A 121,896-nucleotide genomic window follows, 5' to 3' on the forward strand; every position below is an offset into this window, starting at 1 on the left:
AACCCCTTGTATTTTTGCAGGTCTTTGCCCCATGTTACAATTCCTCATGGGTCCTTGCTAACCGTCTCCCTGAGAGTAGCTGGCATGGGGGTTACACAGAAATTTCTATAGTGAAACTTGGGGCCTCAGAGGGATCTCTTAGATCACCTAGTCCAAGCCTCCCCAAACCTGGCTGAGCTTTTAAGAATACAGATTCCTGAGCCCCGCTCAGAATTATGGAATCCAAAACCACCAGGAACGGGGATGAGGTGGTGCCCAGAAACTGCATTTTAACTGGTTCTTGGAATTCTGGGCTTCAGCCACATCTGGGAATGACTGGCCAGGTCGAATGTGTTTGTTTTATAAATGACTGCACAGAGACCCCCACAAGGGTGAGTGAGTGAGTGACCAGGGGCCACGCAGCTCGCTGGACTGTCAGGTGAGACGTGGTGACTTCCTACTGGGGAGCTGTTCTCCGTATCCGGTGAACGTTGTTTCTGAATAATTCCATCTTTCCTCATTGGAAACCTTCTTGAATTCTAAAACGTTACAGGTAACCAAAAACGAAAAAAGGTGTGAAGCTCATGAATATTTTTCTGTAATTTGTGCATTTTTTTTCCTTTTCTTTTCTGAACCCACTGTCTTTTATATTACTGATGTACTCAGCTCCCAGGTCTGTTTATTTATCAGGAAAGAAAAAGCGAGTGCTATGGAATTTGCCATTGTTCTCTATGACTGTATCTTAGGAGCTGGTGAAAGCGCCTGCTCAGAGGACAACGTGTGGATCCCTGAGAAGGCAGTGGAGGTCTCCCTGACTCCCACGCCAGGTCCTGCCCCAGTTTTCTGCTTCTAAGGAGTTTTGTGCTGCTGGGAAAATTCTCGAACAAATCCATGTGTTCCCTCATCCCCGTCCCCACCCCCCCGCTTTAGCCACAGGGTTAGATGGAATGCCCTCCAGGCTCCTTCCGGGTGATAGGGCCATCCAGCCTCTGAGCTGTTCATACCGGGATGGCATCCCCTTCAAGATGCGGAGCTGGCCTGCACTGACTCCTGCAAACAGTTCCTAGAGCAGGTATCAGGGTCGCTTGCCCTTTAAGAGGGCTCCTAGCTGAGTGGATGAGAACTGCGCAGAACTGTGGGAGGATAGGAGTGTGATGGGTTTTAAGCATGAGCCAAGGAAGGCATGAATGAGCTGTACGGCAGAGATCAGTCAACTTCACGATGTGCTTAATCTCAAACCCTAGTCTAACGCCAGTCTTCCTGCAGACAGTTCTGAGAGCAGGTCTCGACGTCGCTTGCCCTTTAAGAGGGCTCTCAGCTGCTCGAGTGGGTGAGGATCAGTGTGTTAAGATTGATATTAGACTAGGAAAACAAATCTTAGTTAACTTTTATTTTCATTTCTGCTGCTGCTTTGCTGCACCTCCTTTCTCTTCCCTTCAGGGTTTACTGGGGTTCTCACTGGTCTGTTTCTGTAGCCTTCCAGGAGAGAGGAGAGCATTTTGGGGACTGAAAGCTTCAAGTTCCTGCCCTCCGTGGTTGGTGAGGAGGGCAGTCTGCATATTTAGCTAGCTAGTTATTTGCATGTGAAGTCCCCCGAGGCTTACAAACTGTTGAGAGGTTCTGCAAGGCATGCAAACAAACAGACCAAAAGGCTGGAAACTCTTCTTGGAGCTCTGCAGCATTCCGGTGTGTGCAAGGCTCTAAGAAGTCTCAACCCAGCATTTCCAAACTTCTTTGAGCCTAAAACTCTTTTCTCTCGTACCTGGTCCCAGACCCCCACAAAACATGTTTTGCAGAACTTCTGCCAACTTTGGGATAGCTTACCCCCTTCCTATTCTGGGAAAGGTTTTATTGCTTGTAGACCCCTCAGATGACAGGGTATGGTGTACGTGGGCTGTTTTCCCCAGCTCAGCCTGGGTCATGAACAAATGGGCAGTTTGGCCTGAATCTTGGGGCAGGTTGGGGAGAGCACATAGACTCTGTGATTTGGGGAGTGGGAGAGCTTAGACCTTGGGGAGAGGAGAGCCATTGGTTTTTAGCCTAAGCCAGCTCTTTTACATTTTGCTTCTGGGACTTGTCCCTGGAAATGTGTGAGCTTCTGGCCTCTATTCTGATTTTCTTGTGCCTCGTGAGTTACATAACGACATCCGGCGCCTAATATTTTGTGATGTCTCTCCCAATACTATTAAGGTGGTTTTGTAATTTACATGGCTTAAAATCTAATGTTACTAAGGTTGGGAGCACTCCTTTGAAGGGAGGATAAACAAGTTTCATCTTGTGAGCCAATTTCTAATATTTGATGGTGGCTATACTGTGACAAGAAAGGTTTTTGAGCTTGTTTGGGGTGAATGGATGGGCACAAGAGTGCCCAGTGGCGGTACCTGGGCCAGGTTTTTGTTACTTGTCTTTTTAAGTTGCAAATTCACCCTTCTGTGCAGTCTAACTGAAAATGAAAGAGACCGCGCCTGGGCAACATGGCAAAACCCCATCTCTACAAAACAATTACAAAAGATTAGCCAGGGATGGTGGGGCATGCAGTAGTCCCGGCTACTTGGGAGGGTGAGGTAGGAGAATCACCTGAGCCTGGCAGGTTGAGGCTGCAGTGAGCTATGATCACACCACTGCACTCTAACCTGGGTGACAGAGTGAGACCCTGTCTCAAAAGAATAAAATGGTTTTTAACTCAAATGGGTAGAGTTTGGGCTGTACCTATGCGGTGGCCATTTGAACCTCACAACAGTGGGGTTTTAAACTAGTGATAAAGGCACAGGTGCTTGCAGGCTGCCATTTTGAGATGGAAATGGCCACATGTGTCATCATGTTAAACTGTCAAGTGTTTCAAGCTGTTCTGCTTGAATTTTGAAGACACCTGGATCTTTTTTTTTTTTTTTAATATTTCAAAATAAGCATGGCAGGCTTCTATTGAGGTTTGAACTTTTGTCATTTCTAAAGAATTAGAGTTGTAACTTCATATTAGTTGTAAGTTTGGAGTTTGGTTATCACCCAAGTTGGAAAGCTGTTTGCTTAAGACATAACTGTATTATAATAATAGAAGGGAGGGAGCAGAAAGCTGATGAACCCTTGTTGCTTATAGCAAACTTCCTGCTGTTTAAAATGCACAGACATTATTTTATCAACTGACTGTACTTAGCATGCAATTGGTATTTTCATTGTTCTGCCATTTTATTGAGGCTATCAAGTGGGACTTCAGACCTTGCTCTGAGCAGAACCACGTGTGTATTTATACCTACGGGATATTCAGCTTTGAGATGGGCACCCAAATGCTGAGGGGAAGTGGGGTCCATCCTCTGAAGTCCAGGGTCCTACTTTGTGAGCTCAGGTGTGTTCACCTGTGGTTCAGTGTACCTCGACCCCTAAGACAAGTGATCGTTCAGTGACTTGCAGCAATGTAGGAAGTGAGGGGACCCCTGCCATACCCCCCCACATCCCCTGTAGAGTCACCGACCTTCATCCCTCACCCTGGTCCTCCATGGTGCAGCAGCATCTCATGGGTCTTGCGGCTCTCAGAGCTCGTGGTTGGAACCCTGTCCATTTGTCCCAAACCTGGAGGGGCAGCTGCAGATAAGGTTTGGAACCCCTGGTGTCTCTATGGATTCTGAGTGCCCGGGAGGGGAGGGGGGAGGGTGGCATCCTGGCCTCCAGGATAAATGCCTGGAATAGAGGGCAGCGCCACAGGCACTTGGAGACCCTGTCCTGCGCATCTGCCAAGCCTGGCAATTTTTAGAGTTTTTTGAAATGTTTTGATACTTTTTGATACAATTTGCTAATAACTGTTTTGTAGAATGCCTGACAGGGGTTTTCCACCTCATCCCCTTCCTCCGGCCCCTTGATTTGTGCTGGACAACAGATGGCCAGTGGTCAGCACCAGGACCTCGCCTCGTGTGGCTTTGTCTTGGATCTTGCCCTTCTCCGTCGCTGATGCGATGCAGCTCTAGAATTTCGTGAAGCTGCCTGCAAAGTTGCACGCAGCCCATGGGTATGACTGTCTCAGGCCCCCAGCTGATCTGCCAAGAGGAAACCTTAACTCCCTTGAGAGGGTCTGCATTTCTTCCAGAGCTCCTACCTCAGTGGTGTGCACAGAGTTGGAGAGACACCTAAGGGCCGGTCCACGTCTCACCTTTGCCATACGGGTCATTTCTTGATCAAATATGTGACTGGGGTCCTGGTTTACTCCCGTCCACCCTTTCTTTTAAAGTATTCTTAACATGAAATCCACAAAAGCAGAAACAATGAACCATTCTTGCACTTTACAGAATCATTGTCCTTAGCTTTAGAGGTTGTTAATTTCTTGTGGTTTTTAACATGAATAGAATGTGTGGTTCTGAAGGTGTGTGGGGGGTCTCAAGAAATTGTCCTTTGGGGCTGGGCGCGGTGGCTCACACCTGTAATCCCAGCACTTTGGGAGGCCGAGGGGGGCGGATCACCTGAGGCCAAGAGTTCGAGACCATCCTGACCAATATGGTGAAACCTCGTCTCTCCTAAAATACAAAAATTAGACAGTCCTGGTCGCCTGTAATCTCAGCTCTTCGGGAGGCTGAGGCAGGAGAATCACTTGAACCCAGGAGGCAGAGGTTGCAGTGAGCCGAGATTGCACCACTGCACTCCAGCCTGGGTGACAGAGTAAGACTCTGTCTCAAAAGAAGAAAAGAAAAGAAATTGTCCTTTGGTTGCCTTAGTTACCAGAGTTGAATGAATGTACACATTTCGGTAGTTGGGGGGAGGGCAGAGCGGATAACCCCTTCCTTGTCTGTTTCCCTTCAGAAAAGACGCTCCACCTTTTCACAGTTACTTAAAGCCATCTTTACAGATTGCTTGTAATGTAAGGAAAGAGTCCTGTCCTTTGGATTGATTGAGGTTAAGTCATCAACCACTAGCCCCCTTTCAAAATCAGCGAGATATTTGATGATTAAGTGATTCATTGGGTATGTTCTGGCTACTGATGTTACTGAAATCTGCAATCGTGTATGTTTTTTAATTTGTTGCTTTTGTATTTGTAATTTTATGACATTCGAAGTTTCTGTGTCTTAACTCTTTTTAATTAATTTTCTGCACGTTGCTTTTTTCTCTGTTTTTAATTCCATACAGAGTATTCAATTCTTGAAACACATTAAAATAATTTGCTTGCTAGGGTATGGTTTATTTTATAATTACATTCCTAGTCTTGTGTGGTTATTGTAATGATCTCTGGTCCTAATTTCTCTGCCCGTATGAAAAAGAACCCCTTGCATGTTGATCCTAAATATAATTTGGAAATTAACCAGGCTTCCTTTTAGTGTTGTGGGGAGGCTGGGACATTTCAATTCTGCTTTCATTGTGTTTCTAATTACTGTATTTTGCCAGGAATTTCATTCAGATCCTTGATTGCAGCGCTAAGTCCCCGTGACCTGAAATGAAACTATTTGGTTAAATGTGTGTCAACTGGGGTAATTTGATTAGAAAAGAAACACAGAAACCAAGGAAAACAGCTTATGACAAAAGGTGTGCTATCTTTATCAGAAAAAATGCAATCACTATACTGTAAGAACCAGCTCTGTTTTCCTTCGGGTGCTTCCCTGTCTTGCTGGGGTTTTGCAAGGCCACCAGCAGACAAGCCCAGGCACGGCTGTGCACCCTTTCCTTGTCCCTTCAGCAGGTCAGCATCGGGAGGGTGCAGGAGGGGTACCTACGCAGCCATAATGCCTGGTAAAGTGGTTAGAATTTGCCTCTGAGCCAGTGAGCCCCAAACAGGACCCACTGCCAGGTGCTGACTTCCTCACCTGGATTCTTTCGCATCCGCTTCAGAAGCATCTCAGGTTAGGTTGATAGTCTCCCGATTTTCCAGGTGAAGAATCCTAAGCTCAGGTTAATTACCTTACACCAACTGAATTGTCTTCCCCAGCACCCCCCCGCCCCAGCCAGTCAGTCGTTGCCTTGGTTTGGGTTCTCTTCAATGCAGAACCTTAGACAAGGACTTGGACACAGGTAGGGTGGAGAGGTGGTCCCCCGGAAGCCAGAATGCCACGAGGAAGGAGAGAAGGCCCACGAGAAGGTGATTTATTGTGAAGTAACAAACCCCAAGCCACAGCTCCCAACAATATCATTGCGGATGACTCTGCGGGTTGAATGGGCTTGGCTCAGAGGCTCTCCACTGAGGCTCCTGCATGGTCACATGGTCATGGACAGGTAGTGGCTCTTGAAGGCGTGAGTGAGAACACACAGCTCCTCCAGCATCTCCCTCTCTTTTTCTTCTCTCTCCCTCTCTCCCTGCCTTCTCACTTCCCCTTCTCTTGCCCGCCCCCCAATCTCTTTCTCTTTTTCTCCTTGTTCACTTTGGTCTTGCTCTCTCTGGTCTCTTCACTTGACCTCACCTAGATTTCTTACATGGCAGCCAAAGGCTCCCAGAGCAAACGTGACAGGTGTAATGAGCAGAGGCCACGTGGCTTCTTCCAGCACCTCCTGGGAAGTCAGGGACTCAGGTTTGCTGCATTTCACCCCTTGAGGCCATCAGAAAGACTCCCCCAGGTTCAGGTTGCTGGCCCTGCGAGGTGGCAGCTGTGTCTCCTCCCTGACCTTGGAACCCTGTCTGCAAACCACGGGAGGAGCTGGGTGCAATGGCTCGCAACTGTTATTCCAGCGCTTGTGGAGACCTAGGTAGGTGGATCACTTGGGCCCAGGAGTTTGAGACCAGCCTGGGCAACACAGGGAGACCTCTGACTCTTTAAAAAAAAAAAAAAATTATTTTTTTGAGACAGTCTTGCTGTGTCACCCAGGCTGGAATACAGTGGCAGGATCTCAGCTCGCTACAACCTCCACCTCCTGGGTTCAAGCGATTCTCCTGTCTCAGCCACCTAAGTAGCTGGGATTACAGGCACGCGCCACCACACCCAGCTAATTTTTGTATTTTCTTAGTAGAGGTGGGTTTTCACCATGTTGGCCAGGCTAGTCTTGAACTCCTGACCTCAGGTGATCTGCCCATATCAGCCTCCCACAGTGTTAAGATTACAGGCATGAGCCACTGGGAGTGCAGTGGCGCGATCTTGGCTCACTGCAAGCTCCACCTCCCAGGTTCAAGTGATTCTCGTGCCTCAGCCTCCCGAGTTGCTGGGATTACGGGTGCCGACACCACACCTGGCTAATTTTTGTATTTTTAGTAGGAACGGGGTTTCACCATGTTGGCCAGGATGGTGTCAAACTCCTGACCTCAAGTGATCTACCCCCCTCAGCCTCCCAAAGTGCTGGGATTACAGGTGTGAACCACAGTGCCCAACCTATGTTGTATACTTTCAGTGTATACAAGTCAGTGGGTTTTAGTACATTCATTTGTGAAATATCTCAAAATACAACTTTTTTTCAAAAGCTCTGCAGGGGAAGGATGTGCAGCAAGTTAGAGGAGCAAAGTGCTGAGAACGTGGTGAGAAATGGGAGCTGGCATATCACAGAAGGCTGTGAGCTCAGGAAGGAGGTGATCTGATTCGTTTTCAAAGGAGAGCTTTGGCAGCTGCTGGGGGTGTGTGTGTGTGTGTGTGTGTCCACGTCTATGAATTTTAACAAATAACCAATTATTCACAGAAATCAAAGCCCATTAATGGATGCATGGATAAACACAATGTGGTCTGTCCATGCAACGGACTATTATCCAGTCCATAATACAGAATTAAATTCTGATCCACGCTACAACATGGATGAACCTTGGAAACGTGATGCTGAGTGAAAGAAGCCAGACACAAAAGGCCGCATGTTGTATTATTCCATTTCTGTGAACTGTCCAGAATTTGTCATAGCAGGCAAATTCAGAGACAAAGTAGATTCGTGGTTGCTTAGGGCTGGCGTGGGGACGAGGATGGATGGGGAGCAACAGCTCAAGGGCACGGTATTTATCTCTGTGATGATGAAAATGTTCTAAAACTAGGTGATGGTTACACACATCTGTGACTGTACAAAAAATTGAATCGTACACTTTGGGTGAAATGTATAGTCTGCGAATGATAATAAAGTTGTTTAAAAAGCAATATTTCCCTCCATTCTCGGAATTCTGTGTATTGGTCTCCTAGATAGCTACAGGGTGAGAGGCGGAATTCAACTTCCCTGCTTAGATTCTAAAACTGGGATTAAAACGGTGAGATGAGACTAGAAGGCAACTTTCATCTCAGGTCTGCGTGAGAGCAGAGCTCAGGGCATCCTCTAGGGGGCGCGCTAGAGCAGCAGTCCTGAAAATGTGGTCCCTAGAACAGCAGCTAAGAAGTACCAGTGGGAACTTAGCAATACAAACTGTCAGGTCCACCCCACACCAGCCGAATCAGCTGCTCCTGGGGTGGGGGCCTGGCAATGTGTGTGTTTACAAGCCCTCCCGGTGATTTTTTTTTCTTTTTCTTTTTCTTTTTGAGATGGAGTCTTGCCCTGTTGCCCAGGCTGGAGTGCCGTGGCATGACTTCTGCTCCCTGCAACCTCCACCTCCCAGGTTCAAGCGATTCTCCTGCTTCAGCATTCCAAATAGCTGGGATTACAGGCGTGCGCCACCGCGCCCAGCCAATTTTTATATTTTTAGTAGAGACAGGGGATTTCACCAAGTTAGCCAGGCTGGTCTTGAACTCCTGACCTCAAGTGATCCACCCACCTTTGCCTCCCAAAGTGCTGGGATTACAGGTGTGAACCACCTTGCTTGGTCGTCTCCTGGTGATTCTGATGGCTGCTCAAGTCTGAGAACCACTGTTCTCCAAAGGTATCTGTCTCCATTCTCTACCCACAGACCTTCCTTAAGCTAAGAGTCCCTGCCCATAGCCAACAGCTGTGCCTGGCTTGCTCTGGCCGAAACCTGAACCATGGGGCTGCTTTCAGATTAAGCACAGCCTGGTCTGAATCTTCTGCCTTGGGAAGCCTGGGAAAGGCCTTGGAGTCAGCCTCTGCAGGGGCACGCACCTGTTGCCTCCCTGAGAAAGTCACCTCCTCTGTGCCCTTCCTGTTGATGGCAGCAGGAAGCCTGGGGTGTGGCCCAACTCTTTAACTAGTCTCTAGCATCTGCTGGCTGTGTGCTCAGAGCATGCTCTGAGCATGGCCTCATGCTCTATTCAGATGGGATCCTTTTACCAGGCATGCTGCAATAGTGTGATTCATCCCCCAGGGGCCCCGGCCCCACTCTTGCAGGCATCCAAAGGTGCTAAAAATATGTAACTCCTAAATGTGGTTCCGTATTTCTGACTGTACCAGTGTTGTGGGCCTTTTTATGCTCTAAGCTGAAATTCAAGAGGCCTGGATTCCAATATAAGGCCCATGATTAATGGGCCTCCAGCAAGGCCTCACTCAGCATCTCCTGTGTTTAGATGGGGCCTAAATCAAGTCTCTGTGATGTGGACCGAGCACGGGGCCGTGAGTCAGGGAGTGTGAGTTGTAGCCTTGGCTCTGTCACATGCACCTGGGCCAGGGCTTCATCTCATTCAATTTCAGTTCCTCACACTATGGGATAAGATGGTTGGAGATTAGTGCTCCTCTGGGTGTGATCTGCAGAGCCCTGGTCTACCAAGCAGCTGCCTAAAGGAGTTTGTGGTAAGGCAACATTTGGGGAGCTCTGGAGATACTTTCCCCCTCTGGGAAACTCACATTAGAGAACACATTCATATTTCTTTTTTGTTTTTTTGTTTTGTTTTGTTTTGTTTTGAGATGGAGTCCTGCTCTGTCACCCAGGCTAGAGTGCACTGCAACCTCTGCCTCCTGGGTTCAAGTGATTCTCCTGCCTCAACCTCCCAAGTAGCTGGGACTGTAGGTGCCTGCCACCATGCCAGGCTTATTTTTGTATTTTTAGTAAAGACGAGATTTCACCATGTTGGCCAGGCTGGTCTCAAACTCCTGACCTCAAGTGATCAGCGCTCCTCGGCCTCCCAAAGTGCTGGGATTACAGGCATGAACCATCGCGCCCGACCAACACATTTGTATTTCACAGCCTCTAAATGTCCCATCAAAGACACCTATTTAACTTTTCTTAAACTAGGATTTCTCAAGCTTGTTTGGCCCTGGCTCCCTGCCCACGTTTTCCTCTGTCAATGAATACAGAGATTGTGTATCTGTGTACATAAAACTCTAGGAAATCAGCCAGGCGTGGTGGCTCACGCCTGTAATCCCAGCACTTTGGGAGGCCAAGGTGGGCAGATTACCTGAGGTCAGGAGTTTGAGAACAACCTGGCCAACGTGGCAAAACCCCGTCTCTACTAAAGGTACAAAAAAATTAGCCAGGCATGGTGGTGCGCACCTATAGTCCCAGCTACTTGGGAGGCTGGGGCAGGACAGTCACTTGAACCAGAGGCAGAGGTTGCAGTGAGCCAAGATCGTGCCACTGCACTCCAGCCTGGGTGACAGAGCAAGACTCTGTCTCAAGAAAAAAGAAAAAAAAAAAAAAACAACTCTGGGAAATCAGAAGCTAAAAGGTTTCTGTGTCCCACCAACACTGACCACCAAAGATTCAGTGATTGTCCCGCCACTGAAAGATGCCATGAACGTATCAAAGAGCATGGCCAGCTGACTTTTTGGTGTCCATTCCCCCTGGAGGACAGTGGCATGATATGCTTGCTATGTTTCAAGGCCTGACTTTTTTTTTTTCTTTTGAGACAGAGTCTTGCTTTGCTGCCCAGGCTGGAGTTCAGTGGTGTGATCTCTGCTCACTGCAACCTACGCCTCCCGGGTTCAAGCGATTCTCCTGCCTCAGTCTCCGGAGTGGCTGGGATTCCAGGCATGTGCCACCACACCCAGCTAAATTTTGTATTTTTAGTAGAGACGGCCAACACTATGTTGGCCAGGCTGGTCTCGAACTTCTGACCTCAGGTGATCTGTCCACCTCAGCTCCCAAAGTGCTGGGATTACAGGCATGAACCACGGCGCCTAGCCCGAAGCCTGGCTTTTGATTTTGCAGATCTAAAATCTCGATTTGGTTCATGCATCTGTAGTGATTAAGTTGCGTGTAACTTGGCTGGGCCATGGCACACGGCTCTGTGTTTGGACATTATCGTAGATGTTTCTGTGAAAGTGTTTTTGGATGCGATTAATATTTAAATAGATGGATTTTGAGATTGCCCTCCAGTATGCGGGTGGGCCTTTTCCAATCGGGTGTAGGCAGTAAGAGAAAAAGGTCTGAGCTTCCTGAGCAAGAGGGAGCAGCAGACAGCCTTCAGACATCAACTGCAGCATCAGCTCTTCCCTGGGTCTCTAGCCTGCCAGCTGACTTAAAGTCAGTCTCTCTATCTCTCCCTCTCGCTGTGTGTGTGTGCGTACGTGTGTGTGTGCATGTGTGTGTGTGTGTATGTGTGTGCGTGTGTGTGCATGTGTGTGTGTGTATGTGTGCGTGCGTGTGCGTATGTGCGTGTGCGTATGTGTGTGTGCGTGTGTGTGTGTGCGTGTGTGTGTGTGCATGTGTGTGTATGTGTGCATGCGTGTGCGTATGTGTGTGTGCGTGTGTGTGCGTATGTGTGTGCGTGTGTGTACGTGTGTGTGCGTACGTGTGTGTGTGCGCATCTGGCCATGATGGTCAATGCCTATAATCCTAGCTACTCCGGAGGCTGAGGTGGAAGGTTCGCTTGAGCCCAGGAGTTGAAGTCTATAGTGAGCTTTGATTGAGTCACTTCACTCCAGCTTGTACAACAGAGCAAGTCTCCATCTCTCAACTATCTATCTATCTGTATATAAACACACACACAATTGATCCTTGAACGATATGGCTGTGAACTGCGTGGTCCACTTTTACATGAATTTTCTTTTGTTTCTGTCACCCCTGAGACAGCAAAACCAACCTCTCCTCTTCATTCTTCTCCTCAGTCTACGCAACATGAAGGCAACCAAGACGAAGACCTTTATGATGATCCATTTCTACTTAATGAATAATAAATATATTTTCTCTTTCTTTTTTTTAAGAGATAGAGTCAGGCTGGAGTGCAGTGGTGTAATCACAGCTCACTGTAGCTGCAAACTCCTAGGCTTAAGTAATCCTCCTACCTCAGCCTCCCAAGTACCTGGGACTACAGGCACACATCATCACACCTGGCTAATTAAAAAAAAAAAATTTGTAGAGATGGGGTCTCACTATTGTTACCCAGACTGGTCTCAGACTCCTGGACTCAAGCGATCCTCCCACCCTGGCCTTCCAAAGCATTGGGATTACAGGCATGAGCCACCATCATGCGTTATGATTTTTTAATAACATTTCTTTCCTTTGGGTCACATTATTGTAAGAATACAGTATATAATACATGTTACATACAAAACATGTGTTAATCGACTGTTGATGTTATTGGTAAGACTTCCACTCAACAGTAGGCTATCAGTAGTTAAGTTTTGGGGGAGCCAAAAGTTATACTAAAAATTTTTGACGGTGTGGGGGGTCAACGCCCAACCCCTGCATCGTTCAAGAGTTAACTGTCCACATGCACACCCATGCACACACAAACACGCATGCACACACACATGCACACATACACACATGCACACACATGCGCACACACATGCACACACACCCACACACACATGCATACACGCACACACATGCACACATACATACACGCACACACACATGCACACACCCACACATGCACGCACATGCACACATGCACACATACATGCGCACACATGCACACACGTGCACACACACATGCACACACATTCTACTGGTCTGTTTCTCTGGAGAAATCTGACTAGTACAAACTTCCACAGAACAGACTCACGGAATGCACCCCAGGAACTGGACCAAACCCTAGAAGACAGCAGTGAGGGCAGCTCCTCCCAAGAGGCAGGGCTTTGCCTCATGCACCTGCTCACCCACTTTACATGGAGAGACAAGTGGGTTGAGATTAGAACATACATTTACATGTATATATACTATGCACATGCATATGCATACACACATATACATATAATACACACACATGCATATATACATATGCATACAGATGTACATATACATGCACATATGCATATACATACACATATGCATGCACATATATAAATACATACACATACACATATCCATATCTACACACATATCCATACACATATGCATGCACATATACATAAATCCATGCACACATACACATATGCATAGAGATACACATATATATGTACATAGATCCTTGGGCAGGACTGGTGGCTTGTCTGCTTGGTCAGAAACTGGAAGACAAACGGTGTCCAGGACAGGGAGGACTGGGGAAGAGACACGTGGATGGGCTCACTCACGCGGCCCGGAGTGTGAAGGTCTTTCAATCCATGTTAACGTTCGCTACAGAGCAGTCACCACGCAGGAGGCACTCAGCAGCTAAGCAAGCAGAATGACTGCCCACAGATGTCAGCCAGCCTCTGAAATTACCACCCTGCTGCTGGTACAGTGGGCACATGAACAGAATAGCCGAGGTGGCAGGGATGGGGGCTGTGCCCGGGCTCAGCATCACACACACCACGGCTCACCTAACTGCTCCCACCCACAACACAGCAATGCTGAGCTGCCCATATGGCATCATTCCTGGAGACCCACCTACCACTCAGTGGCCAATTGGTTCCACTGGGACCCTTCTACCCTGCAAGGCTCAGCAGATCCTGTTGCACCGAACCGACGCTGTTCCAGATTGTGTTGCCCTGAACTGACGCTGTTCCAGAACTGATGCTGTTCCAGAACCGACGCTGTTTCAGATCATGTTGCCCGGAACCCATGCTGTTCCAGAACCGACGCTGTTCCAGATCATGTTGCCCGGAACCCATGCTGTTCCAGAACCGACGCTGTTCCAGATCGTGTTGCCCCGAACCCATGCTGTTCCAGAACCGACGCTGTTCCAGATCATGTTGCCCGGAACCCACGCTGTTCCAGAACCAACGCTGTTCCAGATCGTGTTGCCCTGAACCGACGCTGTTCCGGATCGTGTTGCCCCGAACCCACGCTGCTCAATACCCACAGGCTCTCTGCGGAACCTCTAGCCCATGACTTTCACGGCGTTTAATTCACTGAGGTGGGATCCTGCATAGCAACACCTTGGACCAAGAGACCCACTTTACAGAAAAGAAGGTATGGCCGGGTGCTCCTGGCTCACGTCTGTAATCCCAGCACTTCGGGAGGCTGAGGCAGGAGGATCCCTTGAGCCCAGTCTGGGCTGAGTTCAAGCCCAGCCTGGACATGGTGAAACCCCGTCTATACAGGAAAAAAAAAAACCAGCAGCAGAAGAGGAGAAGGAGATAAGGAGGTAATCATATAACCCTGGGATTCCCAGTCCCATCACCTTTACCGCCTGGAAGCTGCCAGTGTGATAAGGCGATAGAAAGATCTTTTGAAAGCACAGTAAAGGTGGCGGCCTAGAGACACTCCAGCTTGTATAACAGACCAAAGCCCCATCTCTAAACTATCTATCTATATATAAACACACACACAACTGAACCTTAAACAATGTGGGTGTGAACTGCGTGGTCTACTTTTACACGAATTTTCTTTTGTTTCTGAGACTTTGGGGCCCCACCTCCTGCAGTGTAACATACCCCCTAAATCAACAACCAAGGTAGCATGCAGTGTTCCTAAAATGGAGAACGCATTCGTCCAGGAACCAAGGGATGGCCGGAGGTACAGCCCTGCTGAGCGTGTTTTCGGTGACCGTCTAAGGGGTGTACCTCCCACTTCTGCCACCTTCACTCTGGAGGTCTAAAGATGCAGTTTCTCTGAAGAGTTCATGTTTCCACCAGGGGATATAGAGAGGTCCCATTCAACTTGAAGCTCTGCTTCCTCCTGGTCACTTCGGGCTCGTCATGAAGCAGTTTGCAGGCTGGGATGGAGTGGCAGGAGGCAGCAGGGCTGCTATTACACACAGAGCGGGTGGGGCTCTCTCAGACCTCCTCTGCATAGCTTCCATAGAGATTGCAACAGCAGCAGCCACAGCCTGCAAAAGGCATGACGGCCAGGAGCTCAGACCCTCCAAGGATGAGAATCTGAGTCACCTCCTGGTTCCAGGTTACCCTGCTAGGACCAACACAGGGCCTGGGGCAGGGTGAGGGGACCCTAGCAGAGGATGGAGAAGAACATCAGCTGTGGCCCCCAGACAGCTGGGTTGGTTCCATGAACTTTCTTTCCTCTAGTAAATTTCCCAGCCAGAATCTTGAGGGACTCTGTATTCGTTTCCCGGGGCTGCCATAACAACGCACGACAGACTGGAAGGCTTAAACAACGGAAACCTATTTTCTCACATTTCTGGAGGCTGGGCGTGTGAGATCAAGGTCGGCGTGGTTGGTTTCTCTCCTTGGCTTGCAGATGGCCGTCTTCTCCCTGTGTCCTCACGTGGTCTTCCCTCTGTGTGTGTCTGTGTCCTAATCGCCTCTTCTTGTAAGGCCACCAGTTGTATTGGATTAGGGCTCATGTGACCTCATTCTCATTTAATCACCTCCTTAAAGACCCTATGTTCAAATGCAGGCTCATTTCTGAGGTCCTGGGAGTTAGAACTTCATTTGAAATGTGCAGGGAACAAAAACAAAATTCAGCTCATAACAAGCTGTTTCCATGCAGGGTGAACTTAGTACATTCAACAAGCGATCTCACAGTGCAAGGGGTGGACAGTACAGAACAGAAGCCAGAGGCATCGTCCCTGCCCCCACCCTTCAAGACTGCAGTGCACGGCCAGGCACGGCGGCTTATGCCTGTAATCCTGGCACTTCGGGAGGCTGAAGTTGGCGGATCATTTGAGGTCAGGAGTTCAAGACCAGCCTGGCCAACATGGTGAAACCCCGTCTCTACTAAAAATACAAAAATTAGCCAGGCCTGGCAGCTCATGCCTGTAGTCCCAGCAACTTGGGAGGCTGAGGCACAAGAATCACTTGAACTCAGGAGGCAGAGGTTGCAGTGTACTGAGATTGCACCACTGCACTCCAGCCTAGGCAACAGAGGGAGACTCTGGCTCCAAGAGAGAAAAAAAAAAGACTACAGTGCTCATTCTCCCACCTGCTGGGAACATTGCCCCTGACAGTTTGTGGCTGACTCCCTCACTGGGCATTTTCCTTGGCCAAAGAAACTGCCTTACCCACGGATACCCTCCTCCCAGGGAGAGCTCCCACGCCATCTCTGGCCAACACAGGAGTTCAGAGGCCAGCCTCCTTCCTCCAATGTGTGACACCTCTGAGGGCCATCCCAGGTTCAGGGCTGTCCACAAAACCTCAGTTCACCTTCTCCCTCTGCTCAATCCTGCTCCCTGCAGCCCTGGCAGATGTTGATTCTCAGAGCACATTCCCCGGCAAATTCCGTGCAGGCAATCTCATAGTCTGTTTTTGGGAGACCCAATTCTATGGTCTAAAAGTTTGTGTCCTCCCCCAAATTCCTAGGTTGAAATCCTAACCCCCAAGATGATGGTGTAAAGAGGTGGAGCCTTTGCCAGGTGATTAGGGCATGAGATTGGAGCCCTCATCATGGGATTAGTGCCCTTATAAGAAAGGCCTAAGGGCCGGGCGCAGTGGTTCAGGCCTGTAATCCCAGCACTTTGGGAGGCTGAGGTGGGAGGATGGCTTGAGCCCAGGAGTTTGAGACCAACTTGGGCAATACAGCAAGACCCCATTTCTAATATATATATATACACACACACACATATATATATATTTTCAATTGGTTGGGTGTGGCTGGGTGCAGCAGCTCACGCCTGTAATTCCAGCACTTTGGGAAGCCAAGGCAGTTAGATCACCTGAGGTCAGGAGTTCGAGACCAGCCTCGCCAACATGGTGAAACACCATCTCTACTAAAAATACAAAAATTAGCCAGGTATGGTAGCAGGCACCTATAACCCCAGCTACTCAGGAGCCTGAGGCAGAAGGATCGCTTGAACCCAGAAGGCAGAGGTTGTAGTTAGCTGAGATTTCGCCGCTGTACCATAGCCTGGGCAACAAAAGGGAAACTCTGACTCAAAAAATAAAAAATAAATAAATAAGAAAGAAAATTAGCTGGGTGTGGTGGCACATGCCTGCAGTCCCAGTAGTTCCAGCTACTCGGAAGCCAGAGACTGGAGGATTGCTTGAGCCTGGGAGGCCAGGGCTGCAGTGAGCCGTGTTTGTGCCACTGCACTCCAGCCTGGGCTACAGAGCAAGACTTTCTCTCTCGCGCTCTCTCTCTCTCTCTCTCTCTCTCTGTATATATATGCCTGAGAGAGACCCCTTAACCTCCCACCATGTGAGGACATAGAAAGAAGGAGCCATCTATGAACCAGAAAGCCCACACCTGAATTTCCTGGAGCCTTGATCTTGGACTTCCAGCCTCCAGAGCTGTGAGTAATGAATTTCTGTTGTTTATAAGCTACTCAGCTTACGGTGTTTTGTTGCAGACACCAGTCTAGGGTAAATCCTTGTGCACTGAAGTCACTAGGGCCAGATTCTCAATATTGGCTATGCACAAAAGCCAGCACAAACACATAAACCGAGACTTACATGCAGAGTTTTATCCCAACTTTAGCCACCACCAGGCGGGAAAAGGAAAAATCCCAGGCTGTTATTAGAGAAAGGCAAATAAAACCACAGTGAGAGACCACATCACAGGGACTAGGAGGGCCAGAACCAAAGATAGATAGCGGCAAGTGTTGGCGAGGATGTGGAGAAATTGGAACCCTTCTTCCCTGTTTATCGGAATGTAATGGGAACAGTGGTGTGGCTGCTGGGGAAGACGGTCTGGCAGCTCCTCAGAAAGACCAACAATGAGTTACCCTACCACCCAGTTATTCCACTCCTAGGGATATGCTCAAGGGAAATGAAAACGCACGTCCACAAAAAAAAAAAAAATTGTACACAAATGTTCATAACAGCATTATTCATAACAGACAAAAGTGGAAAAAAACAAAATGTCCATCAATTGATGAATAAACAACAAAAATGTGTCTCTCCATACAATAAAATGTTATTGCATCATGAGAAGGAGTGAAGTTCTGATACACGCTACAAACCAGGAACCTTGAAAATATCACACTAAGCGAAAGAAGCCGGACACAAAAGAACACATATTGTATAATTCCAGTTGTATGAAACGTCCAGAACAGGTAAATCCATAGAGACAGAAAGCAGATTTGTGGCTGCCGGGGGCTGGGAGATGGAAGAATAGGGAGTGACTGCTAATGGGTGCAGAGTTTTTTTGGGGGGATGATGAAAATGTTTTGGAATTGGATAGTACTGATGGTTGAACAACTCCATGAATATACTAAAAGCTACTGAATGTATAATGGCAAAGGCTAAGCATACAGTCTTTATGGTATGTGAATTATAGCTCAATAAAGTTGGAAGCTCAGAGAATGTGCAGGACATTGTTTTGCTGACAGAGTATCCTTGTCTCCAACATCTAGAGGCAGCATTCACACTTTTACTGGTGGAATTTCATTTACTCTATGGACCCAAGCCCAGGCATCAGAGCGTTAAATCCTCCTAGCAGGAAGAATGGTCTAGACGTGGACATAACTCAGATCAGTCCACATGAGCCTTTGTTTTGGGTCATCTATTTGTATAATTGGTGAAAGAATTTCCACTGGGGATGCCACGAAAAGGATGCAGTTAGACTGCTTCTAACACTGTCTTATCACCGTGCGAGAAGAGCTGGCGTAAGAATGGAGCCAACCCAAAAGAAAGCGAGGATGTGAGAAGGAGAAAGTACCACGGAGTCCCATTGACATCAGTTGAACCCTGGATCCAGCCATGCCTGAAACTCTAGACTTTTAGGTCCAACAGACAATAACATTTATTTTTCCTTACACTAGAGATGCATTTCTGTCATTTGCAACCAAACAGTCCAATCTAGACTATTTCATTTAAATATTTTTGAAGCATATTGTCAGACTCCCAGAAGAGTTAAACCAACTCATACTTCCACCAGAGCATGTGTATCCCCCCAGTTGAAGCAGACATTGACTCCTGCGGCTCTATTATAGTTTCCAACCAGACGTCCACAAAGGGTCCTCCATCTCAGAATCCTCAATTTGCTTTGTTTTGTTTTGAGATAGGGTCACCTCTGTCACCCAGGGTGGAATGCAGTGGCACGACCATAGCTCACTACAGCCTCAAGCTCCTAAGCTCAAGTGATCCTCCTACCTCAGGTTCCTGAGTAGCTGAGCCCACAGGCATGAATTGCCACACCTGGCTTTTTTCGTACTTTTTGTAGAGACGGTGTCTCACCATGTTGCCCATGGCTGATCTCAATCCTCAATTTCAGAACTGGACAAGAGTGCAAGGAATCATGTGTACGATGGTTAATTTCACTTGTCAACTTGACTGAATCAAGGTGCCGAAATGTCTGGACGCAGCTTACTCTGGGTGTGTCTGCGAGGGCATTTCTGGACAAGAGGAACACCTGAGTCAGTGGACTCTGGAAAGCAGACTGTCCTCCTAGCGTGAGTGGGCCTCATCCAATCAGTGGGAGGCCTAAATAGAACAAAAGGGAGAATTTTCTCTCCGCACCTGTCTTTGAGGTGGGACGTTGGTCTTCTCTTGCGCTTGGACTGTAACTTACATCATCGGCTCTCCTGACATCATCGGCTCTCCTAACATCATTTGCTGTCCTGATTTTTGGGCCTTTAGACTGGAACAGATGCTTTCCTGGCTCTCCAGCTTGCAGAGGGCAGATCCTGGAACTTCTCAGCCTCTGTAATCATGTGAGCCAATTCCTTATAGTCACTCTCTCTCTCTCTCTCTTTTTTTTTTTTTTTCCCCAAGACGGAGTCTCACTCTGTCACCCAGGCTGGAGTACAATGGTACTGTCACATCGGCTCACTACAGCCTCATCCTCGTGAGCTCAAGTGATCCTCCCACCTCATCCTCCCAACTAGCTGGGACTACAGGCGTGCACCACCACGCCTGGCTAATTTTTAAACATTTTTTTTTGTAAAGATGGGGGTCTCCCTATGTTGCCTAGGCTGGTCTCAAAATCCTGGGCTCAAGCAATCCTCCTTTCCTTGGTCTCCCGATGTGCTGGGATTACAGGCATGAGTCCCCACCTTTCTGTACCCATGTCTCCTAATGGTTCTGTTTCTCTGGAGAACCCTGACTAATATAATGTGATAACTTGAACATAAAAAAGACCTTGTGCATAAAGAAGTTCATTAATATTCATAAGAGCAAACAATTTGAAATAATTTATATGCAAGAAACTTGTATGGAACAGAATATGGTACAACCACTTAAAATAATGCTTATGAGGGCTTTTTCATTTTAATCAAATGGAAAAATTATTGCAGTTGTGCCATACAAAGGCCAGAATACAAATATCAGATATCCTGTAATAATAATAATAATAATAATAATAATAACACTTTCATTTCCAGAACAGGAACTAAGTGCCAGACACTGCCTTAGGTATATCATGTGCATCATTGAACTAAATGACATTCTCACCATTACATTCCAAATATCAAGAAAAAAGATTTGGAGCTTATATGTTATACCAAAAAGCCAACAGTGTCTTTTAAAATAAATCTTTTTTTTTTCCTTCTTTCCACCTTGTTTTACCCTCTTCACCACACTGAGTGTGCATTGCTTCTACATTTGGACAGAATTAAAACAAACTGAATTTCTTAAAGTAAGATGAAGCCTCAGTTCCATGTCTCAACCCTTCCTCCAATTTGTACAAGATCATGGTACTCATAGTGGCAGCTGACGACAGGTGGTAGCATGCCCCTCCCCCTCTCCCAGGAGGCTGTCATCCCTAGAATCTTCCCATGAAGTTAAATCTAAAATTACTGTGTAACTAATGTATCAGTAGTGCTACCAGCAGCAACATGATCTTCTATGCAAATCAGTTGTATTGAATTGTAGCACAAACCCAGCATAGTAATTACCTATCGAGTGGTAATTACGCTTTTATTATTTTTTCAAACTTTCATTAAAAGAAAGCATTTTAAATTGGAAGGAAACAATCCATGTCACAAGCCAGTTAGTCCAAAAATGTTTGTCTGTTTGGAGGCCCCAGAATGAGCGTCGTAGTATCCACCCCTGATTAAACACTTACCATGTAGCAGGCATCTGGAAAAGCACTTTGCATTTGATATCTCAATATGTATTCCTCACGACCGTGCTGGGAGGTGCGGCTTGTTATCACAAAATTGCAGATAAAGAAACAGAGACTCAGAGAAATTTCAATAGCTTGTCAAGGGGACAGAGCCAGAATTTAAGGCGAGGAGCATTGAACACAGAAGCCAGGGGAGGTCGGGAGCAGCGGCTCGCACCTGCAATCACAGCACCTTGGGAGGCTGAGGCAGGAGGATCGCTTGAGCCCAGGAGTTCAAGACCAGCCTGGGCAACATAATGGAACCTCATCTCCACTAAAATAAATAAATAGAAATTAAAAAACTAGCTGGGTGTGGTGGCATATGCCTGTAGTCTCAGCTATGGGGAGGAGGCTGAGGTGGGAGGATCGCTTGAGCCCTCAAGGCTGCAGTGAGCTACAATCACACCACTACACTCCAGCCGGGGGCGCAAATGAGACCCTGTCTCAAAGTTATACATAGATAGACCGATAGATAGATAGACAGGTAGATAGATGAGTATCGATCTGACTTTGTGATCAAGTGATGCAATGTAGGATGTGTGAAAGGGAAGAAGGATCTGATAGTCCTCTGTGGGTGCCTCAGAAGTTCTTTGACTTGCATATTTAAAGTTCCTAAAGGAAGCCAGGGGATTTTACCTACTGTGCTGCTTTGCCAGGAGGGCTGTGGACTTCACCTCCCTGCTATACTTTCCACAAAGGCATGCAGATGGAAACGAAGGAGAGGAAAGGCGCCCCCGTGGTGCCCATGGAAGAGCAGTCCTTCCCCTGGCTGGGGGTCATTTGCGTGTCTCTCTGTCTCCTATCAGGCTGAGAGCAGTGAGAGATGAGGTTCTCCCTGGAGTTAGGCGCTCCTCCTGGACTGTCCCTTTCTACCCAATCCAACAAATCAGAGATATACCTTTGGGATAACATTTCCTGTCTCTCACCGTTCACATCATTTGGCAGATCCCGTGACCTTAATATCTTTCCACGCCTTCCCCTGTTACTGGTCTCCACTGAGGCATCCTGTTCTGGATGGCTTCATCGGGAAGTCTGTGCATTTTCTCTAGCTTAAGGCATAGCTGTATCCAGGAGTTCACAAAGTATCTCCAGCCTGGATTCAGGGTTTCAGGTACAAGCTCTTCACTAGATACAAACGTTCCCATCTTTTTTTTTTTTTTTTTTTTGAGACGGAGTCTTGCTCTGTAGCCCGGGCTGGAGTGCAGTGGCCGGATCTCAGCTCACTGCAAGCTCCGCCTCCCGGGTTCACGCCATTCTCCTGCCTCAGCCTCCGGAGTAGCTGGGACTACAGGCGCCCGCCACCGCGCCCGGCTAGTTTTTTGTATTTTTAGTAGAGACGGGGTTTCACCGTGTTAGCCAGGATGGTCTCGATCTCCTGACCTCGTGATCCGCCCGTCTCGGCCTCCCTAAGTGCTGGGATTACAGGCTTGAGCCACCGCGCCCGGCCCGTTCCCATCTTTTTGTGCTCCTCTAACCTCACCATCTTCCCACCCTTAGTTCTGACTGGTTTACATCCCAATGGACGTAAACAGAGAGGTCTTTCTAAAATGAAAATCTGATCACCATTCCTGTGCCAAAGCCATCAGTGGAAAGATGGCAGCTGAACTTCCTGCCTTGGCATGATCTGCCATCGGCCTAGCTCCTCAATTTCACTACCCGCCATTTCCCCCATGTGCCATATAAAGAAATTTTTTTTTTTTTTTTTTTTGAGACGGAGTCTCACTCTGTCACCCAGGCTGGAGTGCAGTGGCCAGATCTCAGCTCACTGCAAGCTCTGCCTCCCGGGTTTACGCCATCCTCCTGCCTCAGCCTCCCGAAGAGCTGGAACTACAGGCACCTGCCACCTTGCCCAGCTAGATTTTTGTATTTTTTAGTAGAGACGGAGTTTCACCGTGTTAGCCAGGATGGTCTTGATCTCCTGACCTCGTGATCCGCCCGTCTTGGCCTCCCAAAGTGCTGGGATTACAGGCTTAAGCCACCACGCCCGGCCATAAAGAAAATTTATACCAAACTTGGGATGCTGAGTGCCCTTTGGATGTCATACAAAATTACTGCATTGTCCTCAAGTCAGCCCAAAGGTCATCTGACTCTCAAAGGCAGAGTTTCTCAAACTTGAGTGCAAATCAAGACCCCAGGAGGCTGTGCTAAACCCAGAGTGCTGGCCCGCTCCTGGTGTATCCGATTCAGTGGGTCTGGAGTCAACCCCAGTATTTACCTTTCTCGTAGCTCTTGGGGGTTAATGCTGCTGATCCAGGGACAACACTTTAAGAACCACAGCTCGGAGATCTTCTGGGGCAAGGGTCAGAAAACTTCCTGAAAAGGGTCAGATGGTTAAAATTTTAGACTTTGTGGGCAAGACTGTTGCAATGACTTGACTCTGCTGTTGTAGTAAAAAAGCAGCTTTGGGCAATATATAAACAGATGGGTATGCCTGTGTTCCCACTTCATTTATAACAACAGGTAGAGGACCAGATTTGGCCCACAGGCCACAGTACTTTGCTGCTCTAGAGAAATGTATTATTATTATTATTATTATTATTATTATTATTTGAGATGGAGCCTTGCTCTGTTACCTAGACTGGAGTGCAGTGGTGCAATCTCGGCTCACTGCAACCTCCGCCACCTGGGTTCAAATGACTCTCCTGCCTCAGCCTCCCGAGTAGCTGGGACTACAGGCACCCACCACCATGCCCGGCTAATTTTTGTATTTTTAGTAGAGATGGGGTTTCGCCATATTGGCCAGGCTGGTCTCGAACTCCTAACCTCAGGTGATCCGCCCACCTTGGCCTCCCAAAGTGCTGGGATTACAGGCATGAGGCACCACGCCCAGTCAAGAAATGTAATTTTTTAAACTTACTATTTACTGTTAGGGCCTAGACTCTGCAAAGTTAGATGTTAGCTCATAGAATATTTTTTGTTCCATAGAAATGGAAATTATTTCCATCTGGAAGAAAAGATAATTTCCAATGTTGTCATTTTATTGCCTTGTAGGGTGTTAACCTTCTTGTGTTATACTTCACAATTTTATTCCAGCATTCCTTCTTTCATTAACTGTACAGATGACCTCTGACTTACGACAGTTTGACTTAACAAATTTTCGAATTTACGATCAATTTATTGGGGCATTAAATGCATTTTTGACTTAAGATATTTTCAACTTACCATTGGCTTTTTGGAACATAACCCTATTGTAAGTCAAGGAGCATATGTGTATATTTCAGTCTCTCGCATCTTTCTTTGGACCAGCTTGACTGTCCTGGTGGATCCCTCATTAACGAGGTAAGTGAATGTCTGTCATGTGTTCACTATATATTGGCATGAATTTTTTTTATTTTTTTGAGTCGGGATCTCACTCTGTTGCCCAGGCTGGAGTGAGATGGTGTGATCATGGCTCACTGTAGCCTCAACCTTCCAGGCTCAAGGGATCCTTCTACCTCAGCCGCCCCAGTAGCTGGGACCACAGGTGCATACCATCATACCTGGCTAACTTTTAAATTTTTTGTAGAGACAAGGGTTTGCTATGTTGCTCAGGCTGGTCTTGAACTCCTGGGCTCAAGCAATTCTCCTACCTCGGCTTCTCAAAGTGCTGGGATTACAGGCGTGAGCCACAGTGACCTGGTTACAACCACCATTTATTATCCGTCACAAAATTGTGGGGTGGCTAGGTTCAACTGGGCAGTTCTTTTCTCTGGAGACAGCTGGGGTTGCCATCATCTGCGGTCGTGACCAGGCTGAGCACCTTGGTTCTCCTCTACACGGCCTCTCCATGCAGCTGAGGGCTGGGTTCCACGAGGGAACATCCTGAGCATACAAGACAAAGGCGAGCCCTGGAGTTGACACAGCATCACCTCCACCGCATGCTATTGGCCAAAGCAAGACACAGGACTGGCTCAACTTCTAGGGGACAGGAAATAGACGACTCCACCTCTCAATGCCAAGAGTGTCAGAGTACAGGCAGCCAATTCTAATCTCTCAGAGACAGATCGGGGCTGTTAAACTCAGGAAGAAATCTCCAAAGTGACCATGAGTGGGTTGGGATCATAATCCCAAAAGACGCAATCCAGAATGCCATAATCGCAAATGTTGAAATCCCGAAAGATCAAATCCCCAAAGACTAAAATCCCTAATGTCTAAACAAATTGCCAAACCATGACAGATTGGAATTAGGTGCAATCGAGGCTTCTAAAAGTGAATTTCAAAGTGTTACCAATAAAGTTTATTTTTTTCCATTCAACCCAATGTATTTGGCAGAAAATTCAGATGTATGGATTGGCCACGTGATACTGTGGTGGCGTGTGCCTGTGATCCCAGTGCTTTAGAAGGCTGAGGCAGCAGGATCGCTTGCGCCTAGGAAGTTGAGGCTGTAGTGAGCCATGATTGTGACATGCACTCCAGCCTGGGTGACAGAGTGAGACCCCAACTCTAATAAAAAAGAAAAAAAGGAAAAAAAAATGCGCCATTTGACTGCATTGGCATTCCTTCCAGCTGATGACACTCTGGGAACTTTTTTTTTTTTTTTTTTTTGAGATGGAGTTTAATTCTTGTTGCCCAAGCTGGAGTGCAATGGCGTGATCTCAGCTCATTGCAGCCTCCATCTCCTCGGTTCAAGCGATTCTCCTGCCTCAGCCTCCCAAGTAGCTGGGGTTAGGGGTTACGTGCCTATGCCACCATGCCCAGATAATTTTTTTTTTTTTTTGAGACAGAGTCTTGCTCTTGTTGCCCAGGCTGGGCAACCTCCATCTCCTGGGTTCAAGCAATTCCCCTGCCTCAGCCTCCCGAGTAGCTGGGATTACAGGCATGTGCCACCATGCCAGGCTAATTTTGTGTTTTTAGTAGAGATGGGGTTTCTCCATGTTGGTCAGGTTGGTCTCAAACTCCCGACGTCAGGTGATCCGGCTCCCTCAGCCTCCCAAAGTGCTGGGATTATAGATGTGAGCCACTGTGCCCAGCCTTTAAATGTTTTGTATTTTTATTAGAGACAAGGTTTCACCATGTTGGTCAGGCTGGTCTCGAACTCCTGACCTCAGGTGATCCACCTGCCTCAGCCACCCAAAGTGCTGGGGTCACAGGTGTAAGCCACCACACCCAGCCCTAAGGAGTTTTTAATGAATTAAAGCCACATTTGCCTGAAGAAGCCAACAAAGTTGCTGACTGGTTCAAAAATATAATGTGCATGGTGGGCTAAGACGCTTGCACAATGGTGTTGCTGTTTAAACCTCAGCATCCACCAGATCTGTGGTGTCTGAGTGCATGAGGAATAGAATTTTGCTACCTAAAACAACACAGAAGCATGGTACAGAAGATGGGAAAATTTAATAGGAAATGCTCATGTTGGTGTACATCAAATCATAGAAAAGTTTCAAAAAGAACAACGCCACATGGAAAACGAATGTGAACATATTCTCCAAAGAGAGTCTTGTCCTAAAAGAAGAAAAGCAGCTGTTCGTTGTGATGCGAGACTTCAAAATATAGTTCATGATGGTAAAAGTCAGCCAGCTCATATGGACTATCTCCACCCATTTGCCCATAACTATCTTTTTTTTTCTTTTTTTTTTTTTTTTGAGACGGAGTTTTGCTCTTATTGCCCAGGCTGTAGTGCAATGGTATGATCTTGGCTCACTGTAACCTCCACCTCCCGGGTTCAAGTGATTCTCCTGCCTCAGCCTCCTGAGTAGCTGTGATCACAGGCTCCCGCCACCACACCTGGCTAATTTTTGTATTTTTAGTAGAGAGGGAGTTTCACCATGTGGGCCAGGCTGGTCTTGAACTCCTGACCTCAGGTGATCCACCCGCCTTGGCCTCCCAAAGTGCTGGGATTACAGCCGTGAGCCACCGCGCCCAGCACATTTTTTTGTTTTGTTTTGAGGTAGGGTCTTACCCTGTCACCTAGCCTGGAGTGCAGTTGTGCGACCATAGCTCACTGCAGCCTCAAATGCCTGGGTTCAACCGATCCTCCTACCTCAGCCTCCTGATAGCAGGGAATTCAGGTACACACCACCAGGCCCAGCTGATTTTTAAATTTTTTCTAGAAATGGGGTCTCACTGTGTTGCCCAAGCTGGCCTTTAACTCCTGGGCTCAAGCAGTTCTCCCACTTCGGCCTCCCAAAATACTGGAATTACAGGCATGAACCACTGTGCCTGGCCACAAAAACATGTATTTTATAATTGTCTGTTTTATTGTATAAAGTGACATATGAAGTGATCTGCTGTGTTTTTATATGTTTCTCAAATAAATGTGACTAAAGGCTGGGAGTGGTGGCTCACGCCTGTAATCCCAGCATTTTGGACGGCTGAGGTGGGCAGATCACCTCAGGTCAGAAGTTCAAGACCAGCCTGGCCAACATGGCAAAACCACGTGTCTACTAAGAATACAAAAATTAGGCCAGCGGCGATGGCTCACGCCTGTAATCCCAGCACTTTGGGAGGCCAATGCCGGTGGTCATCTGAGCTCAGGAGTTCGAGACCAGTCTGACCAATATGGTGAAATCCCATCTCCACTAAAATTACAAAAATTAGCCGGGCATGGGGCTGTGCGCCTGTAGTCCCAGCTACTAGGGAGGCTGAGGCAGGAGAATTGCTTGAACCCAGGAGGCGGAGGTTGCAGTGAGCCGAGATCATGCCACTGCACTCTCCAGCCTGGGTGACAGAGCCAGACTCCCTCTCAGAAAAAAAAAAAAAAAAAAAAAAAGAAGCCAGGCACCGTGGCTCACGCCTGTAATCCCAGCACTTTGGGAAGCCGAGATGGGCAGATCACCTGAGGTCAGGAGTTCAAGACCTGCCTGGCCAACATGGTGAATCCCCATCTCTACTAAAAATACAAAAATTAGCCAGGTGTAGTGGCAGGTGCCTGTAATCCCAGCTACTCGGGAGGCTAAGTCAGGAGAATTGCTTGAACCCAGGAGGTGGAGGTTGCAGTGAACTGAGAGTGCACCATTGCACTCTAGCCTAGGGGACAAGAGTGAGACTTCATCTCTAAAAAAAAAAAAAAAAAAAAAAAGAGACCGGGCGCAGGGGCTCACGCCTATAATCCCAGCTCTTTGGAAGGCCGAGATGGGCGGATCACCAGGTCAGGCGATCAAGACCATCCTGGCTAACACGGTGAAACCCCATCTCTACTCTAATATGAAGAATTAGCTGGGCGTGGTGGCAGGTGCCTGTACACCCAGCTACTCGGGAGGCTGAGACAGGAGAATGGCGTGAACCCGGCAGGCAGAGCGTGCAGTGAGCCGAGATCACGCCACCGCATTACAGCCTGGGCGACAGAGTGAGACTCCGTCTCAAAAAAAAAAAAAAAAAAAAGAATAAAAGAATACAAAAATTAGCTGGGCGTGGTGGCACATGCCTGTAATCCCAGCTACTTGGAGCCTGAGGCAGGAGAATGTCTTAAACCAGGGAGGTGGAGGTTGCAGTGAGTGGAGATCACACCATTGCTCTCCAGCCTGGGTGGCAGAGTGAGACCCTGTCTTACAAAAAAAAAAAAAGAAAATGGTAACATCTGCCCCGTAACACTGCTTATCCTCACTCTTGCTTTATCTTTTTGCATTAGGATTTCTCACCAACATATCATCCATTTTGCTGATTTCCTTCAATGCCCGTCTTTCCTGCTGATGTGGAAGTCCCTGCCAAAGCGGAGCTGTTTGTCTTGTTTCCTCTATCGTCCTCCAAGCCTCAACAGTGCCTGTCACAGGAGCGCTCAATAAATGTGTGCTGAATTAACTCAGCGGTTAATTAACGAACCAGAGTTGGGGGGCGTCTCCTGAGAGCCAGGACAAGTCACTGCCTTTATCTGGGGTCTTCCCCAGTGATACATGGAGGATGACCCCAAATCTCCAGGATCTCTGCTACCTCTAACAACCAGGACATTCAAACATCAAGATTTGGACTATTCATTCATCCCTTGGTTCCAAAATGTTATTATTTAACTTGCAATGTGTTCCAAAGCATACTAGTCCATAGCTTCACTATGTTCAAAGGGAAACTGATCATAATCCCAGAAGACACCATTCTGAATGCTATAATCCCAAATGTCGACATCCCAGAAGATCAAAATCTTGAAAATATAATTCTGAAAAAAATAATAAAACATTAGGCCAGGTGCGGTGGCTCACAACTGTAATCCCAACACTTTGGGAGGCTGAGACGGGCAGATCACCTGAGGTCAGGAGTTCGAGACCAGCCTGACCAATATGATGAAACCCTGTCTCTACTAAAAATGTGAAAAATTAGGCCGGACGTGGTGGCGGGTGCCTGTAATTTCAGCTACTAGGGAGGCTGAGGTGGGAGAATCACTTGAACCTGGGAAGTGGAGGCTGCAGTGTGGTGAGATTGCACCATTGCACTTCAGTCTGGGTGACAGAGACTCTGTCTAAAAAAAAAAAAAAAAAAAATTGTAGGATATCACACTTAGTAGGATGTTTCTAGAATCCACGAAAGATTCAAGGTGTCTCTCACTAGCTGGGTAATCTCTTCAATCTGGAAAACCTACTTTGTCACGGGTTGGGAAAAGGAAATCTCTACTCAGGAGAAAACATAAAGATGGTTTTTGAGGGCATGAAGCCCGTTCACCTCCTTGTCCAGAGACCTTAGCTACCATTCAAATGTTCTTTGGGGCCTCAGCTCATGACTAATAAATCAAGTATTAGTTGAGCTTTCATCACGTCTGGGATCATGCCTTGTGTTGAGGCTGCAATGGAAAGCAAGAACTACAAGAGCAAGATCATGGTCATTAGGGCAGATCCAGGAAACCTTGTGGCTTTGACTCACCAGCATGCAATGGGACAAAAAAAAAAAAAAAAAAAAATCATCTCCTGCCCAATTTCATTAGCATTAAGTGGCCTCCTTTCTGAAGAGTGACAGCTGTTGGGAAACCCTTGGTGGGTAAGATATAAAATGCTCACCATCCACCAAGTCATTGCTTATTTACTTACTTAATATAATAAAATCAGGGAAAGATTCGTTAAGAAATGAACACTTCACGGCAGTGCCGTCAATGATGGTGAGATGATGGAAACAAGTTACCTAACAGTATGTGCTGAGAGCAAGCGTGTATATATGTGCATTGATATGGTTTAGCTGTGTCCCCACCCAAATCCCATCTTGAATTGTACCTCCCATAATTCGCATGTGTCGTGGGAAGGATGCAGTGGGAGGTAATTGAATCATGGGGGTGGGTTTTTCCTGTGCTGCTCTCATCACAGTGAATAAGTTTCCTGAGATCTGATGGTTTTATAAAGTGCAGTTCCCCTGCACATGCTCTCTTGCCTGTCACCATGTAAGATGTGCCTTTGCTCCTCCTTTACCTTTCGCCATGATTATGAGGCCTCCCCACCGATATGGAACTGTGAGTCCATTAAACCTTCCATTAAACCTGTTTTTCTTTCTTTCTTCATTTTTTTTTTTTTTTTGAGATGACGTCTCACTCTGTGGCCCAGGCTGGAGTGCAGTGGCACAATCTCTGCTCATTGCAACCTCTGCCTCCTGGGTTCAAGCGATTCTCCTGCCTCAGTCTCCTAAGTAGCTGAGATTACAGGTGTGTGCCACCATACCTGGCTGATTTTTGTGTTTTCAGTAGAAACAGAGTTTCGCCATTTTGGCCAGGCCAGTCTCGAACTCCTGACTTCAGGTGATCCACCCACCTCTGCCTCCCAAAGTGCTGGGATTACAGGTGTGAGCCACCACACCCAGTTTAAACTTCCTTTTCTTAATAAATTACCCAGTCTTAAGCATTTCTTCATAGCAGTATGAAAATGGACTAAAACGTGCATACAGAATCTGAATACGTCCACATTTATATACATGCGGTGTACATTCTTAGTTGACCGGCAGAGATTCTAGTAACATCCTACTAAGTGCAATATCCTATTATTTGGCCCTTATCCCTCCCAGGCTACAGCAGCCAGAGAGATCCTGTTCAAACCTATGTCTACTCCTGTCCCTCCTTGTTTCTTAGTTTACAGGCAGGGATCTATGTTCCCTCCATGTGCCCTCCCTCCCTCCTAGCGCAGGTTGCTGAGCTGAGTTCGATGTTGGTGTTTAATGATACACAGGTTTCAGATAACATGTCTGCACAGAGTGAACCGTAATTCAGGGCTCAGATGGACCACCTGAAATCTGATTCAGCTCTGGAGGAAAAATTGTCTGTGCTGGTTTTATGACATGACGTAGAGACAGACCCAAACAGGAAAGAAGGCACGTGACAATGGAGACAGATTGAAGCAGTGACGTGACAACACAGGCATTTTGTTCAACTTACCCTCATATCTTTGGCATCTAATATTTCCATACAGTAGGAACTCACCATGCTTTTTAATTTTTATTTATTATTTTTTTTTTGAGACTGCGTCTCACTCTGTCTCCCAGGCTGGAGTGTAGTGGCATGATCTCAGCTCACTGCAACCTCCGCCTCCCGGGTTCAAGTGATTCTCCTGCCTCAGCCTCCTGAGTAGCTGGGATTACAGGCATGCACCACCAGGCCCGGCTATTGTTTTGTGTTTTTAGTAGAGATGGAGTTTCACCGTGCTGATCAGGCTGGTCTTGAACTGCTGACCTCAAGCGATCCTCCCACTTCAGCCTCCCAAAGTGCTGGGATTACAGGCGTGAGTCCCCACTCCCGGCCTGTTCACCACGCTTTTGTCTAATGAATAAATACATGAGAAAATGAATTAGTGATGCATATAAAGGGTTCAATCTGAGTGCTTGACACATGGTGCTCAGTAAATGGTTCACATTATTATATGACCGGACCCTTGCCCAATTCTCCAGCGCCATCTCTGCCAAGACTCCCTCGCTCTCCCAGGAAACTCAGCAGCAAGTCCACCCTGGCATTTGGAGGTGCTGGGTGAACTACCCTGGTTTTTCCTGGATCACTGTTCTCTCCACCCCTCTATGCCACACCCTTTGGAGGGTCCCTCGGTGTCAGCTTCTTGGGTTAGCTTTGCTGATGCTTCTCCATGTACCTTAGTTTACCCTACCATAGCTGATGTACACCGTCTCACTTAGTCCTGGCAATGACCTGTGTGAAAGGCATCGTTACCCCCAAATGAAGAAAAAGGCTTCCAGGAGCAGCCTTGCCCACAGCTTCCTGCCGCTAAGTGGGAGAGCTGGGAACTGAGCTTGGACCCTGGGACTCCAGAGTCTACTTTGTAGATTCCCATCACATCCATGTTAACAACAAGCTTTAAAAAATCAAACAATCAGTGTTTGTGCTAGAATGCTGGGGTCACGGATTATTTTTTCTTCAAAATTGTAGAATTCTGTTAAAATAATCAATCTTGCCTTTAGAGTAGAAAAATATACATTTTTTGTAGGCTAAAGGAGATTGAAAGAATGCTTTTGTTCTCTGGGTGGTCTGGCAAAGAAGCAAAAACCTACATCATATGAAAATTGGTGAAAAATAAGAAATTCTTGGATGAGTAGGAAAAGGAAGGGTTTGTAAGGGTGATTGGATCAAGAAAAATGAAGGAGCATTAAATAATAATGTCACCACTTCAACTCACTGATACTATGAACACATTGCAGCTAATGTATCATTTCAAATGACTGAAGTCGCCACCACCTTTATCATCTCCATTGATCTCAGGGTCTACTCAACGAAGCATGCAGGACAAACAGCGCTTTCTTCCTTGTGTAGGAAACAAGTTACAGAAAATTAGTGATTTCTCCAAGGTCTTAGAGTGACTTGAGGGGGCTGAATTAAGAATGAACCCAGGCCAGGCATAGTGACTCATGCCTGTAATCCCAGCACTTTGGGAGGCCTAGGTATGTGGATCACTTGAGCCCAGGAGTTCAAGACCAGCCTGGGCAACATAGGGAGACCCTGTCTCTACAAAAAGTAAACAAAATTAACTGGGTGTGGTTCTATGTGCCTGTAGTCCCAGCTACTCTGGAGGTTGAGGCATGAGAATTGCTTGAGCCCAGGAGGCGGAGATTGCAGTGAGCAGCTGAGATGGCACCATTTCACTCCAGCCTGGGTGACAGAGTGAGAACCTGTCCAAAAAAAAAAAAGGAAGAATGGAATCTAGATCAAGAATGTGTGTTTTATTTTTTCTTACTCCCTTTCTTTAGCAGTTTTTTCTCCTGGCCAAAGTCTTTGAAGATGGCAGTGCCTAAATTTGGCAACTGTCTGGGGAGGGGCAGAGACAAGGGAAATGAGTATAATGTTTAAGTGAGGAACTGCATTATATACATCCTCACTTAAGAAGAGATGTCAGTTATGTGAGTTCTGCCACCAAAAATGAAAGAGTAAAATAATTAAGAAAAAAAAAAAAGGACGTTCTAGTCCATTCAACATGCCATCAACAAGCAAAGAGATCTGAGTGAGGTTCAGATGAAAGGCAGGGCTCTGTGCTCCCTCCACAGGTCCTCCCTCCCTCCTAGGGCAGATTGCTGAGCTGACTTCGATGCTGGTGTTTAACAATAAACAGATTTCAGATAACATGGCCCGCAGAGCAAGCTGTAATCCAGGGCTCCAATGGACCACCTGAAATTTGATCCAGCTTTGGAGGAAAAATTGTCTGTGTTGGTTTTATTACATGACAGAGACAGAGCCAAACAGAAAAGAAGGCAGGTGATGACGGAGACAGAGACTGGAGCCATGGCGCTACCAGCTGAGGATCGTCAAGGGTGGCCAACTGCTCCAGAAGCTGGGACACAGGCCTGCAGCAGCGTCCTCCTCGGAACCTCCAGAGGGAGCACGGCCCTGCCAACACCTGGGTTTTGGACTCTGACCTCCAGAGCTGTGAGAATACATTTGTGTTGCTTTAAGCCTTCCAGTTTGTGGTTGTTACAGCAGCCACAGGAAACAGCGACTAGCCTGGTTCTTTTCTGGGACATATGGGACTTCTCTTACGTGCAGTTGTGTCCCAAGGACTCCTGATGACCTTGCTGAAACTTTTAGAAAACTGCCCTACAGTGAAAGCCTCTTCCTCCCAGCCCTCTGCCTTCCCGCTCTCCTCTGCAGGGGCCAGCCCCACAGCCTGCTAGACGATCTCCCATCTCTGCCCACCCCTCCTCTATTCCTCCTGGGCCTTTTCCTTCTTCCACCTCTTGGTCCCTGTTTCTCAAAGGACCAGGACTAACAAAGACATCCATATATCAGGTTTAACAGCTACCAAGATTTTGCAACGTTTGCTTCGTTGCTTCCTTTTTCCTTTCTGTTTTGTCCTCAGATATTTTAAAGCAAATCCCATACCTCATGCCATTTCATTCTCTACATATTTCAGTGCACGTCTCTTAAAACCAGGAGTATTTTCTTATATAAATCACAATATCATGACCATACCTAACACATGTATTGGTAAATAGTTTCTTGGTATTTTCCAGACCTCATCTACATACTCTAAATTGTCTCAAAAATATCTTTTCATAGTACTTGATTTGACTCAGTTTTGAACTCTGCGTTTGGCAAGTCCTTTCGATCCCAATCTTCCCCACTTATAAGTGACATGACGTTAGGCAAGTCACTTGACTTTTTTCCATTTTCCCCACCCTAAAACGGGGAAACCAACAGTATCTGCCTCACTGGGTTTTCCGAGAATTAAATGAGGTCATTCCTTCATTCATTCATTCAACAAATGTTTTGTGAGCAGCTGCCTAAAATGCCTGAAACTGTTCTAGGTCCTGAGAAAATATCAGAAAACAAGACCAAGTACCTGGCTTCATGGAGCTTATATTTTTTATTTTATTTTATTATTATCATTATTTTTTGAGACAGTTGCTCTGTTGCCCATACTGGAGTGGAGTGGTATGATCTTGGCTCATTGCAACCTCCACCCGCCAGGTTCAAGCAATCCTCCTGCCTCAGCCTCCTGACTAGCTGGGATTACAGGCACCTGCCACCACATCCAGTGGATTTTTGTATTTTTTAGTAGAGACGGATGGTGTTTTGCCATGTTAACCAGGCTGGTCTCAAACTCCTGGGCTTAAGTGATCCACCTGCCTTAGCCTCCCCAAGTACTGGGATTACAGGCATGAGCCACTGCGCCTGGCCTGATGCTAGTGGAGGAGAAAGACAATAAACTCAAAACATAAATATACCATAGAATGTCAGCTAGTTTCCCCAAATGTCAGCTACAAGTTTCCCCAAATTCTGATTTTTCTTTGAAAGAAAGTGTGTGAATGCTGTGGGAAAATAACCTGGATTGCAGGAGGGCACGGGGTGGGGCTCCTCTTATGGGCAAAGGAGTGAGGAGGGTCCTTTGGGAAGAGATGACCATGAACAGAAACCTGAGGGAGTGAAGGATTGAGCCTCCCTGGGGAAAAAATGTTCCAGGAAGACAGAGAGCACATTTAAAGTGGGTGCTTGCTGGCACGGGAGAGCTGCAGTTCTCAAATACCTTGGTCGCTGATCTCTTTACATTCTTAAAAATTATTGTTGGCTGACCTCCTGTTGGCAAGGATAAAGAATTAAATGAAAAAAAAAAAAAAGAGCCAGCGCAGTGATTCACGCCTGTCATTCCAGCACTTTGAGAGGTAAGGTGGGAGGATCACTATGTCAGGAGTTCAAGACCAGCCTGACCAACATGGTGAAACCTTGTCTCTACTAAAAATACAAAAATTAGCTCGGCGTGGTGGCACGCAACTGTAATCCCAGCTACTCAGGAGGCTGAGGCAGGAGAATAGCTTGAACCCAGGAGGCGGAGGTTGCAGTGAGTCGAGATTGAGCCACCGCACTCCAACCTGGGTGATAGAGTGAGACTCTGTCTCAAAAAAAAAAAAGAAAAAATTATAGCTGTTTTTGTGAGTGAGTTGCATCTATTGTGGTTGACCATATTAGAAGTAAAACTAAAACATCACAAAATAATAACAATTTATGTAAAATATAATACATTCATTAAATGTTGACATAAATAACATCATTTTAATGAAAAACAACTATACTCCAAAAAAAAAAAAAAAAAAAAAAAAAACCATTTTGGTGAGAGGAGTGGCATTATTTTGTATTTTTACAAATTTTTTAAAAGTCTGGGCCAGGAGCAGTGGCTCACACCTGTAATCCCAGCACTGTGGGAGACTGAGGGAAAAGGATTGCTTGAGCTCAGGAGTTTGAGACCAGCCTGGGATTACAAGCATTAGCCACTGTGCCTGGCCCCACTGTACTTGTACTTTGAATGGATCTTTTACTCATGTGCAATTTTATAACATCAGTCATTTGGAAAACATTGATTCACTGAGTTAGCAGATCTTCCAAATGTTGAAGCATTCTATTCTATTTTTTTTAAATTACAGACATAAAGATGGCAACAATAGACACAAGGGACTACTAGAGGGGGAAGGGAGGGAAAGGGGCAAGGGTTGAACAACTAACAGTTGGGTACTATGCTCAGTACCTGGGTGGCGAGATCATTCCTACCCCAAACCTCAGCATCATGCAACACACCCAGGTAACAAACCTGCACATGTACCTCCTGAATCTAAAAGTTGAAAAAAAGTTACATTTGTTACTATCACCACCAATCTGATCAGAAAAGTCTTTGAGAATTGGGTAGTGCCGGGCGCAATGACTCATGCCTGTAGTCCCAGCAATTTGTGAGGCCAAGGCAGGTGGATCACCTGAGGTCTGGAGTTTGAGACCAGCCTGGCCAACACAGTAAAACACTGTCTCTACTAAAAATACAAAAATTAGCTGGGCATGGTGGAGCATGCCTATAATCCCAGCTACTTGGGAGGCTGAGGCAGGAGAATCGTTTGAACCCTGGAGGCGGAGGTTGCAGGGAGCTGATACCTTGCCACTGTACGCCAGCCTGGGCAACAGAGTGAAACTCTATCTCAAAAAAATAAATAAATAAAAATAAAAAAATAAAAGCATCAGGCAGCACACTCCATGTGCTAGCTCCATTACTTCATCTCCTCCCAGCAACAGGCTTATAGAACTGGTGGTGTTGCTTCCCCGACATAGTTTCCTATTGTTGCTGGAACAAATCACAAAATTTACTGGCTTAAATCAACACAAGTTTTTTGTTTTAAAGTTCTGTAGCTCAGAAGACTCACGGGGCTAAATCAAGGGGTAAGCAAGGCTATGTTCCTTCTGGAAGCTCTAGGAGAAAATGTTTGCCCTTTTCCAGCTCCTAGAGGCCACCCACATTCCTTGGCTCATGGCACCTCCCTCCATTTTCAAAGTCAGCAGCGTGGTATCTTCCAATCTCTCCCTCTCTCTTTCTGCTTCTATTTTCACATCTCCTTGTGACCTGACTCTCTTGCCCCTCCTTCTTTCCCTCATAAGGACCCTGTGATTACATGGGACCCACCAGTCATGTCATAATTAGATTATTTCCCAGCATAATCCATCTCAAAGCCCGTAACATTATCACATCTGCAATGTTCCTTTTGCCATGCAAAGTAATATATTCACAGGTTCTGAGGTTGGGGCATGGACATCTTTGAGGGGAGGGGCATTATTCTGCCCATGACACCACCTCCTACAAAAGATTCACAGAAAATTTAGGTAACTTGCCCAGGTTCACACAGCCAGTGAGTGGGGGATTCCAGATTTGAACTTGGGCCTGTCTTGACTCCAGGTTTAGACCACTGTCCCTAGACTCATGGGAGATACCAGGTGTATTAGTCTGTTGTCACACTGCTAATAAGGACATACCCAAACTGGGTAATTTATAAAACAAAGAGGTTTAATTGACTCACAGTTCCACATGGCAGGGGAGGCCTCACAATCATGGGAGAAAGTGAATGAGGAGCAAAGTCACGTCTAATATAGTAGCAAGCAAGAGAGCTTGTGCAGGGGAACTCTCATTTGTAAAACCATTAGAGTCTGGGTGCGGTGGCTCATGCCTGTAATCCCAGCACTTTGGGAGGTTGACATGGGCAGATCACTTGAGGTCAGGAGTTCAAGACCAGCCTGGCCATCATGGTGAAACCCCCATCTCTACTAAAACTACAAAAATTAGCTGGGCGTGGTGTCACATGCCTGTAGTCCCAGCTACTCCAGAGGCTGAGGCAGGAGAATCACTTGAACCCAGGAGGCGTTGTGGTGAGCTGAGATCCTGCCACTGCACTCCAGCCTGGGTGACAGAGCAAGACTGTCTCAAAAAAACAAAAAACAACCAAACAAAAAAACCAACCAAACAAAAAAACCATACAGACACACACACAAACATTAGATTTAGTGAGACTTACTCACTACCAAGAGAACAGCATGGGGAAAACCACACCAATGATTCGGTTATCTCCACCTGGCCCCACTCTTGACATGTGGGGATTATGACAATTCAAGGTGAGATTTGGGCGGGGACACAGCCAAAGTATATCACCAAGGTCTGCTAAGCACTGTAGGCTATAGTGCTTGTTCATATCTTCCTTTTAACATCTATTTCCTTATACTGAAGATACATATTAATATCTATGTGAATTATTTGAAAATGAAGACTGTGATCTTTTTTATTTTATTTTTATTTACTTATTTATTTTTTTGAGAAGAAGTCTCACTTTTGTCTCCCAGGCTGGAGTGCAATGGCATGATCTTGGCTCACTGCAACCTTCGCCTTCCAGGTTCAAGCAATTCTCCTGCCTCAGTTCCCCAAGTAGCTGGGATTACAGGCGCCTGCCACCATGCCCGGCTAATTTTTGTATTTTTAGCAGAGACAGGGTTTCACCATGTTGGCCAGGCTGGTCTCGAACTCTTGAGCTCAGGTGATCCAGCCGCCTCAGCCTCCCAAAGTGCTGGGACTACAGGCACGAGCCACCGTGCCCGGCCTGGGATCTTTTGTTTATTATCACTTTTATTTGTTATTCAAGCAACTGTATGATAAAAATCAGACAACTATATATATATATATATTTTTTTTTTTAAAGACAGAATTTCACTCTTGTTGTCCAGGCTGGAGTGCAATGGTACCATCTCGGCTCCCTGCAACCTCTGCCTCCCGGGTTCAAGTGATTCTTCTGCCTCAGCCTCCTGAGTAGCTGGGATTACAAGCACCTGCCACAACGCCTGACTAATTTTTGTAATTTTAGTAGAGATGGGGTTTCACCATGTTGATGAGGCTGGTCTTGAACTCCTGACCTCAGGCGATCCACCCGTCTCAGCCTCCCAAAGTGCTGAGATTACAGGTGTGAGCCACCACCCTCAGCCAGAGAGACAACCATAAATCACCCGTGAGTTTTCACGTCCCCCAGTTTCTATCCATGTGCAGATATCGCTTTTCCATGGTTAAAATCATAGCATAGACACTATATTGTATTGTTTTCCTCAACTTTTTGTTATAAAAATTTTCAAACATAGAGAAAAGCTGAAATATATAGCACTACTTAGAGCCTACAATTGTAAACATTTTGCCATATTTGCTGTCTCTCCCTGAATGTTTATGTGTGTATATGATTTTATCTTTTGTTGAACCATTAAATAATAGTTTACAGGTATTATGGCCTTCACTCCTAAATTATTCAGAATGCATCACCTCACAATAAGGACATTCTCTCAAGGAGTGCAGTATCATTATTACACTATAAAATTACCAATAATTCACAAAGATCACCTATATCCAATCCATATTAAAATGTCTTCAATTGTCAACAAATAAACAGTAAAATCAGCTTAAAAGACATATCAGGATCCAAGCAAGATTGATTGGATCAATCACTACATTGGATCACTACAACCCGCCAATTTCTGTATTTTTAGTACAGACGGGGTTTCATCATATTGGCCAGACTGGTCTCCAACTCTTCACTGTGATCCGCCCGCCTCGGCCTCCCAATGTGTGGGATTCCAGGCGTGAGCCACCGCGCCTGGCCCACTTACATGTTTCATGGCATCCCACTTATGAAGAGATCAGGCTCCCTATTTTATGTAACGTGGGAATGGATCTTCCTGTTAATCTTCTCTGCTTAGCGTAGGGTTTAGCAAGAGCAGACTCTCTGTAGGTGTTTGTTGAACAAATGAAAGCAACGATAATGGTTATTAGTAACAATCCCAGTAGCCAATTTTTATTGACTGTTCTCTTGGCCAGTGTGCTCACATTAATCTAATTTGAACTTCACAGAAATCTTACGGTTTACGACATATTTATCTTATTCACAGGTGAGGAGACCAACGCTTAGTGAAGTGAAGTCGCTTGTCTGAAATCACAGCTAGAAAAGGGGCCAAAACCCGAGGGTGGGCCCTCTGGCTGGAAAACGGTGCAGTCAGGCAGGGGCGCCTGCTTCTCAATAATGAATGGACCAACGACCCCCAAGGCTGGTTTGCCGTGCACATGCACGCACGTGTGCAACACGTAGCACTTGCTGAGTGCTTGCTACTTGCCAGGCCTCATGTCAAGCACTTTGCGCGTGCTTTTATGCCCTACGTTTTGTTTCTGTTTTCCTTTTTTCCCCTAATGCCTAGCAAAAGGCGTGGCCCAGGCGCCAGGCAGGACTTGGGGAGTGAATGAAGAGTGAACGAATGAATGAATGGGCGTCAATGGGATCGTCATAAACCTGACCCTCCTCGGAGATCTAATGCGAACACTCCCGAGGCCCGGGCCCAGGGACGCCGAGGGCGGCTCGTGGGCCCCAGGCCGACCAAAGGCCGAGGCTCCCGGGCTCCGGTGGCCCAGGTGCCAGTAGGTGAGGAGCCGGGGCCCGCCGGCGCCTCGGCGTTGCCACCTCCACCTGCCTGCTGCCTCCCCTTCCGGCTTCGCAGGCGGGACCCGGCGGGCTCTTAGAATGCAGCCACCCGGCATCTTCCGCCCGAGGGTCGCGGGGCTCAGAGTCCGGCCGGTTCCAGGCAGGGCAGGGAAGGTCCGCGGCCCGGCAGACGCACGCCCACCTGTCGGCCGCGCAGGCGCAGCAGCACGCCGGCCTCCCCGCGCCCCGCGGCGCGCGGCCAGTGCGCAGGCGCGGCGGCCGATGCGAGTGTGTATGTGCGGGCGAGAAGATGGCGGCGGCGGGGGAAGCAGCGTGAGCAGCCGGAGGAACGCCGAGTCCCATTGAAACGGGCAGCCATGGCCCTCCACAGCCCGCAGGTAGCCGCCAGTCTGCGCCTTCGGCCGGAAGGGGCCCAAGCCCGGGACGGGCGGACGCCGCAGCGGGCGGGCGCCCGCGCCCTGCCCGGAGCGAGCGTGTGGGAGTGGGGGAGGGCGCCGGGACACGCTGCCCGGGCCTAGGCCGGAGCCACCCGCCGCCTCCGCGCCCGTCGCTCCTTCGTCCCCCTGAGCCACCCAGGCCCCCTAGTCCCGGAGAGGCCGAGGGACGGGGGCTCCGGTCCCCGCCTGGGGAGGGCGTGGGGGGCGCCGAAGGGGTTAACCTCCCCGGGGCTGGACCGCGGGGCGAGCCTGGGGTGTGGAGTGGGGCCCTCCCCGCCGCGCCGGCCCGGGGAGGCGGCCCGGGGGCTGCAGGAGTCCCCTGGAGCGGCAGGAGCCCCAGAGCAGCTCAGGTTGCTGCCTCTACTCAGAGCGAGTCTCAAAGATTTGGGGGTGCCCTGTTGCCCCTTTGCCCCCAAAGCTTCCTTTTTCAGCTTGATTGATGACGCGGGGGCTGCTGATTTTCTGGTTTTTAGATAGAAGTCGCTGAGTAGCGGCGTTAGGCTACTGTTGCAAAGAAAACTCGAAATAAGTCGCAAGGACCGTACTTTCACTTGCATTTGAGTGACATCCCTTGCACGAATCCATCCCAGCCAGGCTGACACTAACGCACCCTGCCTGAACAGTATCTAAAGCTTAGGGGCCCTTTGCAATAATCCCGTAGTGGAAAGAAAGAGCTCTTTTTGGGAGATGTGCGTGTAGAGTTAAGCTCTTATTCACCTCTCCTACCCCTTCTCCCGCCCCATGTCCCCCCTCCGCCATTGTAATTATTCTGGACAAAAATCGGCGTGATGTTATTATTTGTCAGTCTTGCTTTAGACTGCTAATTTGTTGACATCTGGTCCCTATAAATTGTTGCACACTTTTTAACCATCTCATTGTGTATTTGTATTAAATATGGGGAAATGAAACAAAGTAGCCATTCGGAAAACTGGTGGCGGGTAAAATCATAACCCTTCATAAGCAGTTGGGTTTTGTTGCCGTTCTGCAGATGAAGTCAATCTGACTAGACCTCTTTTGAAACATGATTTTCGTAACTATTGTAATGAATGCGTGTTGTGGAATCTAAAATGCGAAAACTTTTTAAAAAATTAGATCTTACGACAAGCTTCAATTGTGTTAAATTAGCTGTAGTTTAGTTTGCATCAGAACTTCCCCCTTTAACGTTTTGTTCCTTTGTACATTTACTTTTGTAAGTAGTATAGGTCTTTGCACCAAAGAAGGCATCAGCAGTTGAATAGTTTTTACAAATGTGTAACACAAAGATTTTAAGAGATTTGGTGTATTTAGCTTTGTTTAGACCTTTCTATTTTAAACAAAAAAAGATTTGATATTTGCTTTTCCTCAACTTAAATACTAATTAGCCTATTTAAATTGGTATGAACAAGTATAAGTCTCATTATGAATTAATGTGTAATATTCCTTGTGATTTTGACATGAAGAAAGCATCTTTAGGCATAACTCACTTCCTTTATTTAATAAGCATCAATCACAATTAAAGGTTGATTGAAATGTTAATTAATGGGGATGGATAATATGTAAACTTAATTGTAAATTCGTTGTCCCAGTATTTACATTTTATACAACAGTCTAAAGCGTCATTATATACATCTTTAGAAAATTGGAGTAGCAAAAGTTGGCGAACAGAAATGTTAGCAACACTTTGGGTTTATTCTTTTAAAGTATGATTTAAATGCTTTTAAGTTCTAGCATGGAGAAAGTAGCAAAGGAAATAGTTTGATTTCTCATAATTTTCTTTTCTTTTTTTTTTTTTGAGATGGAATTTTGCTCTTGTTGCCTAGGCTGGAGTGCAGTGGCGCCATCTTGGCCCACTGCAACCTCTGCCTCCCAGGTTCAAGCGATTCTTCTGCCTCAGCTTACCAAGTAGCTGGGGTTACAGGCGCCCGCCACCACGCTCGGCTAATTTTTTGTATTTTTATTAGAGACGCGTTTCACCATGTTGTTCAGGCTGGTCTCAAACTCCTGACCTCAGGTGATCCACCCGCCTCGGCCTCCCAAAGTGCTGGGATTATAGGTGTGAGCCACTGCCCCTGGCCGATTTCTAATAATTTTCATTTAAAAAAAATAGTAATGGAAACAAGTAATGGAATCATGTATGACAGGATTTAGTTACTGGTTCCTGCTCGAGTCATTCTGAGCGTTTTAATAAATTTGTTTTATTTGTTTGCCTACTGTTCTAAGAGTCTTGCAGCCTTAATAGCCATTCATTCATTCAGCAAATACTGATTGTTTATCAGGTGTTAAGCGCCATGATATGCATATTACTTGTTTCTGTTGGGAATAACAACTGCAAATTAAAGGTCTTATTTTAAATTTGACTTGTCAGGGCGGGGCGTGGTGGCTCACACCTGTAATTCCAGCACTTTGGGAGGCTGAGGCGGGTGGATCACCTGAGTCTGAGCTGGAGACCAGCCTGACCAACATGGGGAAATCCCGTCTCTACTAAAAATACAAAATTAGCGGGGCGTGGTGGCATGTGCCTATAATCCCAGCTACTCGGAGGCTGAGGCAGGAGAATCACTTGAACCCGGAAGGTGGAGATTGCAGTGAGCTGAGATGGCGCCATTGCACTGCAGCCTGGGCAACAAGAGCAAAATTCCGTCTCAAAAAAAAAAAAAAAAATTGACTTGTTAAAGTTAAATTTGTCACTGAGAATAATGGTACGTGGAAAAAGTTACAATTTAAAAATGTTTACAGGTCAGCGCCGTGGCTCGTGCCTGTAATCCCAGCACTTTCGGAGGCCCGGGCGGGTGGATCACTTGAGGTCGGGAGTTTGAGACCAGTCTGACCAACATGGTGAAACCTCGTCTCTATGAAAAATACAAAAATTAGCCGAGTGTGGTGAAGCTCACCTATAGTCCCAGCTACTTGGGAGGCTGGGGCAGGAGAATCACTTGAACCCAGGTGGCGGAGGTTGCAGTGAGCCGAGATCATGCCACTGCACTCCAACCTGGGTGACAGAGCAAGACTCTGTCTCAAAAAAAAAAAAAAAGCATGAAACTCCATCTCAAAATAAATAATAAATTAAAAAGTTTTTAGGTTCATAACCCTATTTCCAATTATTAGAAGGTGTTGGTTGATCCCTGTTACCTGTATTGAAGTGTAATAGTGAAGAATTTGGAAACATTTTGAGACCAGTGACTGTCAACATTTTAGCAAAGACAAATGAACTTCAGCAGTTGAAGTGTAAGTCCAAGTGAACTCTTTGTCACCAAGGGCACCAATTAAATGATTTGCGGTAATTAATTTGAAGCTGTTAGTTTTGCCTTACACCTGAAAAAATATTTGTGATTATTGATGTCATTTATAGTGAAATCTCCACAATAATGCTTCCTACACCCAATTCGAATGTCATGCAGTTGGCTTCTGTCCATGTCTGCATAGACTCACCCCAGTCACTTTTTTTTTTTTTTTACCTTGTGATAACAGGGCCCCCAAATTTTACATGATGGAAAGTCTTGGGTTCCATCTCTAGCGTATGGCTGAATGTTACTGTATTGCTGAATATCTGTTTCTAGCTGACAGCTGGATTAGTGTTAGTTCTTGAAAGAGATAGATTTTTATTAGAGTCTCACGTAATGAGCAGCTGAAGTAAATACAATTATTTGAAATGTTGACAGGGCATTTGGAGATAACAGTTTTCCTTTTCTTAGTGACAGCAAGCTATTTAAACATGTCCTAAGAGTAGATATTTTAAGTTTGTGAGCCAGTGGTCGCCTGAATGGTTTGTACAGATGATCTGAGCAGCCGTCCTGTACCAGGACCTCACCTTCATGCTCTTGAGCCCATCTCGTTGAGACGGCAGTGCACTGAAATTCCAGTGAATACTAAGCGGGCCTACCGCATTCTAAATTCCTCACTAAAGCAAAAGTTAGGACGTGTATTCCAGTGTTCTGTTACGTGGAACTGATAGGATTTAAGCAGTGATTCACATAGGAAAACTTAAAGGAGAAAAGGATTACCAAGCTTAATGATTGCTGTTTAATGCCAAGCCTAAGCGGCACATTCATTGCGCTGTGCTCAGAATATAACATTCAAGTAATTGAGAAAAGTGGTATCATCTCCAGTTGAATTAGTTACATCAGGGTTTTTGTTTCTGTTTTTTTGTTTGTTTGTTTGTTTTTAAAGATATAATTTCAGACATGTCGGTACTTCCTGTTAATGGTTGCCGGTATTCAAGTGACACATTAAACGCGGTTGCTGAGGGCACTTCTTACGGATAATATACCAAAATATGAAACATAGTGGGAAGAGCTTGCTTTTGAATTTGTAATTAGGCTGTTACTTATCTATTTACTGCCACACATGCAAGAATCACCATCGCACAAAACAGATAAATCTGTTTGCTATGGAATTTGCTGGCCTTGGGCCATTGGATTACTGTCATTTGTCACTTTAGTGCCACTTCAGCAGTGTAGATGTTCATTTCCAAAGACTTACATGTGCTTGGACTGCAGTTTTCCTGTTTATTGAAGTGTTCTCCCAAAAGGTCTTTCTGTGACCATTTCTGTCAATACAGACTGGATGAAGAGTTAGTGTAGGAAAATAAAGGTAGCCCATGGGATTTGTGTGTAGTATTTGTTTCAAGGACCAGAAAATGTAGAATTTATCGTAAACCTTGATGTAGACTCTTCAGATCATAGACTTTTTCTGAACTGGCTATTTTCTGGCTATTTGAAAGCTCCTGGGCCATGATCCCATTTTCATCAGATGACTTGAGAACCCAGAAGCTCTACCAGCACGGCCATTCTGCCCTGTCTTGAAACATCATGCCCCGGTTGCCCTCTCCTGGAATAGGGCGGGTAAGGTGTTGAGATAGAACTGTGGTTTGGGGCTATTAAAGCCTGAATTCCTCGACTTTCCCTTTTGGGCTCACATGAAAATTGTTAGGAGAGTGTACATGTGGAGTATGGGCCCAGCACCTGCCACCGTCTGCACTGTAATGATGGCTACTCCTAAGAGTCCTCAGTCTCCTCCAGGTTGGGCTTGTGTCTACAGCCTTATCAGTTGTCATTCTTCAGATCCATTCTCAGTTTATTTTTCTGGCATCGGCTGGAGGGACATCTCCTTAAGCCTGTACTGTATGGCTCAGGAGTCTCAAAACCAGTCCCTTTTGAAGTGAGAGCATCTGTGGTAACAAACTGAGGGTCCCCACTCCTGTGCCTTTTTTTTTTTTTCTTTTTCTGTTTCTTTTTTTTTTGAGATGGAGTCTCACTCTGTCGCCCAGGCTGGAGTGCAGTGGCGTGATCTCATCTCACTGCAACCTCTGCCTCCCGTGTTCAAGCGATTCTCCTGCCTCAGCCTCTGGAGTAGCTGGGACTACAGGGGCCCGCCACCACGCCCAGCTAATTTTTTGTCTTTTTAGTAGAGATGGGGTTTCACTGTGTTAGCCAGGATGATCTCGATCTCCTGACCTCATGATCCACCCGCCTCCCAAAGTGCTGGGATTAAAGGTGTGAGCCACCACACCCAGCCACTCCTGTGCCTTTTGTACCTGATTCTTTCTTCTAGCTGACTTCTCCCTCCTTCCTTCCCTTTCTCTCTCTTCGTGGTCTGATGGTGCTAGATTTTTGTTTCCCATTTGTCTTTGTTTTATGAAGATGGGCTCCTTTTAGTTTGTGTGTATTGAGTACAGACATGTTATGCCCTTGGGTTTTTTTTTTTTTTGAGACAGTCTCACTCTCTTGCCCAGTCTGGAGTACAATGGTACGATCTCGGTTCACTGCAACCTCTACCTTCCAGATTCAAGCGATTCTCCTGCCTCAGCCTCTTGAGTAGCTGGGATTACAGGCGCCTGCCACCGTGCCCAGCTAATTTTTTTGTATTTTTAGTAGAGATGGGGTTTCACCATGTTAGGCTAATCTCGAACTCCTGACCTCAGGTGATCCTGCTGCCTCAGCCTCCCAAAGTGCTGGGATTACAGGCATGAGCTACCGCACCTGGCCCAGTTTTTGTATTTTTAGTAGACACAGGTTTCAACATGTTGGTCAGGCTGGTCTTGATCTCCTAACCTCAGGTGATCTGCCCCCCTTGGCCTCTCAAAGTGCTGGGATTACAGGTGTGAGCCACCACGCCCAGCTAATTTTTTTTTGTATTTTTAGTAAAGACAGGGTTTCACCATGGTGGTCAGGCTGGTGTCGAACTCCTGACCTCAGGTGATCCACCTACCTTGGCCTCCCAAGGTGCTGGGATTACAGGCATGAGCCACTGCACCCAGCCTCCCTACTCATTCTTTGAAAAAAAAACAATTTTTTGTTGTTTTGTAGAGACAGGGATTCCTGCGTTTCCCAGACTGGTCTCAAGGGATCCTCCTGCCTCAATTTACTAAAGTACTGGGATTATAGGTGTGAGCTACCATGCCCAGCCTCCCTGTTCATTCTGAAAGTATCAGTCTTTTTACTCGTGATAGGACATGTTGAAGTTTTGGTTAAAAATAGAAGAGAATTTCAAAATGAAGTTCAATTCTAGAGGTTTCTGAGATTCCTGCCCAATATAAAAAACTTCTGGTACATTGAAACAATTTTTTTATAGTTAAATTTTTTTAGAGCCGTTTTAGGTTCACAGCAAAATTGAGAGGAAAGTACAGAGAGTTCCTATATACCCCTTCTCTTGATATCTTAAGTAATAATTTCCCTTAGATAGCTGCAAAGACTATTTATATATTTATTTAAGACCTCACGTAGGCCTTCTGGGTAGATCTGATCATTGGACAAGGAGGAACATATTTATTACAAAATACTAAGCATTGCAGTAGTCATCACTTGAAGCCTATAAACTCTATGAACTGCATAGTTTAGAAAGTGCCTTAGCTTGTTTGAGCCTTTACAGCAACTCTGTCCTGTATTATTATAACCATTTTACAGATGAGTAAGATAAGACCCAAAGAGGTTGTGACTTGAGGTCACATGGCTGCTGGCCCTCAGGACCTTTTGAAAGCAGGTGTTTTGACTCCTGAATCCTTTGCTTTTTCTACTTTGCCAAACTGGTTTTCTGGAAGAGGCTGATGAAGGCATAATCTTTCACATTGTGACTTCCCCTTAGTAGTTCCTCCATGAGCATTTACAGAATGAATGAATGAAATGCGTGTTTAAAAACTTTAATGTTACTAATTACAAAATCTATTACTATAATGTGTTACTATCCACTAAATATTGTGTGTGGTACAATGAAGTTCTTTATTTTATTTTCTATTATAATGACATGCTATTTTTAAGACACGAAAACAGCACAGAAGTATTTAAAGTGAAAAGTAGAAGTCATTCCCTTCCTCTCTGATCCTTCGTCAGTTTGGTGTGTGTCTTCTATGCTTTTTTCCATTGGAGTATTTCTGTTCTGTCTAGTCACTGAACTGAGCTTTATTGAGCAAACCTTGTTTTCAAAATTATTGAAAACATCTACTGAAGTCAGTTTTCTTATTTTTACCTAATTTTGCCAGGGAATGAAGCAGATATTCGGGAGATTAAAGTGGCTTATCAGGATCCAGTATGCGGGGGATTGTGGAAGTGCTGTCAAAACTTATAACATGTTGTCCAAACAATTTTTTTTTTTCTTAAGAAATATTTTGGGCCAGGTGCAGTGACTCACGCCTGTAATTCCAGCACTTTGGGAGGCTGAGGCAGGTGAATCACTCAAGCTCAGGAGTTTGGGACCAGCCTGGGCAACATAGCAAAACTCTTTCTCTACAAAAAATACAAAAATTAGCTGGGCATGGTGGTGCTCTTCTGTAGTCCCAGCTGCTTGGGAGGTTGAGGTGGGAGGATTGCTTGAACCTGGGAGGTGCAGATTGTAGTGAGTTGAGATTGTGCCACTGCACTTCAGCTTGGGTGACAGAGCGAGACTCATGTCAAGAAAGAAAAGAAAAGAAATATTTTGAAGACTTCCACTCCCTTAATAGCAGTCATGCTGTCCGGTGTTCATATTGTAAAAAGAAGTCTGGGCTGGGCATGGTGGCTCACGCCTATAATCCCAGCACTTTGGGAGGCCGAGGCGGGTGGATCACCTGAGGTCAGGAGTTTGAGACCATCCTGGCCTACATGGTGAAACCCCATCTCTGCTAAAAATAAAAAAATTTAGTTGGGCATGGTGGCGGGCACCTATATTCCCAGCTGCTTGGGAGTCTGAGGCAGGAGAATAGCTTGAACCCGTAGGGGCAGAGGTTGCTGTGAGCCGAAATCACGCCACTTCACTCCAGCCTGGGTGAAAGAGTGAAACTCCATCTCAAAACACAAAAAAGGAGGTCTGATTCACATTCAGATTCTTGTCCATCCATTGCCTTTGCACTAGATTTATGAGGACAAACTTTTTATTAGTTGGAGATTGGTAAGTCCCCTGCCCTAGGGAATAATGAGAAACCAGGTAATTAACCTGAATTTTTCTCCATCTTCTTCAAAATCATATTTTTGTCTTCTGTCACTTTGTTTCATCAGAGCACTGCAATGGCAAAAAACAAAACACTCCCCAGCTCAGGCCCACTCCTGAGAGAGAACCACATCGAACTACTTCTGACTTGTAATAAAATGCAAAATCAGGGCTTCCAAGTATGGTTTACTGTTTTGTTTAGAATGAATTTGCAGAATATTAGACACTTTTTTCAGAAGCACACATGAAGGACTTTGTGTCTTTTGTGATCGTTCAGAGATGTTGGTGGCTGGATGTTAGGAGGATAGAGCTGAAGAGAGCGTTCCTGTGCTTTACAGGCTCACCGGGAAGCAAGGGAGAGAAGCAGGCTGATGACTGGGTGCATCCAGTTTTAGGGTGGTAATTCTTGTAACACAAGTGTGAACAACATAGTCAAGAACATTCATTCATTCGTTTCTTCATTCAGCAAATAGTTACTGAGTGGCCGCTGTGTACCAGGCACTGAGGAGGGAGTAATGAGCAAAAACAGGCATTGTTTCTCCCACCGAGGAGTTTATGGGTCCAGTGAGGAAGACAGTTTGTTAATCAGATAATCACAGTTAAATACATGTCGCTCCAAACTGAGAGATGTTTCCCAAAGGAAGGGAACACGATCTGAAGTCAGAGAATGGTTCCCATGGAAGTGATGCGTTAACAGCATGAGGCAGTGGGGACAGCATGTGCGGTGGACCTTCAGCTGGAGGGAATTTGGAGCACTGCAGAGAACTCAGCAAGGAGCTATGTGTCTTGGGCACAGAGCTGGAGGGGAAGGACAGACGCACCATCCAGTTTTGCAGTCTTTGTTAGATGTTACTGTCTTTATCCTGAGAAAAGTGTGGAGGAGGGGATGGTACAACAATTTCTTCTTCTTTTTTTTTGAGACAGAGTCTCGCTCTGTCGCCCAGGCTGGAGTGCGGTGGCACAGTCTTGGCTCACTGCAAGCTCCGCCTCCTGGGTTCACACCATTCTCCTGCCTCAGCCTCCTGAGCAGCTGGGACTACAGTCGCCTGCCAACGTGCCTGGATAATTTTTCGTATTTTTAGTAGAGATGGAGTTTCACCGTGTTAGCCAGGATGGTCTTGATCTCCTGACCTCGTGATCCACCCGCCTCGGCCTTCCAAAGTGCTGGGATTACAGGTGTGAGCCACCGCGCCTGGCCGGGATGGTACGACATTTGACCATGGAACCTCATAATCAGATTGCCGTTTGGGATCATACTCTGCCCAGTGAAGAATGGACTCACGGGGTTGCAGTGGCAGTAAGGAGATCATTTAGGGCAGGGTCCTTGGACTTTTGACTCAGAACGTGCAGTGGAGGTGGAGAGAAGTTGCTTGACTCAGGAGTTAGGTATAAGGTGTTTCGAAAAAGGAGGAGAGTTGGACTGAATGTCAGGCAAAGCTGGGAAGACGTCTCTTCTAGAACGGTGACATTTGAGCTGGAGTTTTCCAGGCAGAGAAGCACACGGACAAGGGCATGTGGAGGAGAATGTGCAGAGGAACAGTCTCAAAGCCTGCAGCCTGTTTGGGAAACAGATAAATTTGTGGCTGAAGTGGTGTGTAGGGTGAAGTGGTTAGCCGGGAGTCTGGAGAGGAGAAGTAAAGAATTTGATAATCCAAGCTTAGGACTGAGTTAAGTTGGTAGCAACGCTCTGTGTTAAGATTGCTGGTTGAGGCCGGGTGCAAGGCTCACGCTTGTAATCCCAGCACTTTGGGAGACTGAAGTAGGTGGATCACTTGAGGTAAGGAGTTTGAGACCAGTCTGGCCAACATGGTGAAACCCCATCTCTACTAAAAATACAAAAACTAGCTGGGCGTGGTGGCATATGTCTGTAGTCCCAGCTACTGGAGAGGCTGAGGCAGGAGAATCACTTGAAGCCGGGAGGCAGAGGTTTCAGTGAGCCAGATTGTGCCACTGCACTATATCCCGGGCAACAGAGCAAGACTCCATCTCAAAAAAAAAAAAAAAAGAGTTTGCTGGGTTGAGATGATTGTGCAGGGGTCTTCCTGAGATGCTTTGAGAATTGTCAGGGATTTGATTCTTTAGGCTCTCCTGCATAACTGGGACTCGACTCTCTCCTCACCTTGGCATCTTAAGCCTCATAACTTTGAGGGGAAAGAAGTAGGGCATTTCTTTTGGGGACTTCTGAGACAGATTAAGGCAAGTAGCCCTTCGGTGTCGTCAGTGATAATTGGATAGAGTAGGTAGGGAAGGTCGTTTAGGGGCGTATTCCGTTTATTTTGAGGGGGAGGCACCTTTAAACACAAACATCTGTCCCGATGATGTTTGTAGAAATTAAAGAAGATATTAAGAAAAATTTAGCTGACTTCTGTTACATTATTTTAAATGTTTCCTTTAGTACTTTTGGTAGTAAACTTGAGAAATTCAGAATCATTGGGTTTAACAGCGTTTTTAGGTTTGTGATCCTTGAATGCCCTCTTCTAACACCAGAATCACCTGGTACCCTGGGTGCCACTCAAAGAGAGTAAGGATCCCTGTGAGCAGGTCCCCAGGCTGTCCCAGCCAGGCTCAGGTTGCAGATCCTCTGCATGGGTTTGTGTACAGCTATTTTCCTTGTAACTTGTTGAGCACTTTCCCATGAATAGCAATAACGAAATCGTATTTCGGACAAAGTGTTACATCTCCAGTCTAGGCTAGATGTGAACAACCACAAAGATCTGGATTGTGCCCCTCACTCTGAGTGTGATACTCACTTATTTTAGTGCTGAGTGGAATTGTGGAACAGTTCTGAGCAGATGAGAAACCTGACATTTTGCCACTTTGAAGATCTGTCATGTTGTGTCTTCGGAATGAGATTTCAGTTTGATTTGGCATTCATTAAGTAAATAATTAATGCCTTTTAAACAAGCGTTTGCCCAGCACTTGCTCTGTGCCAGGGCCCGTGTTGGGATTTGTAAGTTGCAAAAAACATACGTTTTTAAAAATGTAAGTACAGATGTGTTCCCCAAAGCCTTAAGAGCTGCTCTGGCTGGTGCTCTGCACCCCACATCTTGAAATAGGACCCCTGTGGGCAGCATGGGATCAGCATACTCCCCCACAGCTCAGTGTAACTGTGAGCACCTGATGTCCCAGAGAATTGGAACTGTCTAATTCATCCTGAAGCCTGTTGTCAGCGTCTCCGAGGATGTGTGCATAGCAGTAAGCCAATTCGCCGTCAGGAATTCCTGCTCCCTTTTGCTGTTGTTGGTCATGGATTTGTCAGGTGAGGAAATTCTAGTCTCTAGTTTTTCCCAAACTGGTGCTGAAATAATTACGCTTGGTTCTCTCTAGCTTCTTACCTCTTTGTTCTTCTGTGCCATAACGATGTATTGTAAGTTAGGTGCCAGCAGCACAAACTTTTCTTCCACCTGTAACTAGAGTTTTAGGTGGTGAGAAAGGGCTAGCTTTTTTTTTTTTTTTTGTCTTAGATGGAGTCTTGTTCTGTCACCCAGGCAGTGGCAAGATCTCAGCTGACTGCAATGTCTGCCTCCTGGGCTCAAGCGATTCTCTGCCTCAGCCTCCCGAGTAGCTGGGATTACAGGTGCATGCCACCATGCCTGGCTGATTTTTGTATTTTTAGCAGAAATGGAGTTTCACCGTGTTGGCCAGGCTGGTCTTGAACTCCTGACCTCAAGTGATCCACCTGCCACCGCATCCCGTGGCTTTTGCTTTTGAAGGTGGACAGAAACACCGTGCAGCTGTGGTGCTTTGCCCTTGCTGCTTTTGGGTGGAAACACAGACTTAAGTTAGCATATTCATCGGTTGATCTCTTCTCTATGAGAAGGGAAACTAATTGCAGTATTTTGTGTGCACGGCAGGCTTTGAGGGCCCTTATACTTTGATTCTGTAGATGCCCTGTCCTTCCTCTGAAGGTAGTCAGCTGTGTAGAGAGGCCTGTGTGGGCCCTGTCCTGAGAGTAGCGGAAGGAAGACATGGCTGTGTCTGTGGAGATTGTGCCTTATGCAGAGGCAAACACCACATGGATGAGCCGGAAGCAGCCGCCAGCCTGGCTGCTCTGTTGGTCGGGAAGGCTTTTTTGAGTCTGGTGTGGTCTGGCTCCCCCAGTGTCCCCACTGCCTAGCACAATGGGCACTCAGGTGTTTGTCCAATGAATAGGTTAATTGACAGGGACCAGATGAAGAAAACAGAGAACAGCTGGTTGTCATTCACTGTTTTCAGGACTGCTTCTGGTTGTTTTGGGTGTTTCTGTAATAGTTCTAGGCATGAAGTTCAGGACCACAGCCTGCAAGACCACGAGGGACAGATTTGCCTTCTGTAGAAATAGTAATGAGAGCTGAAGAAGAGGTGGCTGCTTCCCGAAGTATCAGATTGATTGTCATTTCTGCGTTTAGAATGCATGTGTGACCCCTAAGCTTCTCCTCAGGTTCTTCAGTGCTCTCTTTACCTCTGTTGTGATTGTTTCTTGAATCCAGGTGACTGACTTGCACGTCACATATAAGCTATTTTGTTTTATTCTTTGGTCTCTTTCTCAACAAGTGTAGTCTGGAGATCATAGGACACTTAGCAATGCAGAGAGAATGCCTTCGCCAGTGTTACCGGCAAGCGCTTGGCTGCGGGGGCCCTTTGGGCATGCTGGTGATCTTCGCAGGCCTGCTTAGAGCAAATGCAGCTGTCGTCCAAATCCAAGATCCGTAGAGCAGCCGAACTTTCCAGTACGGGGCCCAATTTTGTGTCACCGGTAAACATGGAAAGAGCTTTTCAGTTGTTTGCTGTAGTTAGTTGATCTTTTCCCCCACCTTTGTGACCTTAGGTGTCTCAGCCAAAGCCATGGTTCACCCACTAGTTATTGAGCTCAGCTGTGTGGCAGGCATTGTCTGTACAGAAATGGAGGGGAGCACGTTGTCTCTCCCCGAGACCCTCTGTCTGTAGACAGGCTCACCCGCTCTGTCCCTGTGGCTTGCTCCCCCACTTTCAGTGAGTCTCTGCCTGTGCCATCGTCTTAGGCCCACTTTACTCACCTTTAAAATCGCACCCTCCTTCACACTTGTCACCCTGTCTCCTTGCTCCCTCTCCAGAGCACTTCACACCTAATACCTACATATCCTGTATCCTGACATACGTGTCTCAGGGTCACTCTCTTGTCCTCCCCCAGTGTAAGCTCCGTGAGGGCAGGGGTTTTTGTTTGCTTTGTTCACTGCTAGGGCCCCTAGTCCTAGAACGTGGTGAGTGCTCAGGAAATATTTATTAACAAACACATTCATGAAAGCATATCACATTGGACATATTCAGAAGCCCACTGTCTAGTGTGGTAAAGAAGCCAGAGAATCAACTGTTAGGATCCAGAGTTAGAGAGGCGGTCACAGGAGAGTCCCCGGGGACACTTTGGCTCATGTTTGTGAGGAAAATAGTTCACAAAGAGGAGCCTTTGGAACTGAGTTCTGTGATGTGCGCAGTCATCCAGGCCAGCAGGGGCCCAAGAGAACGGCGCCCAAAGCAGAAAGACGTGGTGTGTGCCTTGTCGCTCAAGTGCATTTGGGGCGTGGAGAGTTGTAGGGGCTGCGGCGCTGGGGGTTGACTGGGAAGGTGGATGGTGCATCTTGTAGTCTCTGCTAGAGCCTTTTAGTCTGAAAAAGTTCTGGGAGACTTGAAAGGCTTTCTCTGGGCACCAGAATAGTAAGGTTGAGTTGAGAGACAGCTCTGTGGTGGCCACATGCAGTTTGGAGGGTGAGGGGTGAGCACAGAGGCGGAGGTAGTTTGTTGCAGAGACCCAGTTGAGAAGTGTGGAAGGCCTGAATGGTGCCTAGAGGAGGGGGAGGCCTTAGGGTGGCCAGTGGCTGGCGGGAGGTGGGTGGCTGGCGGGAGCCAGCTCGTTGTGGGGTGTTCATGGTATAGTATTTTCCTTCTTAAAATGTGGAATGATACTTGTTTACTAAGAAGTTTTTCCTACTTCTTCCTCTTTTTTAGAGATGGGGTCTGGGTCTATCATCCAGGCTGGAGTGAGTGGCCCGATCATAGCTCACCCACTGCAATGTCCAACTCCCAGGCTCAGGCCATCCTCCCTCCTCAGCCACCCAAAACGCTGGGACTACAGACGTGAGCCACCATGCGTGGCTTTCCATTTCTTACATTGTGAATGTTTTTCCATTAAATATTTTCCTTTGCTATTGTTGTTTTATATCTCAAGAGCCTTAACTTAATCTTCAGCATTGTTTTTTAAGGACTGCCGCGTATTCACAAGTTATAGTATATGCGTACTAAAAAATGGTAATGTTTGGCAGGTTTTTTTGGGTCCAGTTTTTTGTTGTTGTGAATTATCTTATTTTCTAGAGCAAATTAAGCACATTATTGTAAACTGAAATATGAACATCCTTAATTCATGGATTATTTTTGGGGCGAAGGGAGAGGTATATTTTGCTAAGGGGTATTAAGGAGATATTTAAAACATGAATTTTTTTAAAATTTAAAAGTAATATCAAAAACAAGTTCTACATATGAAATGTTTGAAAAATATTTTTAAAGATATGTTTATTATTATTAGTTTTCTTTTTTTTTTTTGAGACAGAGTCTTGCTCTGTCGCCCAGGCTGGAGTGCAGTGCGCAATCTTGGCTCACTGCAACCTCCACCTCTCGTGCTAAAGTGATTCTCTTGCCTCAACCTCCTGAGTAGCTGGGAGTACAGGCATGCACCACCACGCCCAGCTACTTTTTGTATTTTTTAGTAGAGATGGGGTTTCACCATATTGGTGAGTCTGGTCTCGATCTCCTGACCTCAAGTGATTCAGGATCGCCTGCCTCAGCCTCCCAAAGTGCTTGGATTACAGGCGTGAGCCACCACTCCCGGCCCATTTATAAAATATTTATCAATAAGCTGGCTTAAGTTTGGTGAAGGCCAACTATTTTAGCTACTGCTGTAGATATCCAGGAAGATAACCAAAGTATCCTTACCCTTGTGTATAATGGATAGCTAAGGCGTAAGAAACAACTGGGCATATTACAAGATGTGTAATTAAGTGCTGAATTATGTGGTGCATGTGGCAGGTTCTTTTGTAGTAATTCAGAGAATGAAGATGGGTAATGAGCTAGTCTTGAGAAGGAATAGGGTCTCCGCCTCCCAAAGCACTGGGATTATAGGCATGAGCCAGTGAGCCCAGCTGGGTGATCTTACTGCTTTATATGAATTCTCTGGTCACTGCTGCCCAGCTATCCTTTTATCTCCTTTTTTGCTTACCCTATTCATGTGTTAGGGTGCCCTCCCTTTAAAAAAAAAAACAAGTAGAGCTCAGCTTTCTAACTGGTTTACACCATAAACTAGAGATTTAGTGGCTCATATAACTAGAAATTCCAGAGGTAGATCAGGCTTCAAAGTTTAATTCAGCCATTCAGTTAGAGTTTTGAGGACCTGACTTCTTTTCATTTTTTCACTTTGCATTTCTTCATCTTTTCATCCTGCATGTCAGTATTATCCCAGGGCTAGTTTCCCCCAAGATGGCGGAATGGCCACAGCAGTTGCAGGCTTCACATTTGGGCGCAGCCTCCGTCACACCAGCCTGACCAAGAGAGTGAGTGTGCATCCCAGAATTCTAGGCAGTGTCCTGAGCTTCATGCCCTTTGGGTCGTCCCTGAACCAGAGCACTGTGGCAAGGAGGGTGGTATGCCAGGCGGGGCCCCCATCTGGCCTGGGGGTGGGTGTGTATTGATCTCTGAACTGGGTGACCACTCTCCCACAGGGTAGGAAGGGGAGCTGGCCAATTCACTTCTGTCCCACATGAGCGTAATGTCTCTCCCCCCTCTCCTTTTCCAGATATGCCAGTTCCTCCTGGACTCCTCAGACTGGAAGATTGTCTTTCTCCCTGACAAATCATCTGTACTGTCTGATTGCATCTTACAGTCTTCTTTAAATATTATTGTTCCTTAACTGTTAATGTGTCTGTGCCATGAGGTCAGCCCCAGGTTCCAATCCTGTTCCATTTTCTGTTTGTGAAATCTCAGGCAAGGTTGGTTTCTCTGAACTTTTAAAGTGTTTTCGTCTTCATCATTCAGCACATCTTTATTAGGTTCTCAGTATTGTGCTTCAGTCGACGAAATACAGACTGACACAAGGAGATAACAGTTCGTTCACAGAGACATAGGTAAATGAGAATTACTGTGAAATGTGAACAGTGCTTTGGCCAAAATAGGGTTTAGAAACACTTTTTGAGGAGGTGGATACCTGAGTTGAGCCTTGAAGGACAAGTAAGACTTCTTCAGCATGGGGGATGAGGGAGCTGCCTGCGTGAAGGCTTATCAGCAGAGTAGTGAATAAATGCAGAGTTACTGAATTACTGGGATCTTAGGTGCACACACAGCCTTCAGCAAGGCTGGTAGGCAGAGACGCCCATTCCACCAAGTTGAAGAGTTAAGATTCTACCTTTATATACACCTTACAATTAGAAGAGTGACCACATGTCCTGGTCTAAACTTATCCCAGCATAATTCATCATAATGATCCTTTCACTCTGAAATATGCCTCTAATTTGGATGATAAATGGTTACCCAACTTAAAATAGAAGTCCAGAGCCATAGCCATAGGGACAGTCACTGTGATAGCACTGTGCTTTCTTCATAGTAGAGGCTTGGGATTACATAAGATAGAGCATAGCAGTGCTTCTCAAACTTGAAAGTCCATTGAAAATCAGCTGGCTTGTGAATATGCACATTTGGATTCAGTACACCTGGGGTGGGCCCTGAGCGCTGTCTGAGCTCCTGGGTAATTTCTAGGCTCCTGGCCTGGTGACTTCACTTTGAGTAGCAGGTAATATTGGGCTTTGGGAGCTTCAGAGGGTCTGTGAAGTTCTGAAATCATAGGCAGAAATGTGTGTACATGCATTCTTTAGGAGGTGGGCCTAATTCCCTTACATCAGTTTCTCAGGAGGTCTGCTGCCACCCAAAAAAGATTAGGAATCCCTTTTAGAAATTTTGTGCAGATTAAATGAAATATGTTGATTAAATGCCTTTAACATTATCTGGAGCTTAATGGACAGTAGTACACATTAGCTGTATGTCCTCCTTCCCTTCCCTGGCCCCAGTTCTTTGAAGGCAGGACACGTTGCTTAAACATCTTAAACTGCTTTTTAATGTCCTTTTGATGTCATTGGTGCCCAATAAGTGTCGATTTAGCTTGGTGACCAGCTGTTTGATGACTGTGAGCCATTCTGTCAGCATTTGTGAGTCTCTTAGGTGCCAAGCATTTTACTAGGTAGATAGAAGGAGGCCACCGCCTAGGTTATTGCAGATACCCAGGCATAGGTGGGGTCATCAGGGCCTGTGCTGGATAGTAACTGTAGAAATGAAGAGGAGATGAATCACTTAGTAATCTTCCTGAGTTGTGTGTGTTCAGGAAAGTGCTTCTACTGCTTTCGATTCATTGAGGTCCTGTTCTCTGGTTCTCAGTTGTATGTGATTTCAGTATGGATTAATTAATTGTAATGCTTAATTTAATTCATTCAGTTGCTGTTCTTGCCAAATGCAGTTTTTCTGAACATTTTGATATTTTGTTGAGATGGTCCCAGAAATTTGGGATTCATGATCACCTTAGAGTATTTGTGACGGAAAGGGTATATAATTTCTGGTATTTTCAAAGTTTCTTACCTAAGAGATTGGGAGAACAATGATGAGAGAGAGAGTGGAAGATTAGTTGTCTTGTAGAGTTGTGGATGCTTCAGAGAACTTGACTACATTGAGAAGGGAAAATCTTGGATTGGAAGGTTATTTTTGAGAAAGTGGAGTGTTGGTAGTGAAAGTTAGATTTCAGTGAATTAAAAGAGCAAATGAGAGATGAGTTTAATTACAAAAGAAGCGTCTTTTGTTCAAAAGACATTTCTGAAGAGTTGCTTGTGAGTTTAATTTATTTTATTGAGACAGGATTGTACTCTGTGACCCAAGATAGAGTGCAGTGGTGCAATCATGGCTTACTGCAGCCTCAAAGTTATTGGCTCAAGGGATCCTCCCACCTCAGCCTCCTGAGGAGCTGGGACTGCAGGTGTGGGCCACTGTGTTTGGCAGGAGTTTAATTTTTTCTGTCATATCACTTCTACTTTAGTTGCATTATAGTTTTTCTTCTGGCCGGGTGCGGTGGCTCACGCCTGTAATCCTAGCACTTTGGGAGGCTGAGGTGGGTGGATTACCTGTCAGGTGTTCGAGACCAGCCTGGCCAACATGGTGAAACCCCGTCTCTACTAAAAATACAAAAATTAGCCCAGGCATCGTGGCACATGCCTGTAATCCCAGCTACTCGGGAGGCTGAGGCAGGAGAATTGCTTGAATCTGGGAGGCAGAGGTTGCAGTGAACTGAGATTGCGCCACTGCACTCCAGCTTGGGCAACACAATGAGACTGTCTCACCAAAAAAAAAAAAAAAAAGTTTTTCTTCTGACTTTTAGTTTTGTTGTTGTTGTTGTTTTTGAGGAGTCTTTCTCTGTCACCCAGGCTGGAGTGCAGTGGCACAATCTTGGCTCACTGCAGCCTCCACCTCCTGGGTTCAAGTGGTTTTCCTGCCTCAGCCTCCCAAGTATCTGAGATTATAGGCGCCCGCCACCACACCCGGCTAATTTTTGTATTTTAGTAGAGACAGGGTTTCACTATGTAGGTCAAGCTGGTCTCAAACTCCTGACCTCAAATGATCCACCCGCCTCGGCCTCCCAAAGTGCTGGGATTACAGGCATGAGCCACCGCGCCCAGCCAGTTTTGTTGTTGTTGTTGTTGTTGTTGTTTTTGCCTTTATTAAGTCGTTAATGATCAGTAAACGCTTAAAAACACTAAAAGAGTTCCTATTTTAAAGACATCTGTTCTGGATGTTGTTCATCAACTTTTTATAGTGAATAATTACCTCAAATTATTTTATAATTTCTTTTTTAATTAGGAGGCATGGCTGAATGGAGAAGTAGCTCTGCTCATCCTCCTGTTTTCTGCTTAGTGTCTCCCACCTTCTTAGTTGCCTGTAGTGATAGAGCTTTTTCTTGGATCACGGGAATGCCCCTACAGAGTGATTCTAAACTCCCAGCTGTAAAGTCGGAATCACACAGGAAGTGTTTAAAATGCTGAATGAGGCCTGGACTCCACCCTAGACCACTGAAGCCAGAATTGTTGCAGGTATGGCCTGAGGATACTCTGAGTCTGAGGTGTGGCCAGGCTCGAGGACTGTTGTCTTAGGCCTTTGTCCAGTATGGTTTATGCTGCTCCCCTGCTAGGTGAGTACCACCGCAGGTGGGTTATCTGCTTTTATGTGGAAAATAGAGTATAGGAAGCCGATTGGGTGGAAAACATTTCTTCCAGGGTGTGCAGGTCTCATAAGGGGGACTTTGAAGTCTGGAGTTAACAGTTTTCTAATAAAAGATTTCAGACCATATCCATGAACTTAAATACATAATTAAAGAGTGGAATGCAAACTATTAGGATTTGTGCTGGTAAAGCAAGCTATACTTGCATAATTTAAATCTTTGGAGGGCATGTTTCGACAGATCGTTAGGTGAAGGTTAAACTGAGAAAGTAAATAGTGGACTCCTTCCTTAGCTAGCATACCTCTTTTTGCGGTCTTTTATTTTCAGCAGATAGTAATTTTGCAGCTTTTTACTTCTTCAACCAAACCTTCTAAGTAACTTTGCTTTCCATTGACAACAAAGCAGCTCATTAAGGGGGGAGTTCTGTACTTAATCTTAAAACTGGAAGGAGAGGAGTCTGTTTACCAGCTAATATAAGTACTTCTCATTAGGCAGTCCTCGATTTTCTAGGATATTTGAAGAGTCTGTTGACAGTGGCCAGCAAATCAAAGGAAAATCATTTCTGTAGTTAGGCTTCTTTTTTCATGGATGTCCTTTAAAACGAAGCTCTGCTGTAGCGATGTGCTTTCCTTCCTGACAGGTGGCCTTCAGTAGCTGGCCTTTTGTTGGTCTGGTTCCAGCATATTTTATTAAGTGAAAAATCCTGTAGAACAGATGGCACTTACAAACTTCTGCCCATGTAGCATTCTGTTTAATGGAAACAGTATAGATTTGTTTCATTGTTTTTGGCAGTAATTGTCTTTGTGTGGAGTTTGAGTACATAGTCCGAGAAGCTCGGCAGTAATAAAGGTTGAGCCAGGCAAGAATAATCTGAAGTGATTGAGTAATGATGGGACAGAGGCTTCAGAGTGGAGCATAGTTACATTGAAAACAGATGCAGAATAAAAAGATGATGCACAATTTTTTTTTTCTTTTTTTGAGACGGAGCCTTGCTCTGTCGCTGAGGCTGGAGTGCAGTGGCACGATCTCGGCTCACTGCAAGCTCCATCTCCTGGGTTCACGCCATTCTCCTGCCTCAACCTCAGTAGCTGGGACTACAGGCTTCTGCCACCACACCCAGCTAATTTTTTGTATTTTTAAATAGAAATGGGGTTTCATTGTGTTAGCCAGGATTGTCTCGATCTCCTGACCTCGTGATACGCCCGCCTCGGCTTCCCAAAGCGCTGGGATTACAGGCTGATGATGGCCATTTTTTTTTTTTTTTTTTTTTTTTTTTTTTTTTTTGAGAAGGAATCTCGCTCTTTTGCCCAGGCTAGAGTGCAATGGCGCAGTCTTGGCTCACTGCAACCTCCGCCTCCTGCGTTCAAGCGATTCACCTGCCTCAGCTTCCCAAGTAGCTGGGATTACAGACACATGCCACCTTGCCCGGCTAATTTATTGTATTTTTAGTAGAGATGGAGTTTCACCGTGTTACCCAGGATGGTCTTGATCTCCTGACCTTGTGATCCTCCCACCTCGGCCTCCCAAAGTGCTGGGATTACAGGTGTGAGCCACCACGCCCGATGATGATGCACAGTTTTTAAGGTGGTGGTGTTTAGCACAGGGAAGTCTTTGGACCAAGGAATGTGAAACTAAAAATCCCAGCGTGTGGATGCCTACAAATTGAGTGTACTAAGGAATTCTTCTGTAAATGAGAGATTAACAAATAGAGTGTACTGAGGAATTCTTCTGTAAATGAAAGATTACAGCTGTGGCCCTTGGTCTTCAAGAGCTTTGATTATGGTACTGCTTCGTCTTCCTTACATAGATTGTGCATAACAATTTTTAAAAAGTCAACCTTATTGAAGTGTAATTTAATACAATAAATGTACCCATTTTAAGTTTGCAGTTTGAGGTTTTTTGTCTTTTTTTTCAGACAAGGTTGGAGTGCAGTGGTGTGATCATAGCTCACTGCAGCCTTGACCTCCCAGGTTCAAGCCATCCTCCTGCCTCAGCCCTCCCAAGTAACTTGGGACTGTAGGCATGTGCCACAAAGTCTGGCTGTTTTTTTTTTTTTAAGAGATGGAGTCTCGCTCTGTTGCCAGGCTGGAGTGTAGTGGCGCGATCATGGCTCACTGCAACATCTGCCTCCCAGGTTCAAGCAGTTCTGCTGCCTCAGCCTCCCGAGTAGCTGGAACTACAGGCACACACTGCCACGCCTGGCTAATTTTTTTTGTGTTAGTAGAGACAGGGTTTCACCGTGTTGCCCAGGCTGGTCTCGAACTCCTCTCAAGTGATCCTCTCACCTTGACGCCCCAAAATGCTGGAATTACAGGCGGGAGCCATCACGCCCAGCCCAGTTTGAGTTTTGGTAGACATATACAACGAAGTAGTAACTACCACGACAATCAAGATACAGAACATTTCCATTGCCCAGAAAGTTTCTTCATGCCCCTTTACCATGAATCCCCTCCTTGTCCAGGCAACTAGTGGTCTGCTTCTGTCACTATAGGCTAAGAAAGTTTGCCTTTTCTAGAATTATATTGATGCAAAATTACACAAACTGTACTCTTTTGTTTGGTTTCTTTCACCTGACCCAACTTTTTAAATTTAGCCATGTTGAGTGTTGATTCCAGCCTTTTCAGTACTGGGTAGTATTCCTTTATGGATGTCCCACAGTTTGCTTGTCTCTTCACTTCTTGATAGACATTTTTGTTGTTCCCGCTGTTTGAATCTGCTGTTGACATTCATGTAGAAGTGTCTGTGTGGACATAGGTTTTGATTTCTTGTGGGTAAAATGGGTAAAATGCGGTAAGCGTATATTCTATTTTATAAGAAACTGCAAGGCTTTTTCAAAGCAGCCATGCCATTTTCTATCTGCACCAGCAGTGTGTGAGAACGCAACGTCTCTGTCCTCACCAGTATTTGATATTGTCAGTCTTCTTTTTTTAAGACAGAGTCTCACTCTGTCGCCCAGGCTGGAGTGCAGTGGTGTGATCTTGGCTCACTGAAACCTTTGCCTCCCAGGTTTAAGCAGTTCTGCCTCAACCTCCCGAGTAACTGGGATTACAGGCGGACTCCATCATGCCCAGCTAATTTTTGTATTTTTAGTAGAGATGGAGTTTCACCATGTTGGCCAGTCTTGAATTCCCTACCTCAAGTGGTTCATCTGCCTTGGCCTCCCAAAATACTGGGATTACGGGCGTGAGCCACTGTGCCCGGCTCAGTCATCTTAACTTTATAGTACATCAATTTAAAAGATAATTTTTTGTCTGTAGGAACATGAGTTCCTGTCATTGACAGCAAAGTGAAACTGAGTACGAATACGTGGTTCTTATTGAAATGTACCCAGAAAGACAGTTTGAGCAGAAGGGAGGGGCCAAGAAATACAGGATGCATGCCTGCTTCACACTGGACACAGGTGGTCTTATTTGAGGGTCAAAGACGGGGGATGGGGAATAAAAGTCAATTTTAAAAGGATTGACCTGCCCCAATACCTTCTGATCACATCCAAGGGTTTTTTTGGCCCTTTTTTCCCCCTTATAAACTTAAGATTATGAAAAGTGGTTTCTCTTTAGCTTGGGAAATGGATCACATGGTAGTTGTTAATGATTTTTCTCTAGGTCAAAATAGGTTTTCCTTTAAAGTGTTCTGTAAAGCTTAATTCACTTATCTTGAATACATGTTATATTTTAAAATATAAGTTTAAGTGTTATACTTTAAAAGTAAGTGTTATTTCTTGATTATATTTGTTTGAAGATTATATTTGAGAATGAAAGATGTACTCCTCGCTGGAACATCTCTGGTGATAATAAAAACATGAGAATAAAAACCATTCAGAGTGGTCAAGTTAAGACTGTCAGCCCACTGACATCTGGGAAGTCGCAATGATTGCTATGTAGTATGGAGAAGTTATTCCTTGTCCTTAGAGCTTTTTATTTGTGTGGGTTTTTTCATCTTCCTCTTCCTGAATTCATTTGTTCAATAAAGCTGTTTTGAGCACCTCCTTTATGCCAAGTGTACTGCATTAACTTCTGGCTAGACAAAGATGGAGCTAACTCGATTCTTGTACTTAAAAGAAATCAGCTTTATGGAGGTATAGCATATGTGCAGTGAATTTCACCCATTTAAAGTGTATATTTCCATGAGTTTTAACAGGCATATACATTTGTGTAATCACCTCCATAATCAAGATACCAGTTCTGTCATTCCCTAGAATGACATTGAGCCCCCTTGCGGCCTCTTCTTTTGTTCATTCTTGGCCCCAGCAAAGATAAAACTGCTGTTACAGTTTCTTTTTTGTTGGTTTCTTCTTCCATTTCTTTTTTTCTTAAGGTCAGCACCAAGGTGATTGTAATGAATATGAAAGTAGGTAGAATCTTGAACTTGTGCTAGGGCTATCCCAGATAAAGTTGACTGAATTTGCTCCCTAATTTTTCTGCTCTGTTTCATACAATAGCAATTTTACACAGCAGGTTATTCTATAATGAGGGCTATCTATATTACCTTGGTGTTTAGTACTAGTTAAGAGCAAAGCGAGTTAAAATTTAACGGCCTTTTTGTAATACAGTTCTATTATAGACACAGGACTGGAAAGTTGGTAAAAGTGGGTTTCTGTTAAGTGAATCATGTTTTCTAATTTGGCGATTCCATCTGAATTCAATCTAAAATTTCTAAATGAAATTTTAGCTCGGAATCTCCATGAAAACACTTAATATACAGCCAACCTGTTGAAAACCATACTTTGAAAGGTAAAATGATTACTTTTTGATAGCACTTTAATAGTAGAAATAGAATATACAGACAGGCAGAGAAGTAGACACTCAGTTGCAGTACTTTGATGTTTGAATTTCAAGGAAAGAGGTTGCCTGTGAGAGTGACTTTCTGATAGTTTGTCTGCTCTGTTCCCTTCTCAGGACCTCTCTGCCCCGAGAAAGTAAAGCAGAATTTTGCTGTAGCCCTGTTAGTGGGGGAACAAAACTTCTCTTCCTCCCTCTTCCTTTGTCGGCTTCAGCCATTTGTGACACTTAGTGCAGCTTGCAGTTGGCTTGCACTGTAATAAAACTGTAAATGTCACCCTGCCCAGACCCCTGTGTGTGTTGTATTCAAAGTTTTACTCTCATAGTCTTGCATAGTTCCTGTGTGGATAGTTGATGCTCAGTGCATGTTGTTAAATCAGTGAAATTCCTGCTGTGCATTCACTATTTGATGACAGGGTCATCTCCAGATGTCCTCAGAACCACCCACACCACCTTCTGAAGTTGAAAGTACACAGTGATTGTTCAGTAGATATCAGCTAGCACCCATTACTTACTGGGCTTTGATTCGTAAAGCCTAGTAAAGAAATGAAAATTTTTCTTTTGATACAAGTACTGACCTTTCTTTAAAACTTTATTTTATTGAGATATAATTCACATGCTGTGGAATTTCTGTATTTCAGTATGCATATCAGTGGTTTTTAGTATATTCACAGAGTTGTGCAGCTAACACCGTAGTCAATTTTAGCACGTTTCATCATCCCTAAAAGAAAGCTCATGTTCATTAGCAACCCCGCCTCCCGCTCCCCCATTCTCTTCTCCTCCCAGCCCTTGGCAACCATGATCTTTCTGTGTCTGGTAATTTGCCTATTCTGGGCATTTCATATGAATGGAAGAAACAATTTATGGCTCTTTGTGTCTGGCTTTAACTTAATGTTTTCAAAGTCATCCTGTTGTAGCGTGCATTATTAGTCTGATGACTTTTTCTTTTTTTTTGAAATGGAGTTTTGCTCGTTACCCAGGCTAGAGTGCAAATGGCACGATTTCCACTCACTGCAACCTCTGCCTCCTGGGTTCAAGCAATTCTCCTGCCTCAGCCTCCTGAGTAGCTGAGATTATAGGCGCCTGCCACCATGCCCAGCTAATTTTTTTTTGTATTTGTAGTAGAGACGGGGTTTCACCATGTTGGCCAGTCTGTTCTCTAACTCCTGACCTCAGGTGATCCAGCTGCCTCAGCCCCGCAAAGTGCCAGGATTACAGGTGTGAGCCACCGTGCTGATGACATTTTCAAACCTGTGTTTCTTAATCCTTTTTAGATCCAAGAGATCCTTTTGGAGATGGGAAGAGTTTTAGAGGTTGTCTGGTCCAACATGCCTTCATTTTATAGTTGAGATTAAGGCTTTAATCACTCAAAACAGTCCATTGCTCTTTTCATGTTTCCCCAAAATCGGCTTATTTGGATGAGGAGAAGAGAGAGAAGACTTTATACTTCTCAGCTTCTTGTGTATTTTACTGTGACCTGGTTATACCGTTTGCCCCTGTGAGGCTTAGCTGTGCTTCTGTGAATGGGAGATTGTTCTTGGAGATTGGTCATAGTTGTCCACCTGCCTCGGAAACTGCAAAGTACAAATGCAGCAGCAAAGTATTTATGTTCTTACCTCAGGGCTGATCTCCTATTTCCATCAGTCCTTTTGAAGGCAGAGAATGTTAATGTGGAGTAACCTACATATTTATTCAAATTTCCAGAGATGAGACTTTCAGAATACTGTGCTGCAGCGCCCCCTAGTGCCATGCTGTGCTGATAGTCCCCAGCGTCTCCCGAAGCCGAAAGTGGTGTTTCCCGCAGTTCCCACAGGAGAGCTGTAGCCCAAAGGTTGTGCAAGTGAACATTAGATGTCTTTCCTCCTTCTCACCTTCCTTGGGCTGAGATGGAGGAATGTATCTTTATTTCTGAGGGCAAGGTCTTTGTTTTTCCTTTAGCAGGAACACTGGATTTTCCCACTTTGTCTAAACCTTTGCCCAGGGTTTCTAAACTCAGGCCCTCTGAGGGCCGTGGTGGCCTCCACACCCCTCCAGAAGGTAAACTGAGCCAACTCAACCAATAGGCTGTGCAGGAAGTAAGGTGTCTTTTGTTCCCATCCCTACTGTGCTGTGGGCTTGCACCCCTTTTCTTAAAGTGTTTCTTGTATATTTTTTTCCCACATCCTCTTGAGAAAGGATCAGAAAGTAAAGATGTGAACAGCGAGAGTTTTGAAAGCCTGGGATGGAGGCCGGGTGGGATATGAGGGGAAATGGTGGAGGGGAATAGCTGCTAGAGCTCACAGTCTTACTTCCCCTAAAAAGGGGAAGAAATGCCTAAAGCCCTTGTAGTTTGCTCCCCCGAATCACAGGCATTTCTGTACCGTCCCGCCCCTGGGCATTTCCTATGCAACCTCAGAACGCGGTGGTTACTGCTTTCTGGTTCCTCCTTTTGACCCCAGTGTTGTGACTCTGGCGGGGTTGCTGAAACCTTAGGTGACTTTGCAGTCTTTCCTTAATGTATTTGGTGTAGCTGTGGGAAGGGCAGAGTTAGTTGCTGCAGTGTCACATTTTCTGTAGTGTGGCATGGCTGACAGGGCCTCCAGTTACCTGCTTTTATTTTAGTTTTATGACAGCTACCAATATGTCCTAGGCTCTGCACTTTCTTTGAAATTACAAGAAAGAATAACTTATTCCTGCTTTTTAGTCTCCCATGCGAACTGAATTATTCTGTATTTTATATGCCTCTCTTATGGGCAAAACTAATTCATGTCATCAGTGGCATTTCCTTCTCCACTAGATTGTAAATCCTGTGAAGTCAGACACTGAGTTATTTTCATCTTTATTTTACCCAAACACCTACAGTTTTTCCCGCTCATGTAACAGCCTTTGAAATAAGTTAATCTTCCGGAGGAGAGAAAACACTAAACAGTCAAACATAAGGAGAGGGTAAAGGTTTTCCTCATAATCTCACAATTTTCAGTGTTAGCTTAAAAAAAAAAAAAAAAAAAAACTCTTTATTTGGAAAGTTTCAAACTTGAAAAGTTGTGGAAAGAAAAGTAGTACAAAGAACCCCCAGATAGTCCTTTACCCACATCCACCTGTTGTTAAGATTAAACCCGTTTGCTTAATCATTTGTGTGTGCTCGAGTTCTCTGTCTCTGCACATACACGCTCAAACTGATACACAAGCTTACAGACACACAGACATGGGCTAACACATGCAAATATACAGACATACAATCTTTTTCTGAACCCTTTGAGATTTGAGGGAAGATTACATACACCCTAGCCCCTTGCTCCTAAATTCTTGAATGTATATTTCCTAAGAATAGGTATATTCTCTTAAATAACCACAGTAAAACGTTACCACTTTCACAAATTTACATTGATGCAATACTTTTTTCTAACCTACTGTCCGTATTCTAATTTTGGGAGTTGACAATGTTAACGTCCTTTCTAGAATTTTCCCTTCTAGCACAGGATACAGTCTAGGGTCCGGAAATGCATTTAGTTGTCATGTCTCTAGCTTTTTGTAGTCTGGAAGTTTCCCACAACCTTTCAGAGTATTGACTTCTTTCATCAGCATTTCTTCTCCCCTCTTTTGGTAACATTCCTCATTTTACCAAACACCTAAAATAACTTTTGATTGGAAATTAGGAAGGCTTTTGGAGAAGGAGATGGTGAAACCAGAACATTTTAGTAGCAATTGGCTGTCCTGAATTTCTGTGATAAACTTTTTGGTGTCACAAACATGCCTTACTTCAACATTTAGTCAGATATCATTTTAGTTAAATAATTGTCACTCACTGGTATTTGCTATAAATATGTTGAATAAATTGCATAAATAATTGAAATATATTGAGTAAATATTTGGCCTTTTTTCCTTTTTTTTTTCTCGCTGTCGCCCAGGCTGGCGTGATCTTGGCTTACTGCAACCTGTGCCTCTCGGGTTCAAGCGATTCCCCTGCCTCAGCCTCCCGAGTAGCTGGGACTACAAGCATGTGCCACCACAGCTGGCTAATTTTTTGTATTTTTAGTAGAGAGGGGGTTTCACCGTGTTGGTCAGGATGGTCTTGATCTCCTGATCTCGTGATCTGCCCACCTCGGCCTCCCAAAGTGCTGGGATTACAGGCGTGAGCCACTGCGCCCGGCCTCCTTTTGTAGTTTTATCAAAATTATAATTTATGTCCACTCACTGGTATTTGCTATTGAATAAATATTTGGCCATTTTTCCTTTTGTAATTTTATCAGCATATCAAAAAATTAGCTTTTTTCCTCCCAATAAAGTTGTCATATTCTATTTTATAAGCAACACCTTTTTTCTTTTTTTTGAGACAGAGTCTTCCTCTGTCATTCAGGCTAGAGTGTAGTGGCACGATCTTGGCTCATTGCAACCTCCGCCTTCCAGGTTCACATAATTCTTCTGCATCAGCCTCCCAAGTAGCTGGGATTACAGGCACCCGCCACCATGCCCGGCTAATTTTTGTATTTTTAGTAGAGGGAGAGTTTCACCATTTTGGCTAGGCTGGTCTTGAACTCCTCAAGTCAAGTGATCTGCTCGCCTTGGCTTCCGGAAGTGATGAGATTACAAGCGTGAGCCCCCGTGTCTGGCCAAGCAACACTTTGTCTTCTGGAATAGTGTTGATAATAAATGCTGCTTCCATTGTACGGCTTTGACTGATGCGTAAGATTTTGTTAAATACGAAAATGTCTTAACCTTCACATATATATGGATTATTTTATCATTCATAATCCGTGTTTGAATGGTTACCATGCCAGCTTACTTTGCTTAGAAAGAAATATTTATCATTTTTCAAAATGTGCATTGCAATTCTAAGAAATTCCGTTTTATTCTTAGGATTCCCCTAGCTTGTAATATCAATGACTTGTCTTTTACTGACATTTGATAGTTCACTCCCCAAATAGGGGATTCCTTTATGTGTAGTTATTGGGTTGTATCAGAATTCCTGCTTGAGTATAAGTTATATATGTATTGGCACATAGGAAAAAGATACATGTCATTTATCTGCTATGAGCATATGGGGAATACTCATTGTACAGGAGATGGAAATTCTAACCAAGGTTCCCCGGGATGCTGAAGGCCTTGCAGAGATGCTCTTAAACCCGTGGCACGGACTTCTTAGCAAGTTCCTTTGTTCTTTCAGTTACCAAATCGAAAGGACAGGTTTTCAATATTGGTGCAGTGTAACTGCTGACTTTTAAGAGCTCATGCATTTAAGGATTAAAATATGATTCACGTGTATTTTGATGGAGTCGTTTATTGAGCTGTGTGAGCCAGTGTTAAGGAAATCAAGCTGGAGTTCAGAACAGCTGTGGCTAGCCATTTGTCAGGTGTTAAATGGTAGTTTAGAGTTGCATCATTGGTAGTCAGCAGTTACTTACGGTGTAGTTTTTGGGTGACACATTTTCATCAAGTCCTAACCTGTTGTCAATGAGATCTTGAAACTAACATGCTTATGAAATTATGTCTGTGCAAAATGGGTGTGTGAAGAGTTGTAAGGTGCTGTTGTTTGTGTTTACTTTTTATGATTAATGTTTTGAATAAAGTATACAGTTCAAAAAAAAAAAAACCTCCAAAAGACATGCTAGGAAATCCCCTCCACTCCTGTCTGCGTCTACTCAGTGCTCCTGCCCCGGAGGTGAAGGGTCACATTTCTTCTTGTTGATCTTTCCAGTGTCTCTTTATGCAGACACAAATATCTATATTATTAACAAACACAAATATGCTATTAATAGCAATACAAATAAATATTCTATTTTCCTACCTTTTTTACACTGAGAGTGTTTTCTTCTTTTAATGGTATTTTGAAAATCTCTCGGTGTCTACACCTAAAGTTCTTCCTCATTTTCCCCCAGTTAATTTTGTAATTAGGTTGAAGGTACATATCTGTGGAGAAATTATTGACATGAAGTTATAATAAAAACACACTTAAAATCTATAACAAATTTTCTCAGATACTTTAAAAATAAAGACTTAAGTAAAACTAATACATTTGAAAATAATAGGAGAAAAAAAATTCACTGAACCCTTTCTGAGCATTCCAGCTTATGTCTTGAGGGCGTTTGCCGCTGACTCATGCTGAAGCCGCTTGGTGTCTGCATTTGAAACAGGAAGTGTGTGTTAGTGGCTTGGAATCCTGTTTTCTCCTCCTCTCCTCCTTTGCTGCCAAGATTTTTATCAATTTTATCAATTTTGGATTTTTAGTTTTCTTACTGGATTGACCAGATCTAAAGACTTTAGACTGTATATGAACTCAAATTAAGAAAATGTCCTTAGAAGTATGATTTGAATAAACATGAAATGTTTATTATTTTCCATTGTGTAGGAAGAAAACCTTCCTAAAGAAAATACCTAATAATCCTGCAGAACATTCTGATTTCTTATCCTTATGTGGTATCTTCCCCACATTCTGAAGTAAAAAACCTTTCTTATTAGTCATAAGATAAAATGGATAACTTTTAAGATAGCATTTCTACTTTTTTTTTTTTTTTTTTTGAGGCAGAGTTTCTGTCGCCAGGCTGGAGTGCAGTGGCTCGATCTCGGCTCGCTGCAACCTACGCCTCCTGGGTTCAAGTGATTCTCCTGCCTCAGCCTCCTGAGTAGCTGGGATTACAGGCTCACGCCACCATGCCTGGCTAATTTTTTGTATTTTTGGTGGAGACAGGGTTTCACCATGTTAACCAGGACAGTCTTGAACTCCTGACCTCACCATCCACCTGCCTCGGCCTCCCAAAGTTCTGGGATTACAGGCGTGAGCCACCGCGCCTGGCCTCTACTTTTTTTGTTTTTTAACTGCTCCTTGCAGAGCAGGACTACCCCCCATAGGCAATGTGCACTGAGTAGCCTCGTTTCTACTATTGATATTAAACAAAACAGCATGATTCTAGTTTATTTATTCTTAATATTTGCATTAAACTTCACAGCTGCCATATGTTTCTTGGATTTTACTTCTATTTCTCGAATTCATTTTCTGGAATTCTTAAGCAGTTTTCTTCCGTCCCCACAAGAAAAAGGTGTATGTGACAGAAAATGTTCTTTCTCTTTTCTACTTGAAAAGTAATTTCTAGGCCGGGCGCGGTGGCTCAAGCCTGTAATCCCAGCACTTTGGGAGGCCGAGACGGGCGGATCACGAGGTCAGGAGATCGGGACCATCCTGGCGAACACGGTGAAACCCCGTCTCTACTAAAAAATACAAAAAACTAGCCGGGCGAGGTGGCGGGCGCCTGTAGTCCCAGCTCCTCGGGAGGCTGAGGCAGGAGAATGGCGTAAACCCGGGAGGCGGAGCTTGCAGTGAGCTGAGATCCGGCCACTGCACTCCAGCCTGGGCAACAGAGCCAGACTCCATCTCAAAAAAAAAAAAAAGAAAAGAAAAGTAATTTCTAGAATTCTATGAAAAAATACTTGGGCATTCTAGGAACAAAATCCTTTTTTCTCGGAACTTTCAAAATGTTGCCCCATTGCCTTATATAGATAGCCTTGTTGATTTTGCTATTAAGACATTCTGTCGAGTTTTTTAATTTAGTGATTTAAAATTAGTAATCTAATTTCCGTGAATACTTTCATGATCTCTGATAGCTCCTTTTTTGTGTGATAGTCTGTGCTAATTTTTTCTGCTTCCTTTTAGCCTATAGAATTTTCCCTTCCATTGCTTTGAGGGTTTCTTAGTGAAATTCATATCATCTTTTCCCAGTGTTGGTGACGAGAAGAAGGTGTAACCTTTCAGTGACAGTATTTCAGAAGATCATTTCTGAACCATTTTGAGGCTCTGTTTATTTTCAGTACTACCATCAGTAATTTCTTTGTAGACTTTTGCAAGTATGTGTAAATATTATATGAAAATTTTTTTGTTCTTAGTGTATATTTATAGTTTTGGTAGATGTTGTCAAAGAGCTCTCCAGAAATGTTTCCCCTGTGCATTCTTACGAGTAGGGTATTGCATTTAGTGGCCATTTATTCACATTTACAATAATAATGAGTGTTACTTATTTATGTAATATTTAGTTACTGGTTATTTTTGAATCACTTGGCTTGTAAATTTCCCTGCAAGTTACTAGACTGTTTAGTTCCATTAGAACAGAGGAACCACACTCTGCTTACCATTTTTATACCCAATACTGATAATACGTGGGCATTTAGTAGGTTCTAAATAATTATTGATTAAATGAATGAATCAGTGCTTCTCCATTGTGGAAATCTAGTCATGCTAAATCTTCTCAGTGACTTCTTTTTTTTTTTTTTTTTTTGAGATGCGAGTCTGGCTCTGTCGCCCAGGCTGGAGTGCGGTGGCACGATCTCGGCTCACTGCAACCTCCACCTTCCGAGTTCAAGCGATTCTCCTTTCTCAGCCTCTGGAGCAGCAGGGACTACAGGTGCATGCCACCATGCCCGGCTAATTTTTGTATTTTTAGTAAAGATGGGAGTTTCACCATGTTGACCAGGCTGGTCTCAAATTCCTGACCCTAAGTGATTCGCCCATGTAAGCCTCCCGGAGTGCTGGGGTTACAGGCGTGAGCTCCTGCGCCAGGCCTCAATGATTTGTTTCTTGGAGCTCCATGGAGAATATGAACTGGTAGGCACTTGCCAGACTCACATCCATGCAGTTTAACCACTTCGTTTTCCAGAAAGTCACATTCTGAATTCTGTGAAATCAGGGCTTGCAACAAGGGCTTTGTCTGTCTGATAATATGTGTATCTGTGTGTCCTGTGGAAATGCATTTTTAAACTAAAAAATTATATAGATATTTTTAAAGATCATTAATCAGGATCATTAACATTTTCCTTTTTTGGATTTCCTTGTCTTCCCATTTGAACCACGTTTTCTGCTTTTCTTTAGTATGTTTGGCAGAGAAAACGGAAATGGAGGTAGTGGCATGAGTCAGCAGAAAGGTAAATGGAACAACTGGCAGTATTTGTGAACCAATAAAACTCTCCTGCAAGCAGTACTCGACAAGTTTGGCATACAAAATTGACTTGTTTCAAAATAAGCTTTATCAGTTTCATAGTGTTCTTGGACAATTTGTAGGAAAGGTTCAGAAATATTTCTTTCATATAAACAACCTAGAACTCTTGAGTTGCAGATCCTCTGTTTAATTGAGAAAGGATCTTGGGGGTTATGGCCCAAATGTTGCATAGGATTGTTAAAATATGTAGCATTTTTTCTGAAAGTATATAATTTGTATATTTTATGTGATCAGTGACTCTCTTGTTTTTTTCAGTATATTTTTGGAGATTTTAGCCCTGATGAATTCAATCAGTTCTTTGTGACTCCTCGATCTTCAGTTGAGGTAAGACAAAACTGTGTTTCAGTGAGTACATGGGTAGATACAATTAATAGTTATGTTTCTATTTTAATTTTTTAAATAAAGAATTCCAATGTAGAGAAAAATATGGAGACTAATATGAGAAATGCCTCAACCTACCAGCTAGATTTGGCTGACATTTGATTTGGCATTTTGCTGTATTTACTTTATTAGACTTTGAAAAGCAAATAAAGCATGACAGATGCAATTGAAGCCTCCTTTGGACCTCTCTCCCATGGCTCCCCAGAAGTAACTACTCTGCTGAAGTTGGGAAATATTGGTCCTGACTGTTTTTCACCTTTTATCATATACGTGTATATCACCATAATCAATTGTAGTGTTTTATGTGCTTTAAAATGTTACATAAATGGTATACTGTGTTCATCATTTTGTCGTTTATTTTAAGCTAACGTTGTATTCTTTATGCTGAGAAATGTGTTCTTGTTCTTTGATTTGCGTTGCTCAGTACCACTTATTGAACACACCGCAATTTGCTTACGTATTTTCCTGTCGAGGGCCATTTAGGTCTCTAGTTCAGCCGTTAAAGATATTGCAGTCAATGTATTTTACCATGTCTCCTTGTGCCCCTCTGTGGGCTCCTCCGGGACATAGACCTGGGAGTGGAATTACTGGGTTTGTGGACTGAGCCTGTTTAGTTTTACTAGAGACTGCTAGTTTGCTATCTAGGATTTTAACAGTCTGCATTCCTATCATCAGTGCATGGGAGTTTTCTTGTTCGTATTAAAAAAAAAAAATCTCGCTAACTCTTGGTGTTGGTATATTTAAAATTTTTGTGAATCTGATGTGTAGTGAATGGATTCTCATTGTTTTAATCTACATCTCCCAGATTACAAACAGCTGGGCACTATTTCATTATCTTCACATGTCTACTGGCAATATGGACGTCCTCTTCTGTGAATTACTTGATTTATTTCCCTTGTCCATATTTTTAAATCAAGTAGCTTGTCTTTTTCTTCCTGATTTTAGGATTAATCTTTGGTTTTACAAGCTTCTGTTCCTAGCATGAGGGCTTCAAGCTTCACATGGTAGGCACCTTTTTGGGGTTGGATTTTTTTGTTTTGTTTTGTTTTGTTTTTTTTGCTGGATAAGAGGAGTACACTTTTAACTTTAATGTCAACTGAATTGATTTTTTTCCCCTTATAGTTTGTGGATTTTTAGTTTTGAAAATATCTTTAGGAAATTCTTCCCATCCTTGAGATAATGAAGACATTTGTCTGTTTTCTTCGAAAAGTGTTCAGGTTTTGTTTTCACGCTTCAGTGAGTATCGAGCACTGAACTCTGCATACATGTGAGGTGGCATCGAACTCCCTGTCCCTGTGGCCCTGGCAGGTGCCTCCGCACCATTCATTGGGAACTCAGCCCTTAGCTGTCCCGTCAGCCCTGTTGGGCAGCGCATCTCCCCTGGTTCCGAGTGTGCTGTTCTGTGGGCCTGTTGCTTATCTCTATATAAACACCACACATTTTATTTTATTTTTTTATTTCTATTTTTTTCCTTTCTTTCGAGACAGGGTCTCACTCTGCCCAGGCTGGAGTGCAGAGTGCAGTGGTGCAATCACAATTCACTGCAGCCTTGACCCCCGCCCTGCCTCAGGGGGGTCCTCACACTTCGGTCCCTGAGTAGCTGGGGCTACAGGTGTGTGCCACCAGGCACGGGTCATTTGTGTGTGTGTGTGTGTTTTGTTTTGTTTTTTTTTTTAGTAAGGGGGTTTCGCATTTTTCCCACATCACACTGATGTAACCATACATTTTAGTTGCTACTGGTTTTCTCAAGTGTGTGCGCATGTGGATGGGTGTGTGTCTCTTTGCAAGTGAGTAGACAAAACTTGAGTTTTCATGGGATAGGAGAGTGAAAAGTGCACCGTATTTCAAGTCTGAAGGCCTGGGGTCGCTTCAGCTCTGCCACTTCCACGGGCTCGGAGGGCTTGGGCACGTTCTTTCCTTTCAGGCCTCCCATTTTTTTTCTCTCTCTTTTGTTTTTTAAATTGAAAAAATGCAGAATGCTTATTCACGGCACGGAAATGTTGGGAAATCAGCTAATGTATGGTCCGATGGCTAGTGAGTAACAGATGTTAGTAGAAATGGATGAAAAGGGCACAGATGGTAAGTTATGCCAAACCTTTTATTCGCAGTAGACGTGACTGTGTCTCATGAAAATGAGTTCGAGCTTCAGAACTCGTAGTGTGTCTGGGCTTATTTGGACTTTTCTGTTTTTCTTATTTTTGAGCATACAGTGAAATTTGGAGGGGTATGAAAAGAGTTTATCAAAATCACAGTAACCTGAGAAAGGGAAATGCAGACTAACATAATTGGATTGAGTTACTTTTCCCAATCTTCAGGAGTCTGGATTATAATAGCACATAATTACACAGGAACTCACTTTCCTGGGGCAGCATGTGGTTGGGCCTGTGGGTGTGTGAGTGGCGAGGGCGTGTCAGTTGGATCTGTGGGTGTGAGTGGCGAGGGCGTGTCAGTTGGACCTGTGGGTTTGTGAGTGGCAAGGGCGTGTCAGTTGGACCTGTGGGTTTGTGAGTGGCAAGGGTGTGTCACTTGGATCTGTGGGTGTGAGTGGCGAGGGCGTGTCACTTGGATCTGTGGGTGTGTGAGTGGTGAGGGCGTGTCACTTGGGCCTATGGGTGTGTGAGTGGCCAGGGCATGTCACTTCCACAGCACAGTTTGGCCTTTTATCTCTCAGGTAACATAATTGCTGCTCAGACATGCAGTGTTACTACCATGTGGCCATGGCATAAGTTACAATCTAGCCGAATTCTTCATATGCTTTTTCTCGGCTATTAGGAGCTTGATCAAACATTGTTTTCTCTACGTGGGGCCATGAATTGAAAAACCAAATTAAGAAATGTGGGGTGTTAAAATGAAAGTGCGTTCTGCCTTCCTGCAGAAGCGCCACTCCTGCCCACAGAGGGCTGCTTTGTCTTTTAGTTTGCTTGCTTGGCATCTTGCCACCGACAAGATAAGGTGGCTAGTAATTCAGTGGAATCAGGAGAAGCAAATTCAGGTGAAAGGTAGCTGGTATCTTTTCTAGAGCTGGGCTCCAGTGATTTAAAAATGGTTTTCTCCAGTGGAAAAAACGCTGTCAACTTATTTAATAAGCATGTTTAAACCTCAGTCATAATCCTGTTATTTATGTTTAGAAAGAGGACATGCTCACCGTTCTTTACAGTTTCCAGAATCTCGGTTTTGGAAGTAGCACACACCCCAACCATGGCTGAGTAAATAAGCTCCCGATGACGTAGTGTTGGCAGTGGGCAGTGTGTGTGGTGTGGGCGTGTGTAGAGAGTAGAGACAGTTCTTAATTTGGTGTCTTAATGGGATTTTAAAGGAGGGCTTTGTGGTTCAGGAGGGTCTGTGAGACAGAAAACAGAACACACAGCTAGCCCCAGAGGGAGACTTCAGAACATGACCTTCCTAGCCACAGGCCTGAGTATCCTTTTCACAAGGCTGCAGCGCTGTTTTTAGACTGCGTGTTAACATAACTATTCATAGATTTCAGACTGTGTTAACATAACTATTCATAGATGACAGTTTTTCCCCTTGCTCGTTTTGCATTTGTGTAGGGAATTTTATGTCTTTGCTCTGATTTTTGAACTTTGTATTCTTACAAATAGTTACATAGTTAACGAATGAACTTCGAACCATCCTTACACTTTTCTTCTGTTGTGTATTTAGATATCCAGTTACCACAGACTAAGGGCATCTGATGTGTGAGGGAGGTTTGTTGAAAGAAAGGTGCTGTGTGCCTGTAGAGTAAAACGCACACATTTCTACAGTGCCACAACCCACCCGGTATTCCTGCAGGTGCACTTTTTTATCATCTTAGCAAATCAAAGTAAGTGTGTTGAGCACGCTTACAGAAGGTGGCAGTGTCATCCGGAGTTTGATGGTGGTCGTCTCACTGGATCCCTGTCATCCGGGAGTTTGATGGTGGTCGTCTCACCAGATCCCTGCAGTGCCTCTTACTAGCAGTGTCGCCCGACTTCCTCATCTGTCAGAGGGCCACAATAACAGGACCTCCTCCCCAGAGTTGTTGAGGAGGAGCAGGGTGTGTGCCACCTGGTGTCACTGGTACAGCCTCTCCAGCCTCTCCGCGCTCAGTCAGCGCCACCTGGCATCACTGGCCCCACCTCTCCACTTGCTTGTCCTCAGCATCGTCTGTGTATTTTTCCCGATTGCTGGGGTTTTCTTTTGCGTGTTGTGGGAGTGGCTGGGAGTTGAGTGAGTGTGCACGCCCCGTGGGTGAATGTTGAGGAAGGGGCAGCCGGAAGATGGTGAGCAGGGTTCCCACAGCTCTCTGCCTTGCACTGGCGTTTGAAGTGGATGGGTGAAGAAGTCCCTTCTCCAAATTGTGCGTCTTCCCGGCCTGCTGCACTTTCGGGTCTGGAGGTGTTCTTCAGCATTCTGTCTTCCCTGAGCAGAACAGAATACCGTTAAGTGTGAAGAGAACATCAATACAATAGTGATAGAACTGTTTTGACTCCGGAAAAGATGGTTTCTTGATGTTACCATGATTTTGTGTAGAGAGAGTGATTCAGAACACTTTTCATGCCTCAAAATAATACAGCTTTCTGTCACCAGGCGGCATCCTAATGTCGTTAACAGAAAAAGAGAGGGCATTCTGTGTGTCATTTCCAAACTGTCTTTTGTGACCACAGAGGGTTTTGAACGAGATTGGAGGCTTCCTGAGACATACATGGCAGCTGTGTCCACTGCCAATATAGACCCACCTTTCTCCTCCAGGTGCCTGCCAGCATCAATGCTGATGTGTGGAATGATCTTTGCATTGCGGGTGCCAAGACTAGTGTAGCCCTCAGCACACAGAATGCTTTCTCCTCGGTGTCAATGTGATGAGTACTATGTTGCCCCCTGGTGGTGGAGATAAGTGCAGCTGCCAACTCCTGAAGGCTTCTTTTGAATTGCCCTGTGTTTTCCTGTTTGTCATAATTCTCTGGGAAGAGAACTTACTGGGTTACTTGCAGAGAGAAGCTTTTATTGCTGTGATTATTGAATTGGTGTGCTGAGATTTCATGGGAGAAATCGGCTGAGGAAGCCAATCAAGCAGCAGCTCTCATACAGTATTAGGCATGAGACTTACCCAGGAGCCTCTGAACTTTGCGGCCCTACGGCCATTCCTGCACTGGCCATTGTACTGCAGTGAACAGACTTTGGGAAGTGCTGCACCAGAATATCTTTTTGTTCTTTTGTTCTGCCCTCAGGTAGCAGTTTGTCTCTGCTTACCTTACCCCTTTTCTTCCTAAACTTTTTTTTTTTTTTTTTTTTTTTTTGAGACAGAGTCTTGCTCTATTGCCCAGGCTGGAGTGCAGTGGCGTGATCTCGGCTCCCTGCAACCTCCATCCCCCAGGTTCAAATGATTCTCCTGCCTTAACCTCCCAAGTAGCTGGGATTACAGGTGCCTGCCACCACGCCCAACTGATTTTTGTATTTTTAGTAGAGATGGGGTTTCACCATATTGGCTAGACTGGTCTTGAACTCCTGACCTCAAGTGTTTCACCCACCTTAGCCTCCCTAAGTGCTGGGATTACAGGCATGAGCCACCATGCCTGGCCCCTTACTAAACTTTATTACACCCAGTGTGTCCATTGGAAGCGTTTCCAACTCTTCAATAAATGTTATGGAATAGCTAGGAAGAAGAAAAATTTAAGTTGTTTTTGGGATACCTTTTCAGCTTTTTACAAAGAGATCAGACAGTTCCCATTCTGCTTTCTGTCTTCCAAACAAGGAATGTGACTTCTAGCTGTTAATTTCGTTAATTAAGGCACAGTGTTAAAAAGGGAGCCGCAGTCACCAGGCTTTTTGTTTTTAGTGGGTTTTCCTCTGCTCTCCGACTGTGGACCTGGTCCCAACCTCTGCTGACTGTGTTGCAATGTAGTGATCATGAATAAGAGGTGCAGTCAGGAAGACCCATCTTCGCTAGTATGTGAACAAAAGTGTCTGTGGTCTGAATGGTCAGTCATTAACATCCTGTGGAAAGAAGGATGTATCATAAGCATTTTATTGTAGCTGATTTACATGTCCATTGGAGTTCATTTTTATTCCCTTTGGCTTCATTTTTGGATCTGTTTAATGGTGATAAATATTTGAAAGTATTTCTGTTGCGTTTTTTTCCTTAAATGAAGATGATTTAGATTGCACTGACTCTTCATGTATGTTATTCTGCTAAAAGTAATGGCATGCAAAGTTGTATGGATAGAGTTTTAATGAATTGTTGCCTTAATTAAATGTTATGTGTTAGTTTTAACATTTTGTTGTATTAAAATTTGTTTTCTGATTCCTTGTGCAGCTTCCTCCATACAGTGGAACAGTTCTGTGTGGCACACAGGCTGTGGATAAACTACCTGATGGTAAGCTAGTTCTCTCCTTATTTCCCTGAAGGGAATTTTGGCCATACGTGCTGGGTGGGTAGGTTACCTGTAAACATTGTTTTCCCATTTGAATCAACATTTCTTTGCAGCTTGAATTTTTTGCTGTAAACTGTAATGTATTTAATCGCTGAATCACTTTGACTAGTGAATTAGTTTTAAAGCATATCCTGTGCTTCGGAGTGCCAGCCATTTAGTTTAGGAAATGGTTGTTGAGTAATTTTTTTCCTAACAGTTCTGAGTTCAGCAGTTACGTTACTCTTCATTAGCACATGCCGGGGTTGAAGAAGCTTTGGGTCTTGTTGCTAAGCAGCCTGCTGGCTCCAGCACCGGCTAGCTTCTGAGCCTGTGTTCTTTGTAAACTAAGGGGCAGCTTGCATCTATTGTTCTTGCAGTTTACATTCATGTCCTGGTCTGTTGCTGACCTTTGGGAACTCAGGTCACCTCTTTACCTCCTGGTCTGTTACGTTTTTGGGTCTCCATCACAGACACTGAGCTGATTATCAGAGATGGTGCTTATGGAGATGCAGTGATTTTGTATTGCTTAAACACCCAGTGTTTTAATACCAACAAGGTCATTTAATTATTGCAGGCTGCCCTTGCACAGTTCAAACCTGTCTGGATCGTTTTTCAATCTGAATCACTTTAAAGGCCCTTACTGGCCTCCAGGAAACTGATGCCAAACTTTTTCTTTGAGAGTTAGGGGTTTGGATTCCCTGTTTAGTTAGCATGGTCAGACTTATGAAAGGGGTTTTAGTTACAGTTTAGGCCTCAGTATAAACCTTGAAAAGACTAACCAAATGTTTTATCTCCTGTAACATCAGGGAGTGATTATATCTAAAATTTTAGATTTATAAGAAATGTGAGAGACTGTAAGGGAAAGAGCAGATCTAACAATAGCTTAGGACAAGTAATAAAATAAATGAAGCTCAAGGGACCCGAAAGCCGGGCTGCTCAGCCTCCTGAGCCACCTTTTAATCGTAATTGGCTGATGTCAGCCTCTCAGGCATCTGAGTCAGTGGGACTTCCTGTCACTGTGTGCTTTGAACGTAGTGAGCATACTGCTTGTGTTGATCCAGTGCTTACAAATGCGCCATAATTTTCCCATGCACATCACTTCTTTGAGTTCACCCTCCTCCCTGTGCGGTAGGCACCGCCAGCTCCCCCAGCCTCTGGAGTTCTGCTTCCCACTCTCTCCTTCCAGCCTGCCTGCCCTTTTCGGTGACTGCTTCTTGGCCCTTTTTCTCCATTTTTTGCTCTCTTCCCTCTAAGTCCTGCTTTTTTTCTGCCAGAAGCACGACTGGAATCTTGCCACCAGCTTGCACAGTTAGTGACAGGCCCGCTTTTCTCTGCAGCCTTTTCTGGGTCTCTTGTGTTTCCATGACATTAGTTTCTCTTCCAGTGTCTATTCGACTGTACAGAGCCTGTGGGTACTGTCATGGACCTGCCTCTCTTTCCAGACTGCTCAGCTGCTGATGGCAGGGTCCATTTCTCTCTGTCTGTGTCTGTGCCTGTAGTATCTGGAATGTTGTAAGCCCTCAGTACATTTGTTGAATGAATGGTTTGGGATATTTTATTCTGCTCCCTCCTACCACCTCTAGCTGCAGCAAGCCCTTTGCAGAGGCACCTCATCGTGGTTTCCCTTTTACACCTCGGCCTTTTTTATTTTTGTGTTTTTAAATTTTTTTATATTTTAATTTTTGTAGGTACATAGTAGGTATATATATGTATGAGATACATGAGATATTTTCATACAGGCATACGACAAGTATTAATCACATCAAGGTGAATGGGTGTCCTTCACCTTAAGCACTGCCTGTTTTAGATGTTCCTAAAGCCTGAGATACCACTCCTTCACCCCGGCCTTACCAATTCAGTGATCCATCAAGTTCCACTGACCTCTCTAGTTTCTGATGGAAGTTGATCACTGTTTCCTGCATCCAGAAGAATCCTTTTTCTAGAGCTATTCACAGCCTTCTCTCCCCTCCCTCCATGTTTTCATTCTCAGTTGTTTGTATATGTCTCCCTAATAAATGTGAATTCTCTGAGCAGGGCCCTTGTGTTACTAATCTCTGTATATTTCCCTCCTTCACCCTCTGCCTTGTAGTCCAGACCACTCTACTGCATGTACTGCAGTGAGCAGCCTTGGAGAAACGCTGTGTTAGGATTCATGGTTTTATGACCCTCTGCCTGCATTACCTGAGTGTTGAGTTTCCATCTTCCTAATGTGTTGATTGGGTTGTTGAAGCCAAACATGCAGGCCTTCCTGCACTTCATCTGCCTGGCAGATTGGGCTCCGAGCTCTCTGCCATGCGTCCATTGTGAGTGTTCCTCGATAAGAGGAACTGTGCTGGCTAGGAATCTGCCTTCTAGTGAGATGATCAAACATGGTATTGAGTAAATGTTTGATACTAACTGTAACATACTGAAATAGTTCTGTTCACATTACATCACGTTCTAGAATGTTTTATGTTCTGATAAGATTGAGAATTGAGATGTGGACAGCACATCTGTGTCTTAGAAATAATCAGTCTTGCATAAGCAGAATGACACAACACATTCTAGTTTCGAATGTGATTTCACAACCTTCAAAGGGCAGGCTCCACATGGAGTGTTCTTCCCCAGGCACACCTGTTTCAATCCAGGGAGTCTTGAGAGCCCCAGAACATCTGGGAGTAGGGGATGCCTGGAACCAAAATGGACAGTCAACCCCTAGGTATGATAATAAATTCAGTTCCCCTGGATAATTCTTTTCAAAGTAAGGAAACAAAATTTAAATAGTAGCCAAAGGAATTAGATGGTCATGACTTTATACGTAAACTTGCTGTTAGGTGGAATCGTCATCAGTGTTCTTTTCCAGGAACTTGCTGTTGTTGGGGCAGGATTGTGCTGCCACCACCCCCACCCCCCACAGTGGGGGGCTGTGATTCCAAAGCATACAAAGATTCAGGAGACCTCAGGAGGCTGTTTCGCTCCAGCCTCCTGCCCACTCACTTGCACTAACTGGCCCTTCTCAGGGTCTGTATTTTTTCTTCTACAAAAAGACTTCTAGGGGTCCTTCCAAGGTAAAATATATTCATTTCTCTGCAGTAGAACACCGTTCTTTGGGTATTAGTTTCTTTTCTTGAGATACATGCCTTGAAAAAAAATTGGCCCCTTAATGCTAGCCTGGAAGAAATCTTTAGCTATGCATTAAAGATGAAATAGAAGGCATGTGTCCTTCCCTTAACTTCAAAATGTGTAACTGTTTATCAAATACAAGGTGAGATCGATGTTTGATGTCTGCTGAAAGACAAAATTGATTCTAAAACTTAACCTAATTTCAGAGATGTAAACTGTAAAAATACATCTGTCTTAGCATGAATGAAATATGTGGATTGTGGTTACCTGGGAAGGAAGTATTGAAGGCTTCCCAAGAGATACTGAAAAGTTCACAATTCTAACTTTTTCTTTTGGTATTTTCGGAAGGCTTTACCACCCATGGAGTTAATCCAGTGTGGCTTTATTTAGAGGACATTCGCGTGTGTTCATGTCAGGGCCACTTTTCAGACTTAATGGAAGGTTACCAGTGGAGGAGACCAAGAGATGAAGAATTCAAAAGAGTGCTGTGAAGTGCGCCTTTATATATATGATTCTCTCCTGTTGTTGTTGTTGAATCTTTTTTTGACATCTTTTTTTGTTTCTAAATTTATACTTTCTAATTTCTCCTATCCAGAATATATAAGGTTCTTTGCGTAGTTCGTGTTCTTGGAATTAATCAAATCACGTTAACTAGAGAAACTGATTTAACCATGTTTTAAGTCCCTAAGTTAGTTGTCATGATCCTTTAAAATTTAAATTGTCCAGAATACATATTCCTTTATCTCAGGCATAAGGCAGCTATAAGAAAGTCAGATTCCATTGAGAGATATTTTTAAACTGGCAAAATATTACTTGCTTTTTATTACAAATTTATTTTAATTTCTGCCTTCTGAAAGCCTTCCTTAGCTAGGAAGATAAGTACAGGCTTCTGCTTTTCATATCTCCTAATTAAATAATTTTATAGTTTCATTTTCAGCAAATTGTTCCACGTAAGTAAAGGACGTAATAGGTTTGTTGATTAGGAAGAGAATTTAAGGTTTTCATTTTCAAAGAGAAAGTGAGTAATTACTGGTACTTAGAGTTTGTAGAACTGTGTTCTTAACTAATAGTTTGTTTTCTAAACAGGACAAGAATATCAGAGAATTGAGTTTGGTGTCAATGAAGTCATCGAACCCGGTGACACTTTGCCGAGAACCCCCAGCTACAGTATTTCAAGCACACTGAACCCTCAGGCCCCTGAATTTATTCTCGGTTGTACAACTTCCAAAACAACCCCTGATTGTATCACTAAAGAAGCAAACTATGGCTCCATCGACTGCCAGTACCCAGGCTCTGCCCTCGCTTTGGATGGAAGTTCTAATGTGGAGGCGGAAGTTTTAGAAAATGATGGTGTCTCAGGTGGTCTTGGACAAAGGGAGCGTAAAAAGAAGAAAAAGCGGCCACCTGGATATTACAGCTATTTGAAAGATGGCGGTGATGATAGTACTTCCACAGAAGCCCTGGTCAATGGCCATGCCAGTTCAGCAGTCCTGAACAGTGTCAGTGCAGAGGATGCAGAATTTATGGGTGACATGCCCCCGTCAGTTACGCCCAGGACTTGTAACAGCCCCCAGAACTCCACAGACTCTGTCAGTGACACTGTGCCTGACAGTCCTTTCCCCGGAGCACTCAGCAGTGACACCAGGACTGCAGGGCAGCCAGAGGGGAGCCCCGGGGCTGATTTTGGTCAGTCCTGCTTCCCTGCAGAGGCTGGCAGAGACACCCTGTCAAGGACAGCTGGGGCTCAGCCCTGCGTTGGTACCGATACTACTGAAAACCTTGGAGTTGCTAATGGACAAATACTTGAATCCTCGGGTGAGGGCACAGCTACCAATGGGATGGAGTTGCACACCACGGAAAGCATAGACTTGGACCCAACCAAACCCGAGAATGCATCACCTCCAGCTGACGGCACAGGCTCTGCATCAGGCACCCTTCCTGTCAGCCAGCCCAAGTCCTGGGCCAGTCTCTTTCACGATTCTAAGCCCTCTTCCTCCTCGCCGGTGGCCTATGTGGAAACTAAGTATTCCCCTCCCGCCATATCTCCCCTGGTTTCTGAAAAGCAGGTTGAAGTCAAAGAAGGGCTTGTTCCAGTTTCAGAGGATCCCGTAGCCATAAAGATTGCAGGTATAGTTGAAAAGATACAAATCTAGAGTGAAGATGGGAACAGACCTCATCAACTGGTCTTATAGACTGTGGTGTTAGAGTGTTACCCATAACAATGGTAGATTACCTGTGTGTTAATAGCAGTGTCTGAAGAATGCCTGTCTTAAATGTTCTCTAGAAGTAAGACAATATAGAAACAAATGGGAGGAGAGAGTTGTCAAAACTTAAAGTGAAAGATCCATGCCTGTTAGCAGTTCTTTTCTGTTGACAAGTTACATTTCCATTTCTTGCCTTTTGTTCAAGTAATTCTGCTCCATGGTGTGAATGTATAATGGACTTTTTCTGTGATATACCTTTGGTGTGATAATCCTGATTTGTACTCACTGTGTGCTCCTTCCTTTTTATATTTCTTAAGATATAAGAAAGCATTTTGTGAAATAACATGTTTTTGTTTTTATGCCTATTTTGCATTGAGTAAATGGATTTTATTCAGAATTTTGATAAATCAACGTCAGCTCTTGAAAGGAAGAGAATAATGTTAAGAGTTCAGCCCAAAGTTGTTATTTTATTTTGAAGTGCCAAGTCTCCAAGGTAGAAACAATTAAAATAAAAATAGAAAGCTGCATAATTCACAGATTGTTTTTAAAAAGTTACAGTAGGAAGTCAGAAATGCAGCACGGTATGAAAGAGGTATGTGTGCTCACACAGCCACATGTTGCGTTAACGATGGATGTGTGCTCCGAGATGTGCGTGTTAACATCAGAGAGTACTACACAAATACAGATGGTAGAGCCTTCGGCTAGTGGTGCAGCCTATTGCTACCTGTCCAGCATGTTACTACTGAGTACTGTAGGCAGTTGTAACCCAGTGCTAAGTATTTGTGTGCCTGAACACATTTAGACATAGAAAAGATACAGTACAGATAGGGTATAAAAGATGAAAAATGCTTCACCTGTACAGAGCACTCATCATGAATGGAGCTTGCAAGACTGGAGTGACTCTGGGTGAGTGAGTCAGTGATGGGTGCTAAGTGAATGTGAAGGCCTAGGACAGTACTGAGCAAAGCCGAGCTTTATAAACACCGTACACACTTAGGCTGTACTACATTGATTTACACATTTTTCCTCAATAAGAAATAAACCTTAACTTACTGTAACCTTTTTACTGTTTATTTTACTTTTAAATTAAAAATTCTAAACTTTTTGACTCATGAGAACACTTAGCTGGAAACACACACTGTACAGCTATACAAAAATATTTTCTTCCTTTTTATTCTTATTCTGTAAACTTTTTTCTATTAAAATTAGTTTTTAACTTTTTAAACTTAAAAACTAAGACACAAACATTAGCCTGGGCCTGAACAGGGTCAGGAGCATCAAGACGTCACTAGACAACAGGGCATTTTCAGCTCCATTAGAATCTTGTGGGACCATCATCTGTGCGGTCCATCGTTGACCGAAACATTGTTACGCTGCCCATGGCTGTACCTGCCTAAGAAGCAGAAGCTGTGTCATCAGGTTGGATTCTACTAAGCGTGGTAGCCGGATCTTCAGATTCTTACCCTAGCAGCCAAGTTAAAATAAGCTGTTTCGTTTAGGCTTTCTGTAATACTTTCTGATGTGAGCTTTTGGAACACTTGACAACCTTCATTTTTTTTTTTTGAGACAGAGTCTCACTCTGTCACCCAGGCTGGAGTACAGTGGCCGGATCTCAGCTCACTGCAAGCTCCGCCTCCCGGGTTTACGCCATTCTCCTGCCTCAGCCTCCTGAGTAGCTGGGCCTGCAGGTGCCTGCCACCTTGCCCGGCTAGTTTTTTTGTATTTTTTAGTAGAGACGGGGTTTCACCGTGTTAGCCAGGATGGTCTCGATCTCCTGACCTCGTGATCCGCCCGTCTCGGCCTCCCAAAGTGCTGGGATTACAGGCTTGAGCCACCGCGCCCGGCCTGACAACCTTCATTACCAGGATGTAGCAGCAAGCTGCCAAATGCACACCCTTCTGTGGAGGGTCAGAATTGTGTAAAAAATAAAACACATTCTTTGGATGGCAGTAGGATGATAGCAAGCAATGTATACATTTTTTTAAGAGTATTTTATTCCTTATACAAAATACGTTATCTCAGGTACTCTTGTTGCTCTGAAGTTCTCTTAAAATGAGGAAATAATAGGCCATACATCGTTATTTTGGGCTTCATATATATTTTTTAAAGCCAGGTGTTTTTTTGGGGGTTTTTTTGGTTTTTTTTGGTTTTTTTTTTTTTTTTTTTTTTTTTTTTTTTTTTTTTTGTGAGATGCGGCCTCACTCTGTTGCTCAGGCTATAGTGCAAGAGGCTTGATCTTGGCTCACTACAACTCCGCCTCCTGGGTGCAAGTGATTCTCCTGCTTCGGCCTCCCAAGTAGCTGGGATTACAGGCACATGCCACAACGTCCGGCTATATATTTTTTTTTTTTTTGATTTTTAGTAGAAATGGCATTTCACCGTGCTGGCCAGGCTGGCCTCAAACTCCTGACCTCAAATGATCTGCTTACCTCAGCCTCCCAAAGTGTTGGGATTCCAGGCGTGAGCCACTGCACTCAGGCCAGGTAATTTCTTTAACACAGCTTTCAGGATGTATTTATTGCAAGGACTGATATTGTAAGATAGATTGTGTAAGCCTTTTGTATAGATTACTAAGTTAAAAGTTTATTTTTAACCTATAATGAGAAATGCATAGTGGGGTGCTCTTAAAAATGCATTCTAAGTTCGAAGTCATGAGCATTATTTTTTTTTTTGAGAGGGGGTTCTCACTCTGTCACCCAGGCTGGAGTACAGTGGTGTAATCTCAACTCACTGCAACCTTCTCCTCCTGGGTTCAGGCAATTCTTCTGCCTCAGCCTCCCGGTAGCTGGGACTATAGGCGCCCGCCACCACGCCCAGCTAGCTTTTGTATTTTTAGTAGAGATGGGGTTTCACCATGTTGGCCAGGCTGGTCCCGAACTCCTGACCTCAAGTGATCCTTCCGCCTCCACCTCTCAAAGTGCTGAGATTTCAGACATGAGCCACTGCGCCCAGCCGAGAACATTATAGTTTTGTTTCTAAAATAGCTCCACAAAGGAAAACCTCCCATCCTAGGGAGGTTTTCTCAATCTTTATTTAAAATAAGAAAGGAAAGCTTCATTTTAAATGTTTTAAAACATTCTGCTTAGTCATATGACTTTAAATATAGTTTGATAAATAGTTATGTTCTGTTTATGTTAAAGTCTAGTTGAAGTAGCTTTGTCAAACACTGAAGAGCCTCTTAATGACTGGTAGAGGAAAGCCTTGCCACACACAGTCCACGTAATTATTTTTGTATGGACATAGTGTAAACCCCTCCCCAACAGATTATTTTTTTAATCCTATTTTGGTTAGATCAGTTACGAAGATGTTTTAATTTTCTGAGTGAAAGTGTAGCTTCTTTAAAAGTACATAATTCTTTTCAGCCTGTTTGTTGAGCCTTTGATATATAGCATGTAATTGCTGACAGTTTCAGGATTCTCGTAAAATATAGAGCAGTAGAGTCACATTAAGTAACTCTTGGGATCATATAGGGCTTAGGGAGAATGGCATTGTTTGAACTTTTTGTTGTTGTTTTATTCTCCTACTTAGGGATTTACTTTATAAAAGTGCCAAAATATACTCAATTTGTTGCAAGTCAGATCCACTACCACAAATTCCCTTTAGTGGGCATACTTTTTTTTTTTTTGAGATGGAGTCTCGCTCTGTCCTCCAGGCTGGAGTGCAGTGGCACTATCTCGGCTCACTGCAAGCTCTGCCCCCCGGGTTCACGCCATTCTCCTGTCTCAGCCTCCTGAGTGGCTGGGACTACAGCAGCCCGCCACCATGCCTGGCTAAATTTTTTTTTTTTTTTGTATTTTTAGTAGAGACGAGATTTCACCGAGTTAGCCAGGATGGTCTCCATCTCCTGACCTTGTGATCCGCCCGCTTCGGCTTCCCAAAGTGCTGGGATTACAGACGTGAGCCACTGCGCCCGGCCTAGTGGGCATACTTTTTTTAAGTGTAGGCCCACTTATTTTAAGCAGCATTTAACTGAGTGAAAGTCTAGTTTCATTAAAAGATCTCTTGATGTTAGTTATAATAGAATTTGACTTGCATTAGTATCTGTTTCTACTGAGACAGTGGTATTTGTGTTACTAACTTTTGGGAAAGAGGGAGTGGGGAATGATTTAGACATTAAATGTATTCCTTTCTGCCAGGCATGATAGTATGGAGATTGAGGCTTGAGGATTGCTTGAGCCTAGGAGTTTGAGGCCAGCCTGGGCAACATACTGAGACCCCCGTCTCTTAAAAAAAAAAAAAAAAAAAAAATTTATACACAAAGTGCTTAATTTGTGTATTTTTTGTCTCAAGTTTATTTGTTTCAAATACCCACATTTCTGGACTATTTCCCCTATTGTTAAGCCTGCTTAATAAATGCCAACTAGTTTTTATGCTATCAGAAGTGAAATTAAGAAGGCAGATTGACTAAAAGAAAAAGAATCACATATAAGGCATTTGGAAGTGAAATACATTAAACTCTTGATTACTCTTAAACTATCCACTTCAATGGGTTCTACTTGGATCTTCTTGGTGGCAAGGCCATCTCCTGGGTGTAGGTTATGTGTCAACGTTTTCTTCCATTGGCTGTTGTTTAAGTGTAAACTGTTCTTTAAGAGGAGAAGGACACGCCAGGGGAAAGCAAGTGAACTGAACACTCAGTGACTTCCTTTAGCCTCAAGGGAAGGATGAATCTAAACACAAAAGACCAGTCCTGCCGAGGGTTGGAGAGGGATCTGTGTTTCAGTGACTGATCTGAGAGGAGATGATTGCGGTTTCTCAGTAGGAGTCAACAAAAGGAAACTTGAAAGTCTTAATACAGCCCGGCATAGTGGCTCATGCCTGTAATCCCAGCACTTTGGGGAGGCTGAGGTGGGCGAATCACTTGAGGCCAGGAGTTCAAGACCAGCCTGGCCAACATAGAGAAATCCCGTCTTTACTAAAAATATAAAAATTAGATGGTTGTGGTGCCTCGTGGCTGTAATCCCAGCTACTGAGGAGCCTGAGGAGGGAGAATAGCTTGAACCCAGGAGTTGGAGGTTGCAGTGAGCCGAGGTTGTACCGCTGCACTCCAGCCTGGGCAACAGAGTGAGACTATCTCAAGAAAACCCCAAAACTTAATAGCTTGTATTTGAAAGTAGTTGCAAAACATGACACCCTTGTTTTAAGAGTGAGTATGGCGGACACATGGGGAGCGCCTTTGCTGCTGCTTCCCTCATTAGCACAGATACTTTGGAATTGACCGAACATGTGATGTTTGAAATTGAACATATGCTTTTAGTGAATGTTGTACTTTTCCTGGGTCTTTACTAAGGAACATTCTTCCTATACTAGACTGAATTGTATCAGATGCTTTCACATCACAAGTAGAGCAAATTTGTATTTGATGTTTTGCTTTCAAATATATGCAACAGTGTATTTCATTTTAACAGAACATAAATAATGGTGGGTAAGGAGAGTGGCCAACTGCTTGATAAAATAAGTTAAAATTCCAGTGAGAGAGAACTAGGAAAACTGAACTCTTGAACAGCTCTGAAAACATTGCGTTGAAGTATCTAGCAATGTCATTTATTATGAATTGTTAGTCAAAACCTGTTTATATAATTTTGCACAGTGGTTTTATACCTAAAAGGTATTGGATCAAGAAACAAAGTTATTACAATTTGGGTCTTCTGGAATGAATTACCCTATCCGTGTTTATTTAAGTATAAATGAAAATACAGTTATGTGCTGCTTTAATGATGTTTCAGTCAACAACAGACCGCATGTACGACAGTGGTCCCATAAGATTATAATGGAGCTAAACAATTTCTAGTGACCAGTGAGTTGTGTTACAGTTGCCTACGATATTCAGTACACAACATCCTGTACGGGTTTGTAGCTTAGGAGCAATAGGCTCTAGCATATAGCCTAGGTGTGTAGCTGGCTATACCGTTTAGGCGTTTGATCCCACAGTGATAAAATTGCCTAATGCCACATTTCTCAGAACATATTCCCATCATTAAGCATGGCTGTGTATCCTAAAACTGATCTTTATTTTGGTAGTTTATAAATCACGCATATACTTTCACCCCCTCCTTGGGGAAAATGGTTTCTCAGATATTTTGCATTCCTCTTCAAACTCGGAAGTACACAGGCCGTGGTCATGCATCATGATCTAAGTTAAAATGGCATGGCATCCGTTTACAGGGATCCACCCTTGTGGATTGAGAGTTTAGTCCACATCTGATTCGATGTTTGTATCCTCACATTTATTATACGTCTTTCCACTTCAGAAACATAAGTTGATCTGCAGCCAATGGGTAGTGGTACATTTTGGTCACTTTGCTGCCCTCCACCTGGTTAGGTAACCAAGATAGTGTGTGTTCTTCCAAATTGATGGTAATGAGGAAAAGAAAAGCACTTGGAGAATGTTCTGGACAGTTAGGAAGATGACAGAAAAGCAGGTCAACAACACCAGAATGTCGATTACGGACCAGTTATTGAGACCTAAGAATCAGAGTTCTGCACCTTGCGTTTTCATGGATTTTTCGATGGCAACATGACCTCCAAGTCCTAACTTTAGGAAAACAGAATTTGATGTATAAAATATGTGTAAGAATAATCATTTAATTCATATAATCATATAAGAATAATCTTATAATGACATAAAAGTTTACGATGCTGGTATTGCCTTTGAGTTGATAAACAATTTCAGTGGGCTGATTTGTGGCAGCCCTTGTGAGCTACCATCTACCATGTATGTCTTAAAATTAAAAAAAAAAAAAAAAGACTGTTAAGCAACTCCATTTTTCTGTATTTCAGCAGATTTCATAAGAGTGAAATTTCAGTTCAGCCTTTTAATGTGAGTTATTACAAAAGTGAAATACAGGTTTCAATTTCGTGTCTTCTATGAGTCATTCTGGCATTTTGTGCCTTTTCACACACACTGTTCTAGGCAGCCCCACCAACTGCTGTGACAAAGATGGGTTTGGGAGGCCATCTTCCTAAAGTTGCTGTCTGAACAGCTAAGTAGTAAATTATACCAACCATGATGAATTGAAAAGAAGGCTTCTGGGGAAAGTTTGTTATTACAGCCGACTTCTGATTATATGCACTAAAAGAAGGTAAAATAGATACACCAATGGCAATGACTGGGGAATGCAGGTCAGACTTAAAGTTTCAACCTAGAAATTACCTGCCCGCTATCCTTGGTGGCCCGCCTTCCTCATTTTGATTCTTTTAGCCTCCATAATTAGTGTGTATTGGACTTTAGGCTAGGAATAAAATAGTAAATGAAAATGTTGATGTTGAAAGAGGAATTTAATTAAGTAGAACAAAGAGTGATATTAGAAATTTGGAAGTGGTATTAGTTCTGGCTTGTCCATAAGACCTGAGGTTTGAATGGTAACAGTAGGATTCATTCACTTGAACGTAATTCAGCCCAGTCTTAGGAGGAGTTAGAACTGCTTTTGCCCCCCTGTTCTTTCACTGCGAGGGAGAAGAGGAACTCATAAACTTCATAAAGCGTTAGTGTCTCCTCCAGTTTATGGTTATTGAAATGAGTCAGGATGGAAGGCTTGATGTACATGTGATATGTTACAAAACTGGACCTTAACCGTTTCTTGAGTGTTTGGATCTTAAGAGAACACCTGTGACAATAAGTATTTAATCTTCATTTCTTACAATCATTCCTCTTAAAATGGAGCTTTATTTAAAATTTTTTTTTTTTTTTTTTTTTTTCTGTCACTCAGGCTGGAGTGCTGTGGCGTGATCATAGCTCACGGCAGACTTGAACTCCTGGGCACAGGTGGTCTTCCTGCCCCAGCTTCCTGAGTAGCTGGGACTACAGGCAGACACCACCATGTCCAGCTAATTAAAAAAATTTTTTTTGTAGCTACAGAGTCTCACTGTGTTGTCCAGGCTGGTCTTGGAATTCCTGGACTCAAGTGATCTTCCTGCCACAGCCTCCCAAAGTGTTGCGATTACAGGCATGAGCTCTACCACACCACGCCTGAAATAGAACCTTATTAATACATCTTTAATAGGTCACGATGTTTAAAACTTGTCCAGATTTTAAGGAAGTTGGGCTAACATTTCCTCTTGAGATGCTGAAAGTTGTTGGTTTTCTCAAACGCTTACATAAATTAATTTGCTTTTCCCTTCTCCTTCCACCTCTATTAGCTCTTTATTTTCTAGGGGGGATTCTGACGTCTGTAGTGAGCTGGCTGTCATACCGGGAGTGGTCTGCTCGTGTATTTACACGCGTGCTCGTCTTTGCCATAGCTGAGCACGGTGCAGCTCCTTATCTGTTCCGGGTGACGAGTGATCTGCTGCAGGTTGCAAAATGAATGAAGTGGCAGAGCCAGGGTGTGAACCCCGTCTTCCTGGTTTGTGTACCTGGGCCCTTGCCCTTTACTGTGCGTCTTCTCGGGAGCTGTCATTTAGACTTTCTGGACCAGGAGCTAAATGACCTTTAAAGTCTGTTGAGTCATTTCTAACAAATATGAATGGAGTCATTTGCCATAACCAACAACTTTAATCTCCAGATGTTTAACTCATCCTGTATTATTGTCTAATGAGAACTTACTGTATGCCACGCACTGTCTAGTTGGAGTAATGATTGGCCTTGCCTTCGGGTAGTCTGAGGCATAAGATCAGAAAGGAACAGATGGCAGCTGTTTGTAGAGAGAAGTGATCATTGGCAGAGGGGTGTTGACGGTAGAAAGCAAGGAGGGGAGGCCTCATGCAGCTAGTAGGGATGGCAGTAACAGGCTGAGGACACAGAAGGCCATCAAGTCCTGTTACCTTAGATGGGGCAGACTTTGTTGAGCAGCACACCACTAATGTCAGGTAGGCGGTGATGAGGTCGGCTACCGTGGAGACAGTGTGGAGAATCTTGAGTGCCTTCTGTCGGTCTTACTCTGAGATTAGGATATAGGATCATTATAAGAGACTAATAACAGAATGATATGGTATTTTAGTTTATGAAAGACTTGCCACTAGATAAAATTTTTCTAGAATAACGGAATAATCATTAAGAAAAATCTAGGTTGTTCAGTGTCTCTTCTATATTTTCCAAGTCTGTAAAGGTTTGTTCTACGTTTAACAACATTGTACCAGAATGGCCTTTCAAAGACTGTCAAAGGCTTGAAGAAAAGCTGGTGGAGTACATTCCCTAGTACATCTCCTGAGGGTCCATTTGTTCTGCTGTTTCAGAGGTGGTGCTCATTGACTTTTGTAGGTGTGTGTCTGAAATGTTGTTCCTTGCAGTTATTGAACAAACCACTGGGTGGTGCTAGAAGACTTGATTTTAATACTGTGGAAGAAAAACAGTGAAACTGCTTTTTAACCTGCCTGCGCCTCAAAATAAGCAAACTGGAAGCTGGCGTCGATTTAAGGGAATGGTTGAGGTAGAAACTAAAGGTTTCTGTCTGACCAGTTCACACTGTTTCACAAATAAATGCTGGAAACAAGTCGGTTTATAGTTTATTTATATATCCTCTGATTGCATGGAGATTGAATGGTCAAGCTTCCACGCCATGCAGATTATTCTGGGCACGTAACTCAGTTAAGAACATGAAAGGAGGCCAGGCACAGTGGCTCACACCTGTAATCCCACTACTTTGGGAGTCCAAGGCGGGCAGATTGCTTGAGGCCAGGAGTTCAAGACCAGTCTGGTCAACGTGGCAAAAACCCTGTCTCTAGACTTTGTCTCAAAAAAAAAAAAAAAGCTATGTTTTCAGACAGAGCTTAGTGCAGCCAGTTCTTGATTGCTCTGCACCTGCTTTCTTTTTAAGAGTGCAGTTAGCCTCCACTCTTAAAGCATGTTTTTGAGTCTGTTCGAACGGGTCAACAAGGAAGGGAAGTTTCAGGCAGATCTTGTATGCCTGGCCCTGGTGGCTTCCTTCATTTCCTTCCAGTATCAGTGCTAAACAGGAATGAATGTCTTCAAGCCCTGTCTCACCCACCTCTGGCATCTTCACCCTGACTCTGCCCTAGAAGACCTTTCCTCCCATATCGTCAAGAAAACCAGAGTTGCTGTTTCACTCCTTCTCCCACCCAGAAACTTTGCTGCTGCATCTTCCTGGATCCCTAGCTCCTTGCGCCCCATGATCCTGTCTCCTTCCTCAGCCCAGCTTCTGGCTGAGCAGCCTCCACTTGCTATCTTCACTCCTACGCGGTGCCCCTGCACGCTTCTCTCTTTTCTACCCTTCTAGCCCTGTACCCTGGGGACCTGTGCGTATGTTTGTGTGATTATCAATCTGTCGAACCAGAGAGATTGAGGCTGCAGTGAGCCGTGATCTCGCCACTGCACGCCAGTCTGAGTAACAGAGCAAGATCCTGTCTCTAAAATAATAATTATGGTTGGGTGTGGTAGCACACATCTGTAGTCGCAGCTACTTGGGAGGCTGAGGCACAAGAATTGCTTGAGACCCAGAGGCGGAGGTTGGAGTGAGCCAGGATAGTGCCACTGCACTCCAGCCTGGGTGACAAAGTGAGACTTTCAAAAAAAAAAAAAAAATCAGTCACTTGCTGGTCTTTGGATATAAATATACCATTTACTGGTGTCATCTGGGTACCTTTTACCAACATCTCTAAAACTGAACTCATCACTACATGAAACAAAAAATAACCTGCTCATCCTGTTGTATTCGTGCTCTAGCTGGATAGCACCGCTGCCCCAGCCAGTGAGAACCTTCTAGTATCTCTCTTCTTCCTCAGCTTCCATTTGGTGTCTTCAGCCCCTGACCTTTCCAGAGTTTCTGCAGCCCTTGGATTCGGCTAAACATCCTTCCCCCATCCCCCATCCCCCAACACCCCTTCAGCTTAGCCTGTACAGTGTGTGTTTGGAGCCAGGGACATCACAGTTTGTCCCTTCACTAGTCTGCGAGCTCGCCTAGGGGAGGACCATCTCGCATTCATCTCTGTGCCTTGCTTACCCGGTGCCCACGCCATGGCTCACGCCTGTAATCCAAGCACTTTGGGAGGCCAAGGCAGGTGGATCACTTGAGCTCAGGAGTTCCAGGACCAGCCTGGCCAACATGGTGAAACCTTGTCTCTCCTAAAGACACAGAAATTAGCCGGGCGTGGTGGTGCACATCTGTAATCCCAGCTACACAGGAGGCTGAGGCAGGGGAATCACTTGAACCCAGGACACAGAGGTTGCAGTGAGCCGAGATCGCACCACTGCACTCCATCCTGGGTGACAGAGCAAGACTCGTCTCAAAAAGACAAAGGTCTCTATGTTAGAAAGATAGCAGGTTTTGAGTCTTAAGGTTAGGTTAAAAAAAAAAGTCATTTGATACAAAAATACTATGGCGAAGACTTGTTGGAATCATGCCAGAGTTTTTATTTGAGACACTATGCCTTTACGTCATTGATGGTTATTTGAAAATGCACATTTTTAACACTGCGATTATATTAGTAGCTGTTCTGTGGCACACACTAGAAATGATAGACTGTTGTGATGATATGGTTTAAAGACAAATGTAAAAATCTACTGTAAAGAGACTTTAAGCCTGTGGGGAAAAGGAAGTATCTGAAACCTTGGAATAAAAGGGATTGTTAAGTGAAGCCTCTTATATATTGAGGAAAGGGCTCAACCTCTTGAGTCAGGTAGACCCAGGTTCACAGGTCATTTCAGCTGTTATGTGACTTCAGTTTTCTCGTCTGTAAGATGGGGGTGGTAGCTATCTCTGACAGTAGGGTTGTTATGATAATTATGAATAATATACACAAAGCTTCTAGCACAGTGTCCCCCACATGACAGGCACTGTCTCTGCTGGGTGTCATCACATGCAGGCTTGGGGTTCAGTTCGTAACTGATCCATTATTCATTTATTTCAAGGCCCAGTTCTGTATTACATATTAAGAGAGAGAGGAGCTTTGCAAACTTAGTCTAACTGAACACATTCCACAGAATCTGTAATGTTTTCCTTTCTACAGAAGAAGAGCTATGCAGAAATGATGCCCTACGCTGCTTCAGTTAGAAGGAAGAGGACATTTACTCTCATAGGAAGGAAGGAATGAGAGGGGGCGTGTGTGTGTGTGTGTGTGTGTGTGTTGAATTTTGCAAATTAATTTCTTCATTTGATTAGTGCCAAAGTTTGGGATCTGCCAGTACAATGTAGTTTAGAAAAGAAAAGCTTATTTTTGAGCCATGCCTTACATGGATGCTAGTATCAAGTGTATGCCATTTTGGTTTTTCTTTCCTATATACAATTCGTTTATTTATTGTGCTTTATTTTTAAATGAATTTTTTATTTTTGTTGGCACATAGTAGGTGTATCTATTTGTGGGTTCTATGATTAGTGTACAATTTAAAAGTAAAGGAGACAGGATTGGCTACAGATTATGGAGTTGAGGCCCTGAGTATGCCACCTGGCTCCTGTGTGATCACAGGTAAGTTAGTTAGTCTTTGGGAGCCTCAGTTTCTTTTTTGGTGAAAGGGGCAAGGTGGTGGTACTCCTAGATTACTAAGGATTAAGTCCAGCCAATTAACATTTGTAAATTGTAAAGAACGTGCTAAGTGTGGAAGGGTTTATAAATTGTAGCCATCACCATTAGAAGATTCATAGTGGGACAGGGGGAGACCTTGTTTTAAAGCATTTCTGATGGTTAATTCTATAAAGATGACATTCGCAGCTGTTTTAATACAGAAAAAGAGTGATGTCCACTCAGGGTGAACCCGAGGCTAAGCAGCGTGTTTGTGAATGGAATAAGGGAATTACAGTGTATAAAACAGTTGCTAAATTGGATTTCTAGTGGACAGTTTAATTCGTAGGAGACTGTTGTCTCTGAAAGGAATATCTTGACTCCCTGAACAGCCATTGAACATGCGCAGTGATGTGTAGGGTCAGCATTAGATGCTGGGGATGCAGAGAGGACCGAGACGCAGGTTCTGCCCAGACATCTTTCTGTCGAGTGTCTGAGACGCCTTGCTGCTAATGAGACACACCTGGCTAACAGTGTTTAAGGAAAAAAGTCTGTATCTCTCAAATCTATTCTCTAATAATGATACTGTGTTCACATTTTTTTGTTTCTCATTAAAATAGGTAGTTCTTGTGTTCCCTAATTCTCTTCCCCCCAGGAAGATTAAATGTTGCTGTTTGAGGGAAAAGATTAATTTCAAAAAAGTTTTAATTAAATAGTGTACTTGATGTTGAGCTGAATGAAGCCTTAACAGTATGCATTTTCTTTGGATATGTGCTTTATTGAAGGGATTTTAAATGCTCTCCCAGAGTAGAGCATATGAAATGATTTGAATATTCTTCACTAGATGTCATTGATTTCTGAAATATGCTTCTTCCCTCTTTCAGAGTTACTGGAGAATGTAACCCTAATCCATAAACCAGTGTCGTTGCAACCTCGCGGGCTGATCAATAAAGGGAACTGGTGCTACATTAATGCTGTATCCTTCCTGGACGCCGTCCGCAAGGCCAGCGTGTTGCAGCTCTCCCTCCTTTGGGTGCATGTGACTTAGTTCAGCCTCCGTGGACCATCTAGCCCTACATTTGAATCCCCAAGCCTGGTTTATTATGACTCGGTCTGCCTACCTTGCTTATAAACAGGGTTATTCCTGGCCACAGTCCCTCTCCCTCTAAAAGAGAGGATCTGTTGGCATATGAATGAGGGCTGCAGACAAGCTGACTCTCATTCGAGTGGTTACAGATCATAGGGCAGAGCAGCGACTTACAACTGGAAATTTGGTTTTAAAATTGAACTACCTTGGATAAGTCAAGTTCTTGAATACAAACGATTGACTGCTTCGTAGATCCTCATATGGGCATCACAGGACAGTTACCCTAGTAATGATTTGGTTTATTCCTTTTTGTGGTGACGTGTCTAAGTGGTTCAATGTCCTTAGCTTACTTAGGTTTTCAGAGATGTTCTTGTGCTAAACGTGCCTTTAGGAAATGTGGTGTGTCTGTTTCATTCCTTTACGCTTCCTTACTGCCACTGTGTAGACACTGCAGGCACTGGTTGCTTGCCCGCCGATGTACCACCTGATGAAGTTCATTCCTCTGTATTCCAAAGTGCAAAGGCCTTGTACGTCAACACCCATGATAGACAGCTTGTAAGTAAGGTGGTGAAAGATGTGTTATGTGGTGGGGTTTTTTCCCCTCTGATAATTAGAATTGAAATAGTTTAGTAAAGCTCTTGATTTCCTGCCAGTGAGTCCTATAATTCTGTCTTTTATAAAAAATAGATTGTGATTTTATATGGAAGTTAACCAGAAATGGAATTGGAGCATTGTTTATCTGTGTTCTTTAGATTCAGTAGAAAATATTTTTAGTGTTTACCAGCATGTATCACTTAAAATAGACCAAAAATGCATATAGAAAAGACTTGAGTTCACTAGCTATTACAGCATTGGTTACCTAGAATCTACTATACTCGTATAGCTGATATTCTACTTAGCCATCAAAGGTCTTTAGTAAAATTTTATATATATACTGTTTAAAACTGCACTATTTAATGTTTTTTTCCCCATGTTTAGTGTTCGGCTAATGAATGAGTTTACTAATATGCCAGTACCTCCAAAACCTCGACAAGGTTAGTAAAAAGGAGTTTTGTTGATGCTCTTACATATTGGGAGTTATGGAGACAGATGACTTAAATTTGGTAAATTCATTCATGGTGGGAAGAAAACGTCTGTGCACCTGTGCCATTCTCAGCATTCAGCCAGGTGGGAGGTGGGGGATTTTGATGAGGTTGCTTTTTTCATCATTTGTGACTTCATTGTCGTTAGGAAAACCTGTGTCCTGTTTCCATTACAGCTCTTGGAGATAAAATCGTGAGGGACATTCGCCCGGGAGCTGCCTTTGAGCCCACATATATTTACAGACTCCTGACAGTTAACAAGTCAAGCCTGTCTGAAAAGGTTTGAGACTTCTCTGATGTCGCTAGGATCAAGTGTTACCTTTTTTTCCAGTATTTGTGTGGTAACTGTTACTTATTCGATATTTGCCCTCTGTCTCCAGCGCTGTAAGTAGATGTAGGTTTATAATAGAGTCCATTGCTTGGATGAATTGAAGAGTGGCCTTGCTCACACTCTTCATCATCTGACCTTGCTCAGATAACTTTTACGGCGCACCAAGCACTGCTGTCAGTACTTTACGTATATTAACTTAGTTGAGTCTGTGAATAAAGTGTGATTATGGTCTCCTTGTTACAATTAAGAGAAGAGAATCCACTGTCTGAAGTCATATAGCTAATGTGCATGGCAGAACCCAGCTTTCAAGACAGCTCTCTTAACCACTGCACTATATGCCACTGGGGTAGAGTGGAGTGCATTGGGCCTGGAATGATGGCAGTATTCAGAAAAGCTTGTGTCTTCATCATACTTATACACTTTAGTAGCTATTTGATGTACTTGATTCCTTTACCTAAATTTTTTTTAAATCATGTATTTTGTTACTACAGGCATGGGACCAAGAGGCCAGGGCGCCCTTATAAAAGGCCCTGGGGCTGTTGAGAGTGAATTGAGCCACCCTTAGCACAGTTTACTGTAGCATTTCTTTCCTCCCAGACTGAGTTGGTGATGACTCAGTACAAGCAGTTGAAATGATGCTTAGGGAGATGTATTCAGAGAGAAAACTGGTTGAGAAAATGCCATTTAAGTCAAGTTTACTTGAAGCTTCCTTGCTTTGAAGAAGAGTAAATGTCGAGGGCATCGTAGCAGGATGCCACCAGGGGCAGCATAGATTTTTAAGCTCTTTAAATGCTTATAATGCAGCTTTTGGTATTGGCTTGGAATTATTTCCCGAGTAATGGGAACATGGTATTAGGGATGCAGAAATGGAATAAAGTGTGCCCTCTGCCCTCAGTGAGGGAATGAGATAAATGAATAGTCAACAAGAGAAGTACAAAAATACAGAGATGCCTTAGAATCCAGAGGGGGCCACCTAGCTCAGGTGGAGGCAAAATAAAGTGGGTGCTCAGGAAGCCCTCTAGGATCATACACAGAGATAATGCTATGAACAAAAGCATCTTTTTAAGGTGACATTAATATGGGATGTGTTGGGCTCCCCAAGACCACCCTGAGGTTTGGGTGATTCACAGGAAGAACTCAGAAAATGCAGAAGCTGGTACACCTGTGGCTATGGTTTCTGACAGCAAAAGCATGCAAAGCAGAGTCAGGAAGGGAAAGGACAGATGAGGCAGGGCCTAAAGGAAACCTCCAGACTCCTCTCCCAGTGCAGCCAGAAGGCTGCGCCTAACTACTCCAGCACCAGACTGTGACCACACATGTGAAATGCCGCCTCCCAAGGAAGCTCATTACAGACTCCAGGTCCAGAGTTTTTACTGAGGGCTGGTCCCATAGGTACCATCTGCCTAGCTTGAACCAAAAGTCCAAACTCCCAAAACAAAAGCAAAAGTGTTAGCAGAAAGCACATTGCTTGCGCAAACAGGTTTAGGCAGAATCCCATATCAGTTATTGGACTGATGGGGACCTTCCTGAAAACGAAATTCCCAGACACCAGCCAACGTTGCAAGCAGGCTTTTCCAAGGAGAGCCACCCAGGCCTGCTGTGAAAAGTCTTCAGCACACTTTGGCTGTGCCAATTTTTGCCCTTTGCTGCACATGTGCAGAGCATGCACTCATGTGAACAGCTGCTGTCCACATCTACTATTTGGAGAGGGCAAGTAAACTTGAATGCAGTAGATGCTTCAGACAGAACAATTTGCAGGGCCTTGGAACAGGCAGTTGTGCTGTGAAGAATGAAATATGAACTGATGATAAGTAACAGAATCAAACACTCCTGATGTGGGATTATTAAACTCTTGGGTGACTCATCTGTGAATGATTTTGCTGATGTATGTGTAAAACAGCTAACGCTTTAAATCAGTGGAGTTTTTCCACATACAGTTTGAGTTCTTTCCCGTGTAGTTGTCCATCATCAAAGACAGACAGAAGCAGACACAGGGCTGCTTAGTTCACTGCTTGAGTGGTAACAGTAATTGAACAGTGAACTGGCCCTAGACATCTAGTTCTTCGTCTTCTATTTTGTTTACCCAAGACAAAATTTTTTTTTTTTAAGTAACTTTTTTGTGATAAAGTCAATGTGGCAGGGTGTGGTGGCTCATGTCTGTAATCCCAGCACTTTGGGAGGCCAAGGCAGGAAGGTCGCCTGAGGTCAGGAGTTGGAGACCAGCCTGGCCGACATGACGAAACCCCGTCTCTACTAAAAATACGAAGATTAGCCAGGTATGGTGGCACACACTTGTAGTCCCAGCTACTCGGGAGGCTGAGGCAGGAGAATCGCTTGAACCCGGGAGCTGGAGGTTGCACTGAGCCGAGGTTGCACCACTGCACTCCAGCCTGGGTGACAGAGTGAGACTTTGTCTCAAAAAAAAAAAAAAAAAAAAAAGTAATGTATATTATTGAAGAAAATTTTGAAAATATAGAAAAGTATAAATAATAAAAATCCCCATTTAGAGATATGTGTTTAATCTGTTTCTCCTTTTCTTCCCACTCTTGGGATTTCAGCTGTGCAAGGAAAACCCATGTCATCATGTCATTGTTTGGAAATACTTTATATCTTCCATTTCAGAGGAGGCATGATTGGACTTTGCAAGTACTGTATGTCCTGCAGGCCTTGGACAGTGATCGGTTCACACTAAAGTGATTATATTTGACCTTTTCAGGGTCGACAAGAAGATGCTGAGGAATACTTAGGCTTCATTCTAAATGGACTTCATGAGGAAATGTTGAACCTAAAGAAGCTTCTCTCACCAAATAATGAAAGTAGGTTATGGTCCACTTGCCCCACAGAGTTGTGCAAGAGTTCGCTGTAAACAAGCGTTGCATGCTCATATGTTATGTTGCTTCCCTGCCCCTCAGTTGTTTTCCCTTCAAATAGCATTTATTCCTTACGATAACTTACACCATCGAGAAGGTTATATTTAGGTAAATTACAGCTTATCCCGAACTTCTGCCATCTTCCTTCAACTTTTAATTAGGAAAATGATCAAGCATATAGAAAAGCTGAAAGAATCATTTGATGAATACCTTTATAATTGCTGAGTGTAGTTTTAAGCATATTTTCTGATGCTATACACACACTGTATATATATATACTATATCTGTCCTATCTATCCGTCCATGTATACATACATACGCACACATTTTCCCTGAATGATTCAAAGTTAAGTTGCAGCTAACAGTTTAGTTCATCCCAGGTGCTAAAGCATCCCCTGAGAATCCGCTCCTGCATAACCACAGTCCCTTATCTAACTGAGAAAACCAACTGTAATGACATGGTAATATCGACTTTGCAGAGCATCTTCACATTTCTCCAGTCAGTCCCAGGAGTATCTTTTCTAGGAGTTTATGTAAGCAAGGATCCGGTGGTGGTGCGCCTGTTGGGGATTGGTTGTCGTGGATCCAGTGGCGTTGCGCCTGTTGCGATTGGTTGCCATGGATCCAGCGGCGTTGCGCCTGTTGCGATTGGTTGCCATGGATCCAGCGGCGTTGCGCCTGTGTGATTGGTTGCCGTGGATCCAGTGGCATCGTGCCTGTTGTGATTGGTTGCTGTGGATCCAGTGGCGTTGCGCCTGTGTGATTGGTTGCCGTGGATCCAGTAGCATCATGCCTGTTGCGGTTGGTTGCTGTGGATCCAGCGGCATTGTGCCTGTGTGATTGGTTGCCGTGGCTTTTACTGTAGAACACACCCTGATTTCATTTTCAAAGCTACAGTTGACAGATCTGTGCCTTTTTATTTTTTGCTATTCTTGTTGTAAATAGTAGTCTTAAGTAGATGCTCTCCTTTTCAGAACTTACGATTTCCAATGGCCCCAAAAACCACTCAGTCACTGAAGAAGAGCAGGAAGAACAAGGTGAAGGAAGCGAGGATGAGTGGGAGCAAGTGGGCCCCCGGAACAAGACTTCCGTCACCCGCCAGGCGGATTTTGTTCAGACTCCAATCACCGGCATTTTTGGTGGACACATCAGGTTTGTGCTTTTCTAGAATAGCTTAATATTTGCCTTTTCCGGGGTTTCGCCATGTTGGTGAAGGGGGGAAGGTGTGAGGCTTGTCTTGAGACTTCTTGGACATGATGTTTTGCATCTTGCTCCCGTGCCTGCTCTTCTCTTGCACTTCTTGATGCCTCCCTAGTCAGCCCCCACGGCCCATTCTCTGCGTGCTGGCGCATGTCAGCAAGGGACAGGGAGCTCCTCACTTCTACGCCGTCAAGTTCAGCTGCTCATTGCTAGGGAGTAAGAGAAAAGCCAGCTAATTGGCCGTACGCCGTGGCTCTTGCCTGTAATCCTAGCACTTTGGGAGGCCAAGGAGGGTGGATCACCTGAGGTCAGAAGTTCGAGGCAAGCTTGACCAACATGGTGAAACCCCGTCTCTACTAAAAATACAAAAATCAACCGGGTATGGTGATGGGCACCTGTAATCCCAGCTACTCGGGAGGCTGAGGCAGGAGAATCGCTTGAACCCAGGAGACAGAGGTTGCAGTGAGCCCAGATTGTGCCATTGCACTCCAGCATGGGTGACAGAGTGAGACTCTGTCTCAAGAAAAAAATAAAAAAAGATATAGGAGAATATCGTCATGACTTGGGGGTAGGCAAAGGTTTCATAAGGTAGGTCATAAAAAAGTAATAACCATAAGAGAAAAAAATATATGTATATTTATTAGACTTCGTCAACATTTAAAACTTGCAACGTTAAAACTGCCTCCAGTAGGCAGAGGTTGCAGTGAGCCAAGATTACACCACTGCACTCCAGCCTGGGTGACAAAGCGAGACTGTGTCAAAAAAAAAAGAAAAAAAACCCCAGCTAGTCAAACCATGTGTTTTGGTAAGAGCACAAATTAATGTATTTGGAGGAATTTCATTTATTTATGTTAATAAATTGTGTATATTTAAAGTATACACAAGATGTTACGAAATAGAGATAGTAAAATAGTTGCTAGAGTGAAGCAGATAAACATATTCCCCATCACAGTTACCCTTGTGTGTCTGTGTGCACATGGCAGGAGCAGCTGTTTACTCATTTCGCAAAAGTCCCAAATACGGTGCTCTATGAGGAGCTCTTGTCCGATGTTCCACATCAGATCTCTAGGCCTGTTCACCTGTGTAGCTACTACTTGGTATCCTTCGACCTATATCTCCCATTCCCACTCCCCACCCATTGGAACCACTGCTTTCCCTATCTCTGTAGTTTTGTCTTTTTTTTTTTTTTTTTTTTTTTTAAGATTCCATGTATAAGTGAGACCATGCAATATTTTTCTTTCTGTGTCTGGTTTATTTAACTTAGTATGACATTCCCCAGGTTCATTCGTGTTGCGGCAAACGGCAGGGTCTTTTTTTACAGCTGAATAGTATTCCCTTGTATATATACACACCAGTTTCTTTATCCGTTGGCCCATCCACAGACAGTTGTTTCCCTTTTCGGCTGTTGTGAACTGATTGGAACCAGGTGAGCTAGAGAGTGAAGGGAGTCTGAAGGGAGGTCTTTTTTACACGGACGGACACGTGACTGGGCTGGAGTCCCCGGCACCTGGCTGTGTGCCAGTTCCCTTAACCAGCTTTTTGCCCATTCACAAAGTCCTTGGGAAAGGTTTTTCTTTATTTACCTGAGAGCTTTTCAGTACCACTGTGATGTGGAATTCAGCAAAACTTATACCATCTCCAAGCAGGTATATCCATCGAAAGTACTGAAAGGGCCTCATGGCAGTCTGATTTCCTTTCTGAGGCCTCGCAGCATAACCCCCAGGCTGGCATTTCAGTGACACTCTTAGTCTGTTGCTGTCCCAAATGCTGTGTACCTGGAAGAAATACCGCCCCTTTTAAGGCATCAAGACTTGATTCAGTCTCTCAGTTCTGAGATTGAATCAGCAACTTTCAACAGGTGAATAATAAGAACCTCAGAAACCTGCACTGACTCCCTCAGAAGCTGGTTTCTGGTCCTCCGTGGAACTGGATTTAGAAGCCAGTTGAGCAGCCATGTGACCTTGAACAAGTCACTTCTGTGTTCTGCGCCGTGAGCTCCATTCCACCGGCCCCTTTCTATTCTGGTGCCCTGGGGGGTGTCCACGGCAGCTGTGTGGTCAGTTGTCGCCTGGGAAACGCCCCGACCACTGCCTATGGTTCCTTGGGACATGTGGTGTTGGCAGGGAGGCACCAAGGTCCAGGTTAGTGTGCAGCAGTGAGGGGCGGCTGTGCCTTTTGCTCCTTCAGCCCAGCAGCCTGGTTTAGGATTGTGGGAACACCCCCTCGGGATGGGAGAGAAGGATGAAGGGACAGCTCAAATGGAGGCATCAGGAACATGGTTTTTGTGCAGAGGTCGGGTATCAGAATTTCAAGGCCACAGAGAGTCAGCATACTCAAAGATCCCAAATTTGTCTAAGAGTAACCAGTGGAAAATACCAGTGTCCACTTTGGAGGACTTGCTGGCTCAGATCGAATGGCTCTGTCATGGCTGCTAGCTACATCCTCTGAGGGTTCTCTGTGTTGAAATTGGTTGTTGATGTTTCTTTTTGAAAAACAGTAAAGCAAAGATAAAGAATTCTTACAACATAGGAACTTCTTTTCAGCCATTATGAAGCATGATTCTTTATTCACACCAATTGAAAGATTTTCTTCTAAAACTCAGCCTCTTCAGATGTTTTTCAGTTTCCCCAGGAAGACCTTTCTTCCCCGGTGCCACCTTTGCTAAAACACAGGACCACTGAGTCAAGAGGGCTTCTTGTTGATTTGTCTACCAGCTCTCACGAGAGGTTTCCCCACTACTGTGTCCCTCTCTGGAACCAGGGGAACTGTTGTCACCGCAGTCTTCATACTGTAAAGGAGCATGGAGATGCCTAATTAAACCCTGGACAGAAAAGCTTTTAGCGAGCTCTTCACCACATCTGTTCTGGAAAGCCTGAGTACCTGTCCACACCCATTTTATTCCGTTTAGAAACTAGGTCACTGAGACTGCAGAAATAGAAGCCCTTGTTGAACCCCTGGCATGTTCCCTTGCTGAGGCTAAATGAGAGATGGGCCGAACACACAATTTTCACTCAGAAAAACTTAGAAAAAGAAAAAAAAAATGAAGTGAAAAACCAGCTAAGAAAACAAGGTCAAATTGGCACCCTTCTTGGAAGGGTGGCAGCCTTTTTTCCTGGAATGTTAACTTGTTTTTTATTCTACACACCCTACTCCCCTTCTTCTTTTTGTAAGACATTTTTATAGGAGGAAAATGCCATTAAAAATCCTCTGTTTACCTTGGGATTTCCTCTGTTTTATTAGAACAGGCTATGATACTTGGAGAAAATGGAAAGCATCGGCATTTTGAGGCCATGGCAGGGTAGCTGCGTCTGTGAACTGGTGCAGTAAATAACAGTGTGGAGAGGAGGTGAAAGAATTTGGAAAATGAAATATGTTTTCTTCCAGAGCACTGGCGCTGGGAACATTTATCAACTGGTAGATTTAGTTGTTAGAAATACTAAGGAGGTGCTATTCAGCAGAATTATTTTTAAATTCAGTATATTTTTGGCTTTTCTCTGTGGTCTTTTGAAAGTGATACTGAATAATCTTATTTTCAGTGTTTATTCCTCTTGGTTAATCTTAAGGGAAAGTGGCAAGGAGTGGTCTCTTAATTTTTTTGTTTTTGCTTTCAATTCTTAGGTCTGTGGTTTACCAGCAGAGTTCAAAAGAATCTGCCACTTTGCAGCCATTTTTCACGTTGCAGTTGGATATCCAGTCTGACAAGATACGCACAGTCCAGGATGCCCTGGAGAGCTTGGTGGCAAGAGAATCTGTCCAAGGTTATACCACAAAAACCAAACAAGAGGTATGTTCACACTTGATTTTGAACCTTTCTACTGAGGTGCTCTGGTTTGGTAGAAAGAACACAGCATTAGGAATGAGGGGAAATGGATCTGAGTTTCGCCTCTCAAATCAGTTGCTTAACCGTTTTGTACTGAAAGTTTTTATGCTTTTACAATGAAATGGTTGAAACATGATCCCAAGGGCCTCTTTTAGCTCTAAATCATATTACACAAGGTAATGATCTCCTTTTGGATTGTTTATCTTGAGCTACATTTAATTTTCTGGCAATCTAATCATGATATCACAACATCAATACTACCTCTGACAGAGGCCGAGTAGCTTATTTATGTTCATGATACCGTAGGGTACAACTTTCATTAGATTAGTTAGGATGTCAAAGAGATTCCAAACACATCTGTTTTGCATTTGATTGTAGATCTTCCAGGTCATTGTAAAAATAATACAGTCATTGTTCTGATGCTTGTTACTTTGATTTGATCTGGAAAAGATAAGATCCTGAGTCTTTCAGTCTTCATGAATTTAAGACTATCAGATCATAGCTTGGTGGAGTCCTTGTCAACTCAGTCAGGCGAGACAGATAACATTCTGCCCTGTGAGTGCGGATTAGTTCCTGGCTATCCAGATGTGCCGGCTTATCTACTCTGCTGCAGAGAGTGTCTTCTCTGTTATGTATCTTAGGTTGTGGCAGTGAATTCATAAAAATGCACTGGGGAGATGAATGCAGGCTGATAATTATGGGCAATCCATAGCATTCCTGCAAAGCGATATTTGAATAATGAGCAGTGGATGGCAGCTACAAGGTAAAATAAGGTGCCTCAGCGTAGAAGACTTGTCATCACATTGTGTGAATGGGATGGATCTATCCTTGGCTTATCTTGTGTGCTCTGAGTCAAAAAGAGCAAAGTAGGACATCGGGACCCTTAGCACCTCAGGGGTGTCCTGCTGTGGACTGGTCCACCCAGGCTCCGGGAGAGAACTGTAGAAGTTATGCTTAATCTTCTGCCATATTTGCAGACTTGCATCTCATGGGCGATTTTGTTTAAAAAATAGAAGCAGTAGGAGCCCGAGGCAGAAATTTGGTAGTTGACTTCAGTGAATGAGCTAAGAAGAGTCTGGCGGTGGACCTCGTGGAAGAGAGAGAGGGAAAAAGTGGTATTTGTGTTGGGGAGGTTGGTTGGGTGTTTCAGTTGTGCGTTGAGTGTGGATGACTGTCGGCTAGGCTCTCTTCTGTGGCAGCTGCAACTCCAGAGATGGCTCCCTGGCCCTGGCTGCTGTTCCACTCTGCTTATGCTGTTTCTTGAGCCAACTATGGGAGTCTTTGGCCACCCACGCTGTTGGGGAGGTGGTCAGCCTTTCTGTGGGCTACCTAGGGAAGACCCTTTTGTAATGTGTCTGTTTTTCTCTTTTGCTTCTGCTGCAATTATAGTTTGACTTTGCTGGGGTGGGCTGGTAGGGGTGGTGGTGTGAGGGCAGGGATTGAGGCATAGGCAGTTGTCAGCCTGTTGTTAAATGGTAGTGAAGAAAGAATGGTTTGTCCTAAATAGCAGGTTTGAAGAAAGGCTTCAAGAAAGATGGTGGGCCAGGTGTGGTGGCTTATGCCCATAGTCCTAGCACTTTAGGAGGCTGAGGCAGGCGGATTGCCTGAGCCCAGCAGTTTGAGGCTACGGTGAGCTGTGATCACACCACTGTAGTCCAGCCTGTGCGATGGTGAAACCTTGTCTCTAAAACTTAAAAATAAATAAAAGTAAAGGAAAGCTGGCATTTTGGTGGACTCCTGAAGATAAAAAAAGAATGCTGCTAGCTGTTCTGGCTGCACGGTTGTTGTAGTGTGTCATCAGATGAGATCAGGACCACTCTGAACAACAGATGTTCGAGGAAGGTTTTGGACAGCCTGTATGGAAGTATCTGTAAGGAGCACATTACCTATTTTCTTGAATGTGATTTTTTTTTAAGTTTTTAAAATGCCAACTTTATTATATTTTAGATTAGAAGTGTTTTTCTGTGGGAACATGTGAAGGTTTTGGGGAAAATAGGATTATATGAAATATTTGCTGTATAGAAAATGTCTGCCTTTGTTGAGTGATTAGAAATTAAGCCTCAGTTTGTCTGGAAACCCAAAATACACATTTAATAATTTTGGATTAGCCATTTAGTGAATCAACTGAGAGTGTTAACGTGAAAATCACAGATCAGTAAGCACTGAAAAGCATCCTAGAGATAATTCAGCCCTGCTCTCTTAATTCACAAGTGAGGAGACTAGGTCTTACAGTCCCCATCTCTGCTTATAACTGTTGAGCTGTGTTCACACCCTTCATTCACTCAGAAGTGCTTGTCGGCTATGGAGACACTAGAACATAAAGACGCATGGGAATGTGGAGCTGTACAAGGTGGTTTTTGCTCCTAGGACCTTAGTCTAGGTGGGAAGACAGGCATGGAAGGGGTCTGGAAGGTTAATAAACCCAACCAGTGATGACTTATGAGCTTGCCTAATACCCTTGAAAATGCTTTCAACTAGATGTGAATCTAGTTCTCTGACAGTTTTTTAATTGTGTTATATATGCTGCCATCTTTTGTATTGTTATTTTTAAATTACTCACACAAAAAGTATTCTCCAGGCCAGACGCAGTGTCTCACGCCTGTAATCCCAGCACTTTGGGAGGCTGAGGCAGGCAGATCATGAAGTCAAGAGATCGAGACCATCCTGGCCAACATGTTGAAACCCCATCTCTACTAAAAATACAAAAAGTAACTGGGCATGGTGGTGTGCACCTGTAGTCCCAGCTACTCAGGAGGCTGAGGCAGGAGAATCACCTGAGCCTGGGAGATGGAGGTTGCAGTGAGCTGAGATCACACCACTGCACTCCAGCCTGGGTGACAGAGCAAGACTCTGTCTCAAAAAAAAAAAGTATTACCCAAATGAATATGGGAAGCATCAAAAAGTTTGTAAGTACAGAGAATGATAGATAAAGGGATTAAGTGTTATTTGTAAAGATGCATCTTAATAACAACCTGACTTTATTTAAAAGCAGCATTCATTAGACCTGTGAAAGTACTTCAGGAACAGATTAAATTAATAAAACTCATTATTAGAATAAATAGCTTTAAAGGTTATTTAAAACATCTGATTGGCCTGGAATCCCAGCACTTTGGGAGACTGAGGCGAGCAGATTGCCTAAGTCCAGGAGTTCAAGACCAGCTGTAGTCCCAGCCACTCGGGAGGCTGAGGTGGGAGAATCACCTGAGCCCAGGAAGTCAAGGCTGCAGTGAGTGGTCATCCATCATGCCACTGCACTCTAACATGGGCAACCAGAGTGAAATCCTGTCTCAAAAAACAAAAACAAAAACAAAAAAAACCCATCTAATTGAAAAAACATACTGGTAGCAGTTTTATCAGTACTATCAGAGTTATTTTAAAATGGGTCAATACTAGGCCGAGCGTGGTGGCTCAGGCCTGTAATCTCAGCACTTTGGGAGGCTGAGATGTGTGGATCACCTGAAGTCAGGAGTTCAAGACCAGCCTGGACAACATGGTGAAGCCCCTTCTTTACTAAAAATATAAAAATTAGCCAGATGTGGTGGTGGAAGCCTATAATCCCAGCTGCTCAGGAGGCTGAGGCAGGAGAATCGCTTGAACTCGGGAGACGGAGATTGCAGTGAGCCGAGATTGCACCACTGCACTCCAGCCTGGGTGATAGCGGGAGAACTCCCTCCCAAAACAAAAGGTGGAGGAGTCAGTACATAAATAAGGTGGCACTAAGTTAGCTTTGTAATTCTTATGCTAATTCGTCGGTAATGCCACAGAGTAAAGTTCTTAAGAGTTTACAGCTGGACTTCAGGGACCCAAGAGACTCTCTGCAGTTGTGCTTACAGGAATGTGTGCATTTGTCTTCCTTTTCTTTTTTCTTTTTTCTTTTTCTCTGAGACAAGGTCTCATGGTGTTGCCCAGGCTGGAGTACAGTGGCGCGAACTCAGCTCACTGCAACCTCCACCTCTCAAGCGATTCTCTTGCCTCTGCTACCCAAGTAGCTGGGGTTACAGGCGCCCGCCACCACGCCTGGCTAATTTTGTATTTTTAGTGGAGACGGGGTTTCACCATGTTGACCAGGCTGGTCTCGAACTCCCGACCTCAGGTGATCTGAGTGTCTCAGCCTCCCAAAGTGCTGGGATTAATAGGCGTGAGCCACTGCACCTGGCCATGTGCATTTTCTTAAGAGGAGCATTGGTAGTCTCAGAGCTTCTGCGAGGCAGGAAAAGCCATGAAGCCCTGCCAGAGAACTCTCAGGCCTCAGCCCTCAGAGGACATCTTTGAGCAGAAGGTGGATGTGTTGTCAGCTGTTGCAAGTAAGACAGGGACGGTGTGTCCTGGTGTGCTTTGTGTCTTAGGTTGAGATAAGTCGAAGAGTGACTCTGGAAAAACTCCCTCCTGTCCTCGTGCTACACCTGAAACGATTCGTTTATGAGAAGACTGGTGGGTGCCAGAAGCTTATCAAAAATATTGAATATCCTGTGGACTTGGAAATTAGTAAAGGTAATGCACACATGAGGTCGGGAGTGTTCATGGTGATACACTCCTGCAAATCAGTAGCTCAACCCTGTAGCATTTCTTTATGATGCCAAGAGTGAGGACATTCTCTTGCTGGACTTGGACTTGTTTTAAGTTTCTTAACTTGTAATAGACCTTAATACTAAAATTCTCATGAAAATGGCCTGTTAAAAACAGAGGCAAAAATAACTAAACTTTATAATCTTACTAGATTAGAAAAATAGGAGCTTTTGTCTGTCAAAAAGAACATCACTTTTCTGTGAACATTTCAGGGATGAACGGTGCATAATTTGCCTTACACTGAGTATTAACAGCTGTGTTGACTAGCCCGGTTAGGTGGCATTTTAGTGAAGTAAGAATGATTTCTCATAGGCGGTGAGAGTCCCTTCTAACCTCTAGTTGTGGTGGCGCACAAGTAGGACATGTGGCACTTACCAGCCTCAAGTCTCTGTCAGGTCATGGGCTCAGCACTTTTTGGAAGCAGTTTTAAAGAGCCCCGGGTTAAAGGCATCTTGGTAAAAGCACAGCTTCAAGAAGACTTTTCTTGAAAGCTTCAGAATTTGTGAAAACGTATAGTACAACACTGAGGCTTGAATTGGGACTGTGATTAGCTAGAGAGGATTCTCAGAATATCAAGGTATCTGGGAAGCAGAAAAGAGGACACTGGACCTCCCTTCTGGGTCTTGTAGAGGAACAAACTTGAACCGAGAAGCCCTCTTCCCCTTCCTCCCCCGGCACAGCAACCCCACCTCACACCTCCTTCCATGTAGATGATCCAGGAACTGTGGGCATGGCTGGTTTCTAGCCGGCTTCCTCTCTACCCTAGGGGAGCCCTATACCTTCCCTTGAAGACTCAGACACTGTCTCTCCCAGGCCTCTACACAAGAGCTGTGCTCTCTGCTGACGGACTTGGCTGCTGTGCTGGGTTTAGTGTCCATTGCTCCTCTCACACTTCCAGCTGCTTTATCACTCACCAGCGGATTGCTTTTTAATCCCATTTGAGGACCAGCAAGAGGAAGAAAGATGCCAGTGAGAATCATGTAACAGATCCTCCTCCCCATTTTATTCTGTCCATCTGGAAACCTAGAATGCTGGCTGAGTCAAAGAAGGCATCCTCGACCTCTGCTCCTGCATCTTCACTCGCCTCCAGATCAGCTGTCTGAGCTGACTTGGATATTTTTCTACAGTGATTTTATTTTTATATCTTTTCTTCCTTGCTGTATTTTTATATCAGCTGCTGCCTCTAATACATTATCAAAATATGACATAAATGGATGCTGGGCACAGTGGCTCACGCCTGTAATCTCAGCACTTTGGGAGGCCGAGGCAGGCGGATCACCTGAGGTCAGGAGTTCAAGACCAGCCTGACCAATGTGGTGAAACCCTGTCTCTTCTAAAACACAAAAATTAGCCTGGCATGGTGGCGGGTGCCTGTAATCCCAGCTACTTGGGAGGCTGAGGCAGGAAAATCGCTTTAACCCGGGAAGCAGAGGTTGCAGTGAACTGAGATCATGCCACTGCATTCCAGCCTGGGTAGCAGAGCAAGATTCCATCTCAAAAAAAAAAAAAAAAATTACAGAAATGGGGACAAGAGGACCTCACTTAGGTCATTGGGTAGGCAGTAGAGAAAGAACCACTGATGGCTGCCTCGAACAGCGCACCATCGATGGACTCTTGTGTCCATGTAAGTGGTACTTCTGCACGCAGTAAGAGCAGGGAGTTCGCACCGCGTAGTAGCTGGTAGACTGGTTCCTATTTGGAGAAATCATGTTGCTGTTCTTTAATTGAAGTTTTTTTGTTTGTTTTTTGTTTTTCTTCAAGACAGAGTCTTGCTCTGTCACCCAGACTGGAGTGCAGTGGCGTGATCTCAGCTCGCTGCAGTGTCCGCCTCCCATGTTCAGGTGATTCTCCTGCCTCAGCCTCCTGAGTAGCTGAGACAACAGCCACGCGCTACCACGCCTGGCTAATTTTTTTGTATTTTTAGTAGAGATGGGGTTTCACTCTGTTAGCCAGGATGGCCTCGATCTCCTGACCTCGTGATCTGCCCGCCTCAGCCTCCCAAAGTGCTGGGATTATAGGCGTAAGCCACCGTGCCCAGCCTATAATTGAAGTTTTATGATCTGACTCATGTAAAATATTTTAATTATTGGATGTTTCATAACTGTTTTGTTTTTAAGTCAGCAGCTTTTTTCTTTTCCATTTTGTGGAGCACCTGCTTTTAAGGGGCCTCCCGCAGGAGCATCACAGCCTCGACCATTGCTCCTGTTTCTTCAGAGGCTGGCTGCACATTTTGTGTCCTGCTACATCACATGGCTCATTTTCCTCATGAGTCAATTTTTATGCAACTAAAGGGATGAAGTGTTGTTTTGTTCCTGGTCTAACAGGCGGTTTCCTTGCTGGGGAGAATGTTGTTAGCCATTTTTTGCTGCTGTTACCCTGAGCCTTTCTAAAAGTGCTTCAAGCCATTGATATTTTGTTTTCCAGAACTGCTTTCTCCAGGGGTTAAAAATAAGAATTTTAAATGCCACAGAACCTATCGGCTCTTTGCAGGTGAGTACATTTGTACAACATCACTTCTTCAATAAAACACTGATGAAAGGGATTATATGTGGGCACAATTTTGCTGAAACACAACTTAGCATAGCGACCAGATGCTCTACTTAGGTATCCTGTGGCCTTGTGAGTCAGGGAGTCGTGTGAGAGTTTTACCTGAAACTCTGCTTAGATGACGGATTATCATCTTGGCCCTGAGGAGAGATAGCAGAAGACCTTGCTCAAAGTGTACATTTCTGTCTTTGAGTCAGAGGAGGGAGTTTCAGGCTCCCAGGCTGGCTGTTTGAGAATGTGACCTCTCTTGTGCTTGTGGCGCCTGTGGGTGGCAGTGCTGTGGAGTTTCCATGACACCTGGTCTCCCAGCCAGGTTGGGCGAGCGCGCCCCCAGACGGTGATCCCTGCGTCCTCCTCCATAGATATTGTTAGGGCCGCTTGAGAGGGTGGGCCCGATTACACAAGCCCCTCGGCGGCCAGGCCCCCCAGTCACTCATGAGAAATCTCCCAAGAGGGCGAATGGCACCCCCTGTTCCCTCATGGGTGGGCCTTGAGACCTCTTCTGTCTCCTGGCTTAGGCTCCCTGCAGTATCAGTTTTTCTTCCACACCTTCCCTTTCCATTCTGTCTTCCCTTCTATCCTCCTCTCTCTTTTATAGCCTCGTTTTTTATGCCTCTGAGTCTTTGCCTCTTTGGATCGTTGCTGTTTGCAGCACTTCTGTTGGCTTCCCAGGCTGTTTTGATTACATGTTTCTGGCTTCTGTGTCTTTCCTCCTCTGGTGTGGCCTTTGGTGAGCTGTTTGTATCGTAACATAACACTGCCATTTATTGACCTTCACACATGTATGGAACCTCTTCCCAAGATATCATTCTTTTATTCCTTACATGTGTCCTAGAAGATGGAAGGTGGGATCCCCATTTTATAAAAGAATCAACCAGAACTCAAGGAAAAAACTCACCACTCTGGCCTACAGTGGCAGAGCAGGGCTTCAAGCTCCTTTCTGCCTCAGCTCACACCCAGTGTTTTAGGAAGTTTGGCCAGGGGTGAGGGCCAGGGGTGAGGGCCAGGGGTGAGGGCCTAGGGGTGAGGGCCAGGGGTGAGGGCCAGGGGTGAGGGCCTAGGGGTGAGGGCCAGGGGTGAGGGCCAGGGGTGAGGGCCCCAGGGGTGAGGGGCCTGGGGTGGGGCCCAGGGGTGAGGGCCCAGTGGGTGAGGGGCCTGGGGTGGGGGCCAGGGGTGAGGGCCCAGTGGGTGAGGTCCCCAGAGGTGAGGGGCCTGGGGTGGGAGCCAGGGGTGAGGGCCCAGTGTGTGAGGGCCCCAGGGGTGAGGGCCTAGGGCTGGGGGCCGCAGGGGTGAGGGCCTAGGAGTGGGGGCCCAGTGGGTGAGGCTCAGGGCCACTCTAGAAGGGGCCAGGCTCCTCTCTCTTTCTCTCACTATTCACTCTTCCTTTTGACTCTCTTTCCTTTTCTCCCCCGATCACAATTCTTCCTCAACTTGCTGGGCCTCAGACAGGATGGCCATGGGCACCACGCGCTCATGGGTGTCTCTAGCCCTGTCCGTCCCCTGCCTGGAATGGAAAGTCTGAGTCCTCAGACTCTGCAGCCAGCCGGTATCCAGCCTGGCTCCCTGGCGTCTGGCACCCAGGTCCCAGTGGGTGGCCAGCAGTTTCTCTGCCTTCTCCCTGCACCTCTTCCCCTGGAGGCTCTTGAGGGGAACATCACTGGGCAGGGGCAGGGGCTGGGGATTGCTCATCTCCTGGTCAGGGCCCCAGTGTGAGCACACACACCCCCCTGCCCCACTCTGCAACCTGCCATGCCCCAGGACCCCAGGACCCCAGGACCTGGGCGTGGGTTGCTCTCCCCTGCCATCCTGAATCCTCAACCCCAACCCATTCTTTTCTGAGATGCAGTTTCACTCCGTTGCCCAGGCTGGAGTGCAGTGGCACAATCTCCATTCACTGTAACCTCCGCCTCCCGGATTCAAGTGATTCTTGTGCCTCAGCCTCCCCAGTAGCCGGATTACACCACATCCAGCTAATTTTTGTATTTTGAATAAAGACAGGGTTTTGCCCTATTGGCCAGGCTGGAAACATATTCTGATCTTGGAAATGAGGTCACTGGACTGGTTAGAATTACCTATAGAATGAGCAGAGGAACACTTTTTAAGAACTGCTATGATGGTGACGCCCAGGAGAAGCGATCTCGCACATGAACTTTTCAGCCGGTTCTCAGCGCTCCTGTCAGGCGGGCTTGCAGGTGTGAGTGACACATGGCTCAGCCCGGGCTAGTTATCTGGGCTGCTGCTTATGAAACTAGAATGGTGACATGCAGTCCCCCCTTGAAATTTTAGAATGGAGATGTCTTGTGGGAAAGACAAATTAGTAAAACCCCCAAGTCCTGCCAATTCTACTGACGGTTGCTTTGAAACAAAACTCTTAGCCCAGTCAGTCAGGTCTGTGAGGTGAAGATCCAGGACGGAAGTCTCAAAGTGAACTTGGGATCTGGGGGACATGCTGCTGTCATGGGTGCTTCCTGCCCTTTCACAGGATGGCTGTGACTTGTGCAGTACGGGATGAAGCTGTGCCCTTGGATTGACTGTGTTGCTGGCTTTCCACTGTATAGGCCCCACGGTCTTGCTGTCCCTGTGCTGTTCCGTGTCTTCCGGGATCCCTGCACAGAGGATTTCTTTGTGCAGAGCCCAGGAGTCTGACTGGTGGCTTCAGTCGTAAACACTGTCCTCTAGCCAGCCAAGGTCCCTGGCCCAGAGAGGTCTCAGGCCTCCTGCCGTCATTTAGCCCCTCCACGTGACAGCTGCAACTAGGACCTGGTGATGTTTGACCTTGTTTTAGTGCTGAAATTTCCTAGCAGCAAAGTCTTGCACCTCTCCTGGTTCCTGTTCTTTTGTGCCACTGATGGTGGACACAGTTTAGCAGGCTTGCCTGTCATTCCTCCTGAAATGCCGCCGGACTGCCGCCTTCCCCAGGCTGATGTCTGCTGCTGGCCAGGCAGACCTCAGCCCCTCTGCTCCATAGAAGTAGAGGACATGGCTGTCTTTTAATGTTTTCATGACATCTTCTAACAGATTTTTTTTTTAGGCCTTTGACTAAGGCTTCTTGGTTATAGGATCTTTTTTTTTTTTTTTTTTTTTTTTTTTTTTTTTTTTTTTGGAGACGGAGTCTCGCTCTGTCACCCAGGCTGGAGTGCAGTGGCCGGATCTCAGCTCACTGCAAGCTCCGCCTCTCGGGTTCACGCCATTCTCCTGCCTCAGCCTCCCGAGTAACTGGGACTACAGGTGCCCGCCGCCTCGCCCGGCTAGTTTTTTGTATTTTTTAGTAGAGACGGGGTTTCACCGTGTTAGGCAGGATGGTCTTGATCTCCTGACCTCGTGATCCACCCGTCTCGGCCTCCCAAAGTGCTGGGATTACAGGCTTGAGCCACCGTTCCTGGCTAGGATCTTTTTTTAAAGTAAATAACGTGTGTGTGTGTGTGTGTGTGTGTGTGTGTGTGTGTGTGTGTTCTGTTAAAACATTATTATGGAAAAATTGTTTAAGGGTAAATGTGTAACTACCAGCACTATCTCCGCAGTGCCCCACACAGCTCTGCGCCCAAGCGACCGTGATCAGCAGTCCCAGTGTCCCTCCTGCCGTGTGTGGGCCGCACAGGGAGATTGTGTCCCATGTCGTTGGGATAAATGGGCCACGGAAGGCCTAAGGACCTTGTTTTCTCATTTAATATACCACAAGTATATTCCTGCGTCACCATTCTTAATCTATTCCATGAAAAAATAAATTGTGTTATTTTAATATAATTTACTCCTCAGTCATGTCTTCTAGTGGCCATTAAGGTTTTCCATTTTTTCACTGTTATAAATGACATCATAATCTCTGTCCAAGATTCAGATAATCTCTTCAGGACAGTCTAGAATTAGATCAGCCAGATCCAAGGGCATGAACCCGGTCTCTGTCTGTACAGCTGATGGCTGTGTAGGAGTGTCTTTATGAGGTGTGGGACATTTTAAATATGTCGTTAATACATGTACATGCACACATGTATCTATCTGACTTACCCTTACCTTGCAGTTATAGAAAAGTTTTTATGATGGATTGCTTGCATGTTTGAATTGAAATAGCATCGGTTTGTGTGATGACGTCTCTCTGTCCCACCTGCTTTGGAGAGGGGCTTCACACATAAGATGCATCCCTGGAGGGAAGTCGGCAGAGACCTGTGGTGATGTGTGTGCAGTGCTGTTCTCACTCTGCCGCCTGCTGGGCTCTCTTGCAGTGGTCTACCATCACGGCAACAGTGCGACGGGCGGCCATTACACTACAGACGTCTTCCAGATCGGTCTGAATGGCTGGCTGCGAATCGATGACCAAACAGTCAAGGTGATCAGCCAGTACCAGGTGGTGAAACCAACTGCTGAACGCACAGCCTACCTCCTGTATTACCGCCGAGTGGACCTGCTGTAAACCCTCTGTGCGCTGCGTGTGCGCCCAGTGCCCGCCTCGTAGGCCGCCACCTCACACTCACTTCCCACCTCTCTTTAGTGGCTCTTTAGAGAGAAACTCTTTCTCCCTTTGCAAAAGTGGGCTAGAATGAAAAGGAGATGCCTTGGGGTTCGTGCACAACATAGTTTCTGTTGACTCTAACTTCCAAATCAAAAATCACTTGGTTGAAACAGACTGTCGCTTGATTTTAGAAAATCCACAAAAACCCGTATTTCTGAAATAATGCTGATTCCTGAGATAAGAAAGCGGATTTGATCCCCAGTCTCATTGCTTAGTAGAATAAATCCTGCACCAGCAACAACACTTGTAAATTTGTGAAAATGAATTTTATCTTTCCTTAAAAAAGAAATTTTTTAATCCATCACACTTTTCTTCCCTACCCTTTAGTTTTTGATAAATGATAAAAATGAGCCAGTTATCAAAGAAGAACTAGTTCTTACTTCAAAAGAAAAATAAACATAAAAAATAAGTTGCTGGTTCCTAACAGGAAAAATTTTAATAATTGTGTGGAGAGAAACTGCTTACATACACATTGCAGATCAAATATTTGGAGTTAAAATGTTAGTCTACATAGATGGGTGATTGTAACTTTATTGCCATTAAAAGATTTCAAATCGCATTCATGCTTCTGTGTACACATAATGAAAACTGGGCAAATAATGAAGATCTCTCCTTCGGTCTGCTCTGTTTAATTCTGCTGTCTGCTCTTCTCTGATGCCGCGTCCCTAATTGTACACAGTTTAGTGATATCTAGGAGTATAAAGTTGTCGCCCATCAATAAAAATCACAAAGTTGGTTTAAAGGTGTGCGTGTTTCTTTGAATGCGAATGCCTTTTCGGGTAACTGGAATTCACGGGGGCACGAGTTTACCTCCAGAATTAAAACCCGCCCTTCAGTCAGTCCGACCTGTTTGTGGAAGCTGAACCACCACTCGGGTTATGTTTGTTTAGTGTTTTCAAATGGATTAAGTAGTGATGTGGGTAAATGAAAGTTTTGACTCGTCGATTGGCAGAAAGGAGGTTTTTCCTCTTCCCCTCCTCGTCCCTTGTTTCTATAGCCCGGCATTTTCAGTGTCACCGAAATAGTTGCTGTAGATCAAAGCTAAACGTTCTTCAATTGAGTGCCACTG

At 44.7% G+C, this 121,896-nt stretch overlaps 1 protein-coding gene across 1 annotated transcript; it reads left to right on the forward strand.

Moving 5' to 3' along the window:
- The first annotated feature begins 40,799 nt into the window (after positions 1-40,799).
- On the forward strand, positions 40,800-121,569 carry USP10 (ubiquitin specific peptidase 10). Its single transcript, XM_007994240.3, has 14 exons — positions 40,800-40,926; positions 74,607-74,675; positions 81,025-81,085; positions 85,310-86,350; positions 99,705-99,796; positions 100,353-100,462; positions 100,886-100,941; positions 101,166-101,269; positions 104,037-104,136; positions 105,165-105,342; positions 109,009-109,174; positions 113,557-113,701; positions 116,201-116,266; positions 120,541-121,569. The coding sequence occupies exons 1-14, from the start codon at positions 40,906-40,908 to the stop codon at positions 120,726-120,728; spliced, it is 2,397 nt and encodes a 798-aa protein (XP_007992431.2). The 5' UTR covers positions 40,800-40,905; the 3' UTR covers positions 120,729-121,569.
- The last annotated feature ends 327 nt before the right edge of the window (positions 121,570-121,896 follow it).

Source organism: Chlorocebus sabaeus, chromosome 5, assembly GCF_047675955.1.
Source record: "Chlorocebus sabaeus isolate Y175 chromosome 5, mChlSab1.0.hap1, whole genome shotgun sequence".
In the NCBI taxonomy this organism is placed as follows: Eukaryota; Metazoa; Chordata; class Mammalia; order Primates; family Cercopithecidae; genus Chlorocebus; species Chlorocebus sabaeus.

Bases quoted from the DNA above. Each gene is read 5' to 3' on its own strand.
- USP10 (XM_007994240.3), top strand. From the start codon at position 40,906: ATGGCCCTCCACAGCCCGCAG. The intron at 74,676-81,024 runs GTAAGACAAAAC...TTCCTTGTGCAG, and splicing joins CTCCTCGATCTTCAGTTGAG to CTTCCTCCATACAGTGGAAC. The intron at 109,175-113,556 runs GTATGTTCACAC...TTTGTGTCTTAG, and splicing joins CCACAAAAACCAAACAAGAG to GTTGAGATAAGTCGAAGAGT.